The following is a 144,179-nucleotide window of genomic DNA, read 5'->3' on the forward strand; positions in this document are numbered from 1 at the left end:
TTTTGACCCATTGACTCCTGTGTGTCTTGTCCATTGACTCCTGTGTGTCTTGTCGACACTCCTTATCATGAGAGTTGAGACTCCTACAGCAGTATTCGTGTGGCTTTGAAAGCCTCCTCACCATTGTATGATGTAAAAGCCTCCTCAACTTTATATGACGTATTAAAAAGACACATATGAAAAAACTGCAAGACACATTGCTGAGATGATTGCAAAGCCGGACACAGTTGTAATCAATAAATGAGTTGAGGAATTTATGAATTACAAGCTCAATGTATTTTTCTGTTTATATTTGTCTCCAAGCGTACTGAGTGGATGCACAACAAGGGCTGTGTCCTAAATGGCACCCTATCCCCTGCATAGTGCATTACTACTGCACTACTTTTGACCAGAACCCTATGAGTCCTGGTCAAAATGTGTGCACTACAAAGGGAATGGGGTGCCATTTGGGACACAGAGAGGACTGGCTCCAATGACCTTACTGTTGGAGCATCTTCTCCACTGCAAGGTAACTCATTACTTCAGTATGGTAAAGAGGTTAGATTCCCTCATCAAAAAAGAGGAAATACTTTACTATTTTTTTAATTTAAATGATTTTCAGGAATAACGTATTTGGTTCTTGGATTCAATCCCAGAACACAGAAACAGTTGGGTTTTTTTGATAGGATTTTCAAATATATAACAAATGTAACACTGCCATCCGGTGGCTCGGCTGACCCAATACAACTCTGCCACTGCCAAGCAATAATTTCCCTGTATCTGTATCTGAGTTGAATTCCTTTTCTGGCCGGGGTAAAAACAAGGTGACCTGGAGTCTGTCAAGTCGTCCACCAAGCGAGCATCTCGATTTGTCCGTCTCCCGCTTTGAGATAACAGCTCTTAGTTCCGCACCGCTTTTCAAATCTTTCAGCAAATGGGAGTCTTCAACTTCAAGCCCTCCAGAGAAACACAATCTGCGTCCCAAATGGCACCCTATTCCCTATATAGACCACAGCCCCATTTGCCCTGGTCAAAACTAGTGTACTATATAGGGAATAGGGTGCCGTTTGGGACGCAAAATAAAAAATAAAAAAACATGATGGAATATCGCTTAGTATTTTTGATGGAAACTATTGCTCAGATGTGGGTGTTTTACCAGGTCACTTAATGAGAGATGAGAACAGAGAGATGGGTCAAAACACCTGATATAATTATTTTGGGAAGTGTCCGGGATAGCTGTCTGAGAGACGGATAGAGGAAGGGAGGAGAGTGAGAGAGAGAGAGACAGCGAGGGAGGGGGAGAGGGAGAGGGAAGGGAGAGGGGGGAGAGAGAGAGAGGTAAGATCCAGAGAGAGAAAGAGAGAGGCAGAGGTTAGCTCCAGTTGGCTTGGGGTCCGGGATCATGTACATCCAGTGGATCCCCAGTGGTCCCTCGCTGAGCCGCTGGCCCTTCATAGAGCCCTCGTCTGATTAGTCCTGACTGACAGATGGAACCGTGGGGTGGAGGGCTTTCCAGGGTCGGGCACCATGCAGCTTGTGGTGTTTAGTGTTCACTGCCATTGGCTTGGGAAAGACTCCTTTAGACTCTCTGTTTCTGTCTTTTTTCTCTCTCACTCTGCCTTTCTCTCGTTCTCTCTCTGCCTTTGTATGTTTCTCTCTCTCTGTCTCTTCCTTTCTGTCTCTCCCTCTCTCCCTTTCCCTATACCTCCCTCTCTCTCTTTCTCTATCTCTCTCTCTGTCTCTCTCGCTAACTCTCCCCCCTCTGTCCCTGGTCTGAGAGGGCCTTGGCCCCAACCCAGCGGTAGGGCTCAGGTTCGGGTGGCGAACAGAGCAGAGTGGTGGCATGGTAGAGCCATTAAAATAAGCTAAAGAGGAGAGGAAAGGCGAGGAGAACACCACACCCTGAGGACAAGGAAACACCTAGCGCCTCGCCTCTGTGCCATTAATTCACTCTTCCTCTCCACAGTGTCTCAATAGCATTGTATACCACGCATATTTATAGGTATGAAAAAAAACATGTTTCTAGGCTGTAATAAGTCGATGTGCACAACGCACAAAGAAGGCACAACTTTCTGAAAGCAATGTTTGAGAATCCCAATGAAGGAAGTGAAACAATACCAGTGATACCAAACACCATGGCCCAGTGTAAATGTGTATATGCGGCGACAGCGACATTCCACTGATGTATACAGTGAGCTGTAAAAGAGGGGTTGTCTGATTTGTTTGTTTAGCTCTGAAAATGCTCTTTAGAAAATCACATCCCTCCTGTATTGTAAATAAACATGTCCCACATTGGGAGCTGTGTGTTTATCTGCTGTTGAATCATGGTCTGCATCCCAAATGGCACCTCATTCACTCACTACTTTGACCAGGGCTCTGGTCAAAAGTAGTACACTATATAGGGAATGGGGTGTCATTTGGGACATAGTCATGGGAAGAATTAAGACCGTCAGAACAGCGGGTGGGTGACGTTTTTTCACTGAGGAAATTACATTACATTATTCATGGTCTCCTCCATTGTATTTGTCTTTAGTGTTTCAGTATTTACTGAACAGAAACCAGACAATTGCATGTAGCTTAATTAATGGGTGGCCTATTCAGAATAATTCAGAGAAGAAAGCAAAATACGTCAACAGCTTGTGTTTGAACCGGGGCCAATCAGAGATGAATTGCTACATTATATTTTTGCGAGGCTGTACATTGAGGGAATTATCCATCAATCAAGACCGGACTGGGAGGGAAGGACTACTTTAACCCAGGATGCCAAAAGGGAAAGTTTAAATGTGTTTTTAGCAGATAACACTGTTGAGTTCATGTTGCTTTGTCAGACAAATACACACACTGTAGTTTTTCTAGAATCCCAAATTGAGCAATAAAGCAATATCATAAAATTTCTTCAAGGGTTTATTCATTGATTTGTGGAAGTAACCATAGTATAACAAAATAAAATGTTATATAAAAGCAAAATCAGACAATACAATGAGATATTATGCATTTGGTCATTGGATAACAATCCAGTCTCTATCAAAAAATTTGAACTCATATAACTTAACAATAAAAAAAAACGGACTAATATCACCAGCTTCTTTTTTTTTACAATCCTTAATAATTTATAGATTTTCTGAAATATGACAAAAGTAAATTGCTCTCCGTTTGCAATATTTGTTCGAAAGCACGAGTTTGTGCACAGGAAAATAAGTATCATACCGAACCAAAGCTTTGGGGTACAGTTATACAATGAGTATACCGAACATTAGGAACACTTTCCTAATATTGTGTTGCATCCCCCCCCCCCACACCTTTTACCCTCAGACGAGGTGTTCTTAATGTTTTGTACACTCAGCGTAGTTGCTGATTGACTACAGGTATAACAATGGCTGTTCTGTTCTGTGCTTTTGAAGCCTTAGTCTCTCTGGCAACTGTGTTCCGTATGAATGGGGTTGTATTCCGTATGGAATGGGCTGCATTCCGTGTGAGGTGTGAGGGTTGTGCCCAGGCTAAACATATTGATGGATTATTAACACACTGAGCGAGGGAAAGGGTTACCCTAGAGCGCCTCTTACAGGATCAGGTGTATAAAAAACACATGTGGACCACAGTCTCCCGCATGAGAATATAGTGCCTGGGGATTGGCTAGTGTGATTCCTTACATTATTACGCTGCTACCATAGGCACGCTAACAAAAATTAGTGTGTGTGTGTGTGTGTGTGTGTGTGTGTGTGTGTGTGTGTGTGTGTGTGTGTGTGTGTGTGTGTGTGTGTGTGTGTGTGTGTTTGTGTGTGTGTGTGTGTGTGTGTGTGCGTGCATGGTTTAACAAGATATGTATAATCAACACATTGTTTTCCCCCTCAACTCAATCCCATAAATTCTCAGTGACGGCTTTTCTTCTGTTTCTTTCTAGTGGAGAACAGAGAGCTAACTGCAGCTTATAACGGTTTGCACATTCAAGATTAAGAGTAGTTTCTAAAAGTAACTTTGTGCAGCTTTTCTCAATCAACCCTTGATCACAAGCACAGTCTAGGTTGTCAAACAAAGGGCCCAAACAGCAGAGAGAATAAAGAAGTGTACATTTTGACACATAAACAGTACCTTGAAGATATACATACAATTAGTGAGTCGGCAGAAAATGACCGACTACAGTTACTCAAACAGTCCAACTTGATTTCTCTCAGTACTTGGCATTGGGTTGCTACAATGTAAATAACATATGCACTGTACATACTTTATAACTATTTAAGGAGGATTCTTTCCATTCGGTCAACAAAAAAAAAAACGTAATGCGGTATGGCTAAGTAAAACCAAGTAAAACTTTGATAAAAACAGAACAACCGCTGCAATAAACAAACTCAAAATAACAAATACTTGCTTTGCCTTCTGACAAAAAGATAATACTGAAAAGGCAATTTTTGAAAAGGGAATTCTCTCTCTCTGTCTCTCTCTCTCTCTCTCTCTTCTTGTAAACAGCAATTTGAATGTGATTCTAAACAGCTGAGGAGGAGTGTAGGATCAAACGGCCTGGTGAGCCTGTCTTTTTTTCACTGTTGAAGTACCTTGTTATGAACGGAAACATGTGAGAGAGAGAAGGCAGCGACACTGTAGTTCATATAATACAACACTGACAACAGAAACAAAAACATCCCTTTAGTTCATGACCCTCTTTGTTTAAACAGATACAGCCCTTTGCCAACCAAACCTTCGACCAGGTGTGTGTGTGTGTGCGCCTGCCTGCGTGTGTGTGTGCACGTGAGCGTGCCTGTATGATGGTGCTGGTTCAACATTTGCTTGGGCTTTCCAGGCTAAAGCCTTGATAAGAATCCTTCCACTTTGGAAAATAAAACCCCAAGGCCGAGCTGTGGAAAACATGATGGTGGTGGTGACTATCAACAGCACAGTGGATCTGCTGGTATCCTATCGATTCTAACTCTCGAGGGCTTCATGTCAGTGTTTGGCTGAACTGGAGTGAACTTTATATATATTCACAGTTATTGTTGGCAGATCTGTTGTATTCTGTCTGAGACATAACAGTGTTCAATTTACAGTCATAATGAGGACTCAGACAAAACATACACAATGCCATCAGGGAGATGTGGCTTAACATGGTGTGTGTGTCTTGATAAATTAGATCAGTTCAGATGTTATTTAACAGCAGTGCCTCGATGATGAGCTAAATTCATCCACATTGTAAGGCACATATCAGGGAGAAAGGGACTGCTTCAGAAGAAGCTTATATGACCATATATTTCTACTTCAGATAGTCCTTTATGTTCCCAGAGACACTCTGTCTGTACATTATTTACCACACAGGGTGTGTTGCTCTGCTTCCAAAAGGCACTTTGGCAAAACTACAATACAAATTTCGGAGTATAAAAAAACGAATAAATTAACATTACAAAAGTGTCTCGTTCAGAACAAAATAATGCAGTTAAAGACGATCATATCAACACTTGTCTAATGCATGTACTGCAGTTTTTTTTTAAAACACAGACCGACACACAAGATAGGTTGTCTTCAGTTCTGTTGCATTTATACCAACATACAGTAAAACAAACAGAACAAAAGAAGAGAGTACTTGTTTCTTTGTTTCGCTTTTTGACTGACTCTTCAGAGTGAGTTTTCAGAGGGAATGTTGGTGTTGCATAGAGAGTGGAAGGGAAGATTAGTTTGAGACAGAAGACTCTGTGATAGGCGCTAGTACTTCTGCACCAGAGGCACTTTGACAGTCTTTACTTCTGATATATGAGAGGACTTTTGGATGATGCAGCTGGTCGTCCCTGATGCATTGCTGTCCTTTCCCTGTGCCAGGTTAGTCAAGGCCATGGCTGCGTTGATCTCTTTCCAGTACGTCTCGTCTTTGCCCCGTACCTTCTCCTTCAGAACGCCACCCCTGAACATAACACACAGAGAGAACGAACGCAGAGTTAGAGGAGAGGACACTAAATAACACAGAGAGAGAACACAGATTTAGAGGAGGGAAAACATTACACAGAATGCAGGAGAGAGACAAAGAACGCAGTCAGGGGAAGGAGAAGGTGAACATTACACAAAGAGAGAGAGAGAGCGAGAGAAAGAACACAGAGTGCCTGTGTCTGCCTGTATGCTGTCCTCTAACTCTGCATTCTCTCTCACAACACACACACACAGAGAATGGCACAGAGTTAGATGAAGGGAAACTATACAAAACGCAGAGGAGAGAACACAGAGTTGGAGGAGAAAGAGGTGAACATTACACACACAGAGAAGAGAGGGAGAACAAACGCAGAGTTGGAGGAAGGGGGTGGGGGAGTTCTACAAATAATTCATAATCATAGAGAGAGAGAAAATGATGTCAGAGGGAGCACGAAAACATACAGAAGGTATCTGTAAAATACACTCACTTGTCACATTTACTTGATCCATGATCCATGGTTTCTGAAATCACAACAGTAAAATAAGTTAATTTAACAACGCACACCCGGAGGTCAATGAGGCTTAATTAAGGCAATTCTTGAGGGCTGGTGAGGTGTGTGTGTGTGTGTGTGTGTGTGTGTGTGTGTGTGTGTGTGTGTGTGTGTGTGTGTGTGTGTGTGTGTGTGTGTGTGTGCTGCAGTAACGTGTTTCTCTGTTTCCACTCTTGATTCATATGTAAAACAAATAGTAGCCATGTAATAATGGACATATAAAAAACGAAAAAGGCACTGTAACAATCATATTTTGACATGAATAACACAACTGCACTTTCTGATATTTATGCATCCCAAACTGCATACCCTAATACTTTCCTTTGAAAATAAATGACTGAGAATATATGATTGTGTTGTCAGAGAAAATGAGAGAGAGAGAGAAAGAGAGACGGAAATAGACCGAAAAATAAACTAAGAAAGATACTTATCTTCATATGCTGTACCGACACACACACACACTCAAATAGGAGCCATTTATAGCTCATATGAAAAACATTAGTCAGGAATCCGGTCTGTTCACAACCAGGCCCATCTAATGTTCTGTGTTCTCACTGTGAGATTACTAGACAGACCTTAAGGTAGAAGGGCTGTTACGATGGTGTGTGTGATTCTGTATGTGTATGCGTGCGTCCGTGCATGTCTGTGTGTGTGTTGGGTAATGGTGGCACAGCCGCAGCAGGCCTCATGTACTCTCACTAGCTGCCAAGCTATAGAGAGCTTCGAGAGGGGGAAGGATGTTTATTTTATTTTATTTAACTAGGCAAGTCAGTTAAGAACAAATTCTTATTTACAATGACGGCCTATACCGGCCAAACCCGGACCAATTGTCCCTATGGGACTCCCAATCACGGCCGGTTGTGATACAGCCTGGAATCGAACCAGGGGGTCTGTAGTGACGCCTCAAGCACTGAGATGCAGTGCCTTAGACCGCTGCACCACTCGGGTAGGGTGTAGGGTGGGGTGGTGGTGTGAGGGGGCAGTGTTTGGGTCCAGGGCTAGCCTCTGCCTAGCGGCAAGTTCTAGCCAGTGATGATGATGACACTGGCTTGGCACCCTCCAAGCCCATTAAAAGATACCAGAGCATCTGGATTTCCTGCTCATGAAGCCTCCAGGCACACACTTTGAGTTAACAAAACACATGGCTAAGGCCAATGAGCTGCTTTTAAGGGGGGACGGTGTGAGGGGAAAGAGACGAAACTAAGAGGGAACCCGTGAGTGTCTGTACTAAAGTTAACACTACCACAAAGCTTCAGGTCTGTCAGTTTAGCTGTGGAGAATTGTACCTTTCTCTGAAGAATTTGTACAGTAATACCCAGCATTCTTTGCTTAGGTAATCAGTAATTGGCTGTCCTGTGTTTGAGTTGAGCATTAGGCAAGACCAGGCGACTGATTGGGGTGAGGCTCTCTCTCTCTCTCTCTCTCTCTCTCTCTCTCTCTCTCTCTCTCTCTCTCTCTCTCTCTCTTTCTTCCATCTCTCTCTCTCTCTCTCTCTTTCTTCCATCTCTCTCTCTCTCTCTCTCAATTCAATTCAATTCAATTTGCTTTATTGGCATGATGTAACAATGTACATATTGCCAAAGCTTACGTACAATATTTACACTATTAAAATAATTAAAATAATAATAATCAATATTGTCAACGGGACAACAGTAACAATAATAACCAAGGGCCATTGAACCATTGGTCTGTCAGACACTGTCCCTTATTGCAGGCAGCAATGTAGTGCGCTGCCAACCCACAGCTCTCTGCGTCCTCCCCCAACAGGACGGGTAGCCTATTCTCATCAGAGAGGTCTTTGAAACCTTAAAAAACGGTTTCAAATTTGGGGAAATTACACTTTCTAATTGTTTTATATTTTTTACATTTTGTCATGAAATGCAGCTCTGTCTCAGGTTCTGCTGTGGTGCAGTGGTTGCACAGCCTTTCCTCTACAGGGAGCCAGGTTTTCCTGTGTCTACCCTTCTCAATGGAAATCTCTCTCTCTCTCTTTCTTCCATCTCTCTCTCTCTCTCGCTCTCTCTCGCTCTCTCTCCCATCTCTCTCTCTCTCCCATCTCTCTCTCTCTCTCTCTCTCTCCCATCTCTCTCTCTCCCACCTTTCTCTCTCTCACTCTCTCTCTCTCGTGGATGCCAGCTGCTTTCATTTATGATGATTGCCCTCCCAGATCGCCCCATAGACACAGAGACACGGAGGAGAGACAGACGCTCGCCTAGCACCGCATTTTCCCGTAAAGAAAATGTTTGTAACATGTATGAGTCCCTTTGACGAGCAGCCACTTGTACCGCCAACACCACAAGTCATTGCCGACAGGGTGTTTCGATAGTTTTTTATTAATGCAAATTCCGTCGCACATTTGAGCTGGAATTTGTTCCCACTCTTCTAACTAGCGGGGAAGGAGAGTCGGGTGGGGACAGAGTTGTTAGGTTAGTTACAGTCACTCCTACACAACTGTGGAGCTGGAAAACCATGTCCTCGCTTCCTCCTGCAAGGGTCCCAGAACCCCTCCGACACCGGAGAATGGACAGACGGATTTCACCGCTGCGCGCCGCTGCCTTTCACCTCACCCCTTCAGTTTTCCAAAGACCTAAATCCAAAGTCCAGGAATATAGACTCCTGCAGGGCCAAACAGCAAATCACCTAATCATTCCAAACGCCTTTCTCTCCTCGCTGGCTGCTGGTTTTCCGAAAACGTTCACATGTGCCGTGACCCGCACTGACCTGCACAACCTCAGGCTGATATGAGGCTGATTATGAAATGTCCTGTTGTTTCCCGTTTCTCTCAGTAATAGTTTAACTCCACAGAGAGAGATGGTCTTTAGGGGGATAAACTCACCTCACCTTGTTTGTGATTCTTAGAGAGAGGGGGGGGGACAAAGAGAGAGAGGGAGAGAGAGAGAGAGAGAGACAGAGAGAGAGAGAGAGAGAGAGAGAGAGAGAGAGAGAGAGAGAGATGAAGAGATAGAGAGAGATGGAGAGAGAAAGTTGTGAGGCAATTACAAAGAGAACAAACCACAGCTTGGGTTTCAACTCTTTAGCACATTCCAGAATACTCGTCTGGCCACATCTCTCTCTCTCTCTCCCTCTTTTTCTTTTTCTTTTAGTTCTTATCTCTCGCTTCATCTCTTGAGTCTCCCCCCTCTCTTTTGCTCTCTCTCGCACTCTTTCCTTCTCTCTTTATCAGTCTCACCAGTTATTTCTCTCTCTCTCTCTCTCTTCCTCTGACTGGAGTGGCGTACAGTAACACATTGTGTTAGATTGACCATTCTCAGGCAGTCCAGCCAAAACAAATGCAATTATGTTTCTCCCTTTGCTTTCACGAGGAAAAACTATATCTGTTATATGTCAAGAACAAGCATTTCTTCCACAGCTTCACATGCCATTTAAAAGCTTTGAAATGATTACAGTGTTTTTTCTTCTTCTCCCTCCTCTCCCTTTCCAGCTTTGCTCTCTGACTTCTGATTGAATTTACCTTTTTTTACTTTATCTCACAATATTTGGTGAAAAATCGAATATTAGGACTCCTTCTTCTACTTTGTTAGACTGCTGTAATACTTCACAGGAATTTGCAGTGGTCTACTCTACATTACTAATCAGTGGAAATGACAAATTACCCAATGGAATACAATCATTTCATGGTCAGAAAAATGGAGGTGCCAAAACATGTTTGCTTCCCCTATTTTGATAGTGGGTGACTAGGTATTCTGTTTGCTCTATGGCTCAGTTTCCAATGGTTCAGTCTATTCCAGCATTTTTCATGTACATGTATCTCCATCTAGTCTCCCTGACTAATACCAGTGCTAGAGACAGGATTGGGACTGATTTCATTCATTCATTCTGTATAATAACAGCTATGTAATTACATCCCAATAACATTGTTTTCATGTGCTGTAGGTTGTTATGTTGTCATGTTCCTACATGGATATATTAGCTCAATGTTTACTATGGTGTCAGGAAGTGTATGGATTGGTTGCTAATGATGACAAGCCATACAGCAGACAACAAAAGACAACAAAGATATTAAAACAATACCCTACAAGGGATTATAGTAGTGCCACAACACACCCTTTTGCATCTTTTGTCTTGTAGTTACTGTAATCTGTGTTGTGGTGTTTCTGATAAGGCGAGCACAGAGCCTGACTGTATAGCAGGCTAAAAGGGAATATCTGCAGCTGACCTGGGTCCAAATACTGCTTGACTTTGAAATATTGGATCAATTGCAACAGGCAAGCTCAATCAAGCACAGATTAAAAATATATATATTTGGACCCAGATCTGGTCTGCAGAACTCTCTGTGCAGCGAGGCTGAAAAGCCACTGTGGGTTCCAGTCCAGTGTGTTTCAGAGCAGGGCATCCAGTGTCCAGATGCCATTCAATCCCCTCAAAGTCTCATAAAAGCCATGTTTGTGTGACGCCTCCTGCAGGTTAGGAGCAGAGCGGAGCAGAGGGTGAGGCCACACGCGTCATTTACCCAGAATCCCCCCATGAGACCCCGTCCAACCCAGACGCAGGCCAGAGCCCAACAGGCCCACCATCCCCGGGAAGGGAACGACGGACTGGAGAGCTGAGCTGGAAATGGACCATCGCATGCTAAAACTCTATTTCCAACCTTCTTTGCCTAAAACATCTAAAACTCCGATTTTTTTAAACAATGACCATGCCAAACAAACTATGAATTGTCAATAAACCATAGCGGGACCTTTCATTATTTTTCTGTTCTTTAGGGGGGTTTTCTCCTTCTTTGCTACTGAACTGAAAGTCATGCAGTTAACTTTGCTGTTGCCTTTCTGTTATACTGACAGCAGGATTTCATATACTTTTTTAAAGATCGGCGAGGGGAAAGCAAAGAAGTGTAATGTTTTTGGCGTGGCGGTGAAAGTCAAAAAATATTTGTTCACTTAACATCACCGCGGGTAATAGAGGAGGGTGAATACAGCAAAAATTGATGAAACAAAACATTGGAGCAAAAACAATTAACAACGAACTGACAAATGAGAGAGGGAATAAAGTACACCTGCTTAGAGAGGATGGGTATGTATTATCACAACCAGCTGGTGCTGTTGTTAGCGACACACAACAATAAACACACCACACCAGCCCCTAGTCCTAGTGCATAAATCAGACAAAAGGCTGCGCTAGATTAGTGATCAGTGAGCTCAGCCTATTACCAGCTCGGCTCCTGAAAGCCAGACAAAAGAGAAGAAACATACATCACAGATGGGACCGATGCAATCACAGACACCCCACTGATAGGCCAGAGGTCAACCGACCAATGGAGAGCTGGACAGCAGTGTGATCATCCAATCATGTGTCTCCGCTGACTGGAGAAGGTCAATCAGTGAGTTATGACTCAGGGGTTACAGTATTACCTTCTGTCCCAAATGGCACCCTTTTCCCTACATAGTGCACTACTTTTGACCAAAGCCCTATGGGCCGTGGTCAAAAGTAGTGCACTATATATGGAATAGGGTGCTATTTGGGAAGCATCCTTCGAGATGAGTGATCCTGACTGCTGCCATCTCTAACAGAGAGGAAGCCGTTCAGTCCACAACCAGGCATTCAGCACAATTTACTGGATAGGAGACACTATGGGACAAGTTAACTCTTGTTTACTTTAAAAAAGGTGAATGTGCAGACAATAATGGGCCATACTTGCGAACATTAGAAAAAGTATTTATTTGTCTCAAAATTCAATTAAAATCGTTGATTTACTTGTACGCGTTAAAAGGGTTACGGCTCTATTCAATCTGTATCGCTGAAGCGTTACAGATTGCGCAATAGGAATTTAAAGGTAATTTCCCATTGAGCCGACATATGCAGCGTTTACAGTGAATCACAGGAGGTTGGTGGCACCTTAATTTGGGAGAACGGGCTCGTGGTAATGACTGGAGTGGAATAGGTGAATGGTATCAAATACATCAAACACATGGTTTCCAGGAGCGGCAGGTAGCTTAGTGGTTAAGAGCGTTGTGCCAGTAACCGAAAGATTGCTGGTTCTAATCCCTGAGCCGACTAGGTGAAAAATCTGTTGATGTGCCCTTGAGCAAGGCACTTAACCCTAATTGCTCTGGATAAGAGCGTCTGCTAAAATGTCATTCCATTTCCGGGAATTTTTTTGTGCAGTTAATGTATGTTTTACGTCGATTGAGGTATAAATGGGGGGCGGTATCTAAAGTGCCTTCGGAAAGTATTCAGACCCCTTGACTTTTTCCACATTTTGTTACATTACAGCTTTATTCTAAAATTGATGAATTTTGTTTTTTTCCTCATCAATCTACACACAATACCCCATAATGACAAAGCAAAAACAGGTTTTTAGAAATGTTTGCAAATGTATTAAAAATAAAAAACTTAAATATATATTTACATAAGTATTCAGACCCTTTACTCTGTACTTTGTTGAAGTACCTTTGGCAGCGATTACAGCCTCTAGTCTTCTTGAGCATGATGCTGCATGCTTGGCACACCTGTATTTGGGGAGTTTCTCCCATTCTTCTCTGCAGATCCACTCAAGCTCTGTAAGGTTGGATGGGGAGCGTCGCTGCACAGCTACTTTCAGGTCTGTACGATTGGGTTCAAGTCCGGGCTTTGGCTGGGCCACTCAAGGACATTCAGAGACTTGTCCCGAAGCCAAACCTGCATTGTCTTGGCTGTATGCTTAGGGTGGTTGTCCTGTTGGAAGGTGAACCTTCACCACAGTCTGAGGTCCTGAGCGCTCTGGAGCAGGTTTTCATCAAGGATCTCGCTGTACTTTGCTCCGTTCATCTTTCCCTCGATCCTGACTAGTCTCCCTGCCGCTGAAAAACTTCCCCACAGCATGATGCTGCCGCCTCCATGCTTCACCGTAGGGATGGTGCCTCCAGACGTGAAAATTGGCATTCAGGCCAAAGAGTTCAATCTTTGTTTCATCAGACCAGAGAATCTTGTTTCAAGCGGGCTATCATGTGCCTTTTACTGAGGAGTGGCTTCCGTCTGGCCACTTTACCATAAAGGTGGCCGATTGCTCAGTTTGGCCAGTTGGCCAGCTCTAGAAAGAGTGTTGGTGGTTACAACCTTCTTCAATTTAAGAATTGATGGAGGCCACTGTGTTCTTGGGGACCTTCAATGCTGCAGAAATGTTTTGGTACCCTTCCCCAGATCTGTGCCTCGACACAATCCTGTCTCGGAGCTCTACGGACAATTCCTTTGACCTCATGGCTTAGTTTTTGCTCTGACATGCACTGTCAACTGTGGGACCTTATATAGACAGGTGTGTGCCTTTCCAAATCATGTCCAATCAATTGAATATACCACAAGTGGACTCCAATCAAGTTGTAGAAACATCTCAAGGATGATCAATGGAAACAGGATGCACCTGAGCTCAATTTTGAGTCTCATACCAAAGGGTCTGAATACTTATGTAAATAAGGTATTTCGGGGGGTTAATTTCTAAAAACCTGTTTTCACTTTGTCATTATGAGGTATTGTGTGTAGATTGATGAGGAATTTGATTTATTTAATCCATTTTAGAATAAGGCTGTAAGATAACAAAATGTGGAAAAAGTCAAGGGGTCTGAATACGTTCCGAATGCACTGTATGAAGATATTTGATTGGGGAATGGGGAAACATTTTCATGGTGGGAAATTCATCAATAAATGTGGGGAAACAGAAGACCTGCAAAAAAATCTGATGTGATCATGCACTTGAAGCCAAAGATTCGCCTCTTCCTCCCTGTCAAAGCATACTTAACAGGCCAACAGCACATTATGATAATCAAATCAACTAGATCACATGCATTTGACTGACTTGCAGATTGTGGCAAGGGTTCGAATCCCACGTGTTTTTTCTCCTTTGAAATCTAGAATTACGTTTATTGTGTTAGTGTGTGCAACAAACAGCTTGAAAATTATGAACTTAATAAGTGGCTACGTCTTTCATCAGCCTTGCAGACAAACAGACTGCTATGGCCTAACAGTCATATTGCATAGGCTATATTACATGGTCGTGTACACCTAAATGACTAGACCACAAGCGCTATTTGACAAGACCACAAACATGTTCCACTTTTGTATAAACGATGTACGAGTATTGTATAATGTTGTATAATCCTCCTACATCTTTATTGCTGTGAAAGCACATGAATGTGTGTGAAACGGATAGGCAACAACGTGGGATTCGGGCATATATAAAGTGGATATAAAGTCTAAGATCTTTGATAGACTGATGCGGAATTTGTTACAGGAAATAATCACTGTCAGCTGGTGAGGTTAACATAGGGTTAACGTGTGCCAGGTTATCTGATGGGAACAGCTACAATGTAGCGTTCTATCACGTGCAAGTAAATTGACGACTTTCATTGGCTGATGCACATTTTGAGACAGTTTAAACTTTTTCTAATGTTCACAAGTATGGTGCCTAAGAGTACTTGCACATCAGATAATAATTGACCAAGTCCTTTATCCTGATTGTTGGAAAATACAAAACCCTATATCGACCCTATATTTCTTCTCAAACAAATAAACAAACAAAGGAGAGAAAAGAGTGAGGCAAAGAGACATATTGTACTGGACTGTCACTAGTGACACGATGAAGGGCTTGGTTTTTTCCTCTTATTTTCCTGGTGGTTTTAAATGGTCTGCACTTTTTTATAATGTCAAGGGGAGTCTGTGAATGAAGTTAGGGATGCCTTGGCACTCCTCTGGCCCCGGGACTGCCAACCCATCCCTGGGCCCTCCCGCCTCTCCCTCCGCCCTCACTGCCCAGACGCCCTGCCTCTCTGTTGGGCAGCCACTCCGAGGCTGGGGCTCCATGGGCCCTCACTGGCACATACTGGCCTACCAGGGCCCAGGGCCACAATATAGGCCAGTCATACTCAGACATAGAGACACAAAGACAGAGACAGAGAACTTATGGAAAATGTGCCTTCGTTGCTTCCCTGCGTTGCTTACAATGACATGGCTTTGAGTTCATAACTTTTACATTGAAAAAGGAAGTTCACAAAACTAGTGAGTGAGTAAACGCAAAATAGGTATAAAAGAATATGGCATTCTATTACATTGCCAATTTGCATGGACTTTTATATTCCAGTCAAGTACAGTATGTTAATCCAAACTAGCAGGCGATATTACAGAATATCAGCATTCAAACCAGTCCAGAACATTTTACCTTTCTAGGGATGCGTCCCAAATGGCACCTTATTCCCTACTTAGCGCACTATAGGGAATAGGTTGCCATTTGGGATGCACACTAGGCTTCAGGTTTTCAGTCTGTAAATATATCATGGCTTTGACTTGGTTGAGTGCTGCAGCACGTTGCTGAGTTGGATAATCCTCTAGTAAGTCGTAACTTTGCGGCCACAGAGGAGCCATTGTACTGGGAGTAATAGCTTGCATCCCAAATGGCACCCTATTTCCTATGTAGTGCACTACTTTTGACCAGGGCTCTAGTCAAAAGTAGGTAACTATATATGGAATATGGTGCCATTTGGGACAAAACCATGGATTCAGGTCAGCAGTCACTGTAAACTATTCCTGCTAGAAATATTACATTATTGTCCTCTTTCTGGTAAGAACCCCAGATATTACTGTAGCTAGTAATGACATAGTAATAGTAATAACATCCAGGCTATGTTATAATAGACATTAAGAATCCCAGATGCATGAAATATTAACTATGCACACTATATATAACTGTTTTAAAATGGTTTAGTCTGTCCTTTTTCCTATTCCTACAATTTTTTCTACGACGTGGAGGCAGATGACACAGACCATGACATTCCCAGACCACAGTGCATCAGTCAGTGATAGGGGGAAAAGATAACAATCACAAAATGGGAATCACACTTTGTTTTTGGAGATGAAGCCATAATAGTGTTTAGTGCGTTTAAACATGGTCTCAGAGAGTCTGTGTGTTTACGAGTGGCAACAAACACTAGCTAATCAGAGTCACATCGTTGGCCAAATGAGTGGGCTGGAGGAGAGGAATACCTTGTTAACTAAGGCTCATCTTTTGTGTGTGTGTGTGTGTGTGTGTGTGTGTGTGTGTGTGTGTGTGTGTGCGTGCGTGCGTGCGTGCGTGCGTGCGTGCGTGTGTGTGACCTCGACCACCACCGCACATCAACATCTCAGAGGAAGATCAGAACCTCGGCAGAGATGAGCGTGACAGAGATTCATACGTGTCTGTTTTCCGCAGATGGTTGGCACGGAAACGGTCATCACGACAGCAAGCTCTGCTCCTCCTGCGGTTAGAGATTAAGGAGAGTTGGACACAAGCTCCAATCGGAGCCTTGTCTGATATCTGTAGATCAGTACGCGCATACTTCAAACACTGACCTAACGACCACAGAGGTGTTTGGGTCACCGGGGACATATTAATATGGTAACAATATCACCCGATGACGTAGACCGAGTGGTCGAAGTGAGCTTCAGAACAGGCCCCATGGTTAAACTATTCAACAGATGCTTTATCATTATCCTCTGTTTGAATTAACAGGTACAGACAAAACAACATGCTGCTCTGAATCTGAACCAGAGCTAAAGCTGTTTCTGCTCCCAGCCTTTCTCAATAACCCTGGTCCTCTGAGACAAATGGAAGTTGTTTGCAGTACACAAAAAGCACTGAAAAAAGTATGTACACTAAATTCTTGTGTAAACACAATTTGCTTGGGATTTTTAAGTGTTTTCTTGGACTAAAAATACCCCATTCTGGAGTTGGAAGTTCCAATTTGGAACCCAAATGATATGTTTGTGCTGCAGTCTTAACATAATATGTTGCAATTCCCTGTGTGTGTGTGTGTGTGTATGTGTGTGTGTGTGTGTGTGTGTGTGTGTGTGTGTGTGTGTGTGTGTGTGTGTGTGTGTGTGTGTGTGTGTGTGTGTGTGTGTGTGTGTGTGTGTGTGTGTGTGTGTGTGTGTGTGTGTGTGTGTGTGTGTGTGTGTGTGAGGGCCTTGACTCCTGGTCACACCTTCTACACTTTCATTGTGGACAATTGTTTTAGACATGAGGCTGTTTGTTTTATTTTTATGAAGCCAATTTGTGTTTTCTACAGACTTGGGGTGAGTGAATCAGTATTTTAACCCAGCTAACACAGCTGTGTTTTGTGATCTGCTGATTGTTGGGTTCTGCTGCCTGCCTGCCTACCTGCGTGTATTTGGGCACTACTCAAACCTCGACGCTGATGATTTGCTTTTGAGAAATGCCTCTGTCATTAATCTCCACTTCTGACGTCTATGTTAGGAGTTTCACTATAAACAGAGCCTAGGCCATGTTTGTCAGTTCACACTTTATTTCTCTATGGAACTGATTGTTCTAGTCTGAATGAACTAGGCTTGTTCTGTACTACTCCATTATGTTCTGTTAGCATCACACCCAATTTCTGTCTGGTAGGTGGTGGTCAACATTTATCTTATAAATATAAAACCAGCCCAACCGAACTCAGCCGTCCTTTTCTTTCCATGTACCTATCCACTCAATAGCACACTTCGTACTCTGCACCACAACATCAAGCCAAGATCAAGATCAGAATCAAGCCAGGATTCCACATCTGTCTGCCACCATCAGAAGTACCCACCACACCCAAAGAGACACAATGGGGTTGCAATAGAGTAGATATTCTACTCTACTCTACTCTCTGTTTTGTGTAAAATACCTGATTTACTTCACATCCTAACCATTATGAATGTTTTACAATAGATGGCTTTGTCTTTGTGTTGAAAAGTCTTAATTCTACCGGACACATACACACACACACTCACTCATTCCAGCCTTTCAACTAAATATACTGATGAAGAGGAAGAGAGTAAGGTCAGTGTACGCCACGCTCTCTCTGTCTTTTACTCATCACAGCCGCAACGCTCACTTTCTTCTCCCGACAGCCCCCTCCACTCTCTGAGAAATAGAGCCCAAATCTGGCTAGGGATGGAAGTCAAGATCTTTCACACAGACACACACAAACATGCAGGCGTGTGCACACACACACACACACACACACACACACACACACACACACACACACACACACACACACACAGACACTGGACCTTAGTGAATCTTGGCTGCTGGGTTGTTCTCTTGGAACAGCCTCTGTCCACCCTCCCTCCATCGCTCCCTCCTCTCCCCCCTTCTCCCTATCCTCCTTTATTATTATGAAAGGGTGGAAAGAGGGATATGTGGCCAGTCCTCCCATCCCTGCCTGGCTAGTTGGATTCCTAAAATGAGCCTAATCCACTGCAAGAGGAATCCGCATCCATCAATAGTAGTCCTGTGTAGCTCAGTTGGTAGAGCATGGTGTTTGCAACGCCAGGGTTGTGGGTTCAATTCCCACAGGGGGCCAGTATGAAAATGTATGCACTCCCTAACTGTAAGACGCTCTGGATAAGAGCGTCTGCTAAATGACTAATATGTAATCAAAGGCTGTGTTTACACAGGCAAACCAATTCTGCTCTTTTGGCAAAAGTGCTGATATGATTGGTCAAAGGACCAATTTGTGGTAATAAAATATCAGAATTGGGCTGTCTGTGTAAACACAGCCATGGAGGATCCATTGATCATGGGGATACATATCCAGCTGCATACAGTATAGTATAGCTTATTAGACTAGATGAAAAGCAGACCATCTCCACTGATAATGATGACTGTGTTCAAGACGTTTCCTTTTTCTTTCCACCTGTATAGGACGGCAGCCTGATAGAAGCTACATGAAACACTGAAACGGTACAGACGGTGAACACTCTCGCTCTGTCATCGTTCCAAGTCAGCCTGGTAGCTACTAAACTACTAAACATTTCCATTCAGGTAGATAGGATTTGTAAGTGATTTTTAAACAGCTTTTTAGACTACAATTCTCTAGGATTCAATAACTGTCTGGCACTTGCTGTGACAAAATTCAATAGACCCTTATGAGTCTCAGAGGCCGTGTCAAACACTACTGTTTTCATTTAACATATTTCGGACTCAACTTTGTGTTAAATGTTGCCTCCCTGCATTCGTAAAAAGTAACTTTAATGCCAATGTATTTTACAATTTATTTTACAGGTGCTCTTCAATCATAATGTGTTGGTTGTCCCTGAACATCTTGAGCAACCAACGAATGGCCCTGTCTGTCTGAGAAAATGGCTGAATCGAAAAAGAGTGTGTTCTTCTCGAAATTACTGAGACGTTTTGGGCCTCCGAAATATCACAAACACATTAACCATATTTATCACTATTTAGTAGAACTAGAAACCATGCTGTCATGGTACTAAACTAAATTACAAACAATAATAGATTTAAAATGAAATTACACAAGTAGGGAAATAGATTGATCTACTTATCCAATCTAAACAGAACCTATAAAATATTTTTGGGGAAACTTGGCTGAACAAACCAACTGTTTAGTAAATAAGAAAAAAGAGCACCATTAACTTAATATGAAAAACTAGCAAAAAATCACTATTCAATCTGTAACGCTGAAGTGTTACAGATTCCGTGATAGAAACGAATGCAGCTGGAACATTGCCTTAAAATTTCAAAAACGCTATAAAGTTGAACTTCCGCGATGTGGATTGAATAGAGCCATGTATTGATGATATATCAGTTGTGCTTAGCTATACAGTACATTACACTTCGCAGAACAGAACCTGAGAAAATTTACCACTGTCAAATCTCTGAGAAACCTCTGCCAAAGATCTCTCACTCTCTCTCCATCTCTCTCCTTTCGCAGGAATGTAGAGAATTATTTGGCGTGTAATGATCTATATCATATCGGACGGGGCAAAATCTGGTAGTGAGCAAGAAGAAAAACATTCAGTGAGATTCCTGCCATTTAATATTCCATTAAAGGGTAATTTGGCATGAAACCACTGGCATGTGCATTGGAATTCTACTGCTCCTTGTTTTCAATGAAATTCCCAACAGGATTTTTCTGACTTCTGTTTTCTTTTCGTCAAGCAAAAAAAAAAGGCTCTTGGTTTTCCCATTGAGTGCGGGGACAGAGTAAGCTTGCATCCCAAATGGCACCCTGTTTCCTATGTAGTGCACTACTTTGACCAGAGCCCATAGAGAAAAGGGTATAGGAAATAGGGAGCCATTTGGGACGCAGACAGAGTAAGTCTACACTCAACATCTCCTGCCACGTCTGACTGCTCTCTGAAGTCAGAGATAACACCCATGGCAGACATCCACCAATTGTCCCATTAATGGACATTTAACCAATGGGCTCTGATCAGCGGGCACGCCACTTTGGCTTAAGCGAATCAGAAGTGAGGCAGAGGTAGGGGCTTATAACGAATGTGCCAGTGCCAAGAACTCTGAGAGTTCTGAGAGCTCAGTCTCTCGATCTCCTACAGCCCATGCATGCAGGCACGCACGAACACACTCACCCACAGACACATGCACACGCTCAGACACACACACACACACCTCCAGTCTGGGAAGCTCAGCTCAGGCCTGAAATTTCAGACACTCTGTAATTGTCAAAAGGCTCAGGAATTATTTCACTACTAAAATATCTGGAATGTTCAGACAGGAGAAAAAAGCTCCAGAGGAAATGATGCAAATTGGAGCTTTACCATTCTCTCTCTATCTCTCTAATTCTTTATTTCTTTCTTACTCTCTCTTTCTTTTGCTCTAACTCTCTTTCTCTCTCCCTCTAACTCTCTCTCTCTTCCTCTATTTCACTCTCTCTTCCTCTTTCTGAGCCTCTCTCTCTTTCTCGCTCTCTCTCTGACAACAAGCTCAGATGTAGAATTATAGAATTAAACTTTCATTTAATTTGTTTTCTTTTTTTTGCTGAGATTTGATGATGAGAGGCTAGCAGGTGTTCGCGTGAACTTTCTTGTGAGCCAAAGCCTTGGATAACTTTCCGTGCATCGGGATTCAAGCTCCCTTCTTCTCTCGCATGTAACAGAGGAGAAACCGTTCCCAATAATGCCTGGCTGGCCAGCCCAGAAACCCAAGAGGGAGAAGTCATAGCCAAGACATTATAATTACCATGGAGATAAAATAGTTACTTTCTATTAAAACATTATGTGGGCCAGGTAAATAATTCCTTAAATATTTTTCTTATTAAATCGGGTCCTGTGCTGAAGCCTAAGCTAATCCTCTCTATCTCTCTCTCTCTCTCTCTCTCTCTCTCTCTCTCTCTCTCTCTCTCTCTCTCTCTCTCTCTCTCTCTCTCTCTCTCTCTCTCTCTCTCTCTCTCTCTCTCTCTATTTCTCTCTGTCTGTGTCTGGCTGGTGACTGACGTGCTCAGCAGGTGTCTCAGTGAGAGAAATAAGGTTTTTTCATGTCAGGGAGTTTTAAGGATTTGATGTGGATGGAGGATTGTAACAGTCGCGATCGCTGGAGCGTTTCATTGGACTGCCTCCCCTATCCGGCTTAAACATCACTTCAAATTCAAATAAAATAAAATCTTATTTTATTTTTCACATGCGCCGAATACAACAGGTTTAGACCTTACCGTGAAATGCTTACTTACAAGCCCTTAACCAACAATGCAGTAAGAAAATAGAGTTAAGAAAATATTTACTAAATAAACTAAAGTAAAGAAAATGTCCGGGTGGCCATTTGATTAATTGTTCAGCAGTCTTATGGCTTGGGGGTAGAAGCTGTTTAGGAGCCTTTTGGACCTAGACTTGGCGCTCCGGTACCGCTTGTCGTGCGATAGCAGAGAGAACAGTCTATGACTTGGGTGACTGGAGTCTTTGACAATTATTTGGGCCTTCCTCTGACACCACCTAGTATATAGGTCCTGGATGGCAGGAAGCTTGGCCCCAGTGATGTACGGGGCCGTACGCACTATCCTCTGTAGCGCCTCTCCCTTCCTTCGCATAGACAATGTAAAACACGTTTAGCCATAAGATCAAGTTTGAATATTATAGGATAATATCCCTCACCCTACCCCCTCTCAATCCCACTCCTCCACCTCAATCTGAATTCCCTATAGGCACTTTTGAATGAAAATATTATTATCAGTTATGAAGTCTTCTTTGGAACAAAGGCCCAGTTGTTCTAGAACTGAAGAAGAACTGTAAGAACTTCATGCAGCACTCTGTGAGATTAGGTCTAATTGGTAACAGCACCTGCAACCTGTGGGTGAAACATCATGAAACCATGAAGCCTTTATAAGACACAGCACATACAGCCGTTCTGATATCCAAGGCCAGCCCACAGGCACTAAAACCTGGGGTTAAGGGACACTGCACTGTGAGAAATTAATATGCCAAGTGGAAAACTCACATGCACACTCTTTGTTTCATGTGCCTCGCTCAAATATATCCATTGTTTTGTATTACTTTAGCTTCGGTTTTTGTTTTATTTTCACTGAGCCCCTGCTCCGCCTTGGGGAAAGCTGCACGCTCATGATCACAGATGCTGGCTCACACACGCTGGCACACACACGTTTCCCTCCCATGTCTGCCCTGTTCTCTCTCTTTCAGTAAGGCCTCAAGGCAGGACCAAAGACATGCCAAACAGTAGTCAGAGTGTGAGTAAGTTACACATGGTCTTATTGTGTCTCTAGTGTTAAACCCTAAACCCGTTAGAGGAACGAGAGAGGGCGAGGGAGTAAGGAGGAATTCCACAGTGTACTTGGCATTAGGGGGCAAACCTAAGACAGTGCGAGACCAGGGTCTCTCTGTTGTTGTGAACAGGACACACAGAGAGATTTATATTAGACTTAGCCAGGTCCCAAATGTCACCCTATTCCCTACATAGTGCACTACTTTTGACCAAGGCCCTTAGGGCTTTGGTCAAAAGTAGTGCATTAAGTTGGGAATAGGGTGTCATTTGGGACACACCCTGAAAGGCTCCGGCCAGGCTATCCTTTCCTATAGGTACCTAGGAGGTCCATTTCAGTAGCCACAAGTAACATATTAACTTTCACTCATCTGAAATGAAAGGAGAGTGTGAGAACAGGGAGTACAGAGAACCAGAACCAGGCTGCTGAAACAGGACAACAGGAGTGGAACAGCAGTGGAACATCGTCACAGCGCCCAAGAACGCCCTCCTCACAACGAACGGGCCAGATGGGGCTGAGGGCCGGGAATTAAAACAAAATGTGCAGATGGGGACAGAAAGAGAAAAAAGAGAAGAGAAGAGAGAAGCAGCAGGCAGCTAAATCTTGAGGAAAGAATGTGAGAAAGAATGTAGGACTCTTACCAGCTCGATAAACAAAGTTTGCCTCGGTTTCTGAGGACGACGGGGAGAGGAGATCGTCGTCGTACTCGTTGGAGCTGAAGGATCCCGAGTGGTTCCTCTTCCTGGCATCCATGACGGCGTTGGCTACCATCACGTGTCGCAGCGAATCGTTGAGGTACCGGTGGAGCAAGCTACTCTTGTACTTGGGAGGCGGAGTCACATAGTCCTCGGCCAATGAGGCAGCGGCCCGGAGCCCCACCCCCATCATGGCGGCGCCCTCTTTCTTGATGACGCTCTGGTACATGGGCTTGCTAAACTCACCGCCACTCGTCTGCGTCCGCTGAGTGTTGTCCCCGTCTACAACACCATGGGGTGCCACCAGGGAGAAAACAGACAAAGTAGAGAGAGAAAGAAAGAAAAATCTGACATTTAGTTCCTCTGTCTGTATGCCCTCCAGTTGGCAAGGCTTCACCCAACTACAGTGAAGGAAGACCTCAGCTATCAGCTTAAGACCAAGGCATTACCAAACCATAATGGATGGTAGCCCATTTCCTCTCTATAAAAAGCACATTGCTGTTATTCTTTGCAGAAATAAATCCTTTCCAGGGAGCTCTTTGCGGCTGAGATTGAATTAAAATATTGTCCCCACCTGATGAAAGAAAATACAAAAGATAGAACACGGTGCTGAAAAACAGATACCCTGTCTGGACGAGGGAAATCAAGAGAGCTCCACTCTAGATGATGTCAGTGCTAAGACTGTAATTGGGTAATTTCGGCAGGTCTGAGTTTTGATTCAGTCTGGGCCAAATTATAATTATAGCTTCTACATATCAGAACCACATGGACATATTTGCTTTCCTTCTCCCTGCTTTCTGAGGTAGATATTTGAGACGTATATTCGAGGCGTACGTTGCACATCCGAGAGTGAGTTTGAAATCCTCAGCCGACATGTAAAACAAGCTAGCCAAAGGTTCCTTTTTTAAGCCTTTGACATTTCTCTTTCATGCCCTTCCTCAAGTCGGACATAAACCTGAGCTACATGTGACCTTTAACCTCCCTCTGTCTGACCCCTGACCTCTTCCTGTTGAGGCATTGCCACGGCAACCCCGCTGACACTGAGGTGAAATATCTAACAGCGAGACCTTGAAAGTTAGACTGAATAGTTACAGGGTCATTGGGATTATGGTCTCATCAGTCACATAACTAACTCTCTATCAGATCACAGTGTGTGATCTGATAGAGAGGCTTGGCCTGCAGTATTAGGGTCATGGGAGGGAGCAGAGCTGAGAAAAAGTTCATAACTGTATTATGACAAGAGAAGCAACTGTCTGGGCACTGGAGAACACCCTGCAAACTGAAGACTGTACAAACTAAAGACATTCCACCCTGCCCACATTGTGTATCTCTCCTCCTCAACAAACCTATTAGGGCTTAAGAGACTGAGTGACACCACAGTACAGTGCATGGGTGTTTCTCTGTATCAAAAAGAGCTGAGAGAGAGAGAGAGAGAGAGAGAGAGAGAGAGAGAGAGAGAGAGAGAGAGAGAGAGAGAGAGAGAGAGAGAGAGAGAGAGAGAGAGAGAGAGAGAGAGAGAGAGAGAGAGAGAGAGAGAGAGAGAGAGAGAGAGAGAGAGAGAGAGAGAGAGAGAGAGAGAGAGAGAGAGAGAGAGAGAGAGAGAGAGAAAGAAAGAAATACACAGCTGACAGAGCCTCTTATTCCAATTGCAGGCTGGGATCTGAAGGGGAAGCTAGTCCTCAGCCCTAGGGTGTCTTAATGACAGCGTGTCACAGCCTCTGAGCCTCAGCTTCTGTCTACCAGGACACACAGTGTGCATCCCACATAGAACCCTATTCCCTATATAGTGCACTACTTTTGACCAGAGCCCATAGGGTTCTTGTCAAAAGTAGTGCACTATATAGGGAGTAGGGTGCCATTTAGGACACAACCACAGACAGGCCATTTATAACACCAGCACATGGCCCTGCATAACTGGATCCTTACTTTGGAGCTGGAGCGGTCGGATACGAGGCATATGGGAGGAGGAAGATGGTTGTATTTGGCTGACCTCATTTTCTGAGATAGAGATATGATATGAAGAATTCGATGAAGGATGTTATGAGGTGTTATGAGCTGATACTTTGGCAGTGAGGGGTGGTTACCTTCTGAAATATGTGATGTATGAGGTGTAATGTGATAGGTTGGCCCTGGCAGTGAGGGTTATCTTTATGAGATAGACATATGGTGTTATAATATGATAGGTTGGCAGTGAGGGGAGGGTTAGGACTTACCTTCTGAGCAGGTGTCATCGCTGCTGACACTCAGTCTCTCTGCATTGCCTTGGACGTATTTGTTGTAGAGTTTGATGCGCAGGGCCCAGCTCAGGTCTGGCTGTCTCACTGTGTTCTTCAGCCTCCGTCTGGCGTTGGCAAACCAATTAGAGACCTGAGAGATGGAGGGAGAGGGAGGGAGAGAGAGAGAAAGTAAGAAAGACAGAGTGATAGGGAGAGAGAAACATAAAGTGAGAAAAAGACAGAGTGAGATAGGGAGAGAGGAGAAAGAGAGACAGAAGATAAAAAATCGAGACCGAGACGGCAGAGAAACAAAGACAGAGAGCAAAGTACGAGGATAGTCAGAGAGAAAAGAAAAGGGAGAGAAATAGGAAGAAAAATAGAAATCACTATTATTGTTTGGATTCAAAACACCCCCACATCCATGACATAACACAGACTATCCTTTAGGGAAATGTCTGCTGTGCCTCCCTCCCTCCGGCCTGCCTTACCCTGGGTATGAGAGAGACGGAGAGAGAGTCAGGTTGCAGTACGGCGGACCCTAATACCCATAATACCGCTGAACCAGTCTCTGAGACATCCCAGACACACTGGGGAAACGGGTCGGAGCAGTGCATTCATCTAGTCTAGTCATCTTTAGTCCTCTAGTCTATATCAAAGGCTTTCAAAATGCCATTCACAAACATTTAACACCTCCAAATGCTTGACAGGACCAGCGAATGTAACGTTTCATTAATTTATTTCCAACCCAATGTACCCAGTCCTATGTGCTTATTCTGGATTCCGCCGCTCTCCTTCTAATAATGTATTTTTTTCAAGCACTGTCTTCTTTAATGCAATAAAATGATACCCAACCCTGCCTTCTCCATTTCACAAGAACCAGATACCATAAGATGTTACTCTAGAATAACTGTTCATGCTCAATAGACTTCAAGCAACTTATGAAAGGGTTGGACTGGCCATATGTTAGAGTACTTATTTTCGGATCTTTCCTGTGTTTCAGTATCATGTTTCTCATTAACGAAGAGAGTCCCACGTCCCTTTGTTTCTGGCTGAGGGCATGTCACACCAGGGGCCTTAGCTGAGGCGTCTACATGTGGCTTGGAGAAGGCTGACAGAGACTGAGAGAGCGCTGAGAGAGCACAGAGAGGTCTGAGGCAATTTGCTAATGAGCCTGTAGGACAATATGTTATTAAGACTGAGACTGCGAGAGGATGGATGGGTGGCACGGCTGGCCTACACCCAAAATAGCACCCTATTCCCTATATAGTGCACTACTCTTAACCAGGGCTCATAGAGCTCTGGTCAAAAGTAGTGCACTATGTAGGGAATAGGATGCCATTTGGGACGCAGCCCTGGTCACAACGACGGGTTACCACCACAGACATCGAACCCAGTGCTATGACATTACACAGTATTATGACACCACATGGTTCATCACCTTGTTCCTTGTTTCTACCCTGTTGCATAGAGATAGACAGACAGACAGACAGACAGACAGACAGACAGACAGACAGACAGACAGACAGACAGGTCACAGACAGAGTGAACATAACATGACCTTGCACCCCGTATGGGGTGTGTGGGAGTGTGGGGGTGTGGGCCTGTGTGTGTGTGTTCCATATAAAGCATTATTCTGTGATGTGCCCACACTCCCCAAAACAAACAGCTTCATTAGGAACCAAATTAAAAACAGATTAGACGACAGATGCAGGGAAGGGGAAATAGCCATGACAGCCTTCGATCTCTCCCTCCCCTATCTCTCGCTCTCTTTTCTCTCTCTCTCTCTCTCTCTCTCTCTCTCTCTCTCTCTCTCTATCGCTCTCCCATATTTATGAACTTGTGTTGTGTGGAGATGATACAGCAACATACAGATGTAGGATCTTAATTTTATCACTCTTTCGTTGCTGAGGAAATGCACATTTGTAGTGTATTCAAGGTTTAAAAAGGCTTCTAAAGTTTGTAATTTTACTTTAAATTGTCAGACTTGATTTGCCCTAACGAAAACTGCATCAACCCCTACAAATAATGTCCATTAATTATAATCCACATAATAATTCGCATTTCCTGTGGCTGTAGGATTATTTTCCCGCTGTAGCAAACTGGCTCAAATTAAGATCCTAGGTTTGTACAAGCCCCACCTGTCAGACAGAACATAACATAGGGAGGAGCTCAGTTGTAGCCTTCTGTTGCTGCTCTCTCTATCTCACACTCTGGCTCTGTCTCTTTCTCTCTTTCTCTCTTTCTCTCTTTCTCTCTTTCTCTCTCTCTCTTTCTCTCTCTCTGTCTCTCTCTTTCTCACACACTCTCTTTCTGTCTCTATCTCACGCTCACTCTCTATCTCACACTCTCTCTCTCTCTCTCTCTCTCTCTCTCTCTCTCTCTCTCTCTCTCTCTTTCTCCCTCCCCCTTCTCTCTCCCTCTCTCTCTCTGGGATTTGTCACTTTATAATAATAATAATAATAATATGCCATTTATGATGGAAACACAGTAATCTAGAGGAACACTATGCTCTATGACTCACAACACCAAACGTCACCTAAGTATAAGCTGCCTATTTACAAAGACAAGTAGCCTATAAAAAGGCTATATTTTCAAACAAGTATAAACAAGCTATAACAAGAGATAAGAACAAGGTCAATATTGTCCATAATGAAAACCATAATGTTAAATAGAGATGGAGTAATCATAGAGACAATCGGAATGCCATGATTTTAATATTGACCGTTTCTGTGAAAAATTTAAATGTAGGCTACACTAGAATGAATTGTAAGTAGGCCTTTTCACTATGATAATTCTTGCTAATTATTTATCTATATACTGTTTGTATTTTCATTTCATTTCAATACAATATCAGATTAACAACAATCAAATTACATTGTGGTTAAAATGTTTGAACTGTCCTGAAATCCTGAAATATTTAAAAGAAGAGAAAATCCCACCTGGACCAAGGTCATTTGAGAGCCAAGGGCTAGCAGAATTTTTTCCGTCTTAGTGGGGTATGGGTTGTCCCTGTGTTTGTAGAGCCACTGCTTCAGGGGCCGTGCCATGTCCTGAAGGGCCTGACGCTTGTGTCGCACCTTCCCGCTGCTCTGACGGCCCCTGCATGACGGAGAGAGAGCAACAAGTGCGTCAGTCACTGCTCTAGAGAAAATAGGCCTAAGAATTGAATTGAGGCCCTTGTCAATAAACATTTTCGTTATGAAACAAATATATTTAGAAAATATATATATATATATATATATATATATATATATATATATATATATATATTATTGATGTTTAATTTATGGGGAATAGTGGCACGTACTTTTCTGATTTTGTTTTCATGACGTAGTTGTCAAGATCGCAGACTGTAGACCTATAAGAAATTGAATTTAGAGAAAATATTAAAACATTGCTGTGAATAAAAAAACGTGTAACATGAGGAAATTCTTTCTGCTCTTTCACTTATTTTCCCTTTGTACAAGTTGTTGGCCAAGACTTGATCAGTGACGCACAACTTTTACACTCAAGAGAAGACTAATTCGATAATATTGTAACGACCCTGGGTTTATAATTGCGGATATTGATTACATTTAGCCTAGGGTTTAATTCATTGTGCATACATTAATTATACTTGAGGTAGGCTATATTAGTTCTAATATAGGCCAAAATACTATTTGGTTAATCAATTAAAGATAGCCTATCATTAAAATGTATTTGAAAAACAACGATAAAGGAATAGGCTATCATTACCAACATATCAATTTCGTATAATTAGACCTACATCTTAATGCATTTTGGGTGGGGAAAAAACTTTGGGGAAAACAAACACACACAAAAACAAGTGACATGATCTTAGATTGAATTCGTGCCTGAGTGGTACTTTATCCCTAATATAGAGAGAGAATATTGTTGTTTATTTGCACATGACGTAAAGTGGATGTTCCGTTCATGTTGTAGCCTACCTTGAAGAAGAATGGCTATCCAGAGTCATAACACGTAAAATGACCGTTGGAGAGTGTGTCATTTTCTCACCAAAGTGTGCTATAATTAAACTGGAGCAGAGAAGCGTTTTATTGGTTGCTTGTTTTCTTTGCTGTGCTTCTCTTCCCGCAAAGCACGAAAACGTCGCAATGAAACAAATAATAACATTCCATTTCACACCCATGGTAGCAGCTAGACGTGTCTCAAGTAGGGCTAAGTTTTATGGTCGTTGCGTGGTGCTGTCTGTGTAAGTGCTATCTTTCAACCAAGTGTAAAATAGGCTATTTCCAAATCGAGCAATAGCCTAGGTATTTTGGTAACGAAACATTCTCAGACTGATAATCAAAGGGACCCCAAATGGGAGCAATTTGTTCTTGATACTTCTAATGTGCTGCCTATGATTTTTAAACCTGTAGATGTCACTATGACCCTGCGATATTCCCTGCTTTATCTTCTGTCTCCGAAGCTCCACTGCAGATGTAACATATTTTCTACTAACTTCAAGTCTGCCTGAAATTCATGTTCTACAAATATTTAAATAACAGTTTACTCCCCTGTGCTGAATTTTGGCGACACACACCTCCTATTAATATTAATATTCTTAAATAGTAATGATATTCGCCCGGAAGCGGCACCTCACGGCCATTGTGTTATCTATCCCTCCGTCTCTCAGAGGTAGTTCAATAACTCCGGCGCTGACGGAGAACGTCGGTGTGTAGGATGTTTGCTTAAATTGACTCCTGTTTCACGCAGCATCACGTTTGATTCGATGCTGGTGCCCATCCAAACATATAAGGGACTACTGTACATGTCTGTAAATAAATTACGTCTTGAGTGTAAACAGCCCACGGGTCAATCAGAGGAATTTTGACTCTCTGAGTTCCGATTAGACGAAAATAACGCATGACATGAATCCTTTTTTACTCTCGCTCTCTCTCTAAAGAAATTGCCATGCTTGACTACACCACACATAGAGTTGAAAGGCACATGTATATATTGGAAACAGACGAAGATGTGTTTTATACACGCTACTGAAAACAGATTGCCTAGATATTAATATATGTAGATTATCTGTGAATATCAACACTAAAATGCAAACCAGGTTGTAATAGTAAATATTAACTATCTGCAATTTCCTTAAAACAATAAGATTATATTGCACTGATGGAATGTTGCACTTCTAATGTTGTTAATATTTTGGCTACATGATGTGAAATGATATTGTAAGATTTTGCTAAGATTTGCTATGATTTCACTTTAGATAACCTTTTGTCTGAATTTATAATTGAGATGACTGTTTAGAACATATCCAAAACCATTATTAGATGGCGTTGTTTTCGAAAAGCTTACCTCTTGCATTATAAATGCGTAATTACACATCAATCACACTTGGTTACCTGGGGTCACCATCATTTAAAAAAACTAATCTGCACAATTTCAATTTGCAGCATCGACTTCTTACACCTTTCACACAGTGTGTATCACTCCTTATTCAGTTGCGCCACCAGAAAGGTTCCCTTACCCAAACATGACTTTACAATGCAAACCGAAGTGCAATAATTAAAAATCTAAACACTGTTGCAAGTTTGGTTGTCTGCTTTGTTTATGAGAAGTTTGAATGAGTGACATACCTCCTGTGTCTGATGCCGTTGTTGTCTTTAATAACTTGATGATTGCTTGATAGAAGGTCTGGATGAAGGTCCGGATGCTGTCCATCTATTACCTCTAAATAATTTATGCTGCTCCTCTCGACCTCCTTCGTCTTCTCATCGAAGAGGACCTGGTTACTCAATTTGTTAAACACAATAGTATTCATCTTTGGTTCGGTATTCCTCCGTTATCTCTGCTTCGTAAAATTATATTTCTCAAATATTGTTGCACTTCACTTCTTATTGAAGCTGCTGTCCCAGTGTCCCGGTGAGTCCCCTGTGAAGCAAGTGGAATATGGGGATTCAAAAGTCATGCAGCTGGGGTTATCAGATTCAGATTGGCATAATTTACTAAAGTTGGGTTTCTGATTTTGAATCTATGGATAATATGATGATGCGCAAAAATCAAGGTGCATTGTATTTTATCCTAATTCATGGTAGATCAATTTAAACCACAAAGACAGAAGTGTTCTTGACTATACTCAAAGACCATCCATCTCAATAAAACACATCCCAGTCTGCAGTGCGGTGCGGTGCCATGCATCCATTACGCATTCCTGTGTGCGATATTTTCATTTTACTCATTAAACTATATTCACTAGGCTGCTAAAATGACTAAAATGTCAACACAACCTCACCATACATACAGAGAATCTCAATACATTGAGAAAAAAATACTGTCCATCAGATTAGCTAAATGGGTCCACAGCCGCACGGGCTCATTAGTGCAGAATTTAATTCCATCGCCTTTATTTCCCTGATTTTAGAGACACAATGCATTCCACACCACCGCATGTTGCCTTGAAATCTCTCTCTATCGTCGACAGAAATTTCAGAGGTGCAAATAGTTCAGCTATAAATTTGAGATTTTTTTCTGTTTGATTTAAAACCTTCGAGGTTTATGATTTACAGTTATAGTAGCCTACTATCATACCGCTAAATATTTCTGGTTTAACATGAGCATGACTCCAATCACCGGAGGGATATACCGTGCCATCACCATGGAGCAATGTTGCCAGATGTATCCCATTTAAAGTTGAGGCAGACGTTTTTCCATTGTAGTCACACATAAGAAACCCCATCAAACGGTGTCTCGTTCTTAGTTACCTGTACGGTAGCCTGCCTGCGTCTCTGTGTAGTGTGTAGTAATCCTGCTTCCAGTTGTCCATTCCCTGCTCACATGTTCCCGTTCTAAGTTCCTGAGCTGAAACCACACGAACCGCGGTCGCCTCTCTGCTTTATTCAGTGGCCTCCGATTCTCAGCCCGGGAATCTGAATATGTCACCCTTCTCATGTTTCCTAGCACAGAGCCCCAGCATGCGAACATAAAGTTAATGCTCTATGCCTGTTCCGCGGCTCGCATAGCCTTAAGGCATCGGGGATACAGCGCTGCTAGTTCGCGTGTATACTTTTTCCATCGATCTATTATTGCACTCGATATCAAATTTCTATGCAATAATGTATATATCAGTGATACTTTTGTTTCATTCTATTGTACGCACATTTTCTTGAGAAGGTAGCAGGGGTAGTCTGACGTGATGCAACACATTCTCACCGAATAACGGTCCTCTGCTCGGTCAACTGCATCTGTGCAGGTGCTCATGAGTGTCAGTGATAGAATGCAGTCAATTGGAGCGTGTAAAATGTGAGGTTATTTACAATCATGGCCTTGAAATGTAATTGTTATTCCAGACATCGGTTCATATTGAGCATTTTCCATTTTATGCACAATCCGCCAGAGTGCTTATGTTTTGAGTATAGCCTATCAAAGGCTAACGTTTAAAGGTAGTTTAAACGTTTTTGTCCTTTTAAGAAATACAACTAACATACTCCTTGGTTTTCACAAGGTCATCAATGCAGCCCTGCTGAAGGAAAACAGATACATTAATTGAAATAGCATATCTAGAGTTCTCTGTTTGGCCTAATTTGCGGTGGCTTTCAGGAAAAATGTTGTGCTTTTATAGATAGCCTAGCCTACCACTGATTACCACTGATGAACCCTTTCATTTACTGTAATTGCAGAAGTTTTTTAAAGGGGCAATCTGGGATTGGTACATCAATTTTTTGACTTTTAAACCAGGTGACCGTTTTGTTGATGTTTGAATCCCAGATTGCTCCTTTAGGGCCTTTCTGCCTGAATCAGAAATGCTGTGCTCTTGAGCTGTTGCCTTTTCGGGTTTATCCAAGGTAGTGATTCTCTGTATGTGACTAAGCAGCAGACCTATATAGATGTTTAGAGATCCATGTAATTATTGTTTATTTATGATTATTTTCATTTAATGGGGGGAAGAACTTTTGCAAACAGGCTATGAATGAGTCTGTCATGTAATAACTGTAATTAAGGTTTTAGTCTGTTTATTTTCTCAATAAGATTGCTATGTGTGATATCTAACTTGGCCGCCTATATGCACCTTCTGAAAGTAACTCACTTTACCTGCTCCTGATATGATCTATGACCTTTAGGGTCACCATATCCCCCCTGAGATTAACGTGTGTAGTGGCTCCTCCTTTCAACAGCGTATCTAAATCTAACATGCGGTGCCTTTTATAATAATATGCCATTTAGCAGACGCTTTTATCCAAAGCAACTTACAGTCATGTGCGCATACATTTTTATGTATGGGTGGTCCCGGGGATCGAACCCACTACCCTGGCGTTATAAGCGCCATGCTCTACCAATTGAGCTACAGAGGACCACGAGGAAATAAATATCACTTCTTAAATGTAGAATCTCGATTCCAAAAGGCTTTAAATATAATATCAGATGTCCAATACCTTAAAAACACAAAAATATGCATTTTGAAAACTTTTTTTTTAGTGGATGTAATTATTTTTGCCATGTCCCTGTGTGTTATTCATCAACTTCTACAATAAATATTAGCCATAAAATAATAACACATTAAAATTATTTCTTCATAATTTTATAGTCCTAGTTAAAATCTCAATTTTTTCATGATTATTGTATTTATTATTATTCTATTTAAAGTTGTCTGTGAAAACAGCCCCTTCCCACAATGACATCTCTTTCAGGAAGTGTCATCATTTCTTTGGTGCAAAGCTAAATAAATATAAACACTAGGTTTGATCTATTTTCCATGTTTTCTGATGTTAGTCTGTTTGTCTCACTCATACATTTCCACCCTGTTAGGCTACATTCTAGAGAACATTTATCAAATTTCAAAATGTAAAAAAAAAATCATATAGAGGTCAAAATCCTCATCAAGTATTTACCATTATGCTATCTTAATCTCAATCACACAGAGAGCTATAGCTAATTTAGGCTCCAATTTCCACCCTGTTAGGTTCAACTCTGTTAGTTAGGATTCTGCAATAGCTGTATGGGATTATGCACCTAAAATGGATTTACAGCGCATTCGGAAGGTAGTTCATACTGGCCCTGTGTAGCTCAGTTGGTAGAGCATGGCGCTTGCAACGCCAGGGTTGTGGGTTCGTTTCCCACGGGGGGCCAGTATGAAAAAATTTGTGCACTCACTAACTGTAAGTTGCTCTGGATAAGAGCGTCTGCTAAAATGTATTCAGGCCACTTGACTTTTTCCACATTTTTGTTACGCTACAGCCTTATTCTAAAACGGATAAAGTAAAAATCCTCATCAATCTACACACAATACCCCCTAATGACAAAGCAAAAACAGGTTTTTAGAAATGTGCGCAAATTTATTAAAAATAAAAAACAGAAATACGTTATTTACATAAGTATTCAGACCCTTTCCTATGAGACTCGAAATTGAGCTCAGGTGCATCCTGTTTCCATTGATCATCCTTGAGATGTATCTACAACTTGATTGGAGTCCACCTGTGGTAAATTAAATTGATTGGACATGATTTGGAAAGGCACACACCTGTCTATATAAGGTCTCACAGTTGACAGTGGATGTCAGAGCAAAAACCAAGCCATGAGGTCAAAGGAATTGTCCATAGTGCTCAGAGACAGGATTTTGTCGAGGCACAGATCTGGGGAAGGGTAACAAAAAATGTCTGCAGCATTGAAGGTCCCCAAGAACACAGTGGCCTCCATCATTCTTAAATGGAAGGAGTTTGGAACCACCAAGACTCTTCCTAGAGCTGGCCGCCCAGTCAAACTGAGCAATCGGGATACATTTACATTTTAGTCATTTAGCAGACGCTCTTATCCAGAGCGACTTACAGTTAGTGAGTGCATACATTATATTTTTTTTAATTTTGCATACTGGCCCCCCGTGGGAATCGAACCCACAACACTGGCGTTGCAAACGCCATGCTCTACCAACTGAGCTACATCCCTGCCGGCCATTCCCTCCCCTACCCTGGACGACGCTGGGCCAATTGTGCGCCGCCCTATGGGTCTCCCGGTCACGGCCAGCTACGACAGAGCCTGGATTTGAACCAGGATCTAATGGCACAGCTAGCACTGCAATGCAGTGCCTTAGACCACTGCACCACTCGGGAGAACATAGAAGGGCCTTGGTCAGGGAGGTGACCAAGAGCCCGATGGTCACTCTGACAGAGCTCCAGAGTTCCTCTGTGGAGATGGGAGAACCTTCCAGAAGAACAACCATCTCTGCAGCATTCCACTAATCAGGCCCTTATGGTAGAGTGGCCAGATGGAAGCCACTCCTCAGTAAAAGGCACATGACAGCCCGCTTGGAGTTTGCCAAAAAGGCAGCTAAAGCTTGGCACACCTGTATTTGGGGAGTTTCTCCCATTCTTCTCTGCACTTCCTCTCAAGCTCTGTCAGGTTGGATGGGGAGCGTTGCTGCACAGCTATTTTCAGGTCTCTCCAGAGATGTTAGATCGGGTTCAAGTCTGGGCTCTGGCTGGGCCACTCAAGGACATTCAGAGTTTCCTCCAGACGTGACGCTTGGCATTCAGGTCAAAGAGTTCAATCTTTGTTTAATCAGACCAGAGAATATTGTTTCTCATGGTCTGAGAGTCTTTAGGTGCCTTTTGGCAAACTCCAAGCGGGATGTCATGTGCCTTTTACTGAGGAGTGGCTTCCATCTGGCCACTCTACCATAAAGGCCTGATTGGTGGAGTGCTGCAGAGATGGTTGTCCTTCTGGAAGGTTCTCCCATCTCAACAGAGGAACTATAGAGCTCTGTCAGAGTGAACATCATGTTCTTGGTCACCTCCCTGACCAAGGCCCTTCTACCCCGATTGCTCAGTTTGGCCGGGCGGCCAGCTCTAGGAAGTCTTGGTGGTTCCAAACTCCTTCCATTTAAGAATGATGGAGGCCACTGTGTTCTTGGGGACCTTCAATGCTGCAGACATTTTTTGGTACCCTTCCCCAGATCTCTGCCTTGACACAATCCTGTCTCTGAGCTCTACAGACAATTCCTTTGACCTCATGGCTTGGTTTTTGCTCTGACATGCACTGTCAACTGTGTGACCTTTGATAGACTGGTGTGTGCCCTTCCAAATCATGTCCAATCATTTGAATCTATTACAGGTGGACTCCAATCAAGTTGTAGAAACATCTCAAGGATGATCAATAGAAACAGGATGCACCTGAGCTCAATTTCGAGTCTCATAGCAGGTAGTTTTGGGGGCGGCAGGTAGCTTAGTGGTTAAGAGCATTGTGCCAGTAACCGAAAGGTTGCTGGTTCTAATCCCCAAGCCGACTAGGTGAAAAATCTGTCGATGTGCCCTTGAGCAAGGCACTTAACCCTAATTGCTCATGTAAGTCGCTCTGGATAAGAGCGTCTGCTAAATGACTAAAATGTAATTGCAAAGGGTCTGAACACTTACATAAATAAGGTATTTCAGTTTTTTATGTTCAAACATTTCAAGAAACCTGTTTTCATTTAGTCATTAGCGGGTATTGTGTCTAGGTTGCTGAGGATTTTATTTTATTTTATCCATTTTAAAATAAGGCTGTAACGTAACAAAATGTGGAGAAAGTCAAGGGGTCAGAATACTTTCCGAAGGCACTGTATATATATTATTTCTCACATTTCTCCAAATGAATTCCAATGGTCCATCTATACGGTTGGAGCCTAACCTTTGCCATTACACTGTCTCACCTTCCTTAAAGCCAATGTCATGGAGACATTTGCATTATCTTGCGCAAAAAATGGACTCAGAAAATAAAAGTAAGTTGAGTTTAACTAAACCAAGGCCAAGGCAAGCAGATAAGGGAAGACAAAGGGGTTAGGTTGTTACACTTTAGTTGAAGGCCCTTTCTCTAGGGTGGGGGAGCTGTGTCTCGATTCTCCACCCTCCTCCTGAAGTCCCTGTGACAATCAGGATGTTCAAAAGGACACTCTGGGACTTGGTTCGTTGGAACAAAGGCCAGTGTTCCGTGGTCCTCTGATTGGCTTGTTGATCCATCAATCATCCCCTCAAATGAATGTGACTGGCTGTGGTTATGGCACGGCTGGGAACTGAGGAGTGTTTGCCATTAGGTTTTTATGTCTCTTGTGTTCAATACCTTTATGTTTTCCTCCCTGGTACAGAAGAGCTGAGCTTTAATGCCAACTGTTGCTCTTACAGCATGTCTACTTTAAGACACAATTAAGTGTTTATGCATTATAAATAAAACACCACTTAACTTACAGGACAGATAGAGTGTGAATCCCAAATGGCACCCTATTCACGATATAGTGCACTACCCTATGGGTTCTGATCAAAATTTATGAACTATATAGGGAATATGGTGCCATTTGGGTCGCACACCGACAGATGCACAAGGCCTGGGAAGAGCTTGACAAATACACAATATTCACACTATTCCACTGAGAAACAGTGAAACAGGATGATATCTGTACCTTATTTGAGGGCGCTTATTGCAAATGTTAAAAACAAACATTTATTTCACGTCAGAAAATCACAAAATCAGCCTGACACCCTTATTGCTGGGGGATATAATCATGAAATTCATAATTCAGTGTGTATCAGGGCATTTGGTTAGAAAGGTAGCCATTAGTTGAAGTTACTATTACGTCAACACCTTATACCATTCAACTCTAAATTCCTTTTTAAACCCCAGTCTACAACCCTCTGGAAAACCCTAATCTGTCTGTCACGACTTCCGCCGAGGCTGCCTCCCCTCCTTGTTCACTAACCTCCACAATAAACAATCACCCACACAGACAAGGAAGCAGAGGGAACACTTATACAATGACTAATGAGGGAATAAGGACCAGGTGTGTGTGATTGAAGACAAGACAAATGGAGTGATGATAAATGGATCGGCAGTAGCTAGTAAGCCGGTGACGCCGAATGCCGAAACCTGCCCGAACAAGGAGAGGAGGCAGCCTCGGCGGAAGTCGTGACACTGTCCCTCATTTAAACAGACTTTTTCACACCCAAGACCCAATAACATGAGGAAGGGTAACACAGCTAGGCCTCCACTCTAAAACCCGCAGACAGATTTGTTAAAATCATTGCCCCTTTTATGTGGAAAATATTAACGTCTGATGGTTTGTGAAACAAGTACTTATTTTTGGATTGTTTAAAACGATTCAATCAGTGTTTTTTAAACGACTTTAAACATTTGGGACACTAATCAGAACATATACAGTGCATTCGGAAAGTATTCAGACCCCTTCCCTTTTTCCACATTTTGTTATGTTACAGCCTTATTAACAATTTTACTCATCAATCTACACACAATACCCCATCATGACAAAGTGACAAAAAAACAGAAATACCTTATTTACGTAAGTATTCAGACCCTTTGCCATGAGACTTGAAAATTGAGCTCAGGTGCACCCTGTTTCCATTGATCATCCTTGTGCTGTTTCTACAACTTGATTGGAGTCCACCTGTGATAAATTCAATTAATTGGACATGGATATGGAAAGGCACACACCTGTCTATATAAGGTCCCACAGTTGACATTGCATGTCAGAGCAAAACCCAAGCCATGAGGTCAAAGGAATTGTCCGTAGAGCTCAGAAACAGGATTGTGCCGAGGCACAGATCTGGGGACGGGTACCAAAACATTTCTGCAGCATTGAAGGTCCCCAAGAACACAATGGCCTCCATCATTCTTAAATGGAAGGAGTTTGGAACCACCAAGACTCTTCCTAGAGCTGGCCGCCTGCCAAACTGAGCAATCAGGGGAGAAGGGCCTTGGGCAGGGAGGTGACCAAGGACCCGATGGTCACTCTGACAGCGCTCCAGAGTTCCTCTGTGGAGAAGGGAGAACCTTCCAGAAGGACAACCATCTCTGCAGCACTCCACCAATCAGGCCTTTATGGTAGAGTGGCCAGACGGAAGCCACTCCTCAGTGAACGGCACATGACAGCCCGCTTGGAGTTTGCCAAAAGGTACCTAAAGGATTCTCAGACCATGAGAAACAAGATTCTCTGGTCTAATGAAACCAAGATTGAACTCTTTGGCCTGAATGGCAAGCGTCACGTCTAGAGGAAACCTGGCACCATCCCTACGGTGAAGCACGGTGGTGGCAGCATCATGCTGTGGGGATGTTTTTCAGCAGCAGGGACTGGGAGACTAGTCAGGATCGAGGGAAAGATGAACGGAGCAAAGTACAGAGAGATCATTGATGAAAACCTGCTCCAGAGCGCTCAGGACCTCAGACTTGGGCGAATGTTCACCTTCCAACAGGACAACAACCCTAAGCACACAGCCAAGACAACACATGAGTAGCTTCGGGACAAGTCTCTGAATGTCTTTGAATGGCCCAGCCAGAGCCTGGACTTGAACCCGATCGAACATCTCTGGAGAGACCTGAAAATAGCTGTGCAGCAACACTCCCCATCCAACCTGACAGAGCTTGAGAGCATCTGCAGAGAAGAATGGGAGAAACTCCCCAAATACAGGTGTGCCAAGCTTGTAGCGTCATACCCAAGAAGACTCAAGGCTGTAATCGCTGCCAAAGGTGCTTCAAGAAAGTACTTAGTAATGGTCTGAATACCTGTTTTTGCTTTGTCATTATGGGGTATTGTGGGCAGATTGATGAGGGAATTTAATCCATTAATCCAAGGCTGTAATGTAACAAAATGTGGAAAAAATCAAGGGGTCTGAATACATTCCGAATGCACTGTAGTTCTCCACACTTACACTTCATGACCAAAAGTATGTGGACACCTGCTCGTCAAACATCGAATTCCAAAATCATGGTCATTAATATGGAGTTTGTCCCCCCTTTGCTGCTATAACAGCCTCCACTCTTATGGGAAGGCTTTCCACTAGATATTGGAACATTGCTGCGGGGACTTGCTTCCATTCTAGCCACAAGAGCATTAGTGAGGTCGGGCACTGGTGTTGGGCGATTAGGCCTGGCTCGCAGTCGGCGTTCCAATTCATCCCAAAGGTGTTCGATGGGGTTGAGGTCAGGGCTCTGTGCAGGCCAGTCAAGTTCTGCCACATGATCTCGACAAACCATTTCTGTATGGACCTTACTTTGTGCACAGGGGCATTGTCATGCTGAAACAGGAAAGGGCCTTCCCCAAACTGTTGCCACAAAGTTGGAAGCACAGAATTGTCTAGAATGTCATTGTATGCTGTTGCGTTAAGATTTCCCTTCACTGGAATTAAGGGGCCTGAACCATGAAAAACAGCCCCAGACCATTATTTATCCTCCACCAAACTTTACAGCTGGCACTATGCATTCGGGCAGGTAGCGTTCTCCTGGCATCCGCCAAACCCACATTTGACTTGTTGGAAAGGTGGCATCCTATGACGGTGCCACGTTGAAAGTCACTGAGCTTTTCAGTACTGCCAATGTTTGTCTATGGAGATTGCATGGCTGTGTGCTCGATTTTATACACCAACGTGTGTGGCTGAAATAGCCAAATTTACTAATTTGAATGGGTGTCCACATACTTTTGTGTATATAGTGTACTTAAACCAATTACAGACCCAGAACTGTTAGGGCTATATCCCAAATGGGTCCCTATTCCCTACATAGTGCACTACTTTTGAAAGTAGTGCACTATATAGGGAATAGGGTGCCATTTGGGACACATCCTAGATGCAATTAGTGGCCCTGATGCTTGCAATTCTGGCAATTACAGTGTCTTAATGAATATTGTAAATGTTTGGGCACACTATTCACTTCTACTACTTGTGTTTCCCTTTATATATACTGTATGGCTTCCTAAAAATACATCAATGCCTCCTGAATCTCATGAATATGTAGGTTTTATGCATTGCACGTGTGCCTTTTATCATGTCTTTGTCGTTGACTCTAAACTTTTAGTGCCGCTCACTCTCTTTGTACGTGTGTTTTTCTTTTTGAGTAGACAGTTGAGAAACATCTGAAGTATTTGGGAATGCTTTGGCTTAGGCTTGGGCCGGGGCAGACTGACAGCAGAAGGCTGGGCTGTGCTTTAGCGTGATGCATGGCGCTGAGGGGAAGGACATTCATTAATGTCATAAACATAGCTGGAGAAAAACAGCAACCAATTCAGGGTCAGAGAGAGCAGAACATGAATGATGGAAAAAAAAGTATGAACAAAGAAAAAAAAGGTTTGTACTCACTAACTGTAAGTCGCTCTGGATAAGAGCGTCTGCTAAATGACTAAAATGTAAATGTAAATGTAAACATGAGAGACAGGTGATGTATCAGAAAGCCAGGGAGATGATTGGTGGAATAGAGACAGGTAGGTTGATTGACAGGGCAATCGAACGAATGGCCCTAATATAGCTTTTCAGTAGAAACCTTGACACTAATTTTGCTTTTGAGTAGATATCTCTGAAGCATAAACTTCTGAGAGTCTCTAATTTCAGGTGTAAATGTGTCTTAAAAAGTGCAGAAATAATGTGTTACAGATACTCAGTAGGAAGTTCTGTTATACCTCACAGTTGATGTGTTGATTGGGTATCATTCCTCTGTGTTGCATGTTTCTACCTCTGTAGTCCAGAGCTGAGCTGTGATAGCTTGATGAAAACACCCTGATGAAAGCTCAGGGATAATATAATTTTTGGTGGGGAGCCACAAGGAGCTCAGCTCTCAGGTTGGTTCTGAACAATGAGGAAAATCTGGATGGCTTATGGCTCACAGCTGTGTGGGTGTGTGTCTACGCCAATTCATCTCTGTCTCAGTACGTGCGTGTGTGACTATGCATGTGTCTGAGCAGTAGCAGTAGCAGCCTACAGTATATCAGTGTTTCCCAAAAGGTATATGTCACAGCTAGATCATTCCAGCTTGTGGTGTAAAGACTGGGTTTGTCATAGTATATACTGGCTTTATGTTAGTAAATTATTACTGTTAGGTCAAAAGTTCAATTTTGTGAACACAATGGTAATGGCAGTTTTATTGATAAAGCACCACAGATAACGGCTGAGTATTATTTGTATATAAATCTCTTGCCCTTTATGAAAATATTTCCTAATGCCCTAACCATCACTGCTCTGCTCTCCTTGGTCTGTCAGAACCACAGGTAAGTTTCCTCTCTGAGCAAACCTCGAAGCCCTATAAAGTACATGGGCTGTGATTACCAATGTAGGTATTATTTATTCATATTGTTGAGACCTTTATGGAGACATTACTCTACTAGCCCTGAAACATGACCCAGACTCTGTGGTATTTGCCCACTAATTTATATTTGTATTTATTGTCAGGCTAGCTAGTTATTTACACTTTAAGGATGGTAACGTCAGGATTCATTATGGCAATGAAACCCTTTAAAAATGTCTCAAAACCACCCAGTAATGCAAGCGGATTACAAGACGCATTTAACCTTTTTAAGGAATATTGAATTCTGAGGGCACATGACCCGTAGGGAGGGAAACTGACACACTGCCTGCAGCCCGCTGTGCAAACAGTAGGAGACACGCTACAACACTACAGACCAACCAACAAACAGGCCTGGCTGTTTGTGTGAGAGATCTGTAATGATATAAAACCCCATTTACAGATTGAGAACAGAGGCCGTGTTGAGTCCCATAGCCACAGGAAGTAGTTTGAGGGTGCTGCAATATTTTTGCAGATTATTTTTTGCCTGTGCTGAAGAGGTCTATATTGTCTGCTAATACAGGACTAGTGAAGGCCCAGTGCACTACTTTTGTGATTTTAAAAACTGAATGTATTTGAATGTTTACCAGCATTTGTAACTTGAGTCTGATAATTAACTGTACAAAACAGTTAATCTGATAATACTTGTGGAATATAAAAATACTTGCTTGATATATGTTTTCCAGTTTCTTGAAATACTTTGCAATGCAACTTATTTCTATGTGAAAACTGAAATAGTCTATTCATTTCTTTTAGTAGACGCTCTCATCCAGAGCAACTCACAGTAGTGAGTGCATACATGTGTATGCATATTTGTACTGGTCCCCCGTGGGAATCAAACACACAACCCTAGTATTGCAAGCACCTTGTCATTTTTCCTATTTTGTTGCCTTACAACCTGGAATTAAAATGGATATTTTGGGGGTTTGTATCATTTGATTTACACAACATGCCTACCACTTTGAAGATGCAAAATATTTTTTCTTGTGAAACAAACAAGAAATAAGACAAAAAGCACAAAACTTGAGCGTGCATAACAATTCACCTCATCCACCTTTTGCAGCAATTACAGCTGCAAGTCTCTTGGGGTATGTCTCTATAAGCTTGGCACATCTAGCCACTGGGATTTTTGCCCATTCTTCAAGGCAAAACTGCTCCAGCTCCTTCAAGTTGGATGGGTTCCGCTGGTGTACAGCAATCTTTAAGTCATACCACAGATTCTCAATTGGATTGAGGTCTGGGCTTTGACTAGGCCATTCCAAGACATTTAAATGTTTCACCTTAAACATTTTAAATATTTGTCATTTAGCAGACACTCTTATCCAGAGCGACTTACAGTTAGTGAGTGCATACATTTTCATAAACCACTCGAGTGTTGCTTTAGCAGTATGCTTAGGGTCATTGTCCTGCTGGAAGGTGAACCTCCGTCCCAGTCTCAAATCTCTGGAAGACTGAAACAGGTTTCCCTCAAGAATTTCCATCATTCCTTCAATTCTGACCAGTTTCCCAGTCCCTGCCGATGAAAAACATGTTCTCGGGGTGATGAGAGGTGTTGGGTTTGCGCCAGACATTTTCCTTGATGGCCAAAAAGCTACATTTTAGTCTCATCTGACCAGAGTACCTTCTTCCATATGTTTGGGGAGTCTCCCACTTGCCTTTTGGCGAACACCAAACATGTTTGCTTATTTTTATCTTTAAGCAATGGCTTTTTTCTGGCCACTCTTCCATAAAGCCCAGCATTGTGGAGTGTACAGCTTAAAGTGGTCCAATGGACAGATACTCCAACCTCCGCTGTGGAGCTTTGCAGCTCCTTCAGGGTTATCTTTGGTCTCTTTGTTGCTTCTCTGATTAATGCCCTCCTTGCCTGGTACGTGAGTTTTGGTGGGCGGCCCTCTCTTGGCAGGTTTGTTGTGGTGCCATATTCTTTCCATTTTTTAATAATGGATTTAATGGTGCTCCGTGGGATGTTCAAAGTTTTGGATATTTTTTTATAACCCAACCCTGATCTGTACTTCTCCACAACTTTGTCCCTGGCCTGTTTGGAGAGCTCCTTGGTCTTCATGGTGCCGCTTGCTTGGTGGGGCCCCTTGCTTAGTGGTGTTGCAGACTCTGGGGCCTTTCAGAACAGGTGTATATATACTGAGATCATGTGACAGATCATGTGACACTTAGATTAACTAATTATGTGACTTCTGAAGGTAACTGGTTGCACCAGATCTTATTTAGGGGCTTCATAGCAAAGTGGGTGAATACATTTGCACGCACCACTTTTCCGTTATTTATTCTTTAGAATTTTCTGAAACAAGTTATTTTTTTCATTTCACTTCACCAATTTGGACTATTTTGTGTATGTCCATTACATGAAATCCAAATAAAAATCAATCTAATGCAACAAAATAGGAAAAACGCCAAGGGGCATGAATACTTTTGCAAGGCACTGTATCTACCAACTGAGCCACATCATATCATCACAAACCACTTGATTTCTCAATGTTCTCAATTACTGTACTATGCATTGTTTTTCTTCATGGTGATGGAAAGTCTACAGGTACAAACCTAGATGACCAGCCTATGTACAATACAGTAATGTACATTGACATTCAGTGGTTTGTAAGGATGGTAAATTAATACTGCACAAAAAGTGGTTGTTTTCCATGTTATTTGATCAAGAAAAATATTTAATTTGATGTGGATGTTTTGTGTCTTTGCCCATAACATTGCACCTTTTGATGTAAATGTTTAGGATAGGATTTTGTTCTTTCTGGATTCCATTAGAATTACAATCATAGAGAAAGGGACAGCGCAACAACTCTTACAATTCCAACTATTGAATCCTGCAAGATACTGTTCTTAATTATACATCTACCTTTTTGGCAAAGCTGAGATGCTGAAAAAAATGTTTTGCCCGCGCTACAGATATCTATATCGGTCCGCTAATACTAGTAAAGGCCCAATGCACTACTTTTGTGAAACATATATTTGTATTAATATATATATTATTTTTTTCAGGGCAGCACCCTCAGCACCCCTATTTCCCGCAGCTATGTTGAGTCCTACTCCTAACCCGTGCTCCTGCTGCTACTGTGGGCTTTAGGTTTTTCTCACTGTTTGGACGTGGCACTGAGAGGCACTTGTGTATGCTGCTGCACGTTTTTAATGGCTGAATTGCAACCGTAAGCATGCTGTGCTTCGGTTGGGAGTTTCATATTAAAATGGCACAATGTTCTCTAAAGGGAGGAGAAAAAGCCACTTCAGATATTTGGAAAGGACTTTTACTGTTCATTTGTTTCTTCATGAAATACCGATTGCCTGGGGAGATGTGGGAAGTTTTCAGAAACTTAAAAAGGAGAGTTCCATTCTGAAACAGTTGAGCAGCTCATATCCCAATATTTCAGTACCAGTTCCTACTAAATGTACTGTCTTGTATTGTATATTAAACAGTCAATATGACCTTTGAACCTTGGTTAAGCCCATCACCTGACCTATAGAGAATTACAGTAGTATGAAGTCTGGACTGTGCGTGAACTGTACAGTAGGGTCATGCCATCGGTCAGAGGTACTAGTCAGTCTAGCGGGTGTGGCAGCCAGGCCTTCACATTTCCCTAAACCTGGGGACAACAGACCGGTCAACAACAGTCAGGGATATCCCTCCACTATGTCTGTCCCCTTTTAATGAAGCCATGAGAAGGACAGAATCTCCAGTGATGGCGACTAAAGGAAAGGGACCGACCGGACGTAATTGCTGCCTCTGCCAAGGCGTTGAGACACAACCTCTAATTTCCCATGAATAATGTACCTGTGCCGGCCAACAGGCTACAGAAAGTGGCAGTTTCCTTTCTCAGAGGGATTGTAGCTCCGCTAATACACTCAACTGAACTGTGGGATCGATGGGCCAGAGGACCAGAGCTCAGAGAAACCATCTTACTAGTTCTACTTCCCTTTCCTTTATCTGATGTTCTTCAAAGTGCAACACAGGGCTCAGAAACACAGTCAAGACAAGAAACACATTTATTTACGATAACAAGGAGGATGCTTTAAAATTGTAAATCAGTCATCCTGACTGAGCAGCACTAATTGGGAAGACATTGTGAACAAGAGGAATATATATTTTTCATTTCAAGCACTGTGGATAATGCTAAGCCCCTTAAACTCCCAGGCAGCAGTGCATCTGCCTCTGCTGCCTCTGCCCCTCCTTACCGATGGCTAAAACATGTAGTGGAGTAGTACATCTCATAAATTCCTGTCCTTCAGTCAAACATGCAACATTTGTTTAATGATGTTAGTTATGCATATCCTTCCAGTCAGCGACCTCCAAATCGAAACATTTAACAGAGAGAGAGAGAAACAGAGAGAGAAACAGAGGGAGAGAGAAAGAGGCAGAGAGAGAGAGAAAATACAGAAACAGAGAGACAGCACACAACATGAGGGGCTTGCTCAAGCATCTGCTTGTTTAGGTTAAAAATCTGTTTTCCGATACGGCATGTTTTTTGAAAGGTCGTAAAGTGCATCTGCATGAGCAATGAAAGTGCCATTAATCACTGGGGTATTTATTTGTTTTGAATTGTTTCGATACAATGGCCTTCATCAGCCAGCTCCAGCTCCTCGTTCAGATTTTTGGAAGGAGTTCCCTCTTCAGAGTAATCAAGTTAAAGTTCACTCTCTCCTATCCTCTCTGTCTCCGTGCTCCCACAGTAACCCTCAGTGACAGCTGGTACTGCTTAAAACATCACAAGAGTGATGAAGAACTCGCGACCACATATTTTTGATGTTTTGCTAATTTTCAATATTAGCTCAGCCAGGCTGATATTATTAATGATGAAAGTCCCTTGAAATGTTTTATGGGAGTCAGGAGGAGTCAGTAGTCTCAGTGGCTGTGTCCCAAATGGCACCCTATTCCCTATGTAGTGCACTACTTTTGACCAGAGCCCTTTGCACTATATAGGAAATAGGGTGTCATTTGGGATGCCTCCAGTGGCTCGGTGGCTGAGTGCTACAGTATGCCTGGGAGGCTAATTAGGACCAAGACACTGGAGGAGACCAGATGAGAGGTAGAGCAGCTATGGCCTGCCTGAATGCAGCCCATTGTAAAACAATGGAAACTAACATGGCTTGTTTTGACTAAGGACACTGGACACAAGACAGAGGAGTAGGAGAACACACTCACTCATCAAGTTTCCTACCACACTAGTAGGGATGTCCGAGCTTAAGCAGCAATCCATTCTCATTGAATCCCTTCTCGTTTCTTATACTTTGTATTCTCTTCAATAAAAAAGCAATCCATTCTCTCTTTTTTTTCATGCCATTTTTTGTATAAATAGGCAGCAATAGTTATTGTCTTTAATGGATCCTAGAAAAATTCTGGTCTCTTATGAGTCGTTTAAAGGGTATTGTTGAGCAGATGCCACGCTAGTGTTTTGGTTCTGAGGTGGTCCCAGTGCCCAAAAATACTTATTTGCTAGTGTTTTTACAGGCAAAAATAATGAGGACATTTCAAAATATACATTTTCCCAATTACTTATAATGACTATGTCTACCCATAATGCAACAGATAATAAATTAGGTAATTGTGATTAATAGGGAAACTGCTCGTACCAATTACATGTTTAGATTCATATTTACTCATATTTGTAGTGCAGGAGGGTCCTTCTATTGTATTCTGAGATGTTATCGCCATATTCTGCCCGTTTAATTCATGAGTATCATTCAACATTTAAGAGAATATCTTCTTGATTTGTATACAGACAGACAGAGTGTTGAGCAAATAAGCAAATCTCACACAGTACCAGTCAAAAGTTTGGACACAGCTACTCATTCAACGGTTTTTCTTTATTTTGACTATTTTGTACATTGTAGAATAATAGTGAAGACATCAAAACTATGAAATAACACATATGGAGTCATGTAGTAACCAAAAAGTGTTAAACAAATCAAAATATATGTTATATTTGAGATTCTTCAAAGTAGCCACCCTTTGCCTTGATGACAGCTTTGCACACTCTTGGCATCCTCTCAACCAGCTTCATGAGGTAGTCACCTGGAATGCATTTCAATTAACAGGTGTGCCTTGTTAAAAGTTAATTTGTGGAATTTATTTCCTTCTTAACACGTTTGAGCCAATCAGTTGTGTTGTGACTAGGTAGGGGTGGTATACAGAAGATAGCCCTATTTGGTAAAAGACCAAGTCCATATCATGGCAAGAACAGCTCAAATAAGCAAAGAGAAACGACAGTCCATCATTACTTTAAGACATGAAGGTCAGTCAATACGGAACATTTCAAGAACATTGAAAGTTTCTTCAAGTGCAGTTGCAAAAACCATAAAGTGTTATGATGAAACTGGCTCTCATGAGGACCGCCACAGGAAAGGAATACCCAGAGTTACCTCTGCTGCAGAGGATAGTTCATTAGAGTTAACTGCACCTCAGATTGCAGCCCAAATAATTTATTCACAGAGTTCAAGTAACAGACACATCTTAACATCAACTGTTCAGAGGAGACTGCGTGAATCAGGCCTTCATAGTCAAATTGCTGCAAAGAAACCACTACTAAAGGACACCAATAATAAGAAGAGACTTGCTTGGGCCAAGAAACACGAGCAATGGACATTAGACAGGTGGAAATCTGTCCTTTGGTCTGATGAGTCCAAATTTGAGATATTTGGTTCCAACCGCTGTGTCTTTGTGAGACGCAGAGTAGGTGAACGGATGATCTCCGCATGTGTGGTTCCCACCGTGAAGCACGGAGGAGGAGATGTGATGGTGTAGGGGTGCTTTGCTGGTGACACTGTCAGTGATTTATTTAAAATTCAAGGCACACTTAACCAGCATGGCTACCACAGAATTCTGCAGCGATATGCCATCCCATCTGGTTTGCGTTTAGTGGGACTATCATTTGTTTTTCAACAGGACAATGACCCAACACACCTCCAGGCTTTGTAAGGGCTATTTGACCAAGAAGGAGAGTGATGGAGTGCTGCATCAGATGACCTGGCCTCCACAATCACCTGACCTCAACCCAATTGAGATGGTTTGGGATGAGTTGGACCGCAGAGTGAAAGAAAAGCAGCCAACAAGTGCTCAGCACATGTGGGAACTCCTTCAAGACTGTTGGGAAAGCATTCCAGGTGAAGCTGGTTGAGAGAATGCCAAGAATGTGCAAAGCTGTCATCAAGGCAAAGGGTGGCAACTTTGAAGAATATACAATATAAAATATATTTTGATTTGTTTAACACTTTTATAATTCCAGGTGTGTTATTTCATAGTTTTGATGTCTTCATTATTATTCTACAATGTAGAAAACAGTAAAAATAAAGAAAAACCCTTTAATGAGTAGGTGTGTCCAAACTTTTGACTGGTATTGTATATACTGGCCCAACAATGCATTATTATGTTCCCAATATCTCTCAATGACTCATTGGAGGTTGTGTCTGTGTTTGTGTTCCCTGTGATTCGCAGACATATTTACAGTTTTAAGGTGCTTGTGTTGAAGTGAGTAACACAACCAGATGTGGTCTTGTTTAGATATCAGTGTCTCGTGTGGATTATGTAAGGAATGTGACTGAACAATACATGCTCTAAACCGCTTCACTCTCAGGTACAGTGGTGGGGTATCTGGCATGGGCACAAAACAGGAGAAAGAAAGCATTTATTGTTATTATCAAATGAAGACAGTGAAAAGTGAGAGGAAGAGTGAGAATGTTCCTATATGTTTGTATGACCTCCAAATGAAATAATTATCTAAATGAATGGGTAGCATGGACTAAACGCTTCCTGCTATTACAGATGGAGGCAGAAGGAAGAAGGGACATAAATACACACGCATCACTCAGTATATTTGCTTTGAATCACTCCTATATTATGTGGCATGGGTGGAAAGGATAGAGGGATAGTGGGAAGAGTCTCTGTGGATGGAAGGCTACTGGAGTAGATCTGGACCCATGACATCCAATCAGACCCAAGAGGTGATGATGAGGTCACAGTAGCTGCTGGTTGTGGTTGTGGTCGGTTAACCGTATCGTGCCTTCTCATTGGCCAGGGCAAGACGGCGGATGTTAGCCACACAGCCAGCGGCTGCCTCCTGAAGGACCTTGTCAGTGGAGCCCATCATACCTAGCAGGAGCTGTATGAGCAGGGAGGAGAGAGGAGAGGACAGGGTTAACCATCATCATCTGAACAATACATGCTCTAAACCGCTTCACTCTCAGGTACAGTGGTGGGGTATCTGGCATGGGCACAAAACAGGAGAAAGAAAGCATTTATTGTTATTATCAAATGAAGACAGTGAAAAGTGAGAGGAAGAGTGAGAATGTTCCTATATGTTGGTTAACCGTATCGTGCCTTCTCATTGGCCAGGGCAAGACGGCGGATGTTAGCCACACAGCCAGCGGCTGCCTCCTGAAGGACCTTGTCAGTGGAGCCCATCATACCTAGCAGGAGCTGTATGAGCAGGGAGGAGAGAGGAGATGACAGGGTTAAAGTCGCTACAATCTGTTCAATCTCATTCATTCTCGTAAGGAAGCAGTTGGTGAATCAGAGGTGATATGACACTTACATACAACACTTTCCATTATCAAGAGATTTACTGTAAGTATCAAGTAGTTTGCGCAAAGTCAGATGCTACTTGCAAGTGTACACACTGCCACTCATGCTGCTAAATGACTAAAATGTAAATGTAATGCTGCAATGCACAGTATACAGTAGCTGCGACTTGTCTGTGACAGGCTGCAGTGGCGTGTCTCTCTCTCACTGTTTGTCCCTCTTTAACCTCCTAACCAGGCCATGAGCATGGGACATGGGTTACAGCTGCAAGCAGCACATGGCTGCCTGCCTGCCTCTGCCTCTCTCTACAAAGTTTGTTCAGATGAAAGCGTTTGTCTAGCAGGCAGCCGCATAGCTAGGCATTAAAAACCTACTCCAAAGGTCAGATTATATCCGACTATTACTGCTGCTTGTATAATGGATCTGCTGTTTGATCTGTTTAGTGAACATGTTCTTTTTGGGGGCCCCACATTTTGGGTTTTACATAAAATAATACATTAAACGTTTTGATTGTGTTCAAAAGAGTTACAGTGCCTTGCAAAAGTATTCATCCCCCTTCGCGATTTTCCTATTTTGTTGCATTACAACCTGTAATTGAAATGGATTTTTATTTGGATTTCATGTAATGGACATACACAAAATAGGTCAAATTGGTGAAGGGAAATTTAAAAAATAACTTGTTTAAAAATAAAAAAAATAAAAAATAACGGAAAAGTGGTGCGTGCATATGTATTCACCCCCTTTGCTATGAAGCCCCTAAATAAGATCTGGTGCAACCAATTACCTTCAGAAGTCACATAATTAGTTAAATAAAGTCCACCTGTGTGCAATCTAAGTGTCACATGATCTCAGTATATATACACCTGTTCTGAAAGGCCCCAGAGTCTGCAACACCACTAAGCAAGGGGCACCACCAAGCAAGCGGCACCATGAAGACCAAGGAGCTCTCCAAACAGGTCAGGGACAAAGTTGTGGAGAAGTACAGATCAGGGTTGGGTTATAAAAAAATATCAGAAACTTTGAACATCCCATGGAGCACCATTAAATCCATTATTAAAAAATTGAAAGAATATGGCACCACAACAAACCTGCCAAGAGAGGGCCGCCCACCAAAACTCATGGACCAGGCAAGGGGGGCATTAATCAGAGAGGCAACAAAGAGACCAAAGATAACCCTGAAGGAACTGCAAAGCTCCACAGTGGAGATTGGAGTATCTGTCCATAGGACCACTTTAGGCCGTACACTCCACGGAGCTGGGCTTTACAGAAGAGTGGCCAGAAAAAAGCCATTGCTTAAAGAAAAAATTAAGCAAACACGTTTTCGCCAAAAGGCATGTGGGAGACTCCCCAAACATATGGAAGAAGGTACTCTGGTCAGATGAGACTAAAATTGAGCTTTTTAGCCATCAAGGAAAACGCTATGTCTGGCGCAAACCCAACACCTCTCATCACCCCGAGAACACCATCCCCACAGTGAAGCATGGTGGTGGCAGCATCATGCTGTGGGGATGTTTTTCATCGGCAGGGACTGGGAAACTGATCAGAATTGAAGGAATGATGGATGGCGCTAAACACAGGGAAATTCTTGAGGGAAACCTGTTTCAGTCTTCCAGAGATTTGAGACTGGGATGCATGACAATGACCCTAAGCATACTGCTAAAGCAACACTTGAGTGGTTTAAGGGGAAATGTCTTGGAATAGTCTAGTCAAAGCCCAGACCTCAATCCAATTGAGAATCTGTGGTATGACTTAAAGATTGCTGTACACCAGCGGAACCCATCCAACTTGAAGGAGCTGGAGAAGTTTTGCCTTGAAGAATGGGCAAAAATCCCAGTGGCTAGATGTGCCAAGCTTATAGAGACATACCCCAAGAGACTTGCAGCTGTAATTGCTGCAAAAGGTGGCTCTACAAAGTATTGACTTTGGGGGGGGGGTGAATAGTTATGCACGCTCAAGTTTTCAGTTTTTTTGTCTTATTTCTTGTTTGTGTCACAATTTTTTTGCATCTTCAAAGTGGTAGGCATGTTGTGTAAATCAAATGATACAAATCCCCCCAAAAATCTATTTTAATTCCAGTTTGTAAGGCAACAAAATAGGAAAAATGCAAAGGTGGGTGAATACTTTCGCAAGCCACTGTACTTATTATACTGTCACAACATGTAAACCTATGGAGATGGAGCAGCCTGCCAAATAAAAACAGAGTATGGGTTTTAGTATGGTATCTTTGCTTTTTTCGTGGGCAGAAAGAGACTACATCAAGTAAATGCAGGCACAAATACTCTGGCACAATGGACGTTTTAAATGTGTTCAATGTGTGCTCCTTCATTAAATCACAATGGTGTGCCATTGAGCTCTCTTAAGCCACACAACTTAGTTTTGGAGGCTTTCTGGTTTGCATCAGTAATAAACGAAACAGGTTACTTCAAATCTCTAAACTAAACACTCTAAAGCTCACGAGTCCCAAACAAAATGTATACTTGACAATGCATTAATCATAAAGTATATTCTAGGTACTTTTCAGGCTCTAAAGTTTGAGGCCTAACTCAAAAAGTAAGCTTTAAAGCTCTGTAAAATAGCAACTAAAATAGCAACTCGTATAGCAAGAATATGTTGAACCAGACTTTGCAGGCGTGTTTGAGCAGTCAACCAATTGTGTCCCTACTTTTTGGTGTTGGAACGACACATCCTAATTGATCCTTTAAGTAACACAGCAAACAATATTCTAGACATTGTCCTGCATACAAATAAAAGGATCCTAAGACCTTCGTAAACACCTAAATCCCCTCACTGAATAGATTCAGACTCATTTCATGAAACAGTGTGCCTGCCTCTCCAATGGTTTAGCTCCCTGGTCTCTGTGCCTTATGAAGGAGGAGAGCTTTAGTTATTTAGCCTGACTTAACTGGTCAGGAAGTATCTCTCCATCTTTCTCCCTCTCTCTCCCCCCCCTCTCTCTCTCTCTCACTCTCCCATCCTCCCTCCCTCCCTCCCTCCCTCTCTACCAGATGTTCAACCAGCTAGGAAGTGATGGGATTCTTCTGTTTTTCACCTACAGGGCATTCATCATGGAGATCCTTTAAAGGTCCAATGCAACCGTTTTTATCGCAATATCAAATCATTTCTGGGTAACAATTAAGTACCTTCCTACTGTGATTGTTTTCAATTAAAATGGCAAAAAGACACAAAAATAGCTTCTTAGAAAGAACAATTTCTCAAGCAAGAATTTTGCTAGGACTGTCTGGGAGGGGTCTGAGTAGTGAGGGGAAAACTGAAAACTAGCTGTTAATGTCAGAGAGGTTTGGAACTGTCTTTCTTATTGGTCTATTCACTAATTTACCACCTGGTGACAAAACTAAATTCCACCAGAACAGGCTGAAATGTCAGGCGGTATTTTCAAACAGCTCTTACACTAAAATGGCATTTTCACAATTTCACAATTCCAACCTCATAGTGTGGAAATATACAGTGAGGGAAAAAAGTATTTGATCCCCTGCTGATTTTGTACATTTGCCAACTGACAAATAAATGATCAGTCTATAATTTTAATGGTAGGTTTATTTGAACAGTGAGAGACAGAATAACAAACTAAAAATCCAGAAAAACGCATGTCAAAAATTTTATAAATTGATTTGCATTTTAATAACAGAAATAAGTATTTGACCCCTCTGCAAAACATGACTTAGTACTTGGTGGCAAAACCCTTGTTGGCAATCACAGAGGTCAGACGTTTCTTGTAGTTGGCCACCAGGTTTGCACACATCTCAGGAGGGATTTTGTCCCACTCCTCTTTGCATATCTTCTCCAAGTCATTAAGGTTTCGAGGCTGACGTTTGGCAACTCGAACCTTCAGCTCCCTCCACAAATTTTCTATGGGATTAAGGTCTGGAGGACCTTAATGTGCTTCTTCTTGAGCCACTCCTTTGTTGCCTTGGCCATGTGTTTTGGGTCATTGTCATGCTGAAATACCCATCCACGACCCATTTTCAATGCCCTGGCTGAGGGAAGGAGGTTCTCACCCAAGATTTGACGGTACATGGCCCCGTCCATCGTCCCTTTGATGCGGTGAAGTTGTCCTGTCCCCTTAGCAGAAAAACACCCCCAAAGCATAATGTTTCCACCTCCATGTTTGACGGTGGGGATGGTGTTCTTGGGGTCATAGGCAGCATTCCTCCTCCTCCAAACACGGCGAGTTGAGTTGATGCCAAAGAGCTCCATTTTGGTCTCATCTGACCACAACACTTTCACCCAGTTCTCCTCTGAATCATTCAGATGTTCATTGGCAAACTTCAGACGGGCATGTATATGTGCTTTCCTGAGCAGGGGGACATTTCGGGCGCTGCAGGATTTCAGTCCTTCACGGCATAGTGTGTTACCAATTGTTTTCTTGGTGACTATGGTCCCAGCTGCCTTGAGATCATTGACAAGATCCTCCCGTGTAGTTCTGGGCTGATTCCTCACCGTTCTCATGATCATTGCAACTCCACGAGGTGAGATCTTGCATGGAGCCCCAGGCCGAGGGAGATTGACAGTTCTTTTGTGTTTCTTCCATTTGCAAATAATCGCACCAACTGTTGTCACCTTCTCACCAAGCTGCTTGGCGATGCTCTTGTAGCCCATTCCAGCCTTGTGTAGGTCTACAATCTTGTCCCTGACATCCTTGGTGAGCTCTTTGGTCTTGGCCATGGTGGAGACTTCTGTGGACAGGTGTCTTTTATACAGGTAACAAGCTGAGATTAGGAGCACTCCCTTTAAGAGTGTGCTCCTAATCTCAGCTCGTTACCTGTATAAAATACACCTGGGAGCCAGAAATCTTTCTGATTGAGAGGGGGTCAAATACTTATTTCCCTCATTAAAATGCAAATCAATTTATAACATTTTTGATATGCGTTTTTCTGGATTTTTTGGTTGTTATTCTGTCTCTCACTGTTCAACTAAACCTACCATTAAAATGATAGACTGATAATTTCTTTGTCAGTGGGCAAATTTACAAAATCAGTAGGGGATCAAATACTTTTTGTTGTTGTATATAAAACCAGAAAAATCATGTTTTTGACTGCACTGGGCCTGACTATAATAGAGTGTGTGTGTCCGTGTGTGTGTGTGTGTGCGCGTGGGTTAATGTGAATCTCTGCCATCTAGTAGACCCTCAGATCATGCCTCATTAACTCTTATCTCCATCTATTTGAACCAGCCTGCCCTTGGCCCTGATAGGGAGTTCAGTACTGGTCTGATCATTACAGAGCAGTACTTGTCTCTGTTCTGTTCCCATGTTATCAGTGTGTTCATAATGTAAGTCAATGTGAGGTTGAGGTTGAACTCTGACTCTTAAAAGGTTGCTCCGCACATTTGTGTGGTTAGCTAGCAGCCTAGCGCAGTGCCAGTGAGCAGAGAAAAAGACATTCCCAGAATGTTCTGCTCAAAGATAAATAGTGAAAGGAAAACAGATGAAAGATGAGGCTTCCATCTTCTCTCCGCGTATGAGCAGTGAGCACACAAACAGACACACTCTGGGCGAACATTTAAAACCCCCAGAAAGCTGAGAAAATAATACTACCATTCCCTTCTATTCCCATTAATTCCCTGCTTTGGATTTCTTTTTTTAAAGGATGTTGGCCTATGAATACTAGTCTCTTTCATTGCATCAGTGTATCAGTTAGCATTTCTGTGGCAGTAACATTAGTTTATATGTTGTTGTGTTTTAATAGCATCCAAAACACCTCTGAAATGCTGCAAAGAAACGTTATACACACAAGGCTCAGACACAAGTCTCTTTTGGGAAAAGAGAGGATGCCTGCAAAGTGCCAGAATCAGCATTTTGCCAACTTCATAGCATGTTATTCAGACGTGGCCAAATAAGGTCTCCCCAAGCGCACAGCTATGCTAAGATAAGCGTGTCTCTCTTTGCATTTTTCTCTCTTCCACCTCCTCCCCAGCTGGGATCTCAAAGACTATAATACGCCACTTGTTAGAATATTAGCAAACCGCAGTAACATGAACACTCGCACTACCCTCATTTGAGAAATGAATCAAGCTGAGGTTTTTAACCTTTTACTGCAGTGGGCTAAATCAGGGTCACACAGAGTGTTTCTTGGTAGTCTTAAACAAATCTACTTTGAAACAAAAGTATACCCCTCACACACATGGTTATGGGCTCAAAAAAAAGAAAACACCTGTACCATGTCAGATATAGAGTTGAAATGTATTCCATTTTAAGTTTGCATCCCAATATTACACTTTATATACATCATAGAAGACTGAAATATGACAAAACTCTTTGACATACAAACACTGGATTTTCAGCTGGTTTTTTGAAATAATGTTCATTAATTATGAAATTATGAAAAATATGAATAACATTCCACCCATGAGGCCACTAGGTCACTTGACTGCAAGAAAGGGCTTCAACTTCAGAGAGTCCTGACCTAGAAGAGAAGTGAGCTGCAGGAGCACACTGCTTCCCCTGGCTGCTCTCTGGCTCATAGGCTGGGCTGGGGCGTGGGAGGCCTAGGCCTGCCCTGCTACACATTGTTGCGTTAGCAATGCATTGTGCAATGCATGAACACACACATCCCTCCCATCCCACATGAAGGTGTCACAGTGTTAATTGCTCCGGTGTTGGGCTGGTGCTTCCTTAAGAGTTGGGGTCTCTAAATCCTCCATAAAAGCACCTGGGTCTGACAACCAGGCATTACAGGCCTGATCCTGGAACTTCTGTCCTCCTGGCGCAGTATTCCCATGAATGTGTCCCAAATGGCAACCCTATTCCCTATATAGTGCACTACTTTTGATCAGGGCCCTGGTCAAAAGTAGTACACTAATAGGGTGCCATTTGAGATGCAACATCATGTTTCAGGCCCCTGCTCCTTCCACGCTGTGAGCAAACAGCCCAAACAGGCAGCATTTAGCTGAGCTGAGCTCTGGACTGAGGGGAAGGGATGTTACTGAGGGAAGTCAAGGTAAACAACATTCCCTACGGCCCCCCCCATCTCTCTCTCAGTAGAGAAAAACCCAGCATTCAAATGATTGACTTGGGGGGATTTGACTTGAGGAAAGTTTACTGTACTGTAAGACTTAGTCTAAATCTAAGCTGGTTCCACACATACCTCTACAAGTCCAACCTGAGAGAGCTGCTGGACTGGACATCCCTCCTCATCCCAGACCAAACATTAGAGAGTCGCTTGAGTCATAGCGCTAGGCAGCATAACACATTACACACTACATATTTCAAACATACAGTACAGTAGCTAGTTGCGAAGAGCAGCTCCAGTGGCGTGTGCTAGGGGTATCATCTGCTCACAGCATCCAGTCCACAACCTGAAATCCTGTTACAGATAGAGCATGACTAAGAGGAAACTTCAGAAATATTTGCTGCAGTGTTTTTTTCTGACTGCTGCTCTCACTCTCTCTTTCACTCTACCTCCTTCCCTCCCTCTCTTTATTCTCTCCCCTCTCTCCCTTTTCTTGTTCACTCGTTTAGGTTGAGCGTGTAGTACACAGAAAATGAAAACAAACACAGACAGCGCAAAGTAAAGCGCAGGAGGAGTGTAGAGTAGGCATGGCAACAACAGTACAAAATGTTTCTCATTTAGAGATGTAAAGCCATAAAATACATACCAGCTAGGAGCTGGCAACGGCCATTCTTTGGAATACCTTCAGTTGAAAATTAGGAATAATTACCATCCGCATTTTGTAATTTACATCAATTTACTGAAATAGCCTCTTTAATACAGAAAGCTGGCTGAAGCTGTCCACAAGGATTTATGGTTTCAGCAAACAATCTCCAGCCCTCTGGAAGCAATGTAAAGTTAGAGGAGGGTGTGTTGATTTTGTACAAGGGACAAAATAAAGCACCAGCCTTATAAAACTGTGAGATACCAAGTGTAGATGTCAAATCAAACGGGAAGGGCAATTCATCTTGGCACTTTTTCTGCTTAGCCCTGGTACACACTTCCTCTGGGAAAGCTAGCAGCCCCTGAAAGCTCCTCATTCCTGAACTTGTTCACAGAGCTCCCCAACAGAACCAGGGAACGGAATGCAGGACAAAACACACAATAACACAGTGGCAAAACATACAATAGCACAGTGGCAAAACACGAAACCTCTAAGCGAAGCATTTTGTACCCCTAATGAAATCACCAAGGCAAACACTGTAAAAAATAGTTTGGGGTATTAATTATGCTCATATAAAGATGTTTTCATATTTTTTATTGTCACGATCGTCATATGGAACAGACCAAGGCGCAGCGTGATGAACAAACATACTTTAATTAGTTAAAGTTTAAACACAAAACAAGAAACGACTCGTGACGTCCACGGTATCAATGACCGAACACGGAACAAAAACCCACCAACACAAAGGGAAAACAGACAGTTTAAATATGGCTCCCAATCAGAGACAACCAGCCAACAGCTGACACTCGTTGCCTCTGATTGGGAGTCACTCAGGCAAACATAGAATACAACAAACTAGAATGAACACCACAGAATGAACACACCCTGGCTCAACATATAGAGTCCCAGAGCCAGGGTGTGACAGTACCCCCCCCTAAAGGCGCGGACTGCGACCGCGCCTCAACTAAAACAAAACAGGGAAGGGCTGGGCGGGCATACCTCCTCGGCGGCGGTTCTGGTTCCGGCCTTGACCACCACCCTCCAATTAACCCCCCATAGCGCCCCTGGTCCAGTCTGGCCCCGCTGGCTGGAGCTGAACTTGACACTGGTGGAGCGGATTGCTCTAGCTCGGCGCTGAAGCATCTGACCGGTGCCGGACCAGCCACCGGTGGAACAGGCACGGCCCGTGCCGGACTGACGACGCACACCACTGGCTTGGTGTGGGGAGCAGGAGCGGGCCGCGCCGGGCTGACGAAACGCACCACTGACTTGGTGCGGGGAGCAGGAGCGGGCCGGACCGGGCTGACGAAGCGCACCACTGACTTGGTGCGGGGAGCAGGAACGGGCCGAGCTGGGCTGACGAAACGCACCACTGACTTGGTGCGGGGAGCAGGAATGGGCCGGACCAGGCTGACGACGCGCACCACTGACTTGGTGCGGGGAGCAGGAACGGGCCGTGCCGGGCTGACGAAGCGCACCACTGACTTGGTGCGGGGAGCAGGAACGGGCCGTGCCGGGCTGACGAAGCGCACCACTGACTTGGTGCGAGTGGCAGGAACAGGCCGGACCGTACTGGGAACACACACCACTGGCCCTACGTGGGGATCAGGAACAGGCCGGACCGGACTGGCAACACACGCCAGTACCTCTCGCCGTGCCTCTACATCCTCCTTCCCCCTGGTGACCAGTGACTCCCGTAACCTGGCGGCCTCCTGCTGCCCCGTCAGTCCCACGGCGTTAGCCCCCCCTAAAAAAATGTATGGGCTTCACTCCTACCCGTGGCCAAGGCCTCCATCCCTCTTGCCAGACTCGCACTCATCTCCTCCCAAGTCCATCCTCTCTCCTCGTCACGCTGCTTGATCCAGTCGAGGTGGGTTTTTCTGTCACGATCGTCATATGGAACAGACCAAGGCGCAGCGTGATGAACAAACATACTTTAATTAGTTAAAGTTTAAACACAAATACAAAACAAGAAACGACTCGTGACGTCCACGGTATCAATGACCGAACACGGAACAAAAACCCACCAACACAAAGGGAAAACAGACAGTTTAAATATGGCTCCCAATCAGAGACAACCAGCCAACAGCTGACACTCGTTGCCTCTGATTGGGAGTCACTCAGGCAAACATAGAATACAACAAACTAGAATGAACACCACAGAATGAACACACCCTGGCTCAACATATAGAGTCCCAGAGCCAGGGTGTGACATTCATGCAATATTAAAAGTTGCTTTAAGGTTTTACAGTTTTTCTCAGTCGCTTTGGTGCATTTTTCACATCATCCCTAACATGTGCAAAATAATAAGTGCATTTCTCAGAACAATTTGTACAAACTGCAATATACAATAGATATGTTTCTAAAGCTAGTCAGTCACTAAAAATCCTTAGTACATCTCTCAAAAGTAAATATTCATGCCAATGATCATGTCAGTGTCATCAGAATGATAAGTCATTGAGTCATTGTTCACGAACAAGGTTGTCAAAATGTTTAGGCATGTTGTCAATGGAACTGTGTACTTTGACAGTATTACCTGATGTAAACTTAGGCTACAGTTTGGATGACAGTTACTGTATTGAAAATGCACAAGGCTGCACTTCTATGGCATATATCAATTTCAACAGTACTATTTACATATTACTGTATGTGGGTTATTGATTGAAAGAGACTGGACAACCCAAGGGGCACAAAGGAAAAAAAAACTAAATTAGAAAGAAACACAGGAAACCACCCCTAAGGCACAACTTTGCCCACAGCACTGTTCTAGTGCTGTCTCTACACATCCAGACGTTCCTGTCTGTCAGCCCACATATTCTCATCCACATCACACTGGATATTTTCCCTTCCAATGCAACGCGGAAAGAATCTTTTGGAATGCCTTATCCATCCTCTGCAGGCGTCTACTGTGGTGTCCTCACATGCTGCATCCATTGCAGCCAGCAGGGTCATCTGTGTGTGTGGCTGACGATCGTACACCTTCCACCTCCATGCTGAAAAGAACTCCTCAATTGGGTTAAGGAATGGTGAATAAGGTGGGAGGAATTCTATGAGCATCCTCGGGTGGGTCACAAACCATTGCCTTATGATGTTTGATCGATGGAAACTCACATTATCACAAATGACCACATACTTTGGCAAATCCTCTCTAAACAGACCCCTCTCATCATCAGGGATGAGAGCCCTGTAGAGAGTCTCTAAAAAGTTGAGTAGATGCTGGGTGTTGTATGGCCCTAAAAGGGGGATATGGGTTAGGACACCATGCTCCGAAATAGCAGCACACATGGTGATATTTCCTCCCCGTTGGCCTGGCAAATCCACAGTAGCTCTGTGACCGATGATATTCCGACCCCGCCTTCTGCATTTGGTCAGGTTGAAGCCAGCCTCATCCACGTATACAAAGTTGTGAGAGGGTTCACTTGATTCCAACTCCATTATACGCTATATCCCAGAACACACAGTTGAATTTGTTTTGGTAAGGAAGAGTGACATAAAATGTACATATATTGCATGTTCCTTCCACAGCAATGGAAATGTGTGCAGTTTATCTTACTGTACTATGCAACACTATAAAATGTTGCTGTAAAGTAGTTACATAGATATATGTTTTACCTGTACATACTGGTACCGTAGCTCCTTAACTCTGTCCTCATTCCTTTGGAATGGTACACGGTACAGCTGTTTCATACTCATCTGGTTTCTATGCAGCACCCTGTCGATGGTTGAGATGCTAACCGTATGGATGTTTTCAAAGACATCGTTGTCTTCTATAATGGTCCTTTGTATTTCCCTGAGTCTCATGGCATTGTTTGCTCGGACCATGGTGCAAATAGCCTCCCCCTGTTGAGGTGTGAAAAGGCGTCCTCTGCCACCGGTTTGAGGTAATCTTGCAGTCCTATGTGTGGAAAAATGCAGTGATGCATCGCACACTTTCACATAGACAAAAACTATGCGAACACACATTTTACTGTAAAACATACAGGTGGGTGCATGTAAGGTGCAGTATGTATCTGTATAGAGTATATTTCTGTATGCTGTGAAATACAAGTGGACTACTGTAATATGAAGCATTGTAGGAAGTATACAGTATACTGCTTATATACAGTAACAGTGCACTGTACATTGGTGGACATACCTGTTCTCTCTTCGAAACGTTTGTACTATTGAGGACACGGTTGATCTCCCAATATTCGGCTGCACCCTTCGACCCGCCTCAGCCATTGTAAGGCCATGATTGACAACATGGTCTACAATAGTGGCCCTTATGTCATCAGATATGCGCCTATGTCCTCTTCTGCCTCTTCCTCTGTTTTGCCTTCCACCACGCATCCTTGCTCCTCTTCTTCCTCCTCTTGGCTGTTGACCCTGTTCGTTTCCTGGTCCATCCATTATTGGAAAATTGCAACTCTGTGTTGTGGTCTGTCTATATATGCTTGCCAATTGATTCTTCATGAGATGCACCTTTGAGCAATTTAGACAACTGGTTGATTGTTGGTTGAACTAACACTTTACATTCCTTCATGAGTGAGGGTTAATTTCACCTGCACGATTCAGCAATTTACGTTTTTGTACAAAAGGTCTAATAGAAATGTGTAAAACTATGCTTGACAGTTTATGACAAATAGTTCAACAATTTTGCATGTAATGGCTTATGCAAGGAACTAATGCCTAGATGTTTTGAGGGGTAAGACTATTCAACAGAGACCCATCTACTATATTTTGATCAACATGACATGAGCAATTGAAAATGTGGAAAAAAGCTGACACTTGTACATTATCAATTGCAATATGTACAAAAGCAATTGCAATTTGTTCAAAGGAATAAGAAATTGCTTTAATGATGTGCACAAGTGACTAGATGATTTGGAATTTGTACAAGTAGTATCAAGAATTGCACTTTTGATCTAAGAAATGCACCAAAGCGACTGAGAAAAACTGTAATACAGTTTATGAAATTTGAAGAGATGCAATGAAATGGCATTTGGATATTTTTAAGACAGAGGGACAGAAAAAAAAGCAAAAAAACTCAGACGGATCACTAATGTGTTTTCCAGTGTAAAATACTTTATTTTCAATGCTAAATTTCCTCTGCTAAGCTTAGGGGACTGTGTTATACATCATTAAGCATGCTGGGGAGGAAAGTTACTTACAGTACTGAGCAGAGAGAGAGAGAAAGAGCTAGAGAGAGCGATAGATAGATAGATAGATAGATAGATAGAGAGAGAGAGAGAGAGAGAGAGAGAGAGAGAGAGAGAGAGAGAGAGAGAGAGAGAGAGAGAGAGAGAGAGAGAGAGAGAGAGAGAGAGAGAGAGAGAGAGAGAGAGAGAGAGAGAGAGAGAGAGAGAGAGAGAGAGAGAGAGAGAGAGAGAGAGAGAGAGAGAGAGAGAGAGAGAGAGAGAGAGAGAGAGAGAGAGAGAGAGAGAGAGAGAGAGAGAGAGAGAGAGAGAGAGAGAGAGAGAGAGAGAGAGAGAGAGAGAGAGAGAGATAGACAGACAGACAGACAGACAGACAGACAGACAGACAGACAGACAGACAGACAGACAGACAGACAGACAGACAGACAGACAGACAGACAGACAGACAGACAGACAGACAGACAGACAGACAGACAGATAGATAGATAGATAGATAGATAGATAGATAGATAGAGAGATAGAGAGAGAGAGAGAGAGAGAGAGAGAGAGAGAGAGAGAGAGAGAGAGAGAGAGAGAGAGAGAGAGAGAGAGAGAGAGAGAGAGAGAGACAAGCATGCTCTGACAGAGAGAGAAAATCCTACAAAACCATTATACTACTTGTGGGTGTACATGTTTTTAGAGCTTTTCAATGGCAGAGAAAATACCCTTTGAAATATGGTTGCAATAATACAAGAGGCAGTCTTGAATTTTACACTGCCGTGAATTAGACCGAATGTAACATTACAGAAAGAGATAGGAAATATTGTTCTAACACATTCTATGTCACACCAATCCATAGATCATAAGCAGGTTGTACATAATACAGCCAGGCCTCAATGTCTTGCTTAGTGTTGCCCCACAGCACAGACGTCAATTCAACATCTATTCCACGTTGGGTCAACGTAATTTAATTGAAATGACGTGGAAACAACGTTGATTCAACCAGTGTGTGCCCAGTGGGGCACTACTGAGGACTGGCCACCCGTCAGGGCTTGGTTCATCTCTAAGTTTCTTTCTGCCTTTCTAGGGAGTTTTTCCTAGCCACTGTGCTTCTACATCTGCATTGCTTGCTCTTTGGGGGTTTAGGCTGCATTTCTGTATAAGCACTTTGTGAAATCTGCTGATGTAAAAAGGGCTTTATAAATACATTTGATTGATTAATTGACTACTGACAGGCTCTGGTGTCGTAATGTTTCCAGGGGTCAGGCAGGTATACATCAGCAGACTGTTAGTATGAACCCAGTCAGACTGAAACAATGCAGCCGCCTGTGTGTGTTTCCTTTAACCGCTCAGAATAACAATAATTTAAACACGCAATAGTGGTATAATGTAACGTGGCCTGCCTTTCTTTTGTAATTAAGCTCTTTAAAATCCCAAAATACATTTTGGATTTGTGTTGAAACAACTCACTCTGCACTGGTACATTAATAAGGGCAAACAGAAAGAGACTGATTAAAAGGGTGGTATGCAAGGCGTTTAGACACGCACACGCACACATGCACAAACAGGCATACGTACACACACACAAACACACTCACACAGCTATCCAGGTTTTGTCGTGGCTTGAACTACAAAAAAGATTCTGCTTAACAACTTTTGCAAATTGGTCATTACTCTTTCGGAACACCCAATGTTCAGTCCAGCTACCAATTATGGCTAGTGTTGAACCACATACACTGCAACAGCAGATCAAGCTAAAGTACACCATTAAATGAACATGGGAAAAAATATTTGGCTGCAATGGCAGAACCACTTCATAATTTATATCGCAGTTGTTGTTGAAAAAAGTTTCTCGTGAAAATCTTGTTCTGAAAATAATGTGATTGAATTAGAAAAAAAAAGCCAAGAACATTTTCCCAAACATTGCATTACAGTGTTCTCTACAACATGACATTAAACGCAGTTTTAATCTAAGCTTAAAATCTTTACATTAATGTCACATAAATATAAACATGACTAGTTAGGAAAAAGCTTTTGAAAATGAAAATAATAAAAAGTATTATTCTGAATGAAACACTCACTGTCCCTATTCTCAGTCAATTATGGATTATGACAAAATAACCGTAATAATGTAGACTGGACTATTTCTAAGTTAATAAATGTTCTTCTCAATGAAGCAATAGTGCTTTCCATTGAAATATCCCCCATAAAACAGTGTTGCTCTAGACAACTGTGGCCCTGTTCCTTGGGCCTAAAACATGTCACTGCCGCATTCTGCTCTCATGTCCAGGGACAACTCTTAGCAACAGTTACCCAAGATACAGCCTTTTGACTTGCTCTGTAATGGCATCTAGGGTCTACAAGGGAAGTGGCACTTCGCACACACTGAGTTGTTTGCTTTGCTGAATTCCCATGACGGTTAGAAAGTGGAGTCATGTTTCGGACGAGAATAAAACTAGCTTTGTTTCTGCTCCGTTGGTCAAAGGCTTTGAAAATAGTTACAGCTTTTCAACGTTTATTACCAATGTTTTCACACATCACTAAAACAAAGTAGAGTGATGGGGCTCCAAGCCTTTTTCATCAAGGCTGATGAAGTATTTTGTCTCAAAACACCAACTAAAAATGTAAAAAATTACTTTATGTGCAACTACAGTATACTGAAAATCTAAAGGAATTATATAAATAAAAATGTAAAGTAAGTCTATGAAGGTGTGAGGAGAATGCTTGGAGGAAATGATCATGAGCAAAGATATTAATGAAAATACTTGCATGGGCCAATGAACATACAGTACCTTGACCACTAGGTATGGAAAGGACAAGTGCTTGTGAGCAAAGAAGTGAACGAAAACATCAGGGGCCAACAAACATACCTTGACCACTCCGTTCTCGTGCATGGTGATGCAGTTGATGGGGTTCTTGGAGAGCTGGAACAGGGCTTGAGCTGTGGCCTGGTGGACCGAGGAGTCCTTGGACTTCAGGTAACGAACGAGGGGGGCCACGGCCCCGCCCTCCCCAAACGACACCCTGTTACTGCCCCACATGCAGCAGCGGGCGATGGCCTCAGCCAGGTAACGACGCAGCTTATCATCAGTCTGTAATAAAGAGAGAACAAGACATCAGACATCTATGGGTGCGTCTCAAATGGTACCCTATTCCCTATATAGTGCACTACTTTTGACCAGGGCCTAAACTATGAATACTACTCAATAGAGCTTCCTTCAAACATTACAGGGATCTGAGAACTATTAAGTTAATTTATGATGATATAATGGATAGTCAATTTATAACAGGACTGAATATTCCCAGTAAACACACAGGCTAATTGAGAAGGATTATAGGTATTTTATGTCCTCCTACATTGAGATGTACTTACTGTGTTTGTCAGCTTGGCCAGCATTGGGACAACCCCATGGTCGGTGATGACTGCCAGATTCTCTTCGTCTTCGGCTATTTTGGCTATGGCGGCGCACACGCTCGCCAGTACCTCTTTGTTTGTTGATTTCAGCAAATTAACAATCAGTTCCAATCCACCGACAAAGGAGCGCACCATTTCCCCTGCATCCTAAAAGTCAAAAGCCTGTTATTAGCTTGGTGCTATCAATCTGTGAAATAAAGGGAGCAGAATACTGTGTAATGGGCAGGGAGGCAAGCCGGGGCATTTGAGCAGAGCAGAGAAAATGAAAGATACACACATGCTAAGGAAAAATAAAAAGCCTTTTCATCAGCCTTAGCAACAATCAAAACCCCATCAGTGCCAGTCAGCCCAATCGGAGGTAATGTGAGTAGCCATGGTTCTGTCCTGCTTCCGCTCTATGGAAAGGGCCATTGTCAATACGGATAGGCTGTGTGGTGTGCCAGTAGCTATTCCACATCAAGCACGCCAAATAGGTGAGATAGGTTCTGTTTGTTATAAAAAGCCATTTACAGAAATCAACAGGGTAAGTTTTTGGGGATTTCTTGCCAAGTAATACGAGGGCCAAGGGAAACTAATACTTCTACAGCAGACCTATCTAATGTCAGCCTATCCATTTGGATGAGGAGTTATTTGGACTCCCTTTTCTACCCCTCAATGTAGGTTAGGCCAACACTGTTCACAACACTAATACTCAACAGAATGCCTACAGAAGTTCTATCTTCATTTGATTACTCTGTTGTTGCAGAGAATTTTCAGCAGGAAATGCTAATTGCAGTGTATTCAAGGTTTAAACAGGCTTCTAAAGTTTGTAATTTCCACTTTAAAATGTCAGATTTGATTTATCCTACCAAAAAATTTATCAACCCCTACAAAAATGTCCATTAATTATAATCCACATAATAGTTCACATTTCCTGTTGCTGCAGGATTATTTTCCTGCTGTGAGAAACTGGTCAAATTAAGATAGTACATCTGTATCTAATGACCTTTCCATGTAGCCTACACTGTTCAGAGGAACAAGGGACCGGAGTCAGTCACGGAGGAACTGAAGGAGTCAGTGTGTTTCCCTGATCGTTCAGGCCAAGCTGGCACCATAGACCCTGGTTTGAGTTCATGGGCACCAGTGGGCTAGCTGATACCACAGAACTCTCAGACACTTATGGGGCTACGCTGCTGGTGAGCCTCTCTCAGAACCACCTCGGAAGAGAGCGGGCACATACGCGGCCTTCATTGAGGCTTGGCAGATCAGGACGCTTTTGAAATCATACCTCAACATAATCGCCACCAAAGGGGGAAATATACAGTATCAACAGTGGTGTAAAGTACTTAAGTAAAAATACTTTAAAGTACTACTTAAGTCATATTTTTGGGTATCTGTACTTTACTATTTATATTTTTGACTACTTTTACTTTTACTTCATTACATTCCTTAAGAGAATATTGTACTTTTTACTCCATACATTTTCTTTGACACCCAAACGTACTCGTTACATTTTGAATGCTTAGCAGGACAGGAAACTAGTCCAATTCACGCACTTATCAACCGAACATCCCTGGTCATCCCTACTGCCTCTGATCTGTCGGACTCACTAAACTCACATGCTTCGTTTGTAAATTATGTCTGAGTGTTGGAGGGTGCCCCTGGCATTCCGTAAATAAAAAAACAAGAAAATGGTGCCATCTGGTTTGCTTAATATAAGGAATTTGAAATGATTTATACTTTCACTTTTGATACTTAAGTATATTTTAGCAATTACATTTACTTTTGATACTTAAGTATATTTTAAACCAAATACTTTTAGACTTTTATTCAAGTAGAATTTTACTGGGTGAATTTTACTTTTACTTGAGTCATTTTCTATTAAGGTATCTTTACTTTTTCCACCACTGAGTATGAAGGTAGCATACATAGCTACTGCCAGCCTGTAATGTCTCCAGTAATATGAAAATAGTAAACCAAGATTATGGAAAGTGTATAATTAGAGATGGCAGAATGCAAATCGTCACAAAGCATGCTCCATCTACATCTCCATCAACATTATCTCTCCATCTACGACATTGAGGATTTAATATAGCATGTCTCTTAGATTTCTGTCCGTAGACATTATTGTCTGGGTGATTAATCATAACCCCCTCCCTTTGAAGGTTGTGTGGGGTTGTACCAAGCCAAGGGCTCACTTTTAAAAGAGATTTGCATCTCAATGGGACTCAACTCGTTAAATAAAGGATAAATAAAGCAATGAGCACACTGGTTAACCACAATCACACGAGCCTCAATGTGAGTGGCCTATTTAACAAGGGACAGGAGTGCAGGCAGGGAGGAGTATTGAATGGAGCCTTCTAGCTCTGACAGACCAGGACTCAAGAGAGCTGGACAGGACATGGTGGTGTTTCTCTCTCTGCTCCCCTCAGATGTGGTGCCAGAGGATGAACAGTGTGTGCCGGGCCAGAGCCAGAGCCAGGAGCTGACCCCCTGCTCCGCTCTGCCCCAACACACAGCACAGGAAGCATTTCCTAAGGAATACTGATGATGCCACGACTCACCAGCGACAGAGGAAGTGCTTCTCAAGCCACCAGCTGTGACAGACTAGTGAGGATCCCTTTCATGGCCTGGACAGAACCCCAGATCCCTGAAAACCGCAGCATTATGAAGCTACACACGTAAGGCCCCTGCTATCCTGCTGTCCCTTTTCCCCAAAGATTAAATTAAATAGAAAACACATTATCTGGTCGGTGTGCGTGATGTACAGTGCCTTGCAAAAGTATTCATCCCCCTTGGCGTTTTTCCTATTTTGTTGCATTACAACCTGTAATTGAAATGGATTTTTATTTGGATTTCATGTAATGGACATACAAAATAGTCCAAATTGGTGAAGTAAAATGAAAAAAAGAACTTTTTCAAAATAAAAAATAAAAAGAATAACAAAAAAGTGGTGCGTGCATATGTATTCACCCCCTTTGCTATGAAGCCCCTAAATAAGATCTGGTCCAACCAATTACCTTCAGAAGTCACATAATTAGTTAAATAAAGTCCACCTGTGTGCAATCTAAGTGTCACATGATCTCAGTATATATACACCTGTTCTGAAAGGCCCCAGAGTCTGCAACACCACTAAGCAAGGGGCACCACCAAGCAAGCGGCACCATGAAGACCAAGGAGCTCTCCAAACAGGTCAGGGACAAAGTTGTGGAGAAGTACAGATCAGGGTTGGGTTATAAAAAAATATCTGAAATGTTTAACATCCCATGGAGCACCATTAAATCCATTATTAAAAAATTGAAAGAATATGGCACCACAACACACCTGCCATGAGAGGGCCGCCCACGAAAACTCATGGACCAGGCAAGGAGGCATTAATCAGAGAGGCAACAAAGAGACCAAAGATAACCCTGAAGGAACTGCAAAGCTCCACAGCGGGGATTGGAGTATTACATTTACATTTACATTTTAGTCATTTAGCAGACGCTCTTATCCAGAGCGACTTACAGTTAGTGAGTGCATACATTTTTCATACTATATCTGTCCATAGGACCACTTTAGGCCGTACACTCCACAGAGCTGGGCTTTACAGAAGAGTGGCCAGAAAAAAGCCATTGCTTAAAGAAAAAAATAAGCAAACATGTTTGGTGTTCGCCAAAAGGCATGTGGGAGACTCCCCAAACATATGGAAGAAGGTACTCTGGTCAGATGAGACTAAAATTGAGCTTTTTAGCCATCAAGGAAAACGCTATGTCTGGCGCAAACCCAACACCTCTCATCTCCCCGAGAACACCATCCCCACAGTGAAGCATGTTGGTGGCAGCATCTTGCTGTGGGGATGTTTTTCATCGGCAGGGACTGGGAAACTGATCAGAATTGAAGAAATGATGGATGGCGCTAAACACAGGGAAATTCTTGAGGGAAACCTGTTTCAGTCTTCCAGAGATTTGAGACTGGGACGGAGGCTCACCTTCCAGCAGGACAATGACCCTAAGCATACTGCTAAAGCAACACTCAAGTGGTTTAAAGGGAAACATTTAAATGTCTTGGAATGGTCTAGTCAAAGCCCAGACCTCAATCCAATTGAGAATCTGTGGTATGACTTAAAGATTGCTGTACACCAGCGGAACCCATCCAACTTGAAGGAGCTGGAGAAGTTTTGCCTTGAAGAATGGGCAAAAATCCCAGTGGCTAGATGTGCCAAGCTTATAGAGACATACCCCAAGAGACTTGCAGCTGTAATTGCTGCAAAAGATAGCTCTACAAAGTATTGACTTTGGGGGGGTGAATAATTATGCACGCTCAAGTTTTCAGTTTTATTTGTCTTATTTCTTGTTTGTGTCACAAGACAAAATATTTTGCATCTTCAAAGTGGTAGGCATGTTGTGTAAATCAAATGATACAAATCCCCCCCCCAAAATCAATTTTAATTCCAGGTTGTAAGGCAACAAAATAGGAAAAATGCTAAGGGGGGTGAATACTTTCGCAAGCCACTGTAGCCTAGACCGAGGGAGAGGGAAGGAAGCCGGCCCAAGTGGCGCAGCAGGCTAGTTTGCCCTGACCCTCTCCAGCAAGCAATCAGGCTCCTACTTTCATATGCTGCTATACGGTAGGCTACGATGTAAAATAAAAAATACATCACTCATCGCAAGTTGTCCATGTCCTGGCAAATTAATGATGCACTTCATTATATGAACAGCAGGGCAGGTTACATCCTTGATTGAGGGAACAAAGCTAATTTACTGATTCACTGCAAAGCCCCTGCTGACTGCCTGCATGCAATAATGACTGGGGCTTTACTCACAGCACAGAGCTGGCCAGGCAAGCCAGGCAGGCCGGTAGTGGGGCGTACTGTTTCTGAATTCTCTATGTGTCTAAGTGTGTCTGAGGACGAGTAGAGGTATGGACTGGACTGGAGCATCCAGCAGCTGCATTTACACCATGATTCTCTCAAAAATCCACTGTGGAGCTGCTAACTAAAACCACATGGGGGTTTTATCTAAATAACTACTACTACACCAAGCAGTATCGAATTCCCCTCGCTCTCCTCGACGGGCAAAACCCTGCACTGTTTAGCTCTTGTCATTGACCCTGTCTCAGAAATCAACCAAATAGCATGTTCATGTATTCCTACAAAAATTGGCACTGTAGAGTCCAGACAAACATTGTCAAACTTTGTTAGCGTTCAAATAGTGAGTTGAGCTGCGGCCGGACCATATGGTTGCCATATATCATTTTTGCAACACTTCTGGACCAGAAAAGTTCCTTCTAGCAAGTGAAAAGCTCCCTCACCCTAACTGAGACTGAGACACCTGCCTGAGCTGGACCCAATGTATCTGTTTAAACTTAAACCGATTGACAAGCTGTTTATGTTAATCATGTCGATAATCTAATAGAACAATGTTCCATTTGTATTTTGGAAAAAATATACAACGGCCCGGGGAATCAAACCCACTGACAGATATACTTCAGCAGTTCTATATGAATGCAATAGACTGTTGTGCATCCCATATGGCACCCTATTCCCTATATAGTGCACTACTTTTGACCAGAGCCCTATGGGCCCTCCGGTCAAAAGTAGTGCACTGTTTAGGGAACATGGTGCAATTTGGAATGCACAAACAGTCTATTGCATTCATATAGAACTGCTGAAATATATCTGTCAGTGGGTTTGATTCCCCGGGCCGTTGTATATTTTTTCCAAAATACAAATGGAACATTGTTCTATTAGATTATCGACATGATTAACATAAACAGCTTGTCAATCGGTTGCCACTAGAGATCCTGGTTCGAATCCAGGCTCTGTCGTAGCCGGCCGCGACCGGGAGACCCATGGGGCGGCGCACAATTGGCCCAGCGTCGTCCAGGGTAGGGGAGGGAATGGCCGGCAGGGATGTAGCTCAGTTGGTAGAGCATGGCGTTTGCAACGCCAGGGTTGTGGGTTCGTTTCCCACGGGGGGCCAGTATGAAAAATATGAAATAATGTATGCACTAACTGTAAGTCGCTCTGGATAAGAGCGTCTACTAAAATGTAAATGTAAACAGTATATGCATGCTATACAGTCGGCCCTAATGTCGTGAGGACTGTACAGTAGAAGTATGTTCAGCAGCCTAGGCTGAATATGCAGCATGGGGTCACAGGAGACACGGCCTGTCTGTCTGGCACCCTGCTTGTTGTGTAAGAAGAAACTGCTGCTGGTTGTGTGACACTGTAACTCAGAGCATGTTGATGGAGGATTTTCAACAGAGGAATCAGAACTTATGCCACAGGATATTACTCTTCCAAGTCTCTCCCTGCCTGCCTGCCTGCTGCCTGTTTCCCAGTTCACCAACAAAGAGCAGCGTGTTCTGCTTTATATTAGTGGAGGGTTCATGTAAGCGCTGCCCCTGCTGCAACCTCCCAACACCAGATTGTCTTTAAAGCTGCAATATGTAACTTCATTCTCATTGAAAGTAAGTCTAAGAAGCGGTAGATCTGTTCTATCTGTGATATTTCTATGCTTCCCGTTTTTAAGTTTCGTTTTTGCGTCTTTTACTTTCGGTTTTGTACACCAGCTTCATGCAGCTGAAAATACAATATTTTTGGTTATGGAAAATATATTTCACAGCGGTTTAGATGGTACAATTATACTCTACACTATACTTGCTTGTTTTATCACATAAACTGAAATTAGGCAAACTAGAATTTTTGCAACCGGGAAATGGCAAAGAGATTTCTGCATAGTGCATCTTTTAGGAGAGAGAGTCTTGTGGAGGCTGACATGATGATATAACAGTGGCAGAGAGAGGGATTCAAACACGATAAACATATTACAGCAATGATCAACATACAAATATAAACCTGCAATAGAACAACAATGACAACTTTTATGGCAAACTTGAGACTTATGTAGTGTTATAACAGTGTAATATTTGTTAAATTTGTTGTTATGCAGAATTGTCATTATAATTAAATAATTAAAACAAATGTATTGCAACTGTGAGTGGAGAAAAAAAGTTACGTACTGTACCTTTGCATTTTCAATGCATGGACAAATGCCCCATGCAGCACTGGCCTGGACATCTGGATTTGGGTTTTTCAACAAGGACCAAAGCAGGCGCACTCCATCCAGACGGTCAATGATCCTGTTGAGGAAGAGAAAAGAGAAGAGAGAGAGAAAATAGAGAGAGAGAGGGAAGAGAGACACAGAGAGAGGAAGAGAAAGAGAAAGTGAGAGAGGGAGAGAGAGAAGAGAAAGAGGGCGAGAGAGACAAAGTCAGAGAAAGAGAGAGAGAAGAGAAAGGGAGAGAGGGAGAGAAGAGAGAGGAGGAAGAGAAAAGAGAGAAAGTGATATTACAGTGGGCCCAGTCAGTGTGATCTACACCATACTTTCACAGTTAAGAGGAGCATTTGAGAGCTTCTCTTTCTCAGAGCTGGCTCGGCTGGGCTGGGCCATACAGTATCAGTTTGCCCATGTCCAGACCCTGAATACCCATCACAGGGCAGGATCAAAGGGATCAGACATTTAGCTGAATGAGTTTTCAATCACAAACCAACCTTCAACAGTCCAATTCTGTTTCCACCACAGCTCTAAAAACCCACTCGCTGTCTCGTCTGGTAAAGTGAATCTTCATGAGAAATCACTGACCGCCTACGTGATGGTAGGCCAAAGGTTAACTTGTGTAAATTCATGTATAGTGAGTGAAGTCCATAGATATATATTTATATATAGAACCAAAACAACATTATACTGTATGGTGGGTAGTCCAGGGGTACTTCTTTCCAAATCAAACAGAGCCAGTAGACAGATCTCTCTATATTTCATTGCGTCTGAGTTGAAGTTTACTTAAGCATAAGCCGTATTTCATGCTGCGTACATGACTGTAGTCAAGGCTGTAGTCAGGGTCTGGGAACCCAAAGAATTACGCCACAGTGCGCCCGTTGTCTGGTATAAATAACATGTAACGTGTTTCCCATGTGTGCTTCCACCAACAAGGCCGACATTGAATGCTGTCATAATGACTTAAACACTCCCTAATCACGGTATCTCCGTGACTGGCAACGAGCGAGCACTCATCAGGAGAAGTCCCCTGCGCCATCTGTCTTCCGTTTGCACATAAATCAGTCTGGGGGATCATAACATAAGATTCCAGTCTACGGGGCCTCCTAAATCAAGCCCAACAACAAACTAAACTTCATATCAAGTGCCAGAAAAGTGCTGTCCTCACAAGAGCAGGTATGAAACACGTTAGCATGAAGGAGACAACTGACAGTTTGGATGAGGGATGGAAACGGGGAGACCACAAAGACTCAAGGCATTTGCAGTACGTATGTTCTTTCTTGTAAGTTACATAAAAGTACTAGGAGGGATTGTAATGTGATACTTTCTATGATGTCATTAACCATACAGTGCAATAGCTTAGAATAAAAATAAGCTAATTAAAAAAAAAAGTTTTTTAAAAGTTAGTTTTGAATAGCAACCGTTCCAATAAAGAAAACATTAAAAAATCATGTGAAAAGAACATGAAAAAACAAAAATTTGGGAAAACAAATTGATTTTTTATATGTGAAATGTACACGAGCCAGACACATGTGAGGTTTCACAGGTGAACAAATCACAGACGTGTAAGTCAGACACGTGGTTTTCGGACACGTATGAAGTTTCACATATATTACATTTTCACATGACTCATGTGCACATGTGGTTTCCCAACATTTCACAGGTGATATTATACATTTCACATGTGTGCTTTTGTAACTGCCGGGATTAGAACCTGGCCAACATCTTGACCATTCAACCAAGAGGACCAAAAAACATGTGACCAACCATCACCGACTCATGTCCGCTACACTTTCACATGTGCATTTTCACACTTTAATGTCAACTAGGGCTGTCAAACAGTTTTTCACATGTGAAACTGCATATCCGATTTTCGAAACTGCAATTCACGTGAGGTGAAAACACGCTTTATTTCTCACGTGAAAAGGTGGTGTTAACATGTGAACTCTAAATCTAATAATCTAAAACATGTGAAAACAGCTATTTCACAATGTGAAAACTCGATTTTAAAGTTAAACTGCAAATTTGACGTATTTATTTTTTTGTAAGGGAACAACTACGGCCAGGAGTTTTTCCTGGCCATGTGACCCTGCACCAGGAATACAAAGCCAAGATAACTGACATGGATTTTGCACCTGAATTTGAATGCAACAGACAAACAGACATCACCCTGTAGTCCAGTAAGTCAGTGAGACAATGGTCCTTCATCTGAGAACCAGCTCTGACCATATGTGGTCTGGAGCAGGAAACAATCAAATGTGAGCTATGTTAATTGCTCAGCGAACTACTGTACAAACAGGTCCACAAAATAAGTCACTGCCACAAGACATACAAAAAGCACTTGTGGAAATAACGACTTTCTGTCCACAACTAAATGTAAATGCAAAATGACAAGGCCTAAATATACATTCCATGAGAAAACATGGCCTTGAATGAATGTGTTCTGATATAATATTCTGCCTGGGCTGTGTGTGTTGAATGTCTTCCAGAAGCTAGGCTAGCTAGCCTAATTGCTGAAATGGCCTTATTTCTTCACAACAACGTTCTGCACTTTTTATTGCACCACTGTAGTTCTGCTTATCTTAACCATATAACTTTTTCCTGACAATGGTGTTAATGGCTTGCCTAACAAAACGTACTCGGACGTAAGTTATTTATTTGTGTCCAGTGTTAATTGAGTAAGGGTCTTGTAGTCTGTAACAGCCTTGTAAAAGCAATGAAATTCAGATGGGACTGTATACTGTACTGTATGCAGCGTTTGGTAGCATTGAAACCAAATGAGCACATACTGTAGTCTAGAAGCAGGACTGGACTGTATGTGTTCAGTGTTTATATTTTTACAGCCCTGAGGGCTTGGATGGCTGAAGGTATGCTACCCTGACCAGCCCAGCAACATGAATGACCACAGAAGTACAGTAAAACTGTGGGACGCGCCACCACAACCATATTTATTACAGCAGGGTCAATAAACAAGGCTTTTAAAACTGTCACTCAGCTGAAGAAGAACATGAAACCTACCTCGTAAAGATGAATGATTAAGATCATAGCCTGACATTATCATTAGGACACATGCCAAGTTGTGTCATAACACTGTCTGTCAACAACATTATTAGGACCAATTATGATGCTGAATGGCCGCTAATAACAGAGGTTATGACACATTTTGAAGAGCTTGCAAAGACATGTCTGGTCGTAAGTGAGACTTCAAACAAAGCGCTTACCACCACAGTTGATCATCTGAACTGGGTGGGTGATTTATGCCACATAATTAAATATATGATACATCTCTATGACATATGCCATGTTCTCTTGCTCTGTGGCGCAGGCCCCCACAGCCTTGGTGACGTTGACCAGCAGAGCCTGGTTGGTTCCGGTCAGCAGGTTGACCAGGGGCTGGATGCCTCCACACTTCCTGATGGTGGCCCTGTTGGCAGGTTTCTGGGCCCTCACCACGTTCACTAGTACCTCCTCAGGCTGGTCCGTTAGCAGACCCACCACTAAGGCCTTGTACTCCTGGAACCTGAGGGAAGGCATAGCACCAGTGTCAATCAATCACTTTATTCAACCAATCACTTTAATCTTTATATAGTTGCCGTATAGCCTTATACAGTATGTTATATGCTGCTTTGGACATAAGTGTATGGGCTTGAAGAATAGGACAGTGATAGACATTTTAAATATTTTACTCACATAATTCTGAATCATAATCAATATCCTGTAGATGTTATCAATTTTGTTGAGCAAGGTGAAATGCCCTAGATTGGCCAGGTGACAGTCTGATAACATAGAGAATATTGAAATGGGTGTATTTTCTTCAGTACAATTCACTTGTTCCAGTGGAAACAGGGCAGTTTCCTCACGACTGCTCAAAGGCCTCCCCACGCATGTACTTTGAATGACCGAGGTTCGCTGTGCCTTGGACTAGTTCACTCCCTGTTTTACTTTGATTTCACTTTGTTTGCCAGAATTATAGAGTGGGTGGACTACAGTAAACATTTAAGAGGGATATAATGTGGTTGCAGAAAGCCTCAACAAACCTCTGATGTACGGTTAAGTTCTACAACTGTTTTTATTCACAGTTACGGTTGCTGGCAACACAGTCCGTAGGCTATTGTAGAAAGTGTCCAAGGTCATTTGGTTTTGGTCACGATCCATCAAAATATATTCTGTGCAAGTAAAACAGTAATGAACGGAGCGGCTGCCAAAGCTAACTTTTACTGATTTAACGTAGAAAAACAATGTTATTCAAATGGCCACCACTGAAGTGTTATCTGCAGGGCACTCCTACAGTAGAATTACCTTGTAATTGCACACATAACTTTTGATAAATGGACTGCGAGTCATGTCTATTTTTGTTAAACCAATCCCAGCTCGCGTAATTACGATGGCAGAAGAAACATAACACAAAGCTTCCCGAATCAGCTCCTCGTACAAACAGTGGGCTCCACACAAGTGGAAGCATTATTAAAGCCTGTCAAAAGACACAGGAACCACAGAGAGGCTTCTGTGTAGCAGCTTTATGATTGATTGTGTTGCTCCATCTCTTTTTGTAAAGAGTTCTGTTACAGTAACACATTCATTCAAATTCGTGGTGCAAAGAACTTGAATGCTGCCTGCCTGCCCTTTTATACCACAGCCAGTTAGTTTTTAAGAAGGGTCTCTGTATGAAAGAGTCATTTCAAGGACCACGGGAAAGGAAGAGACCCTCCAAGACACTCAATGGGATCATAAAGGGACTGGGAGACTTTCAGATGGATACATTCTACTGCCTAATGTAGAACAGAAACATTTACTCACTTCAAAATGAAGGAGAGTGAACTGCTGCCTGAATAGGCCTTGGGCTCCGGTGAGCAAAGTTCTGTAGATAGAAATGTGAGGCAAGAAAGAAGTATCATTACGATACATAATTATGGTCTGTTCATCATAGACTCTGGAACAGAGGTAAGAGAAGTAGGACTGGATGGATAGTCAGTAATTGTAACTGAACCACACAAACATTATTGTGTTGGCAAATACAGTCTGAGTTTTGGCAAGGACCACTTTCCATTGCAAAGTTATTCCCTCACTCTTTTGTTACAGGGCTTAGTTTTTACACAGCGTTTGTGTGTGTCCATAACACCTAAGTATATATGGTTCAAGGGGCCACATATCAATGCACCTATAAATCAGCTTTTAAATCTGCACGAAACAACGGTCCAAAACTTTCCTAGTGCGAGACGGGAAGATTGAAAGGCCTTTTTTATGAAGGCCTTTCATACATATAGGCTATAGGTCTAGTCTCCCTCCATATTCCAGGCCTTATGAAAATGTTACATCTCTGGACATTTAGACGATGTAAAGCTTTAAAACAAACACACTTAAGTTATGAAGGTAATTATATTTTTAACCATCAATCATCTCTCATTTTGATGCACCATTAATCAGGCAAATAGCTTACAGATGCTGATTCTTCTGGACTTTAGCGGAGGTCTCCCTACTCACATCTCAGGCCTGCATCCAAAATGGCACCCTATTCCCTATATCCATTACTTTTGACTAGAGCACTATGGGCCCTGGTCAAAAGTAGTGCACTACATAGGGAATATGGTGCCATTTGGGATGTAACCTTAGGGCCTGCCTGTACCACACAGTCAGGCCATGTTAAAGATAACTCACAAAAAAGTATGCTGCCTGCTATTGGCCACAAGGGCTTGTTTAAGTTGTTCATGTACTACTTGTGAATACAAAAAAACTATATTCCGAAAAGATTTTTGTCTCGAAACACCACTCGACCCATGATTGATTCTGAAATGAACACATGCCCTGAACAACTCTCCCTGAAACACTCTATTACCGTTCGCAGCCTTTCCTGGTGCAGTAATGGCTTGGTCATTTCATTCCAAACCTGCGTCTGACCTTGACATTTTTGTATGTTATTCAAATAACCCTGAGAGAATAAAAAAAAACTCTGATCCACTTGCAAATGTAAGTGTGTATTAAAACACTCAGTGCTCTACTCTGCATCACGCTGGTTTCCTCTCCTGCCTGCCTGCCTGCCTGGAAAACCCACAGCCACATTTCTACCTTCGTTCACACCCAACCCCCCGAGCCGTCCAAAAAACTAAACAAAACACAAACGCTACACAGGAAAGTAACCATTAAATGGGAACATTGTAGCGGGTGTTACAATCCTTTGGGTCTCTCTCTCTCTCTCTCACTGACTGGATTCCTTACTTATTTATCACATCCCCACTTAATGAGTGTGAGGGCACCCTTCTGAGGGGTTTGATGTTTGCTAATGAAGTGTCACCCAATTGCAGTTTTGTATGCGATTATCAGTATCATTGCTAATCATTGCTATTATTATTATGGCCTTTTTGCATAGCAACAGTGTTATGAGTAATTACGCTGCGGCAAGCGGCCTGTAATGGGAGCAAGTGAACGGAGGTGCCACATTACTCATTGCCAGTGCAGTTAACTTGTTTTATCGCCTTGCCAGGCTGCACTCTGAAGGGCTCCCAATCTCTGCCATTTTTTATGCAGCAGAACTGGACTGAATATGAAGGCTTGTTTAGTAGCCAGAGGACTGACAGGCAGTCTGAAAGGTTCACTTTGTTCCCTGAAAACCCGTACTGTATAAATTCTTTAGTCTTTACAGCTAAATATGTTGTCAGCCAACACTTCTCTTTCTATGCAAACAGAACATGCACTTTTGTTTATGACAACAACCACTGGTCTGGTTGTCCATTATGAACTTGGCACCAGAGACAGTAATCTACACATGCTCTTTCCATGACATAGACTGACTAGGTGAATCCAGGTGAAAGCTATGATCCCTTATTGATGTCACCTGTTAAATACACTTCAATCAGTGTAGATGAAGGGGAGGAGACAGTTTAATGAAGGATTTTTAAGCCTTGAGACATGGATTGTGTATGTGTGCCATTCAGAGGGTGAACGGGCAAGACAACATTTTTAAGTGCCTTTGAACAGGGTATGGTAGTATGTGCCAGGCGCACCAGTTTGAGTGTGTCAAGAACTGCAATGCTATTAGGTTTTTCATGATCAACAGTTTCCCGTGTGTATCAAGAATGGTCCACCACCCAAAATACATCCAGCCAATTTGACACAACTGTGTGACGCATGGGCCAGCATCCCTGTGAGCGCTTTCGACAGCTTGTAGAGTCCATGCCCGACGAATTGAGGCTGTTCTGATGGCAAAAGGGGGTGCAACTCAATATTAGGAAGCTGTTCCTAATGTTTTGTACACTCAGTGTATATCCACCTATTTTAAAGAGAGGGTTATTGGCATACTTCTGTAATGGGATCTTTGTTTAATTTCATGTGGCAACAGGCACTTGCTTCCAGTTGGGAAGACTTAACTTAGACTCTAAATGTAGGATATCATTCTATCAGTTATGAAATATGAGTTGGAGAGAGACCGGTGTGACTACTGGGCCCTCTGCAATTTTAAATCCTACAGGGTTTTTGAGTCAAAGGCTAGACATTTCCACATATCTTAATTCATAATATAAAACCATATTTAATTGTTTTTTAAACACTCATTGTAAAAATATATAAAAAGACACAGCCTTATCAGTTTGTTGGCATCGTTTCTGAAAATAAGCCTTGAATTTATTAAGAGGTTACCGTGGTATAAATGAATGCATATGGCTTGTATTGTATGTCCCCAGAGCAGCCCAGAGTAAGAAAATAAATACAGCTAAATCATTTTTTCATGGGAGTACCTTTTAGCAACCGTCAACAGCTGTCAGGGCACGATTTCTAGGCATTATTTATTTTTAGGGGAAATTACTGACATAAAAATCATCCGACGCAAAATAAAGCCAGCCAGGAAAGATTCCAGAAAGTGTCACTGTTGAAGGGAACTAAATGACAATTAAGTAAACGTGGGCATGCCGTAACATGACAAATGATTTAAGAGTCTGTCAGGGCCGTGTAGAAATGGTGTGGTGTGGAATCAAGTGCAGAAGCAGAAGGAGAGTCCAAAATACTTTACTGGAAAATGCAATGCAATAATCCAAAATAGCCAGAGGCAAAACGCACACAGGCGTGAAACACAAGCGCCCAAAACAGGCGCGCAAAACTCCTCTAAATCGAGAAGTAGGCAATACAGAGGTGGCGAACCAAACCACAGGTACGAAACGACACCAACACGAAACACTCATAACAGGGAAACTAAATAGGGAGCTTAATTAGACATAACACAAGACAGGTGTGGCTAATCAGACAAAACTAGTCAAACAGAAAACATGGAGCGGTGGCAGCTAGTACTCCGGAGACGACGAACGGCGAAACCTGCCCGAACAAGGAGGAGGAGCTGCCTCGGCCGAAACCGTGACAGTACCCCCCCCTTGACGCGCGGCTCCAGCCGTGCGCCGACTCCGGCCTCGGGGACGCCCGGAGGGCGCGGCGCCGAGCGCGTAGGATGACCACGATGGAATTCGGTCATCAGGGACGGATCCAGAATATCCCTCCTCGGCACCCAGCACCGTTCCTCCGGACCGTACCCCTCCCACTCCACGAGATATTGGAGACCCCCATCCGGCGTCTGGAATCCAGGATGGTCCGAACAGTGTGCGCCGGAGCCCCTCGATCTCCAACGGGGGCGGAGGAGTCTCCTCAATCTCGAAGTCCTGGAGTGGACCAGCTACCACCGGCCTGAGGAGAGACACATGGAATGAGGGGTTAATATTCTTGTAATCAATAGGTAGTTCTAACCTGTAACACACCTCATTCAATCTCCTCAGGACTTTAAAAGGCCCCACAAACCGCCGACCCAGCTTCCGGCAGGGCAGGCGGAGGGGCAGGTTCCTGGTTGAGAGCCAGACTCGATCTCCAGGTGCGTACACTGGCCCCTCACTGCGGCGTAGGTCGGCGCTCGTCTTTTGTCGACGTATGGCACGCTGCAGATGGACATGAGCAGCGTTCCACGTCTCCTCCGAGCGCCTTACCCACTCATCCACAGCGGGGGCCTCGATCTGGCTCTCATGCCACGGTGCCAGAACCGGCTGATACCCTAAGACACACTGAAAAGGGGTTAGTCTAGTGGAGGAGTGGCGGAGAGAGTTCTGTGCCGTCTCGGCCCAGGGCACATATCTCGCCCACTCCTCCGGCCGGTCCTGACAGTATGACCTCAGAAACCTACCCACATCCTGGTTGACTCTTTCGACCTGCCCATTGCTCTCCGGGTGGTAACCCGAGGTAAGACTCACCGAGACCCCCAAACGTTCCATAAATGCTCTCCAGACTCTGGAGGTAAACTGGGGGCCTCGATCAGACACTATATCCTCGGGTACCCCGTAATGCCGGAAGACGTGAGTAAATAGAGCCTCAGCGGTCTGTAGGGCAGTAGGAAGACCCGGCATGGGAAGGAGACGACAGGCCTTAGAGAACCGATCCACAACGACCAGGATGGTGGTATTCCCCTGGGAGGAGGGAAGATCGGTAACAAAATCCACCGATAGATGTGACCAGGGTCGCTGTGGAACGGGCAGGGGCTGTAATTTACCCCTGGGCAAATGACTGGGTGCCTTACACTGGGCACATATTGAGCAGGAGGAGACATAAACCCTCACATCCCTGGCTAATGTTGGCCACCAGTACTTCATGCTAAGGCAGTGCACCGTCCGGCCAATACCCGGATGTCCAGAGGAGGGAGACGTGTGAGCCCAATAAATCAACCGATCCCGGACCTCGAGCGGGACGTACGTCCGACCCACCGGACACTGTGGAGGACTAGGGTCGGTACGCAACGCCCGCTCGATCTCCGCATCGACCTCCCACACCACCGGTGCCACCAGACACGACTCCGGTAGTATGGGAATGGGCTCCACGCACCTCTCCTCCGCGTCATACCGGCGGGACAGAGCATCTGCCTTCCCGTTCTGGGACCCAGGGATGTAAGTGATCTTAAACACAAACCGGGCGAGAAACATAGTCCATCGAGCCTGGCGAGGATTTAGTCTCCTAGCTGCCCGAATATATTCCAGGTTACGGTGATCGGTCAGAATAAGGAAAGGGTGCTGAGCCCCCTCAAGCCAATGCCTCCACACCTTTAGGGCCTGGACTACGGCTAACAGCTCCCTGTCCCCTACGTCATAATTCCGCTCCGCCGGACTGAGCTTTTAGAATAAAAAGCACAGGGGCGGAGCTTAGGTGGTGTACCCGAGCGCTGAGATAGAACGGCCCCTATACCAGCCTCGGACGCGTCTACCTCAACTTGAAACGGTAAAGTGGGATCCGGGTGCGCCAACACCGAGCCGAGGTAAACAGGTCCTTCAGCTTACCAAAAGCCCTGTCCGCCTCAGCCGACCACTGCAAGCGCACCGGACCCCCCTTCAGAAGAGACGTGATGGGAGCTGCCACCTGACCAAAACCCCCGGATAAACCTCCGGTAGTAATTCGCAAACCCCAAAAACCGCTGCACCTCTTTAACTGTCGTTGGGGTTTGCCAATTACGCACGGCGGACACTCGGTCCACCTCTATTCTCACCCCTGACGCAGACAACTGGTAACCCAAAAAGGAAACTGACTCCTGAAAGAACAGACATTTCTCAGCCTTGACATACAGGTCATGCTCCAACAGTCTCCTCAATACTCTGCGCACCAGGGCTACATGCTCGGCCCGGGTAGGGCTGTACACCAGAATATCATCAATGTACACCACCACCCCCTGCGCCTGCATGTCCCGGAAAATTTCATCTACAAATGATTGGAAGACTGATGGAGCATTCATTAACCCATATGGCATGACCAGATACTCGTAATGGCCGGATGTAGTACTAAATGCTGTCTTCCACTCATCGCCCTCCCTAATGCGCACCAAATTATATGCGCTCCTGAGGTCCAATTTTGTGAAGAACCGTGCCCCGTGTAATGACTCCGTCATAGTCCCAATCAGCGGGAGTGGATAACTGTATTTAACAGTCACCTGATTGAGACCGCGGTAATCAATACACGGACGCAGACCTCCATCCTTCTTCTTCACAAAAAAGAAGCTCGAGGACGCGGGAGAAGTAGAGGTCCGTATGTATCCCTGTCTCAGAGACTCGGCAATGTACGTCTCCATTGCTTTTTTCTCCTCCTGTGACAAAGGATACACATGGCTCAGCGAGGAGCGCTGCTCCTATCTGGAGGTCTATCGCACAATCCCCCTGTCTATGAGGTGGCAACCTTGCCGCTCGGGTCTTACTAAACACAAGTGCCAAATCCTCATACTCAGGAGGAATGTGCAGTGCTGACATCTGGTTCGGACTCTCCACCGAGGTCGCCCCTACGGAAACACCCAGACAAAACCCCTCACACTGAGCAGACCACCCTTGAAGAGCCTTCTCTCGCCACGAAATAGTAGGATCATGTGTGGTTAACCAGGAAGCCCCAGTACCACCGGATACGCAGGAGAGTCAATCAGATAGAGTTGAATCGTCTCCTCATGACCCCCCTGCGTCATCATCCTAAGTGGCGCTGTGAGCTCCCCAATCCACCCAGATCCTAACGGACTGACTATCTAAAGCATGTACGGGGAAAGGTTTATCGACTGGAAGGAGGGGAATCCCTAACTTAACACAAAATTTGCGATCTATAAAATTCCCAGCTGCGCCTGAATCGACTAGCGCCTTATGCTGGGAACGAGGTGCAACCTGTGGAAAACAAACAGGCAATGTAAAGTGGACGACAGAAAGCTCTGGGTAAGTAGGGCGCCTACTCACCTGGGTGGACTCCCCACTGTATGGCCTGCCATCTCCCTCCTCAGGGAACCCTCCCCAGCACCTAGCCGCGGTGTGTCCTCCGCGGCCACACTTGGTGCAGGAGACTGCTCCCCTCGGGTTCCTTCCTCTTTTAGTTCTAGCGCCAGCCCCTCCCAGCTCCATCGGACTAGGCTCGGAGGTGCTGGAGGGTGGAATGGGAGGCCCCCATCTGGGACGTCCGCGGGTCGTGAGTAGGTTGTCCAGACGAATAGCCATGTCCACAAGCTGGTCAAAAGTTAACGTAGCGTCCCTACACGCTAACTCCCTGCGGACGTCCTCCCTAAGGCTACACCTAAAATGGTCTATGAGGGCCCTCTCATTCCACCCCGCGTCAGCCGCTAGAGTCCGGAACTCCAGTGCGAATTCTTGAGCGCTCCTCATCCCCTGTCGAAGGTGGAATAGACGTTCCCCCGCCGCTCTTCCCTCTGGTGGATGGTCAAAGACCGTACGAAAGCGGCGGGAGAACTCCGCATAGGTGACTGTGGCGGAGTCTATTCCCCTCCATTCGGCGTTGGCCCACTCCAACGCCTTGCCGGTGAGACAGGAGATGAGGGCGGAAACGCTCTCGTATCCCGAGGGCGCCGGGTGTATAGTGGCTAGGTAGAGCTCCACTTGCAGAAGGAAGCCCTGACACCCGGCAGCGGAGCCGTCGTACGCCCTCGGGAGCGAGAGCCGAATCCCACTGGGTTCCGGTGGATGAGTAGGCAGGTTCTCTGGTGGTGATGGAGCGATCGGTGGGGCTGTGGGAACACCGCTGATCTCCCAGCGCCGAAGAGTGTCCATGACGCCCTCCAACGCGTGCCCGATCCGATTAATGCGATGTTCCTGTCCCTGGAGACGTCCCTCCACGCTGTCGACTTGTGCTCCTGCTGATTCCATCGAAGTGGTGTGTAATTCTGTCAGGGCCGTGTAGAAATGGTGTGGTGTGGAATCAAGTGCAGAAGCAGAAGGAGAGTCCAAAATACTTTACTGGAAAATGCAATGCAATAATCCAAAATAGCCAGAGGCAAAACGCACACAGGCGTGAAACACAAGCGCCCAAAACAGGCGCGCAAAACTCCTCTAAATCGAGAAGTAGGCAATACAGAGGTGGCGAACCAAACCACAGGTACGAAACGACACCAACACGAAACAATTACACACAACACAACACTCATAACAGGGAAACTAAATAGGGAGCGTAATTAGACATAACACAAGACAGGTGTGGCTAATCAGACAAAACTAGTCAAACAGAAAACATGGAGCGGTGGCAGCTAGTACTCCGGAGACGACGAACGGCGAAACCTGCCCGAACAAGGAGGAGGAGCTGCCTCGGCCGAAACCGTGACAGAGTCTGTCAGCTTACATTTCTGACATTATGAAGTAGTAATTATTTTAGGCAGCTTTCTCTCTGTCTGCTTGCCCATGTTCAATAATAATGGGAGGAGAGCTGCTTTAGACTAACACATTATTGGGTGTCTATAAAATCAACACTTTTCTTCATCTTTTGTTAACAGTGGAAAATAGCACATTCCTCCTGCAAACAGTCACGTAAAAGATCAGAGATAATAGAATCCGTGGCAGAACTCTACATTTTGTCCAAATAATCACTTCGACCAGACACAACGTAAAGGACGAGATGTGACTACACTTGGGAGTTAAACATTTGAGACTCCCATATGAACAAATGAGAGGTCTTGTAAAAACACCACATGTGATTGCAGTCCTTCGACCCTCATCCCAACTGCTATCACTATGCTTTCCATTGGAACGTAATGTAGACCCATCTGCCCATACTATCAACTTAGCTCTCTAAAACACGAAAGACTCTTGCTCACTAAACTAGCAATTATATTTTCTAAGTATAACAAGCACCTATGGCTACCCATTCAATAAATGCTAAATGGACATCAGTCAAATATCTATGTACTTCTGCATGGGTGATTTGTCAAAGTCAGGGCTAGTCCCCACTACAGTAAATAATATATAATATATGGGATCACACACAACCTGCAAACACACAGTTTAACTCTGGTTCTGGTTAGGCTCCAGTCTGAGTGGGGCTGTAGTGATAATGAGGGGTAATAATAATGGGAGGGAGGAAAAGGGCGCGTAACGTTACTTAGCCACGTTCTCCATGCTGATGGAGCACTTCCAGATGGCCCCGGTGGTGGCGGCCAGGAGCTGCTTGTTGTCTGCCTGGCTCAGCAGAGTCACCAGGGGCTGCAGGCCCTCGTACTGACGTACCAGGTCACGGGTACGCTTGTCTTCCGCACACTGACATAGACAGGGAAAGACAGGCAAGAGATATAGCTTTGGGGCTATTAGTACACATCTAAAAACTATGATAGACATATTTTTGGAAGTTCTTTGCCCTAATGCTTATGCATTGTTCACATTCCCAGCATCAATGTACATTTTTGCTTGTTAATGGGTTCCTTTTAAATGAGAATAGGTATGGACCTAAGACAGGAATTTAACTGGGGGGGGATGAGGCACAGGATCACCTTGAAGATGGCAATGGCACAGTGCATCTGTAGCTCGTGGTTGTCACAGTTGAGGTTTTTCACCAAGTCCTCGATCATGCCCTCAGTCTGGATGGCAATTCTGTAACTTCTCTGTAAATTAAAGTGTAGGGAAAACACATAGGCAATCAGAGACAGTGTTTTGAGTTCCAATGATGAATCACACAGTGGTCCTCTTCAGGGTGGCACTCCATACCTTAATCTGCTGAACATGCTTCCCACACCATGCATGCGCCCGAAATGGCACCCTATTCCCTATGTATTGTACTTCCTTTGACCAGAGCCTCACAGTGAGCCCCTCACCTCTGAGGCACACTCTTGCAGGGTTCCCACCACAGGTATTAGCATGTTCTCATGGGGAGACTTGATCAGGCGGGCCAGAAGAGGGATTCCCCCGGCCTTGCGGATTGATTGCCTCCTTGTTCCTGGTTCTCTTACTGCAGCTCCAGAGGGCCAGGGCCCCGCAGCGAGCCACCTCCACGTCTTTCTCCTGCTCCTCTGTCAGGGCCGCCGAGTCAGGCACGCAGTCTAGTAAATCCACCTGGGAACACATACACAGAGACAGACATGCACACATACACACACACACATACACACACACACACACACATACCCACACAGACACACACACACATACATAGACACACACACATACACACACACACACAGAACATGCACACACGCAGAGCACAACACACAAATCAAATCACACTCGATGATCCAGTGTGTATCAAATACAATTTATATCAGACATTACAAAAGTAATGTCGGATTTGTTCAGTGAATGTGAAATCCACAGGAGATGCTGTAATGATAGCTGTGGTTTCCATTTGCGCAATGTATTAAACGAGAATAGCAAAGTTGTTGGCCATGATTAGGTGCATAATTAAATTATATTACCGTGGGGTCTGATATAATTTAAAAAAGAGATTCAGAATGTGGAAAAACAGCAGGTCTGCGTGTTGATGTTACGATGTTGAAATCCCAGAGGTACCCTTTATGACCGTCAGTCTGTGTGTCAGGGCTGTGTTAATCCATAGTTCCTGTACGGCCACTGACACAGAGCAGGCAAAGCTATTACACATGTTATGCAGTTCAAAGGTGGTCTCAGTCTGTAGTTTAGCGTGAAATTAATCACTCCTCTGCAATGACTGCAATGAGCACATCCGATTTGGTACTTCACAATAAATATACAAGGCCCACAGGCTTTAATCACATGCCGCTCTGTCAATAAACATAAACTCAGGTCCGAGGATGTCAAAGGACATTCTATCTGTTTCCCCCTGACTGACTTTGATGTTTGTCACATGAGACCAAGGAAAGGGGGAATGGGGGGTGAGGACTATCAGAGAACTTAGTGTATGGAAACTCAAGGTAGCTAGAAGAGCCAGTACTGTGAGGAGGTGTGTGTTGCTGTGCTGTGTTTTGAAACAGAGCCGAGTTGGGTTGGGCTGTGCTGTGTGTTGGTGTGTAGTGGGGGAGTTATTCTGTGTAGTGCTGTGCCGGGTCGGCCTATGTTGTGCAAGTTTGTGCTTTGCTGTGCTACAGTACAGTATGTGATTCCAAATTGGCTCTGTAATGGGTTAGTTAGAGCATGCTACTGGCAACAGCAGCAGAGCTGTGGGTTCAATTCCCGCACCGGTCACACATACACATATATTTATGTGTCACTGTCAATGCCGACAGTTGTGTAAGTGTCTTTGGATAAAAGCGTCTGTCTAAATGACATTATTATTATGTTCCCTTTTGCAAGGCTATGCTTTACTGTGCTACAGTATAGTACAGTATGTATCTTCCAACCATACTCACCAGTCTCTTGATTCCTCCGTGCTGTCTGACTGTCCTCCTGGCCCATCGGAACTTGGCCACGTTGGCGATGGTCTCTGTGGCCAGATATTTCAGATCCTTGTCTGGGGAGTCCAAGATCTTCACCATGATCTGCAGACCCCCTAAGTCAGCAATAGCCCGGCGGATCTGACTGTTACAACGGATCTCCTTCAGAATCTTCAGAGAGCCAATCTAAATCAAACACACAGATGATAAGTCAACAAAGTATATCTCCTTAAATCAAGAAAACATTTTTGGGGCCTATATTAAGAAAAACTGTGAAGCCAATGCCAACAACATGAGGTACACATCTGTCAACTGGAGCACAAATAAAGAGCATTATGTAAACCCCCAAAACGTGCCCCTGTAAAAATAGACAGCAGTTACTAAAGAGTTTCAATATAAAGGCATGCGGTATAAAAAGCACCCACACATCTCATTAGGTCTATTGGAGTCTAATTGATACACTGTGTCCTTAAAGGCAGCGGGCCTGCCTTCCCAGGCCTACAGTCAGTATACTCTTTGTATCTGAAACACTAGGCTGGCACACACAGCACAGCTCTGTTCCCCCCGCGGGCAACCAGGTCCGATTGGCAGGGAGCAGGGACTGAGACTGGGAGGGCTACTCACTTTGAATTTGATTTCTTATGTATCCAGCAAGTTAATGAGTACTTCAAGGCCACCTACATCCCGGATGGCCAGTTGGCACGTCTCCTGGGCTAAATTAAAGTCCCTAATGGAGCACAGAGCAATCACAGTGGCCGTCTGGTTGCCTCCCTGAAATAATAATGAAAACAAGGCACCAATGAATGAATGAATGAAACCGCAGACAGAGAAAAGAGAATTAAAGAGACATTTAGAAAAGGGAAAACACAGCGTCTCCCCTCCTGCTGTACTTTTCTCCCCGTCTTTTTTTTCTCTCTCTCTCCTTGGCTTTAATAAAATAAAATAAAATAAAATTGTATCATGCCTGTTGTGGTTATTTTGTTTACCACAGTTTGGTAAGTGTTTAGCTTTGTGACGGTAAACACTGGTAGAGATAAACTATTGGATACAGAATGGCACTCTGACTACTAAGCTGCCTGCAGCCAGAAAACCATAGACAATGACTTAAGTTAGAGATTAAAGAGAAAAATGAGCATTGAAATGATGAACATAATAATGAGTAAGCACTTCAAAAGACTCTGTTTTGACAGTTGCTATACACACACACAATAACTCAAGGCTTGTTTCTACCCAATTAGCTACTTAGTAACTACTACTAAGCAAACAAGTGGTTTGGGAGTAGAAAATCTGTTCTTTGATTTCACTACAAGTGCCTCAATATATGGGAACAGGATATTGAGCAGATTTAGGTTTATTGCTTCTTAAGTGCAACATACAAAACAATGTCAAATGTAAAACAGGTGACTTGGGGCCATTCTCTGACCTATCTGATGAGCAACAATTGCCATTCTCAGATACTTTTTAGTCTGTATTGTGTTTTTTTTGTTGCAGTGTATTGAGTTTTAATGTCACGTGCACAAGTACAGTGATTTTTTTTCTTGCAAGCCCTAAACCCAACAATGCAATAATCAATCAATAAACACACGAGAAATAAAAATAAGAAATAAGAAGAACACAAGAAAAGAAGAAGTTATATACAGGGTAATTTCCAATATTTCCAATATTTGTAGGGGGGGACAAGGTGTCTAGGCAACAGGGTGTATGATAAACAGAGTAGCAGCAGCGTAAATGATGGTTGAATGTGAGTGTGTGTAGAATGACTAGAGTCAGTATAAATGTGTGCATGTTATGCGTGTGTGTTGCAGTGTCCGTGTGCGTCAATTTGTAGAGTCCTTAGAGTGTACATAGAGACAGTGCAAAAATAAAAATGAAGAGTCAACTCAGTCTGTGTATCCATTTTGTTAGCTATTTAGTAGTCTTATAGCTTGGGGATAGAAGCTGTTAAGGAGCTGTTGGTGTCAGACTTGATGCACCGGTACTGCTTCCCATGCGGCAGCAGAGAGAACAGCCCATGGCTTGGGTGGCTGGAGTCTTTGACGATTTTCCAGGCCTTCCTTTCACACCACCTGGTATAGAGGTCCTGGATGGCAGGGAACATAGCCCCAGTGATGTACTGGGCTGTCCGCTCCACCCTCTGTAGCGCCATGCGATCGAGGGCAGTGCTGTTGCCATACCACGCAGTGATGCAGCCAGTTAAGATGCTCTCAATGGTGCAGCTGTATAACTTTTTGAGGGCCCATGCCAAACCTTTTCAACCTCCTGAGGGGGAAGAGGCGCTGTCACGCCTTCTTCGCGACTGTGGGCACGTGTGTGGACCATTTTAAGTTCTTAGTGATTTGGAAACCGAGGAACTTGAAGTTGCAGTGTATCTTTTGTTAATGTCAAATGGTTCAGACCATGATGGAATAAAACCATCTGATGGCAGATGGAAACAGAAGTTCCACACATTAGGTAGAAAATACAGAAGTAAGCTGGTGTAATACTAGATGTGTTACATGACTTTGAAATGTGACATGGCATCCTGAAGTCAAAATCTCCTGGCAAGTGAACAATCAAAATGTTATTGTTTAATTATTTCTCATTTTTTTCTGCTTTTTTTCTTTCAGTTCTGGTTTTAAATGAACCACAGATAGACCTGGAAAAAAATCTAGTTGCTTTTATTAGTTGCACACTTCATAAACATCTCAGCCTCAGGACCATCCCAAACAGATTACTCTACCCACGCAGAGGAGACTCGAACCTCTTATGTAATGAACGTATCAATGTGAGAGAGAGTTCTTTAAAGTGAAAATATAGAACATGTTTAACTATAAATAACACAGTATGGTCTACGCAGTTCATGTTTTGGGGGTACAGTTATATCAGAATGTACTGTATCAGGGTGTACCGTGATATGAAGCAGTTGTTTGATCAAATCGTTCACCCCCCAAAAAGAGGTAGCCTGACACACTTTTGGGAGTGGGATAACGGGCACATGTGTTCCCCATATTATGACGTTGGCCTAAATGTGAACCATTCATCTAGTAACAGCAGTGGATCTACTGCTTCTTTTTTCTCTCCACCACCACTTCTTCCTCTTCAAAGGATTCAGTGGGGCTAGGATCATACCTTTTAAAAACAAAACGCTATGTTTATAACTGATACCAGAGAGAAAAGATCATATGCTTCCATTTTTGTTAGCTTTGGTCTAGAAGTATTGTAGACATTCTTTAAAACATTGACAACATCTGACAATCTTTTATGATGGACTCTCCTCCAGATAGCATGATAGGGGCAGAAGACTCAAACACTATCTGTCTGAGTGCATCCCAAATCGCACCCTATTCCCTATATAGGACACTACTTTTGGCCAGAGCCCTATTTGGGGATTTGGGAAGCAACCTCTGTCTACATCTAAAGACTACAGCTTATGAAAGACACATGAAAAAAACTGTAAACACAACTAATGACTGGGGTTTACATAACATGATGAGACAACATTTTTCTACAGTATTTATGTGACTTTGGGGCATTTGTGATTCGCCACAGACAACAATACTGCATAGATTTACACTTAGGGGGATACAGAGAAGACTGCAGGGGTTAGGCTGCTATGTGTTTTGTTTTGAGTAGTTAAACCGAGGTGAACACCTCTTTCTTATGACCCGGGGGGAGGGACCCACTGCTCAAGACATTTTGCAATAACAATAGCAATTTCTAAATGTCCTCATAAATTACATCCAGAGGAAAAATATCTTTAAATATCGCACATTACAAAGTAGGGAAAGAATGAAGGAGATTCATAAACTCTCATGATCTGATAAATGTATTACCAATATATAAAACAAGCATTTATTATGGTCCTTTAATCCAGACACCTACATTACAAAAAGAGCAAGTGCAACAGGCACTAAGCACAAATATATATATATGTATATGTTTTATTGTCACATACACCGGATAGGTGCTGTGAAATGTGTTGTTTTACAGGGTCAGCCATAGCAGTACCCCGCCCCTGGAGTAAATTAGGCTTCCTCAAGGGCACACTAAGCACTAAGAAGTGCCCTGGGAAGCAGACATCACATAAAGGGAATTTACGTGTTAATGTCGCTCTGGAATTCACACCAGACACGCAGGGCGGATGATCATCATTAATCAGCAACTCAGCTAAATTAAAAAGACCATTGTATAAAAGATGTATCTACCTATCCAATAAGATTATGGAATCAACAACTGATTTACGCAATAAAACACTATAAGGGATCACATTTCATTAAAGGGGTTAACCTGATATCACCCATTAAAAAAAATATTTAAAAAACGTTTGTCTCCCTGTGTAATTGTTCACCACCAAAAAAACTGAAATCTGGCTGAAACTTTCACTGCTTGATACAACTCTTCCAAACAGCAAGGTAATAACCTGGGCATGTGTGTGTGTGTGTGTGTGTGTGTGTGTGTGTGTGTGTGTGTGTGTGTGTGTGTGTGTGTGTGTGTGTGTGTGTGTGTGTGTGTGTGTGTGTGTGTGTGCGTGCATGCCCCCACAGAGCTGGATCTATGACAGGTGGAATGAAGCCACTGTCTGTGTTTCTCCTGTCTGTGTTCCTCGACCTCAGTCGGTGTAAGAAAGAAGCAACCAGCTTGGCAGGGGCCGCATCCTGGAGGGTGCATGTGGTTTTTACTCTTCTGCCGTTTCTGGAGCAGACTAGCCATGTAGGGTACAGATGAAGAAAAAAAAAAAGACTGAGCCTACTGCCAAGTACATTATGGGTAACGAATAGGGAAAGAATGATTGGTGGTTCTCTCTTACTTCATATTGGACATAGGATCTTCTATAAAATAAAATGTTGAGCATATGACTGGCCCTGCTGTCTTGTAGCGGCTAGTGAAATAATACAGTTTGTGTCAGGCGTCCAAATGTTTTGTGGTATTTTGTGTCACTAAAAAGTTGCTTAATTTAAAAAGTATGGAAATATGTACAGACGTTCTGTAAAACATTCTCTAGACATAAGTTACAGTATTCATAGTGAACATTACTTTGTCTGGTGGATGAGTAGGCTATTTAATTTCTCTGAGTTTCCAAAATAATTGTTCAAACTGATGTGTGTTGTATTTATATTTAGCCTTTTAGTCTAAGGCTTCCAATCAACAGTTAGATTTTTTCTGGTACTTAAGAATCTATTTCTGAAAAAGGTCTTTATAACATGTTAACAGAGCTGAATAGTCAGTTCAAAGCTGTGAAACACCTAATTCATTGGAAATAATGTTTCACTTTATTAAGTTAATGTGAGGGTAGTGACTGACCCTGGCTCTTTCGCACGGCAGGAGAACATGAGGTAATTAGGAAAAGTGTTCTCCTGAGAGAACATGGGGCCTGTATTTCCACTACTGACCAGCTGAGGGTGGACAACGTCAACAAGGGTTAAACAAAGTGTCATCATGGATGGACGTGGGACCCCTCTCATTACCCGGGTGTGGCAATCATGACACCTACTTATATTACCTTGCTCTATGCAACATCTTACATTTTACTTGGAAATTAATTAACACATAACAATTATATTGTTTTATTATAAAAAATGATTGACTGTATGTATACCACATCTATCAGTCACTTTATATTGAAAGGGACTATCAGTTACTTTACCTCAGGACATAAAACAAAATATAATCTCATTAATATATGCTTCTATAAACTAAGGACATATCCTCATGCTTAAATATACAAATCTATTAGGCAGAAATAAGGGATAATCTAATGTGTTATTATGTGATAGTTAAATTATGAAGCCACCTATGCAATAAAAATGACCACATTCTAGGTAAACACTTACACAGTACACAACCTTTGAGTGTGGTTTGGTAAGTAATAAAGTTGTTAACAATGTTGGCACCTAAATATACATAGTTTTTTCACATAAGCCACTTACAATCACCAGCAACACTTTATCAAAAACAGCAGAGCACAAAGTAGGGTAATTGGTAGCAGCTACGCTGAAAGCATACTGAATGTATCACTGTTAAGTTGCCATATATATCTAATTCTAGATAATGAAGCAGTGGCTTCAGCTTGTAAAACAAATACCCTGTGGTTACCTACAGTGCATATTGATGGCAATTACGTGGTATGTAGCATACAGTGAGGGAAAAAAGTATTTGATCCCCTGCTGATTTTGTACGTTTACCCACTGACAAAGACATGATCAGTCTATAATTTTAATGGTAGGTTTATTTGAACAGTGAGAGACAGAATAACAACAAAAAAATCCAGATAAACGCATGTCAAAAATTGTATGAATTGATTTGCATTTTAATGAGGGAAATACATATTTGACCCCTCTGCAAAACATGACTTAGTACTTGGTGGCAAAACCCTTGTTGGTAATCACAGAGGTCAGACGTTTCTTGTAGTTGGTCACCAGGTTTGCACACATCTCAGGAGGGATTTTGTTCCACTCCTCTTTGCAGATATTCTCCAAGTCATTAAGGTTTCGAGTCTGACGTTTGGCAACTCGAACCTTCAGCTCCCTCCACAGATTTTCTATGGGATTAAGGTCTGGAGACTGGCTAGGCCACTCCAGGACCTTAATGTGCTTCTTCTTGAGCCACTCCTTTGTTGCCTTGGCCGTGTGTTTTGGGTCATTGTCATGCTGGAAAACCTATCCACGACCCATTTTCAATGCCCTGGCTGACGGAAGGAGGTTCTCACCCAAGATTTGATGGTACATGGCCCCGTCCATCGTCCCTTTGATGCAGTGAAGTTGTCCTGTCCCCTTAGTAGAAAAACACCCCCAAAGCATAATGTTTCCACCTCCATGTCTGACGGTGGGGATGGTGTTCTTGGGGTCATAGGCAGCATTCCTCCTCCTCCAAACACGGCGAGTTGAGTTGATGCCAAATAGCTCGATTTTGGTCACATCTGACCACAACACTTTCACCCAGTTCTCCTCTGAATCATTCAGATGTTCATTGGCAAACATCAGACGGGCCTGTATATGTGCTTTATTGAGCAGGGGGACCTTGCGGGCGCTGCAGGATTTCAGTCCTTCACGGCGTAGTGTGTTACCAATTGTTTTCTTGGTGACTATGGTCCCAGCTGCCTTGAGAGCATTGACAAGATCCTCCCGTGTAGTTCTGGGCTGATTCCTCACCGTTCTCATAATCATTGCAACTCCACGAGGTGAGATCTTGCATGGAGCCCCAGGCCGACGGAGATTGACAGTTATTTTGTGTTTCTTCCATTTGCGAATAATCGCACCAACTGTTGTCACCTTCTCACCAAGCTGCTTGGCGATGGTCTTGTAGCCCATTCCAGCCTTGTGTAGGTCTACAATCTTGTCCCTGACATCCTTGGAGAGCTCTTTGGTCTTGGCCATGGTGGAGAGTTTGGAATCTGATTGATTGATTGCTTCTGTGGACAGGTGTATTTTATACAGGTAACAAGCTGAGATTAGGAGCACTCCCTTTAAGAGTGTGCTACTAATCTCAGCTCGTTACCTGTATAAAAGACACCTGGGAGCCAGAAATCTTTCTGATTGAGAGGGGGTCAAATACTTATTTCCCTCATTAAAATGCAAATCAATTTAAAACATTTTTGACCTGCGTTTTTCTGGATTTTTTTGTTGTTATTCTGTCTCTCACTGTTCAAATAAACCTACCATTAAAATTATAGACTGATCATTTCTTTGTCAGTGGGCAAACGTACAAAATCAGCAGGGGATCAAATACTTTTTTCCCTCACTGTATATGTAAACTATACAGTGTGTTCTTCAATCTGCACAAAGAGAGAATACCGACCGTATAGGCTTGTTTCTAAATATACTGTATTGCCGGCATGCCTTGTTTCTTGCCACAAAAACAACTGTTTACATACACACAAGCCTCATCTAAAGTGTTTAAGTCATTGCGGCAAGCAACATGTTAACATCATTATAACATCATTTCAGCAAGCAAAATCATAACTCATTAGATGGCATATTGTATGTGTATTCACAGGCACACATATTAGTATGTTAAAGGGGCAATCTGCGATTGCTAAATACATTTTAGGACTTTTACATTCATGATATATAGCCATTGATTCTTAACACGTATACTTTATAAATGCCCCATGAGCTTAGTTCAACTGTCTAACCCCATCAGAACCCAAAATATAAGCTTGTTTTACTTCTTTGTTTGTAAACAATGTAATTGTAAACTATCACTGTATAGCCTCAAAACATGGTTAAAACTATCATAGATGGTCAGTCCTGCATCTATAGCTCTGTCAATTAATTTGAGAGTGCTTACATTTTTTCAGCCCCATCTCTCAATAGTGGTGGGATGTATACTTTGTTATTGCAGATTGCCCCTTTAAGACATACTTATTTAAACACATGCAGTGTAGGCACACATATTAGCACCCTGGGTAAATATCCTTAGATAAATAACCCATTAAACACAACACAGATCATTCATGTGTAGCTTTATGAAAGTCTCAATCTTCCTCAAGTACAAATGTTTGTCTATACGGCTGAGAAGAAGTAGAAAAAAACTTTTCTTACTTCTAAAATAAAACAGATATTTAACTTGGCTCAGGGTTAGTTTTAGCTTCTGATGGTAATGATATTATAAAATGACTACTGGACAAACCCCATCAATAACTCCACTGTGTGGTTTCCAGACAGATAGAATGCTGCCTAGGAAGTACAGGTTTACAAATGCATCTTGTTGAAAGCACAAACTCTCACTACGAATTCACTCCAATCCCCACTGAAAAGTATAACATATACAAACATAACGAAATTTGAAAGTTCCCTTATCAGACATTGGCCCAGCTTCTTTTTATATATAATTTACATTTTAAATCTGTTTTGGAAAGGAGAGTAACTGCTCTTTCCTAAGAAGGAATTTTCATTCATTATCTCATGTTTTGTTAAGCTAAAAATATCTACCTGGAACTGAACTTTGCATGAATGTTTTCTTTAAAAGATTTACCACCAGTTGCCCTATGAATGATCGTATTAGGGGGGCCCAATTGCAGTACAGTATGTAAAAACATGGACAGAGCCAAATACTGTATCTCAGCTTACAAAGCTTCTGCTAATATTTAATAGTCATAGATCATAGAGATACGAAATAATGTAATTCATATTTCATTACTATACCGTAAATCGATTTAATTAGTACCAAAACAATACACACATTTGAATGTCAGTTAATTTTGTAAATTACTATACTGTATATCGAGACTCAAAGTGGAGAGATTAGGTTATGATTATCATTAAGGTATATGGGCCAGATTTGCAATATATGACTAACCATAATATCATATGATTGCAGTTACACCATGTCATGGCCCTAAACGGTATCTATGCACAAGTCCAAATAAACTGACCGGTAACCACAGAGCAAGAGAGAGAGGGGAGAATTCCTCTCAAATCAGGCTGTGGAAGGAGGTATTCCCAGTCAGTCTGGGTCACTGGCGCTTTGGTCCTCTCTCTCTTTTCCTTTTGTGTTTTGACACATTAATATTCACTATATGCACTGTCAGACCTTTCAGAGCAGCGTTTAATTTATGCTCTGTGGTGTGTGTAAACAGTGTGCCCAGCTGCTGTTTTTAGACAGCTCTGCTCTCTTCTCTCATATGGGTTGGCTCACACGTGCACCCAAACAGGCCTAGTGTGTGTCAGAAACCAGGAATCCACAAACCCAGGCCAACCACTTCTATAAACATCCTACTACAAAGCAGACGCTTTAAAACAGGAGCACATTATATATACTTTTTTATCTAACGTCAGTTTGTTATATTGATCGACAACTTGATGTCATAAAATGTACGCAAACAGGCAGGTGGAATTATGTTAAGGAGATTACATATTGTTCCCTCTCAGGAGACATTAGGACTATTGTGACTATCACAATTCTACAGATACAGAGCCATACCTTAAAGGCATTACTTTTTTTTGACAATTTCAAGAAGTTTGAATATTGACTCAAGTCTGCATCAAAATTACTATATGGATCACAGGAAAATGACCTGGATTTTACTGTTTCCTGTCCATTGTGAACTGCCTGGCCTGCTAGAATAGTATGTTTTCAACAGAACAGAACAACTTATTTTCAGTGAAATTCCCAAAGCAGAGGGCTGGGCTTCTACAGGCTTTACTGTACTGTACCTTGAGGTACTTGACCAGTTTCTGAATCTGCCAGTACTCAGAGGGCAGGTCTGTGTTGCTCTCCGGACGGCGCTCTGGCTGCTCCTCATCCTCCTCACTCTCAGATGAACTCTCGCTGAAGTCATGGGCGCCTCCTCCTGGGGTCTTACTGAAGAACACAGACACTGCAGGAGATAAGAATCAACAGCAAGTTTTGTGTAACAACTACACAAGTACATATCCATACACAGGATGGGTTTAAACTTTAAATATTATATCAGTATATGATACACATAACAAAATATGAGGTTTTCCTTTTGTCATTTAAAATAACTGCGAGATTATTCTATACAACAAGCACCATTAACAATCTAAAGTTAACCGGAATTGTCAGGTTTGAACTTTCTCAAAATCTAAGCAGCAGCAGCCAGGCATAGAGAGGGACTAAAGTAATGGGGAAACTGGCATCGTCATCATACTACACAGAGCAGGTCTCTCTTTCTCTACCGTAGTCTTCATTCCATACACGCAAACAGAAATGCAGATGGATTTTAAAGTCAGTTGCGCCACTCAAATAACTCAAAAATAAAAACTGCGCAGCGCGGAGCAATGCAATTTGGTATATGTTCAAATGGGGCCGCGGGGAGACGGTTCCTATGTACACAGATAGCATTTCCAGCGGAGGCCATTATCAGAGGAAATCAGCCGATATGATCGTTTCCCAGGCAATGCAGACGGGCCATGATAAACACTGAACCAAGCCTTAATTAAGCAGTGACGCGCTGTTCCGATGTGTCTCCTATGACTACTGGCCTGGAGTAACATTAGTAGGCTCCCAATGGTCCCCTTCTGTACATGTACCAAATTTCACTGGTGCAAGGCGGGGAGAAGCTATCAGCAGAACAGTGGCTAGAGTCGACCCAGTAACTTTACTAGCGGACCTGTATACACTGGCAGTCACAATTATGGGGACAGCTAGAAACCTTGCTGCCAGGCGCCATAGGAAAGGCATGGAAAGTGTACATTAGACCCATACATTGGCTTATATAAAAACACATCAGTTTCCACAGAAACTATAACCACGGGTCAAAGAGTTGTGCCAATCTTTTTCTGTGACTTCAGCAATCTCCTTCCTGTAAGCTGCTTGCTCTTCTGTAGAACTCGAATGGTTCCTCATTCATGAAGTGTGAGGAGAAAACCCCACCAGGTGACTTACGTTTTATGAGAGTACTGCCGACCAGGTGAGGAGGACACAGAGAAATCTGCCTTCTTCTGCATCTTCTCCTCCGTCTCGGCAAACTTCTCATTTGCTGCACTTCTTTTGGATTTCTTCTCATTTGCTTCCCTAGAAAAATGAAATAAAATAAGAGGGCGACATCATTATCCGTTTTTCTATTTTGGAAATAGTTATTTATCGTAACATATCATCATCATTTATGCATTGAGGGAGAGAAGAGGGATGCAGGGATTTGAGGCTTTTTTTGTTGCCGTTTTACAGCTTTTATCTGGAGCCAGTTGCCTCTCAAAATGGGGACACTTATCACAAGTTACAGCTTAAACCCCTGCTAGATCTATTTATCAATCAAATAACATATGTGATAGATACTTTTTGTGAATGTTACTCCCACGGCCAAGTTTTCTGTCTGTAATTGTGCAGAGGGGTTCCAAGCAGTGAACACATCGATTAACTGGGATCGTCCATATAATCAGGAATTTTTGTGCTTGCCCTAAAATGTATAAGCCATATGAACCATCTCTTTATAATGTGTGACTGCTGGCATGTGGAGAAGACACACTAAGACACATGCAGCCAGTGGAGTGCGCGACTCCAGCATCACTCCCTTCTTAAAATCTCATATATTGGAGCAGAAAGTTCCCGCCACACACTGAACCTGGTAGCGTTGCAAATATTTCAAAGACTTCTAATATATGGAGTGAAATTATCACATACTCATATGGAGATTCAAGACCGAGGTTCTTCCATTTCAAAGATGGGTCTAATAGTTTTTTTTACGCCTGGCTTGTTCTGCACAAGCTGTTGTCTCGCCTTCTCATGCACATTATTTTCCTGATGCTCGTAAGACCTCTGGGGTTGGCCTTGTTCCTCTGTATCAACCGATTCCACATGTTGGATCTTTTGTGTTGATGGAGGTTCTTCTTTAACGGCAAAATCCTGTTGAGGAAAAAAAGAAGTGAGGAAAAAGGACCTCTCAATTTGCACCGAAATGCTAGCACTGAAATATACAATAAATTCGGGTCGTAAAATTATATGGACTTGGGTCGTTAAAAAAGTTATTCCTCTGAATGATTGTTCTTTTAACAAAGTATTCGGTCCTTTTGTGATTTTTTCAAGTTATAACGCATATTTTCCATTCTACATCTGACATGTTGCCTCCTTATTCCGTTATTTGATAGACACATCACACACTGGTGTCTGAAAGGGTGCAGTTCAATTATTCTCAGCCCAAGAAGAACCATATATAAACTAATCAGGGTTTGTATCAGTGACTGTTCATAATAAAACACAACTTTCTCAACATTCCCTACTGCAGCAGAATAACAATTCAGCCTTTATTATTGAGCGACAGGAATAAAATAACACATTCCCAGTGCTTTACTACACAGAAGAGGTTCCCCTCTATTAATTGGCTGAACAATATCAAACGTTTATTGTTTCTTTACATTCCTCGCGCTAAAACCTTGCAGCTTGGCTCAGAGAAAGGAGAGCCTTTGTGTCACTGTTATTCAGAGATGATTTTGACGTTTTTGAAGGTCTTTTTACACAACTTTACAACCTAACATAAGAATGCCAACAAGACACATATGAATGGTTTGCAGGCAGGGAACTTTTTTTTTAAATCACAGGCACCTGCTAGGCAGAAAATAGCTCGCCTCGGACTGCCATTGCTCTCAATAATCAAAATTGTTGGGGAAATTTTTTTTAAGTAAAAGGGGGGGGGGATAATTAACATGGAATACTATGGCTGTGTTCATCCGCTTCGGCCAAGCACGCTCCGTCACTTTCCAAACCGGCTTGTTTGTCATAAAACCCAAAGTGACCTGCTGTTGGAACAATGCAGGCCAATTCAGTCCACCATGGCTGCATTTCAGGTGTCCAACCTTTCCTCTTTTTTATGATACCTGAAATGGACAGAAGGAAACATGCCAAACTCTATAGCACGCTACAGCAGCACACATAAATAGCACAGCACAGGGACGGCTCTGTCAGAGCAGTTAGAGGGCCAGCAAACAAGTGCACAGACACTTTAAGCAGGTCTGACGCCTGCCTGCAACACATTTTTTTTTTTTTTACCACAGGCGACTTCCAAATCATTACATTGGCACTATTCATCTTTCTCCACTTGTGCCTTGTTCCAAGCCCTCACTGAGAGACCCGAGACTCCAAATATTTGCACATGTTTATTGGACTTGTATCCATTGTATCTAATTACTTTCTCCATACAGTGATGGAAAATAAGCTAAATAGTAGCTGTCAGTGGAATAGCTGTGCGAGGCTCCGTGTGGAGTGAACATGACAGCAGAGCTAGATTGATTTCAGGATTTGAATAACAACATTCTGAGGGTGCGTTTGCATTTTTGCGTGTGATCATGCATGCATAACACACAGATGACACCATGTCCAATTTATAATCATGTTGTAGTTTCAAAAACGAGTCAGTCCAACACTACACTGAGAAGTTGAGTATCGGACTGCGGTGTGTGTCCCTGGTGCTGCACTCTTCTCCTCTGGCTGCCTCTTGCTTATTTGATTGAGAATGTCTGATCTAATAAAACTGTGAAAAATAATCTGCTTCCTCGACGCTGGAAACGAGTAGATCTTGTTCAGAGATTGGTGTTGTTATCTTTGGCTATCAACCTGCCATGCTTCATGTTGACTTGGAACACCACCACTTTGGCCTCTTAGCGCTGCAATCAGAGAGCGGGTCCCCCAGCCGGAGCTATTTCAGATAGTGTTTCTGACCTGACACGGACTAGAGCCTATTCCTTTCATTGGCCACTGGGAAGGGATCTTCTCCTCAAGAGTGAGTGCAATTACTTTATTACTCTATGTCTGAAAAGGTTTATACAGTACTGTACTGGAGTGCCTGTTGCACCATAACAATTATATTGTCAATCAATAGAAAATGCCTTTATCTGCAATCAAATCAGCAGTCACTGCTGAGTCAAGCTGACCCTTTCACACATAAGAGGTGTACTTTAAGTAATGCAGAGGGAACATAGTTTGGTGGGGCGTAAAAAGGCCAGAAAAACATGGCCTGATTTGAGTGCAGAACACTCCCTTACATCACCATGCCATGTTTTGGACATTACTGTAGTAACTTCATAGGAGAAAGAAGTATGCAGAGAAAACCTGTGACTTGATTTGTATCTCAGCCAACTCATTCACAGTAGTGTTTTACGGCCTACTGTCCATCATCCTCAGAACGACCGACACTCAGCACAGACACAGGACTCATAAAACATTAAAGCCTGGATGGCCTTTTTACACAGTGAGCGCAGCAGCCTGGCACTGCTCATTGGGGTTTATACATCCCTCACTTAGCCGCCACTCAACTCAACCCGTCTCTGTGGCACTAAAAGTTATATCACCAGCTATAAATAAGTCACACTGACTGGTCAAGCACAATTCAATTGAAAGTAATGATGAGGTGGCTCTTTTTCATTAATAATGTCATTATTTAAAATTGGGTAGAACAATGGTTGTTATAGGCCACTGCAGTAATATAATGTAAATGTGTCTGTAACATCCATGGATTATACATTAAGATCGTACTTCAGACAACTCTTGTACGTCAAAGAAGACATTTCCTTTTTCTTGAGCTATTTTCCATAAAGCAAGCACTCACTTACCAGTTCCTGAAATTGTGGTGGAATAGACTAAATATATTATTGTTCGCCCCACTTTATACCTGCAAACTATATTATTGTGATAACATCTCTTAATTTATTTAAAAGAGAAAGACTTGCAGAAAGGGGTAAAAGGAAATCAGTCTTAATAATCACATTTCACATTTCTGTTTCAGTAACTCAAGTACAGAATTATCGTGATCATAAAGCAGCCCAGGATAAATCATCAGGAGCAACATTGATAATAGTCTTTGCTAACAGAAATGAACGATGTAAAGTGGAAAAATACTATTAATAGTTTCGGTACACTATTTGTTGTAACTAGCTTATCCATAAGCCTTTCCAAATAGACAAAAGGAAACTAATAAATAGAACAAATATAGATATCAATATAATTATATCAATTATATGAAACATTTGGAGTCATTTCCTAGAGTATAAATACTGTGTACAAAGTGTATCTGTATAGCTAGCTTGCCTGTAAATTATACAACATTTTCCAACAATACATTATTGAGTCACTCAAGACAAAAAATATGTCCACATATTCAGATGATAAACACATTTTTTCCCACCAAAGCTTGAAGCCATTATTTGTTAATTCATCAAATCACTTAAGCAGGAAACAGCACTACTGAATGAATCACTGGCATTTCAGAGCAACACATGATTCTGTCTGTGTGAGTAACTGGACTGTTTCTTTTGTTTTTTTAAATTATTTTCAACTGGGGTGATTTGGAAAGTAAGGTTAGGTAGCGAGGCTACAGCTTCAGAGAGTTTTCGTTTCAATGTGACAACCAGACACTAGCTCACAAGTGAGGACGAGTGCAGACACTGATTCACAATCTTAAACTCACTATACTACGTATAACAGAATATCATCTATAATCAGTCAAATGCATACTGCTTCATAGGGTTACCGACAGAGCAAATATTACTCAGAGAAAACAGCAACCTGTTGTTTGAGATGCTGCTCCTCCATGTCAAAACCTACCTGTTTATTTATGTTCTCAGCAAAATGGGGAGACTTGCTTTTCAGCAGTGTTACCAGGTCTTTGTAAACATCGCTTGTTCTGTCACAGGCATTTTCCTCACTCTTCTGGCTTATGCCCTGTCAAGACAAAGATGACATTTGATGTATCAAATCAATATTACAGTATTACCATCTGTCAGAACAACTGAGGTTAGAGTGCCAAGGTATCAAAACGCAGCTTCACAGGCTGGAATTCAAAACCAGTGTGCACCGCATCTAACCACTACACACATTATGTTAAACTCTGTAATCTTTGAGGTTTCATTTGTGTTAATATACCATCAATGTCAAACATGTTGGAACACGGGTTTCAGTGTCCTGAACTGAACCATTTCTAGGTGAGGAAAGGGAGACGGGAAACGTACTAACTCGGGCAGGCAGGCAGTGATGGAGGGAGTGAAAGACACTGAGCCATGTAAAATGTTCTCTTTATTAATTGCACACACGTTAAGGTCAATGGGGTTGTTTTAAACGTTTAACACCACAGGGCAAACTTGGAATCTGACCATACAATGAACGTTACATCAGTACATAAATCACTAAACTTTTCAGTGACACTTACCTAATGTTTTGGAAACTTTATGGGACATCATTAAGGAGACATTGTATAGCTTTCCGTGCTTGTTCATAACAATTGCCAAATAAACATATGTGCTGAAATATGTAGATTATTACATCCATTGATGCCTAAAGCATTTATGACAAAACACATCCTGTAGACCAGAAAGAAAATCTAATGCTGAGTATAGAACACGGCTGACTAAAATTAATTTAATGAAAACTGACATTCAGTGATACTAATCTATCTCTAGCTATCTTACCCCATTGAGAAAGACTCAAGCTGTGCTACAGGTGATGTGCAGGCGTTGAGTGTCACACGGCTTTATCACCAGGTAGCAGATCTCACCATGTACCTGCCTCCAAGGAGGAGTGCGACAGCCATTGGTGAATTCATAATCTACATAAAAATAAGAAGAAGAAGAAGAAGAAGATACCAGAGCACGTCAGTTCAGTGTACAATGTACTTTAATCAAAATAGTATACAATAGTGCTCGATAGGGAATTAGGTCACATTGTGATTTTTCCCTTAAAGGAAAATTCCACCTAAAAACTATATTTTGGTATACAGCCGGTATGATGCATATTGCATCATATAATGCAAAATGCAGCATCATATAATGCAAAATGGATCATACCAGCTGTATTTCTGTATTTTGAAAGTTCTATATCTTGGAAACTTGATTGGTGGCATGCAAAACATTTTGGGACTATATCAACAATGGACTAACGAAACAAATGAAACATGGACTAATTGGGTGGAGTTTTCCTTTAAGGTACACTACCGTTCAAAAGATTGGGGTCACTTAGAAATGTCCTTGTTTTCGAAAGAAAAGCAATTTTTTTGTCCATTAAAATAACATCAAATTGATCAGAAATACAGTGTAGACATTGTTAATGTTATAAATGGCTATTGTAGCTGGAAATGGCTAATTTATAATGGAATATCTACATAGGCGTACAGAGGCCCATTATCAGCAACCATCAGTCCTGTGTTCCAATGGCACGTTGTGTTTGCTAATCCAAGTTTATCATTTTAAAAGGCTAATTGATCATTAGAAAACCCTTTTGCAATTATGTTAGCACAGCTGAAAACTGTTGTGCTGATTCAAAGAAGCAATAAAACTGGCCTTCTTGAGACTAGTTGAGTATCTGGAGCATCAGCAATTGTGGGTTCGATTACAGGCTGAAAATGGCAAAAACAAATAACTTTCTTCGGAAACTCATCAGTCTATTCTTGTTCTAAGAAATGAAGGCTATTCCATGCGAGAAATTGCCAAGAAACTGAAGATGTCATACATCAGAGTGGAAAGAGGAGTGGGAGGCCCCGGTGCACAACTGAGCAAGAGGAGATATACATTAGAGTGTCTAGTTTGAGAAACAGGCGCCTCATAGGTCCTCAACTGGCAGCTTCATTAAATAGTACCCGCAAAACACCAGTCTCAACGTCAACAGTGAAGAGGCGACTCCGGGATGCTGACCTTCTAGGCAGAGTTGCAAAGAAAAAGCCATATCTCAGACTGCCCATCTTAATCTTTAATTTGTATTGGCCAGTCTGAGATATGGCTTTTTCTTTGCAACTCTGCCTAGAAGGTCAGCATCCCGGAGTCGCCTCTTCACTGTTGACCCCAAACTTCTGCACGGTAGTGTAAGTAGGAGGAGAGGATTAGGGGGAAAATAAAGTTCCAATACAGGTTCAAAGAGTGCAGCATCACAGGAAGATAAATCATGTCCCCTGTAGCTCAGTTGGTAGAGCATGGCGCTTGCAACGCCAGGGTTGTGGGTTTGTTTCCCACGGGGGGCCAGTATGAAAAATGTATGCACTCACTAACTGTAAATCGCTCTGGATAAGAGCGTCTGCTAAAATGACAAAAAATTAATAAAAAAATAGAGGGTGCCTGAGCTGCCAGCGTGGATGACGGATCACTCCACCATAGAGAGAGCACAAGTCTGCATCCCAAATGGCACCGTATTCCCTATTGAGTGCACTACTTTTGACCAGGACCCATAGGGCTCTGGCCAAAGTATTGTATAATATAGGGAATAGGTTGCCATTTGGGACATAGCCCAGGTCTGAAGACAGCAGCCCAGGTTACTTAGAGCTCGCTGTGATTTCACTCCCTGATAAATAATCCTTTGAAAACAGCTAGGCCGCAGAGCATCGTGACACACAAACCACCATATTTTAATGTGCCCAGTATCACAGGTTGGAGGCTACTTGCATAGAAGGTTTACATTTTCCTCTGCGTAAGTGGACACATTTTCAAAAGACTGAATTTATCACTGTGGTACTGTGGTATGTATGGGGAGGTGTGTTTTCCGCCGAAAGTTGAATTGTTATGGCATTGCAAATCTGCCACACCGACTAAGGCAAGTAAAAAAAATTGATTCATGTCTCAGTAAACTGAAATCTGACATATATAATGACTTCCATGTTTTTGAGGGTTGAACACAGACATTTAATATTTTTTGAATATCCCAGTATTACCCCCTAATAGCAATCGTTTTCATTCACACCCCAAAAAAATTGTGAAATGTGAAGATAACTCAAACCTGATGTGTATTGAACAGACTTCAACACCCTTTTCTCCCCTTCACTGCAGAAGTGTTTCAACAGCTCGACATCATTCTTCACTGCGGCAGGAATGAGCCTAACCTCCCTGTACAAAAAACTACAAAAACAAATACAGATAATTAATCTTGGGCCCATGTGTGGTTCTTCTATCTAGTAAGAAACTGTTTCTAATCAGAGTCAACCCCATGTCTTTGGACTTGTCTGAAGTCAAGTGGGAGTCAGTGTGTATTAAGATGGATTGATTATTGATAGATAGAGAAGCAGACAGAGTGAGGAGGAGGAAAGGAAGCCACTGGGAGATCTGCTTGAGGGAGTTGCTGAGGAGTTGAGTCCCCAGCTGCTGTAATAGGATGAGCAGTTCCTCCTTGGCCTGGTCCCCCTCCTTTACCTTCCCCAGGAGACGCATCACAGAGCTGTCCTCCCCCTCCACTGTTGCAAAACTAGGCCCCAGCATCTTCGCAACAGGGTCTCTGTTGGCTACAAATTGCTGTAAAAATTGTTTAGTCCTTTTTTCATATATATTTTTTATTTATTTTAGCTTTATTTTACCAGATTGTCCCATTGAGGTCAAAAGACGTGGGCCTTATTTAAAAGATAATCCTGGCCTGGGGTAATATAGACACACAGTAGATGCATGTTTCCTTTCTCAAACTAACATCGCTATTAGCTAGTACCACATTATGGCTTTGGGGTACAGTAAATATAACTGTGAAGAATTGCAAACATAATCTGATGCCAGTTCCTATTTGGATAAAAGTAGAAGATAACATTTGCCCATAGGATCCCATTAAAATTTAGAAATATATATAAAATACCTTAGAACCACACATATCCACATCCTAATACACTGAAATTACCTGTAAAAATATATATTTTTATGCTTACAGTGCCTTCACAATTCACACCCCTTTACTTTTTCCACATTTTGTTGTGTTACAAAGTGGGATTAAAATTGATTTAATTGTCATTTTGTGTCAACAATCTACACAAAATACTCTGTAATGTCAAAGTGGAAGAAAAATGTGAACATTTGTAAAACATTTATGAAAAATGTAAACACTAATATAATGTATCTTGATTTTTAAAAGAATAAACCCCTGAGTCAATACAGAATCACCTTTGGCAGCGATTACAGCTGCAAGTCTTTCTGGGTAAGTCTCTAAGAGCATTCCACACCTGGATTCTGCAACATTTGCCCATTATTCTCTTCAGAATTCTTCAAGCTCTGCCAAATTGGTTGTTGAACCATTTTCAGGTCTTGCCATAGATTTTCAAGCAGATTTAAGTCGGCCACTCAGGAACATTCACAGTCTTCTTGGTAAGCAACTCCAGCGTAGATTTGGCCTTGTGTATTAGGCTATTGTCCTGCTGAAAGGTGAATTCATCTCCCAGTGTCTGGTGGAAAGCAGACTGAACCAGGTTTTCCTCTAGGATTTTTGCAGTGCTAAGCTCCATTCCGTTTCTTTTTTATTCTGAAAAACTCCCCAGTCCTTAACAATAATTACAAGTATACCCATACCATAATGCAGCCACCACTATGCTTGAACATATGGAGAGTGGTACTTATGTAGTTATGTCCTTGAGCTGTTGTCTATTAATGTTCTGTATTATGTCATGTTTCATGTTTTGTGCAGACCCCAGGAAGAGTAGCTGCTGCTTTTGCAACAGCTAATCGGGATCCTAATAAAATACCTACCTACCAAATACCAGTAATGTGTTGTATTAGATTTGCCCTAAACATAACACTTTGTATTCAGTGCCTTTCTGCAAACAGGATGCATGTTTTGGGATATTTCTATTCTGTACAGGCTTCCTTCATTTCACTCTGTCAATTAGATTAGCATTGTGGAGTAACTACAATGTTGTTGATCCATCCTCAGCTTTCTCCTATCACAGCCATTAAACCATGTAACTGTTTTAAAGTTACCATCGGCCCCATGGTGAAATCCCTCAGTGGTTTCCTTCCTCTCCAGCAACTAAGTTAGGAAGGACGCCTGTATCTTTGTAGTGACTGGTTGTATTGATACACCATCCAAAGTGCAACTTATTATGCAACTTGTTAAGCACATTTTTACTCCTGAACTTATTTAGGCTTGCCATAACAAGGGGGTTGAATACTTATTGACTGAAGACATTTCAGACAGACAGTATGAAAATGTCTGCACTCACTAACTGTAAGTCGCTCTGGATAAGAGCGTCCGCTAAATGACTAAAATTTAAAACATTTCAGCTTTTCATTTGTAAACATTTTGAAAAACATAATTCCACTTTGACATTATGAAGTATTGTGTGTAGGCCAGTGACCAAAAAAATCTAAATTTAGTCCACTTTAAATTCAAGCTGTAACACAACAAAACCTGGAAAAAGTCAAGGGGTGTGAATACTTTCTGAAGGCACTGTAAGTCCACTTTTGAATTTATGAAAATACATGTACGTAATTACAGTACTTACTGTATACTTATGCTAAAATAATGGGTATTTTAGTCAATTGCATTAAGATCAGTGATTTTAGTATTATGCAAGTCATTTGGGATTAACAAATGACACAGTTTGATGATGTACTGGGTTACTGAATCTCTAATAGAGCTCAGTACAGTTTTTCAATGGCAAACTATGCAACACTCATTAGCAAAACATGCATTCTAATATCCAAAACCTGCTTATCATTATCGTAATACACCAATATTAGGAAAAGTAAAATGGATACTTTAGTAATTTTGGCTTAATCTGATAGTGTGCCTTCAGTTCTTTATCCAAATATATAAAATTAACATGTATACACAAGTAATTATGCCGAAAAACAATATTCAGAAAAGGTTGTGTTGCGGTAATAAGATAAATTACAAAAAACATTTTAATAATTACATTTTAAATACATATTTTTTCAGTAAAATTTTTAACTCAGGCCTTTTCATTAGGTGAGCAATGTTACAAAATATTAGAAATAGACTTGTTTTTTACTTTTTTGGACTTTGAAAACTGATGAGGTAATGAGCATTTTTGCATTGGTAGTTATGGAAATTGTGTTAAAATGTATAATATATGATCAATAAAAACATAACTATAATTATGAAATAGATAAATACAGATCCTAATCATAGTGATCCAAGAGGAATTATGGAAAATGTGTTTATTTTTGTCAAGTGCCAGTTTCGTGATAATCACCCATCTAATCACATGCAGACAGCCAAGGAAAAATGACAAAATACTGTAGTTTATGTTTTCTGTCCTAGCTACTGAAGTTGAACAGAAAACACCTTAATTCAAGAACATATTGTACATATGAGTCCTGCTGCAAGGCTCAAAATATGTTTTAACTCCATAAAAACATCCCCAGTCAGTAACATTAACGTTACACAAACAGCCTGCCTCATGATTACCTGATGTCATACTCTGTTTTGAAATCAGAAGCCTCCAAAGAGGTAGTCCACTGCAGCGGCTCATTGAACACATGTTTAGCCTCCTGAGGGTGTCTGGAGCTGAACTGTTCCACAAACTGTAGGATCTCTTTCAGCAGAGACTCGTTGACTGGGGTGATCTCCAGTTTGCCCGTCCCAGAACTTGCTGTGGTCCATTGCGCTGCTCTGGTCAGTGCTACCCCCATAGTAGCAGCTGAGGCACTGGCAACGTCCTGAAACTGTTTTGGTGGAATTGGTGACAATAACAATTCTAGCAAGACATGTTAACAAACTGTTAATTTGCTAGCTAGAGTTAAAGTAGACTGGCAGTCAGATAAGACGGTAGATGGCTAGCTAAGTTTACAGCATGTTGTTGACTGTGAAAAGGAACAACTGGCTACAGTAGCCGGCTGACCCCGCTGCTAACTTAACATCATCATTCCATCAAAAACCTGAAACTTCAAGACATTGTTGAAGCGTTTGTCCAAACGAACAAACTAATCTGCAAATGTTCTAAGAGTACAGTGAACATTTATATTTAAACATTTATATTTTCCATATAGTTTTTATATCTTGCAAACTTACCAACTATTTGAAGTATTTTGTTCAAGGACCACTAGCTAGCTACCAGCTACTAGCTACCAGCTAGCTAGCAATCAAGGTTAGCGGTTAGTCGTTTCCTTGGAAACAGCCACTGCAAAGCCTCCTCCGGTAGCTAGGATACCACTCAACAACGTAGTGGGAGACAGGTCAAAAGGAATGAGATTCGAAAAGCAAAACTCTATTCCTCTCTCACTGCCTGCAGCATGCTGGTGTGCTATTTACGTTAGTACAGTGTGATGCCTTCATGACGACTTAAAGTTCATTTTCTAAAGTAGAGTGTCCACAGAACCAAAAAGGTAGTGTCTCTTTAGAAACTTCCTCTAGGATGGATGTCTGATTTGGCTTTGGCTGTGTTTTACAGACAAACATTCTGGGCAAACTGAAAACAGTCTATTTGAAGGAGATTTTACATTTAGGCTCTGCAAATAAAGTAATTCAGACTTGATTCATTCAATAATTGAGAGCACTTCACCATTCACCTACTGTATCAAAAGTGTTAATTTTCAAGACACAACCCATCTCATCTGGCTATAATTTCAAAAGTTGATGATGGAAGTGATTTCATTATTTCAGGTTGGCATATATATTTTTTGAATATTTCCAGGAGAGTGAAATATAGGTATTGGTATGTTTTGAGATTGGTAAACTATACACAAATCAGGCCTAGTTGATTAACCAGATCCAATTGCATATTTTCCTTTTCAGGTAGATGCAAAAGGAAAATATCCAGATAACTTCCAAAGCTTTGATTGTGCGTGGAACCTTCCCTTCCTTTAGCCACTCAGCCCCATCAGAAGTGAGCTCAGAGTCAGACAGTTAATGGGGCGATCCACCCTCCACAGAAAGGTAGCTAGTCTGTCTCTGCCTTTGTCTCAAATGGCAGCCTATTCCGAACAGAGTGCACTACTTTTGACCAGAGCCCTATGGGCCCTAGTCAAAAGTAGTGCACTATATAGGGAAAGGGTGCCATTTAGGATGCAGTCTCTGTATATCATGGACTCCTCTCCTTGTATTGGCTAAGCATGTGCCCCAGACCATGATTTATAACTGTGGAGCAGACATGTTTACATTCGATTTGAATAACCCCCTCCTCCTTCATCCTCACTACGCTGAATGAACAGCCACAATTTGTGCAAATCAGCGCTGTGTGTCTTATTGTCTGGCAGCTGCCTGCCCTGCCCACCCGGCCCAGGCTGTGGTGTCACATGACTCATTGGGAATGACCACACACACAGAGTATCCCATGGCCCCATGGCCCCATGGCCCCATGGCCAATAAAACCACTTACAGTGCCTTGCAAAAGTATTCATACCATGGATTTCTTCACATTTGATTGTGTTACACACTGGGATTCAAATTGATTTAATAGTATTTTTTTGTAACAATCTACACAAAATACTCTGTAATGTCAAAGTGGAAGATTATAATTTTTTGTTTAGATTAATAGAAATTAGATAACTAAAATATAATTGTTGCATAAGTATTCAGCTCCCTGAGTCAATACATGTTTAAAAAAAACACTGTTAGCAGCGATTACAGCTGTGAGTCTTCTTGGGTAAGTCTCTGTGAGCTTTACACACCTGGTTGTGCAATATAGCTCTTTATTCTTTTCATAATTATTCAATCTCTGTCAAGATGTTGTTGCACATGGCTACACAGCAATTTTCAAATCTTGCCATAGATTTTCAAGCAGATTTAAGTAACTGTAACTTGGCCACTCAGGAACATTCACTGTCTTCTTGGTAAGCAACTCCAGCGTAGTTTTGGCCTTGTCTTGTAGGTTATTGTCCTGCTGAAAAGTGAATTCCTCTCCAGTGTCTGGTGTAAAGCAGACTGAAGCAGGTTTTCCTCTAGGATTTTGCCTGTGCTTATCCTGTTTCTTTTTATCCTGAAAAACTCCCCAGTATTTGCCGATGTCAAGCATACCCATTACATGATGCAGCCACCACCATACTTGAAAATATACTCAGTGATGTGTTGTGTTAGATTTGCCCCAAACATAAGGCTTTGCATTTAGGCCAAAAAAGTGTATTCCTTTGCAGTGTTTTTTTTGCAGTATTACTTTAGTGCCTTACTGCATACAAAATGAATGTTTTGGAATATTCTGTTTATTTGTATTCTTCTTTTCACTCTGTCATTTAAGTAATTATTGTGGAGTCACTGCAATGTTGTTGATCCAGCCTCAGTTTTATCCAATCATAGCCATTGAACTCTGTGACTGTTTTAAAATCACCAATGGCCTCATGGTAACATCCCTGAGCAGTTTATTCCTGTCCTGCAGCTCAGTTCAGACGGACGACTGTATCTTTGATGTGTCTGGGTGGTTTAATACATAATCCAAAGCATAGGTATTCACTTGATCATGCTTAAAGAGATATTCAATGTCTGATTTGTTATTGTTACCCATTAACCAGTCACTGCCCTTCTTTTTGAGGCTTTCGAAAAAGCTCCCTGGTCTTTGTAGTTAAATCTGTGCTTGAAATTCAATACTTGACTGAGGGACATTTTACCTTACATATGTTATATTTATGGGGGACAGAGGAAGGGTTAGTCATTAAAAAAGAATGCAAAACCTATTATTTCACACAGAGTAAGTAAGTCCATGCAATGTATTATGTGATTTCTTAAGACAAATGTTAATCCTCAACTTATTGAGGCTTGCCTGAACAAAGGGGCTGAATACTAATGCAACGACTACATTTTTGTTATCTAATTTGCATTAATCGAAGAAAAAAAAAACTTCCGGCCTCCCGAGTGGGGCAGCGGTCTAAGGCACTGCATCGCAGTGCTTGAGGCGTCACTACAGACCGGGGTTCGATCCCAGGCTGTGACCGGGAGATCCATGAGACGGCGCACAATTGGCCCAGCGTCGTCCGGGTTAGGGGAGGGTTTGGCCGGCCGGGGTTTCCTTGTCCCATCGCGCTCTAGCGACTCCTTGTGACGGGCTGGCCGCCTGCAAGCTGACTCGGTCGCCAGCTGGACGGTGTTTCCTCCGACACATTGGTGCGGCTGGCTTCTGGGTTAAGCAGTGTGTCAAGAAGCAGTGCGGCTTGGCAGGGTTGTGTTTTCGGAGGACGAATGACTCACACAAGTCCATAGGGGAGTTGCAGCGATTGGACAAGACTGTAACTACCAATTGGATATCACGAAAAAGGGGTAAATAATAATAATCTTCCACATTGACAGTATTTTGAGTAGATTGTTGACAAAATGTGAAGAAATCTAAGGGGTCTGTATACTTTTGCAAGGCACTGTATTTCCTCCATCGCTTGCGGTCTGCCCTTGCATCTCTCTCTCTCTCTCTCTCTCTCTCTCTCTCTCTCTCTCTCTCTCTCTCTCTCTCTCTCTCTCTCTCTCTCTCTCTCTCTCTCTCTCTCTCTCTCTCTCTCTCTCTCTCTCTCTCTCTCTCTCTCTCTCTCTCTCTCTCTCTCTCTCTCTCTCTCTCTCTCTCTCTCTCTCTCTCTCTCTCTCTCTCTCTCTCTCTCTCTCTCAAATGTTGGTTCAGGAAAGTTATTTCAGATACTCTTTGAAGAGGTAGGGTTTCAGGTGCTTTCGCAAGATAGGCAGGGACTCTGCTGTCCTAGCTTCAGGGGGAAGCTGGTTCCACCATTGGGATGCCAGGACAGAGAAGAGCTTGGACTGGGATGAGCGGAAGCTGCCCTCCCGTAGGGGTGGGAGGGCCAAGAGACCAGAGGTGGCAAAACGGAGTGCTCGGGTTGGGGTGTAGGGTTTGAGCATAGCCTGAAGGTAGTGAGGGGCAGTTCCTCTTGCTGCTCAGTAGGCAAGCACCATGGTCCTGTAGTGGATGCGAGCTTTGACTGGAAGCCAGTGGAGTGTGCGGAGGAGCGGGGTGACATGGGAGAACTTGGGATGGTTGAAAACATGGCGGGCTGCAGCGTTCTGGATAAATTGTAGGGGTTTGATGGCACAAGCGGGGAGCCCAGCCAACAGCAAGTTGCAATAGTCCAGATGACAAGTTCCTGGATTAGGACCTGCGCCGCTTCCTGTGTGAGGTAGGGTTGTACTCTACGGATGTTTTAGAGCATGAAATTGCAGGAGCGAGTCACTGCTTTGATGTTTGCAGGTCATGCCAAGGTTCTTTGCACTCTGGGAAGGCGACACTGTGGAGTTGTCAACCGTGATGGAGAGATCTTTGAGCGGGCAGGCCTTCCCCGGGAGGAAGAGCAGCTCCATCTTGTTGAGGTTGAGCTTGTGGTGGTGGGCCAACATCCAAGCTGAGATATCTGCCAGGCACGCTGAGAGGAGTGTCGCCACCTGGGTGTCAGAAGGGGGGAAGGAGAAAAGTAGTTGAGTGTCATCTGCATAGCAATGATAGGAGAGACAATGTGAGGATATGACGGAGCTGAGTGACTTGGTGTGAAGAGAGAAGAGGAGAGGGCCTAGAACCGAGCCTTGGGGGACACCAGTAGTGAGAGTACGTGGTGCAGACACAGATCCTCTCCACATCACCTGGTAGGAGTGGCCTGCTGGGTAGGATGCAATCCAAGAGTGTGCAGAGCCTGAGACAACCAGCCCTGAGAGGGTGGATAGGAGGATCTGATGGTTCATGATGTCGACGGCAGCGGATAGATCTAGGAGGATGAGAACAGAGGAGTAGAGTCAACTTTGGCAGTGCGGAGAGCCTTCATGACACAGAGAAGAGCAGTCTTGGTTGAGTGACCCGTCTTGAAGCCTGACTGGCTAGGGTCAAGAATATTGTTCTGAGAGAGATAACGAGAGAGTTGATCAGAGACAGCACGCTCAAGTGTTTTGGAAAGAAAAGAAAGAAGGGATACAGGTCTATAGTTTTTGACGTCAGATGAGTCTTGTGTTGGTTTCTTGAGGAGGGGAGCGACTCAGGCCAGTTTGAAGTCAGAGGGGACGCAGCCAGTGGTCAGGGATGAGTTGATGAGGGAAGTAAGGAGTCGGAGAAGGTCTCCAGAAATGGTCTGGAGAAGGGAGGAGGGGATATGGTCGAGCGGGCAGGTTGTCGGGTGGCCAGACCTCACTAGTCACAGGATTTCATCTGGAGAGAGAGGGAAGAAAGAGGTTAAGGTGTAGGGTAGTTCTGTGTGAGTGAGACCAGTGGACTCAATCGGCTAAGTGAATGAGGAGCGGATGTTGTCAACCTTCTTTTCAAAGTGGTTGACAAACTCGTCCGCAGAGAGGGAGGAGGGAGGGGGAGGGGGTGGAGAATTAAGGAGGGAGGAGAAGGTGGAAAAGGGTTTCCTATGGTTAGAGGCAGAAGCTTGAAATTTAGAGTGATAGAAAGTGGCTTTAGCAGCAGATACAGAGGAAGAGACGGTGGAGAGGAGGGAGTGAAAGGATGATAGGTCCTCCAGAGGTTTAGTTTTCCTCAATTTTCGCTCAGCTGCCCGCAGCCCTGTTCTGTAAGCTCGCAATGAGTCACTCAGCCACGGAGCGGAGGGGAGGGCCGAGCCGGCCGGGAGGAGAGGAGACAATGCAAGTCATAGGATGCAGAAATGGAGGAGAGTAGGGTCGAAGAGGTAGAACCAGGAGACAAGAGGGAGAAGGATTTAGCAGACGGGAAAGATGACAGGATAGAATAGGAGAGAGCAGTGGGAGAGAGAGAGCGAAGATTGCGACGGCGCATGACCATCTGGGTAGGGGCTGAGTGGCTAGGGTTGGAGGAAAGGGAGACAGAAAAAGAAACAAAGTAGTGATCAGAGACCTGGAGGGGGGTTGCAGTGAGATTAGTAGGCGAACAGCCTCTAGTAAAAATGAGGTCAAGCGTAATGCCTGCCTTGTGAGTTCGAGGGGATTGGGAAAGGGTGAGGTCAAAAGAGGCAAGGAGGGGAAAGAGAGAGTTGGAAAGAAATGAATCGAAGGCAGACGTCGGGAGATTGAAGTCGCCAAGTATGAAGAGCGGTGAGCCATCATCAGGAAATGAGCTTATCAAGGTGTCAAGCTCATTGAGGAACTCTCCAAGAGCACCTGGTGGGTGATAGATGACAACATTGTTAAGCTTGAGTGGACAAGTGACAGTGACAGCATGGAATTCAAATGAGCAGATGGACAGGTAAATCTCCTGTTAAAGTAGGCAGCAGGCCTACAGAGCTGTGTGTAATCCAGTCATCTGGGTTTGAGATATCCCCGGGGAGAAGCAGTAGCTCATACCTGAAAGAAAAGAAAATCAAGAAAAATGTGTTGTTGTTGTTACAAGGAAGGATTTATGAGTTCCCCGTTTCAGGTATTTCATTTGGAACAAGAGAGTCTGTGTAAATTAAGAAGCATGGAAAATAATCCACGTAGCCAGAACGGGGTGCCGGCGCAGGCCAGTGGTTTCGGGTACAGGAGTCCAGACAGGCTTGTGTAGGAGTTTAGATAGAAGAAGGGTGGAGAGAAAAGTGGAGAGAATATGATAAACAAAAAGAAAAGGAGAAATCCACGTATGTACAACAGGGTGCCTGGTCAGGCCAAAAGGAGAAAGGGTGTATGTGTTCAGACTCAGGGTATTGAGGTCCAGACAGTCAGGTTTGTGTCTAAGGCACTGCATCGCAGTGCTAGCTGTGCCATTAGAGATCCTGGTTCGAGTCCAGGCTCTGTCGCAGCCGGCCGCGACCGGGAGACCCATGGGGCGTCGCACAATTCGTCCAGGTTAGGGGAGGGTTTGGCCGGCAGGGATGTTCTTGTCCCATCGCGCGCAGTGCATGCTGACATGGCCACCAGGTGTACAGTGTTTCCTCTGACACATTGGTGCGGCTGGCTTCTGGGTTAAGCAGGCATTGTGTCAAGAAGCAGTGTGGCTCGGTTGGGTTGTGTTTTAGAGGACGCACGGCTCTCGACCTTTGCCTCTCCCATGTCCGTACGGGAGTTGCAGCGATGGGACAAGACTGTAACTACCAATTGAATACCACGAAAAAGGGGTAAAAATAATGAGAGGAGGATGAATGACTGCCTTAATATATATAGTCGAAGGTCTCATTAGCAACTCTAATTGCTGTTCGTTAAAACTGCAAAATGGAACAGTCTGGAGCTTCCAGAACCTTTTCAAAACTGAAACAAATATGGCTCTGCGGTCTAGGGCACCTGCTGAGTCTTAGATGCACTTAGCGTTTAACTTAATACACCCAAATAAATAAAACCAGTCTCCATGCTTCTGATCCAATGCTTGACTGGAGCTGTTGATTGAATTGCATGGAAACATGCTGAGGACTTGTAGAGAGAAAAGTACTGTGCCCTGTGCAACCCTTTGCGACTCTGTGCTTTTAAAACATTGCCATCGTGATTGCATCCGTCCACAGTGTACTCAATACTCAAACCATTTCCATTAACACTGAAATTAAACTTACACAAATAATGTGTGTGAGTACAGGAGTGATGAAGTGTATGGACTACTGTTCCTCCTGTTATGAAGGTAGCATAATACTGTATCTCCTGATGTATTTTTCCTCCCAGGCACACTCACACAGGCCACAGAGACCTATTAGTATTACAGACTTTACGTCAAGTGCAGTTCAGGGCCGTGGTTAAGTTAACTAGGGATATGTCCCAAATGGCACCATATTCCCTATATAATGCACTACTTTTGACCAGGGCCCATAGGACTCTGGTCAAAAGTAATGCACTAGGGAATAGGGTGCCATTTGGGATGCAGGACATAGAACAATCCAGGCAAGGACTGGGGTGACACTGGTCACAGTAATGAGCACCTGCAAGATCTGTCACACACATTTCAGATATATGAATTTTCCAAAATAGAAAATAGTAAAAACGTTTATAACAAGAAGAGAATATTATATTACCATACTCCTGTTTTAAAGCTGTAGTCATTTTCCTATAATCTGCTGTGTCTTGTAGGGACAGGGAGTTAGAGGGGGGGCAAACGTTGCTCTGAGAGAGATTCAGACTGAGTGACTTATGATGAAGAAGACTTGATGACCTGTCATATAACTTTTTCCAGGGAACAATTTACTGCACACGTGCTATTTTGTAGAGTGGCCCCACAGTACAGTATCTCAGGGCACAGCTATTAGGGTTATCTTGTTTTTTTTACCTCACATAGCAGCTCTATTTTATCATTAGATATAAACGGGGTATAAACAGGATTTGGGTCATTATAAATAATCGGCCAGTTTATTGACTGTTTGGACAGGCAGTATCACAGGTGAGTAACGGAAATGGAAAACACAGAAGTGCTTTTGGATCTTGGTTCTGTGAGGATGAACTGATAGGTGAGACAGACAGGGGTGCCAAAGAAAAATGCACTTCACAATCATTCACTGACAAACCCAGGCTGACGAGCATCTCATAGTGTGTGTGTGTGTGTGTGTATTGTATTGCGATTCATGGCTGCTGCTTATTCAGATGGTTTCAAATGGTTTGTTATGAGGGTAATATAGATGGATATACAAACGTTGTGTCAATGTCAGTGAATTGGTAATACCTCAATATCTATAACCTTTCTTTTTTCATCAATCTCTAGAATAAGACCCACTCAGACACTGTCCATAAATGAAAACATCGTTAACAAATTGTGATGAAGGGTACTCAAGGGCCACTATAAAATATATGCAATAAAGTCCATTATATCTACACTAAACTAGTCTTACTGTAAGAAAAACAAAACCTGATTATGTTGAAACTGTTTACTCTGTAACAATGAATATCATTGCTAGGGCTTCTTATGGATGTAAACCTGTAATTTTGGTTTTCAAGAGTTGTGTATATATTTCAAGTTGTTGGTGCCAATGCTTTCTTTGGAGCAGGCGGTTGCTTGTCAAACATAGAAGTAAAAGAACAGTTATGAATACATAGATTTATGGAATGAAAGATTTTGAATCTGTATGTATTAAAACACATTTTTGTTTATTTTGCTATTTGGTGGCACTGGCAAAACCCCACCAATACCTCTTGCTAAATCATGTATAACTTTTAAAAGTGGGTTTGGATTTGGAAAAGAAGCTGAACTAGCATTGTTAAACCTCAAAACATATCTTTTAGAAAATCATTTCATCATGAAGTTGAATATTTCCAGCCGTTGCTAATGATTGATGTCCACACTGTCATCTACAGAACTATATTTGAAGTCCACAAGCTGTCATTTAATGTGAAAAGAGAAAGACAAATCTAACCCTGATTTTATCATACCAGGTTTTACATGAAATCAGCAGATTTGTCAACCTGGATATATACATGTCCATGCAGTGTAGGGCAAAAAAAGACAGTATGATTATATCAGATTGATTTGTTCATCATACAACATACTACAAGCAACATTGTGTTTTCATGTTTGGGCTATCAGGGGTAAATATTTATGCCACAAATTATAAAGTATAATGTTAGAAATATGTTAGAAATATGCTACTGTGAACGGATCCAATAATTTAGTCATTGTGTTTGCCATTTAGTTTTTTTGAAGCTAGGATGACACTTGTAGCTACAAAGTGATATTGGACAGATGCCCCCAGCTGTTGGACTGTTGTTGTGACCATTGGCAGGGTCTGTCCCCTATCGGGTCTGCCCCCTATCCTGTGTCCTGATTGGTTCATCTGAGGTCAAGTTGGCTCTAACCCCACCTATTTACCAGATCAGTCCTTCTAGTATCCCTGAACTTACTGAGCTAACCAAGCACCACTCTGCCAGACCAGTCCTTTTGCCTCTCACCATACCTCCTTACCCCCCTTAACCACCCCTCTCTCTCTCCCCCCCTCCCTCGCTCTCTCTTTCTCTCTCTCTCTCCTCGCCTGGAGATACCAGCCGGTTCTATTATTTTCAAAGTCATTCAGCATGCTTAAATAAAAACACAGATCTTCACTCACTTTTCACCTTTCTCTCCCTCCCTCCATCTCTCCCTCCCTATTCCCAATGTAGTGCACTATCAGGCCCTGGTCAAAAGTAGTGCACTACATAGGGAATAGTTTGCCATTTGGGACTCATCCTGTGTAAAGTCCAAAGGGGAGGTTCACTAGACAAGTCATGTTAAGGGAGAATCCATCGGTGCACTCACTGACTTTGAAGTGAGGAACTTGGAAATATGATTTGTTACAGAGTACAGTGCGTAGCTAAATGCTGAAGGCCTATGAACACGGAGAGCATTCCAATGCTAACAATGTAGCTGGTCTAATCACAGAACACAGAGGACCAATCAGTCTGTCTGCAGGCTGCGTGTGAGCCGCTCCGCTCCAGAGAGAGAGGGGGCTGGACCTGGACTCGGCATCACACCTGCCGGCCAGCTCTGGGGACCCTTGATGAGGGTACACTCTAAAAATTAGGGGTTCAACAAGGGTTCTTCTAAGATCTCTAAGAAAATTGCACCCAAAAGGTTCTTCCAAGAACCACATAGGAGGTGAGGTTCATCGAGGAACCTCCTTAGTTGGTGGGGGTTCTTGCAGGAACCTAACTGCCCAACTGAAACATTTGGATTTGAATTTGAAAGGACAGCATGTGCAGGCACTTAACTGAAAAATGTAAAGATCTCCTCAATTTAAGGTAAGTTTTGTCCCTTGTATGATCTAAATTGATATTGTTTTCTGATGACACTATCCATCTTTTCATATTTGTGCAAATCTTTCTAAAACAGAAAATTGACACAATTCAATGGATATCAATCAACAAAGAGGTAAGAATATGTACTGTAGGCTATAAGAATATGTTGAAGGCTAGCTGTATTGGGTGCAGATGACTGAACTGCTCACTTTGGTGTCTGTGTCTGCAGGTATACAGATGAGGCATACAAAGGTACAGTATGTCAATTGGTATTGGTATGTTATGCAGATCAGATTTACCATCCTCCTCTCTTACCGCTACAATTAATATCCCATAGGCCTCTACATTATGGACAAGGTACAGTGGGGGAAAAAAGTATTTAGTCAGCCACCAATTGTGCAAGTTCTCCCACTTAAAAAGATGAGAGAGGCCTGTAATTTTCATCATAGGTACACGTCAACTATGACAGACAAAATGAGGAAAAAAAATCCAGAAAATCACATTGTAGGATTTTTCATGAATTTATTTGCAAATTATGGTGGAAAATAAGTATTTGGTCACCTACAAACAAGCAAGATTTCTGGCTCTCACAGACCTGTAACTTCTTCTTTAAGAGGCTCCTCTGTCCTCCACTCGTTACCTGTATTAATGGCACCTGTTTGAACTTGTTATCAGTATAAAAGACACCTGTCCACAACCTCAAACAGTCACACTCCAAACTCCACTATGGCCAAGACCAAAGAGCTGTCAAAGGACACCAGAAACAAAATTGTAGACCTGCACCAGGCTGGGAAGACTGAATCTGCAATAGGTAAGCAGCTTGGTTTGAAGAAATCAACTGTGGGAGCAATTATTAGGAAATGGAAGACATACAAGACCACTGATAATCTCCCTCGATCTGGGGCTCCACGCAAGATCTCACCCCGTGGGGTCAAAATGATCACAAAAAAAAAAAAAAAAAATCCCAGAACCACACGGGGGGACCTAATGAATGACCTGCAGAGAGCTGGGACCGAAGTAACAAAGCCTACCATCAGTAACACACTACGCAGCCAGGGACTCAAATCCAGTACATGTCCAGGCCCGTCTGAAGTTTGCTAGAGTGCATTTGGATGATCCAGAAGAGGATTGGGAGAATGTCATATGGTCAGATGAAACCAAAATATAACTTTTTGGTAAAAACTCAACTCGTCGTGTTTGGAGGACAAAGAATGCTGAGTTGCATCCAAAGAACACCATACCTTCTGTGAAGCATGGGGGTGGAAACATCATGCTTTGGGGCTGTTTTTCTGCAAAGGGACCAGGACGACTGATCCGTGTAAAGGAAAGAATGAATGGGGCCATGTATTGTGAGATTTTGAGTGAAAACCTCCTTCCATTAGCAAGGGCATTGTAGATGAAACGTGGCTGGGTCTTTCAGCATGACAATGATCCCAAACACACCGCCCGGGCAACGAAGGAGTGGCTCCGTAAGAAGCATTTCAAGGTCCTGGAGTGACCTAGCCAGTCTCCAGATCTCAACCCCATAGAAAATCTTTGGAGGGAGTTGAAAGTCCGTGTTGCCCAGCGACAGCCCCAAAACATCACTGCTCTAGAGGAGATCTGCATGGAGGAATGGGCCAAAATACCAGCAACAGTGTGTGAAAACCTTGTGAAGACTTACAGAAAACGTTTGACCTGTGTCATTGCCAACAAAGGGTATATAACAAAGTATTGCGAAACTTTTGTTATTGACCAAATACTTATTTTCCACCATAATTTGCAAATAAATTCATAAAAAATCCTACAATGTGATTTTCTGGATTTTTCTCATTTTGTCTGTCATAGTTGACGTGTACCTATGATGAAAATTACAGGCCTCTCTCATCTTTTTAAGTGGGAGAACTTGCACAATTGGTGGCTGACTAAATACATTTTTTCCCCACTGTATGTGTATGAATACCATTATTAAAACAGATTTTTTCATTCACATTTACCACAAAAACCAAGGTATGAATACTGTCGTGTGAATGTTTTGTTAATCATCTGTATAACTACTATTTTTTGGATTCACAGACTTCACCCTCCCTACACCTCTGATGAATATAACAGGAAACCTGCTCGATCACCATGCACTGCAAAATCATTCTGGCTATAGATATGGAGAACATCAACACATTAACATCAACATGCCAGAGGATATACCCATTGGACTTGGGGCTCTGCTGGGATATTTAGATTTTTTTATTCTGCTTTGCCACTAAAATCATAATAAACACTGACAACTACAATATTGTGTTATTGTTGTTATTGTTAAGTGTATTCTTAAGGGGGGGTAGTTAAAAAATTAACCTCTATAGGTTATATAGGTTATTTGAGGATCCATTAAAAGGGGTTATTTGAAGAACCCTTTTAAAGAGTTCTTCGAAGAACTTATAGAGGTTCCCCCACAGTTTCAATTTGAAGAACCCCTAAAGGATTCTCCAGGAACCTTTACTTTTTAGAGAGCCAGGCCATTGGGCCTCTGCTGGAGTTGTGGGCATTTCCCATTTCCTGTTCCAAGCGGCGGGGTTCAAAGGGTGGCGGTGGGGTGTGGGTGCTCCCAGTCTTCTGGGGCCTGTCAGCCCTGGCCAACCCGGCCACGGTAGGATCACTCATTAGGGGATGTTAGAAGCCCCCTGTTCTCCTCAGACCTCAGACAAACCCCACCACCACTCCCTTTAAGGACCCTCCACTCACGCACACCTTCCCAACACAACCCTGGTTGTGTCCCAACTAGCATCCTATTACCTATATAGTGCACTACATTTGACCAGAGCCCTATGACATATAGGCCAAACCTGGTCAAAAGTAGTGTACTATATAGGGAATAAGGTGCCATTTGGGAGACATCCCTTGTCCCCTCCAACTAGGTCTGGCTGTTTACCTGCCCGGCGGCCTCACGGTTTCAGGACCCAGTTATTTGTCTGCTCAATGCATACGGCCACAGCCCCGCACTGCACCGATGACTCTTTATTGGTGATTACATCATCTTGTAAAGGGACACGACACATTACAATATCATACTGCTCCTTTGTATTATTAACCAGCAAACCAGACAGACAAGGCCTATGGGCCTTGGTAAAAGTAGTGCAATAAATAGGGAATAGGGTGCCGTTTGGGATGCATACCTCTGTGTTACAGCAACAGCCCCAACGTAACCCGACGTGCCAACATTTCTCTGAGAACACAACCGGCACCGCCATTATGACGCTACACGTCTCTTACAAGGCCAGATTGGCCAATTGCATACAGGCAGAAATCTGTGTCCCAGGAAATGTATGGGTTTTATCAACATGCCATGTTTCATGGGAATGTTTTGTTGGTTCCTGGTTCAGAACACACCAGGCAAAGCGTTTTCTTGAATTCGAGGCAACGTCAGAATCAGATGCTGAGCATAGACAGTAGGAGCAACTTGAGATCCTGTATGTCTATCGTCTAAAATGTAATTGAGTTAGTGCATAGCCATGGAGTTAAATCCGATTTCATTGAGTGTGGTTTTAATCTGATTTCAATGAGTGTGTGGCGTGTGCAGTGTACCATCATTGAAACCATCTACAATCACTTTCTCTACTGCAAAACACTCTGAGATCTCTCATATATTCATTATATTCATATGGCCTTAGACATTATCTTTATTATTGGTAAGTACAGTGGTGAACTTTGATATGACAACAGGATGTTTTTGTACACTGACTTATAACACATGAACATGGAAATAAAATATTCCATAAACACACCATACCATGGTAAAAACATAGGAACATCAAACAATAGGTACTTTTCAGGAGCCACCATTGCAGAGTGCTGACAGCTCATCGGAGGTAGCTAGACCTATAGAGAAACGTAAACTAGAGGTTCACAGGTATCGCAGAGCAGAGCAGAAATCCACGTCCGGTCCCAGTGGTGTGTGTGTGTGTGTGTGTGTGTGTGTGCGTACGTGTGTGTGTGTCTGTGTGTCAGCATGCTGATGAGACATGGTGGTAACTCTAGAACCCTCTATATTAGAACAGCTATTAGCTATTAATGACTGATGATCAGGCCTCACTGTAATCCGCTTAACATCAAGACGGACTATACAGGGTCAGTGTGACTGCCAGCCTACTGGCCTACTGCTACTGCTCTCTGCTCTGTTCTCACGTCCCAGCTGGGCTGAGCCCACCAACACACTGCTCTGTGCATGCATATATATGGGCTGCCCTAACAAAATATGTTAATTATTTTCTTTATTTTTACATTTGGTCAGACTAACCAAGTAGTTCAAACCAGAACACTGTTGTAAGGCTATTATAAAGTGTACCCATTAGGGCTCTGAAACACCAAAACAAAGAAAAGTGACAGTAAAAATATAAAATGTTAATATGCACCTATACAAATATACCTATACACATATAGTCTTTTCCCCCCTCACATTTCCGTCACAACACCACAGAGAGCTAATTTCACTAAGGCAGTCTCGACCTCCATACCTCTAACTTTAAACATGACAGTTTCTGGCTGAATAATTAAGAACTGGGTACAGAGAGGTCGACAAGTGTCTGGGGAACGGCACAGCGAAAGTTTAGGAAAATACAGGTGGACAGCTTCGCGGCGCCATAACATAGTCAATGCATTCACACAGCCTCGGTCCCTCTACCCTGTTTTACCTCCACACATGTCAGAGGAATTTTCACTACAACTAACGATGGACCCCTACGCCTGAACTTTCCCCCCCTGCTCTCATTTTCACATCACACTGAGTCCCTCTCTCCAACCTTAACCTGCACAGCCCTAACAGGCAATGTATACAGCGGCCGTGTCCAAAATGGAACCCTATTCCCAAATAGTGCACTACTTTTGACCAGGGCCCATAGGACTCTGGTAAAAAGTAGTGCACTATGTAGGGAATAGGGTGCCATTTGAGATGCAGACCTAATGTATACATACACCACCCAGCATTAATGACCTGGTGACTGGTCCATGCTATGGATATTAGAGCGAACCTCAGTTCAGTATGTTGTTATGATTCTCATCAGGGATTAGTACACTGACTCTGATACATGGGCTTGCTTCCCAAATGGCAGCTGTGCACTACTTTTGATCAGGGCCCATAGGGCTGCGGTCAAAAGTAGAGCACTATGTAGGGAATAGGGTGCCATTTGGGAAGTTGCCATGAAGAGGTATGAAGGGCATCCCCTGTTCACTCCTCTCCTCTCCCCTTCGTTCCCCAGGCTCTGTGTGTAATTGAGTAATACAGCTCAAGGTAACAGGGCCTGAAGACCTTTGCCTACAGACATGAGGTAATGTGTAGTTAATTAGCAGAAGACATACAGGGTGGGCGGAAGCCCTAGCCAGCACTGGAGAAGACTGGGGATGTGTCCCAAATGAAACCCTATTCGCTATATAGTGCTCTACTTTTTCACTATATTACACTATATAGGGAATAGGGCTCCATTAAGGACAAAGCCTGGTTGGAACTCTCCCTCCGGTCAAGAGCATTTAGCAGGGATGAGGAAAACAGAGAAGCAAAGCCTGCGACGGCCAAGCGATGGTGATGGGCCGGATCACAACATGAAAGCAGGGACAGAGCAGGATTGAACGGGCTACTATTAAGAAACAGCAGAAAAGAGAGAGAGAGAGAGAGCGAGAGAGAGGAAGAGAGAGAGAAACAGAGGGGGAGACAGAGGGAGAGACATAGAGAGAGAGGGAGAGACAGAGGGAGAAAGAGGGAGAAAGAGAGAGAGAATGGTTCTTTTAAGAAGATAACCTTTATGAAAGACATCTGATCTCAGCAGGAGTCCAGGGCGCCCCCGCTACCTCCCCTCCTCCCCCCTTCCTCTTTCAGCCCTCTGATGCGCATGATGTACAATTTGTCATGAAGCGAACGTAAGGACTTATCACGTTGAGCAGGGTTCAGGATATTGGCCCTGACGTTGTAATTTAGAGCAGTAAATCAGACCAATTGGAGTGTATATCAAGACCGGGGAGGGTGAGTCACTTTGCTTTAATGGTTTCCGAAAAGAATCAGAGGGAACGCTGTAAGAACCTCTGTGACATGTCACTGTGCCTCGCTATTATGGCTGTCTGGCTTTTCCACAACATAATCTCCTGTTCGTCTGTTTGGCTCCTCCATTCCCTCTCTCTCTCTCTCTCTGCCCCGCTATAGCCTGGCTCTGGCCCTCTCCCTCCAAACAAAGGGCTCATTTAATATGGGAATTTATGGACATGAAAATAAATACATCAAAAGGCAGAAGGAGAGCGATTCATGAAAACGTACTAGAGAACCTGCGGATCCCAACATTAATCTTGTGGATCAGAGATAAAAGGTGAACATTTTATGCTATAAATCCAGTGGATTCCTTAAGCTGCTCTCTCTGCTCTGCTCGGCTAAACCATTAGAGAGAGAGGGAGGAGGAAACAAGGAAAAAAGTACAGCAGCTCTTTCATTCTGTGAGCTCTCAAAGTCACATTCATGTCATAACTGGAGAAACCATTGCTGCATGGCCTTGGGCTGGGCTGTACTTGGTTTCTCAAATGACTGCCTCGCCTGGTTCACCAACTACTTCTCAGATAGAGTTCAGTGTGTCAAATCGGAGGGCCTGTTGTCTGGACCTATGGCAGTCTCTATGGGGGTGCCACAGGGTTCAATTCTTGGGCCGACACTTTTCTCCGTGTATATCAATGATGTCGCTCTTGCTGCTGGTGACTCTCAGATCCACCTCTACGCAGACGACACCATTTTGTATACATCTGGCCCTTCATTGGACACTGTGTTAACAAACCTCCAAACGAGCTTCAATGCCATACAACACTCCTTCAGTAGCCTCCAACTGCTCTTAAACACTAGTAAAACTAAATGCATGCTTTTCAATCGAACGCTGCTGGCACCCGCCCACCCGACTAGAATCACCACTCTTGACGGGTCTGACCTAGAGTATGTGGACAACTACAAATACCTAGGTGTCTGGTTAGACTGGAAACTCTCCTTCCAGACTCACATAAAGAATATCCAATCCAAAGTTAAATCAAGAATCGGCTTCCTATTTCGCAACAAAGCCTCCTTCACTCATGCTGCCAAACATGCCCTCGTAAAACTGACTATCCTACCGATCCTTGACTTCGGCGATGTCATTTACAAAATAGCCTCCAACACTCTACTCAGCAAATTGGATGTAGTCTATCACAGTGCCATCCGTTTTGTCTCCAAAGCCCCATACGCTACCCACCACTGTGACCTGTACGCTCTTGTTGGCTGGTCCTCACTACATGTTCGTCGTCAACCCACTGGCTCCAGGCCATCTATAAATCACTGCTAGGCAAATCCCCGCCTTATCTTAGCTCATTGGTCACCATAGCAGCACCCACCCGTAGTCTGCGCTCCAGCAGGTATATCTCACTGGTCATTCCCAAAGCCAACACCTCCTTTGGCCGCCATTCCTTCCAGTTCTCTGCTGCCAATGACTGGAACGAATTGCAAAAATCTCTGAAGCTGGAGACTCTTATCTCCCTCACTAACTTTAAGCATCAGTTGTCAGAGCACCTTACCGATCACTGCACCTGTACACAGCCCATCTGAAATTAGCCCACCCAACTACCTTATCCCTATATTGTTATTTATTTTGCTCTTTTGCACCCCAGTATCTCTATTTGCACATAATCTCTTGCACATCTAGCATTCCAGTGTTAATACTATTGTAATTATTTTGCACTATAGCCTATTTATTGCCTTACCTCCATAACTTGCTACATTTGCACACACTGTATATATATTTTCTGTTGTATTTTTGACTTTGTTTTTTTACCCCATATGTAACTCTGTGTTGTTTTTATCGCACTGCTTTGCTTTATCTTGGCCAGGTCGCAGTTGTAAATGAGAACTTGTTCTCAACTGGCTTACCTGGTTAAATAAAGGTGAAATAAATAAAAAAATAAAAAATAATCACACAACTATAGCTGCTCTCCAAGGACCAGGTAGAGAGAGGAGGAAGAGGAAGGTTTGTTTTCTTTAATCAGTCAGGGACTAATACAGGCACACATTACTTTTATTGACCTTTAAAACACACAATTCACAATTAATTGATCACTGTGACATTGCCATCTGTCAAATCATCCCTGATTCATGTGATTGAGGGCAAGAGAGAGTGAGAGAAAGAGGGAGATCAGCTCCCTGATTGTCTGTGGCACTGTGAGAGAAACCTGTCTTTGTTTTCTGAGTGTGTGAAACACGATGGCTTCAAGCTGATGCAACGTTTTGGGCCTCGCACCGACAGACTAACGTCTGACAGAGAGTGGCACTCCTTCTTCCCCATAGGGAACAAGGCGTGAGAAGAGGGCTGACTACATCTACATGTCAGTGTGATGGGAGAGAAAATGGTGTGTCAGTCACAACCACCCATGAAAGAATGTACGGTAATGAATGTCAAATACTAGGTCGTTTTGTTGAGTAGAACTCTTGGAATTCACATGGAACCCATCATCCTCATGTATAATGTTTTGGGTGTTATCAAAACATACTCGAACGGGCAAGAGGTCAAAAACACTCAAACTTGGACATGGTCAAATAAACACATGGATGAAACACTATCTAATGGGTGAGGTAGTGGAGGTAAAAAAATACTGTACTGTAGATTGAAAGCGAGCTGAGGCTTTTGAAAGTGTCTGAAATGGCACCGTATTCCCAACGTAGTGCGTTGCTTTTGACCAGAGCCTTATGAGCCCTGGTCAAAAGTTGTGCAATATGGGCCCGATTCCGACTTATGAAATTACGCCTTTCTTAAGCACGCCTTTCCTACGCACTTCTCAGTAGTTGGTATTCAGACTTATGTTATGAAGGTGCGTAACGAGCTTTTCAGGCGTGGTTCCCTTGCGCTCGCTGAATAAATGTAATTCAACTGCTGAAAACCCTCCCACTTGCTGGCCAACAGATTTTCTCGTGGAGTTTTCATTCAATAGGGTTTTCAGCACATTTATCTTAAGCCATCCCTTTAAATACGGTGTACCTTCTAGTTAGAATTTTGTAGACAGACAATAGAATATGTCGAGAGAACGGGTTCAGAATATTAGAGACCAATTAAAGAAAACCATCACAATATATGCATATTCGTCTCTGTTTCATCTTGTAGATTATTTAGGGTTAGGAAAGTATTTATGAATAATAAAAAAAACTGGTTTGGAGAGCCTTTACACACGAAAGAAAGAAAACGGTGGTTTGATTCATTAAGACAATGTCACGACTTCCGCTGATGGCTGCCTCCCCTCCTTGTTCGGGCAGGCTTCGCGTTCGTCGTCACCAGCTTACTAGCCACTGCCGCTCCATTATTCATCATTCCATTTGCCTTGTCTTGTCAATCGCACACACCTGGTTCTTATCCCCTCATTAGTCCGTGTATAAGTGTTCCCTCTGCCCCCCTTGTCCTTGTGGGTGATTGTTTAATTGTGAGAGTAGTGTAGCTCGGTGGAGCTACTCGTACCTTGTTATTGCCGGGGTAGATATTTCCCCTGTGCCTGTTATTGTTGGAGCTATCGTTACCTTGTATTGCCAGGGTAGATTTTCCCCTCTGCCTGTTTCGTTTGTCGCTATCCAGCGCTATTTGTGTACGACGGAATAAACTCTGCATTCGGTGATTACAATCCTGCGCCTGACTCCTTCTAGCACACTCATCACAGACAATTGCCACATTCAGTTCTTTAACCCATGGTAATGTTGGAAGAATAGTGTACATAGACTTATACAGTAATAATGACAATACATTTACATTTACGTCATTTAGCAGACGCTCTTATCCAGAGTGACTTACAAATTGGTGCATTCACCTTATAGCCAGTGGGATAACCACTTTACAATATGTTTTTTTTTCTTTTTTTTTCTTTGGGTGGGGTAAGGGGGGGGTAGAAGGATTACTTTATCCTATCCCAGGTATTCCTTAAAGAGGTGGGGTTTCAAGTGTCTCCGGAAGGTGGTGAGTGACTCCGCTGTCCTGGCGTCGTGAGGGAGCTTGTTCCACCATTGGGGTGCCAGAGCAGCGAACAGTTTTGACTGGGCTGAGCGGGAACTGTGCTTCCGCAGAGGTAAGGGGGCCAGCAGGCCAGAGGTGGATGAATGCAATGCCCTCGTTTGGGTGTAGGGACTGATCAGAGCCTGAAGGGACGGAGGTGCCGTTCCCCTCACAGCTCCGTAGGCAAGCACCATGGTCTTGTAGCAGATGCGAGCTTCAACTGGAAGCCAGTGGAGTATGCGGAGGAGCGGGGTGACGTGAGAGAACTTGGGAAGGTTGAACACCAGATGGGCTGCGGCATTCTGGATGAGTTGTAGGGGTTTAATGGCACAGGCAGGGAGCCCAGCCAACAGCGAGTTGCAGTAATCCAGACGGGAGATGACAAGTGCCTGGATTAGGACCTGTGCCGCTTCCTGTGTAAGGCAGGGTCGTACTCTCCGAATGTTGTAGAGCATGAACCTACAGGATCGGGTCACCGCCTTGATGTTAGCGGAGAACGACAGGGTGTTGTCCAGGGTCACGCCAAGGCTCTTCGCACTCTGGGAGGAGGACACAACGGAGTTGTCAACCGTGATGGCGAGATCATGGAACGGGCAGTCCTTCCCCGGGAGGAAGAGCAGCTCCGTCTTGCCGAGGTTCAGCTTGAGGTGGTGATCCGTCATCCACACTGATATGTCTGCCAGACATGCAGAGATGCGATTCGCCACCTGGTTATCAGAAGGGGGAAAGGAGAAGATTAGTTGTGTGTCGTCTGCGTACCAATGATAGGAGAGGCCATGTGAGGTTATGACAGAGCCAAGTGACTTGGTGTATAGCGAGAATAGGAGAGGGCCTAGTACTGAGCCCTGGGGGACACCAGTGGTGAGAGCACGTGGTGTGGAGACAGATTCTCTCCATGCCACTTGGTAGGAGCGACCGGTCAGGTAGGACGCAATCCAAGAGTGAGCCGCGCCGGATATGCCCAACTCGGAGAGGGTGGAGAGGAGGATCTGATGGTTCACAGTATCAAAGGCAGCAGACAGGTCTAGAAGGACAAGAGCAGAGGAGAGAGAGTTAGCTTTAGCAGTGCGGAGAGCCTCCGTGACACAGAGAAGAGCAGTCTCAGTTGAATGACCAGTCTTGAAACCTGACTGGTTAGGATCAAGAAGGTCATTCTGAGAGAGATAGCAAGAGAGTTGGCTAAAGACGGCACGCTCAAGAGTTTTGGAGTGTACAATAGTAGGCTTTGACACAGCCAAGTATTGCCACATGCGTCGGGTTCAAACTGTTACGGCTTGGTCTGTTACGCTTTTTTTCTGTTTCTAATGATCAACAGCAACAACCACATGGCCGTGAAGGCGTTTACAGGGGAAGCAAATGAAGGTAAACGAAACAATGCAGAACTAATTCAATGGAATAGTAATGTAGGCTACATCAACTCAAGGGAACTAACAGTAAATTGGTGGCTTAACTGCAGGTGGATTGTATGTAATAAAATAAAATAAAATAATAAATAAAAATACATGTTCATTGGCAGTTGAATATGTGTTGTTATTAGGCCTACTGACGGCGACACTGATAATGGCTAATATTTAACATGATAAAAATAGGAAACAGAGAAAGTCGGGGTACCCTATAATTAAGACATTACAGAGTGCCAATCCCTGCAAGTTAAAAGGCCGTACAATTTAAATTCTGCATAATGGCACAGAATTTCATCAACTTTACTGTGGGAAAGTTGATATGTTGATATGCTTCAGTTTGCTGCCATATGACTGGTTTCACATTTGTCTCCAGCGATTATAAGGTAAAATAGATCTAAAACAAGTGTCATTTATACACTATATATACAAAAGTATGTGGACACCCCTTCAAATTAGTGGATTCGGCTAGTTCAGTCACACCCGTTGCTGACAGGTGTGTAAAATCGAGCACACAGCCATCCAATCTCCATAGACAAACATTGGCAGTAGAATGGCCTTACTGAAGAGCTCAGTGACTTTCAACGTGGCACCATCATAGGATGTCACCTTTCCAACAAGTCAGTTCGTCAAATTTCTGCCCTGCTAGAGCTGCCCCAGTCATCTGTAAGTGCTGTTATTGTGAAGTGGAAACGTCTAGGAGCAACAACGGCTCAGCTGCTAAGTGATAGGCCACACAAGCTCACAGAACAAAAAAAATCGTCTGTCCTCGGTTGCAACACTCACTACCGAGTTCCAAACTGCCTCTGGAAGCAACGTCAGCACAATAACTGTTCATCGGAAGCTTCATGAAATGGGTTTCCATGGCCGAGCAGCCACACACAAGCCTAAGATCACCATGCGCAATGCCAAGCGTCGGCTGGAGTGGTCTAAAGTTCGCCGCCATTGGACTCTGGAACAGTGGAAACGCGTTCTCTGGAGTGATGAATCATGCTTCACCATCTGGCAGTCTGACGGACGAATCTGGGTTTGGCGGATGCCAGGAGAACGCTACCTGCCCCAATGCATAGTGCCAACTGTAAAGTTTGGTGGAGGAGGAATCATAGTCTAGGGCTGTTTTCATTGTTCGGGCTAGGCCCCTTAGTTCCAGTGAAGGGAAATCTTAATGCTACAGCATACAATGACATTCTAGACGATTCTGTGCTTCCAACTTTGTGGCAACAGTTTGGGGAACGCCCTTTCCTGTTTCAGCGAGTTCCATACAGAAATGGTTTGTCGAGATCGGTGTGAAAGAACTTGACTAGACTGCACAGAGCTCTGACCTCAACCCCATCGAACACCTTTGGGATGAATTGGAACGGCGACTGCGAGCCAGGCCTTAGCGCCCAACATCAGTGCCCGACCTCACTAATGCTCTTGTGGCTGAATGGAAGCAAGTCCCCGCAGCAATGTTCCAACATGTAGTGGAAAGCCTTCCCAGAAGAGTGGAGGCTGTTATAGCAGCAAAGGGGGGACCAACTCCATGTTAGCGCCCATGATTTTGGAATGAGATGTTCGAGCAGGTGTCCACATACTTTTGGCAATGTAGTGTATTTAAAGTTCCCTTATCCAAACGGATTACTCATTTACCTAGCTCTTATCAATATCTCTTATGAAGTTGTAAATTAAAGTGCATGGACAATGGTGTTATTTCTATCTGAAAAAAGTTGATGCTTTTTCTACTTGGATCCGGTAGGTTCGCTAGAACTTATTCATGGTTTCCTCATGCGTAAAGGTGGTGGAATTATTAGGGAATTAAGTCAAAGTCAGAATAAAGCATATCTGTACACACCTTCGCCACACCTTCATTTATTCGATCTCCACCCAAAACGAATAGTGGGTGAATAGCACACTATTCTCAAGCTTAAGTTCAAGGTCATGATACGTATGGAGAGAAAAGTGCATAAAAAGGGAAATACATTCCATTTACATGCGCTTAACTCGGGTCAGAATCAGGCTCTATATTGGGACAAATCATTTGTGAGCTGTTCAGAGAAGAGCTAAACCAGAGAGGACAGGAGAGTGGAGATGGAAGTGGCTCCAGTCACTTTGGTTCATTGGAGGCTGGGAAGAGAGGGACACCTTTACCCAGACACTGTTTGCATCCCAAATGAGCCTTGGTCAAAAGTAGTGCACTATAAAGGGAATAGGGGGCTCTGGTCAAGGGCTCTGGTCAAAAGGGGGCTCTGGTCAAAAGTAGTGCACTATAAAGGGAATATATAGGATGCCATTTGGGATGCACCCCAGACAGCAGGCACCGTTAACATGGCTGTTTTGACGTGGAGGGAAATGGAGGTAAATTCAGAGCTCACTTAGAAGCTCTACAACCTTTTCTTACCTGTCACTCGGCCCGCGTTCCCACGGCTCTGGTTTCCCATGCCCGGGGGACGATGTGAGGCAGTATTTTTCTTGTGTTAAATATGGATCATTGAGCTTGATGGCTTTTGGAAGGTAAAACCCAAGTGGAGCTCTCGGTCTTCCTCCCTCTCTCTCTCTCTCTCTCTCTCTCTCTCTCTCTTACCTCTAAAAGCCTGGCATGACGGTCCAGCTCCAGTTCCTTCTCCTGTCCCCACTTACAGTGTCCAAAATTGCACCCTATTCCCTTTATAGTGCACCACTATACTACCCTATGGGCCATGGTCAAAAGTAGTGCACTATAAAGGGAATAGGGTGCCATTTGGGACACATCCAACTACTGTGGAGCACGGTGAGAAAGTGAGTGAGTCCCACATCACTCCTTAATCCCAATTAAGGGGAAGAGGAGAGTGAAGCCCTTCTCCTTGGCCTCCTCACAGAGTGCCATTACCTCTCCCTGACCTTTCCCCACTCTCCTCCCCGCTCCCTCCTCTCCTCTCCCCACCCCTCCCTCCCGGCCTGTTCCCAGCCACCTCTTTCCTGCTCCTCACCCTTCCCTCCATCTCCCTCTCCTCAACAGTCTTTTCCTGCCTCGACCTGTAAACTCCTGTCCTGCTCCACTCCTCACCCCCCACTCCTTTCCTCCTCATCCCTCCCTCCCTGGGCCTGTGAACTCCTGCCCCGCTTCACACGGCAGCCATCAAAGTGAGCTCTGTGGAACAGAGGGAATGTGAATGTTACTGAGGTAACCTGTTTTGGATGGAAGGGTGTGTTTTGGATTGTCATCAAGTATCGGCTTGGAGAGAAAATCCCCCGGAGTGCCACTCAGACAATCTGAGTCCTCGTCCCAAATGGCACCCTATACCCTATATAGTGCAATACTTTTGACCAGGGCTCTGGCCAAAAGTAGTCCACTATGTAGGGTATAGGGTGCCATTTTGGGATGCAACCTCAGGACTTCTCCAGATTCCTCTCTACTATACTAAAGCCATTGTGTTTGAAGGTCCAGGACCAGTCAGTGACACCTGAGTTCATCATTTGGCCCTTTAGACAACATACCATTGTTTAATTAGGCAACGCTGCAGGCCTCAAGTTTCAACAAATAGACAGCTATACAGACATGGGATTCAGTCCCCACCCCCTGGCCCTACTCAACTCAGAAATCTCATTCAGGGGATGATTGATTGATTGATATCAATGGTCTCTCTCAGGCTAGGATGTCAACACACCAGAGCTGTCTACGACAGCAATTGCTTAGAGGATAAATTAATGAGCAATGATCACTGCTCTCTGGTGAAGCCAGTCAAATGGCCCCTTATTCCCTACATAGTGCATTACTTATGGGCCCTGGTGAAAAGTAGCACACTATAAAGGGAAAAGGGTGCCATTTCAGACATAGCATCTGAGTTCTATTTACACAAGTGTGCACTCGAAGTGTCTCTGTGAAGGTGTTTTCTAAATGGCACTCAAGGGCTCAGAAACAAATTCTAGACACAGAAGATTCTAACAACCCCAAGCGTCCCATATCACTGTTATGAGAGGAAAATTCAATCATCGTTCACTTGCCATACTTATTATTAACATCTTAAAAAATACACATTTCGTTGAATATTTCAATATAAAATGTACAAATAAAACTCATACAACTTGCCTAATAGAGTATTTAATGTTCAGTCAGAAGAACAATATCCTCACAGACTGTGAACTTCTGATTCCAATCAATGATATGGATGGCTAGAGGGTAATTATGAACCTAACATAACATGAACATGTAATAAAATGATGGGGAAACTTTAGGGTTAAACCGGTAGTGTAGATAAACATGGTATTCTAGTGGCTTAACCTGAAACAAAAATATCCATTTAAATATACTTGATAATCAGAAAAAACAAAACAGGCGCATCTGTGATTTTTTATCAATAAAAATAAAGGGATAAAAGAAAAGAGGGATAGAGGGAACTGCTTTAAAAGAGAAAACAGACACCAGACAGAGAGAGAGATAGCTGTGGTGCCTCGTCATGACTCATGACCTTAGCTGGACACAGAGCTAACTAACTAACACCCATGGTTGGTGGTGTAAGTGTGAAAACTTGGAGGGAGAGAGAACATGAGGTCATTGCTCGTGAGGTCACTGCACCCAGCAGGGCCTAAACCCAGACTACAGGAGTAGGGTTGGAGAATTCCGGTAAGGATTCCAGGACTTCCTGGTAATTCCCTCCTGATTCCAGGAATATTTCAACCAGGAATCCTGCAAAACCAGGGAATAAAAAAGTATAAAAAATTGCGACCCTATACAGGAGGAACTGTATGAAATGTCGAAAGGAAGCCAAATTAACTTTCCATCTGTGTAGGGTCTTTGAACATCAGACATGATTAGAGTTGCAAAATTCTGTAACCCTAAACATCATAGAAACAGAAATAATCTCAACAAACAATCCAACATATACTTTATAGTCTAGCCACCTAACCCTGGGATACAGAAACTGAATAGCAGGAAAAGGGTAGAGCGATAGACAGACAGACAGACAGAAGGAGGGAATTAGAAAGAGAGGGGTGGGAGACTAGCAACTCTAACCTTTCTCTATATAACCAGAACCATGTTAAGTTAGAAGCAGCTACTTTGTGTTTCAGTCTGTTGTAAATCTACTAGCGCTATGGAGCCCTCTATAAGGTTCCTTGTTTTAGGCCTGTTTTATGATAATAAAATAATGCTAACTCCACTCCATCCTAATTATACTAGATTGAGAACATTTTACTTACAACTGATGAGCCAATGTCTGGTAGTTTAAATGGCATATTGTTATGCTGCCTGGTCACCGTCATGAGTAAGGTAGGGTGTTTAAATATCTATTTTTAAATAGTTCCTAAATCAAAAGTATAAAACACCTAGGCTTTGTCCTAAATGGCATCCTCTTCCCTATATAGGGAATAGGGTGCCATTTAGAATGCACTCTGTGTAAGTAGGGCACGGGGAACTTGAGGTACGACGACAAAATACTGTCTGACTGATGCCTTGAAAGAAGGCTTCCAACATCAAAGTAACGTCAGAAATCACCTCAGGTTGTACAGTGACAGTATCATGGTGCTTCTTTATAAACGATGCTATAGATATGTCATATATAAAAGGTATGTAAAACAGCAGAAAAATATTAAAATATATTCATTTCTCTTAAATAAAATTACACCTGTTGTTGCATTTGTTGAGTGTACTGTACCTGCCGACATTTTTGCTTTGCCATTTTGGGGTAACCGTCTATGGAAGCGTTAAAAAGGGCAAGGGCATAGTTTATCTGAGTTTGAGGGTCCGTCCGAAATGGCACCCTATCCCCGATATAGTGGACTACTTTTGACCAGATCGCTATGGGCCTTGGTCAAATGTAGTGCACTACATAGAGAATAGGGTGCAATTTCGGACCGAAGCTGAGTTTAAGACTTGAAGGCAAAATGTTTATTTTGATCTCTTTCCCCATTATTCTCTTCTTGAGGCTTTGCAGTAATATACAGAAATGTACATGTAAACCGTCCACTGTCAATCCAGAAACATAAAAATACAAATCCCTTCGGCTTCTATAAACTAATATTAAAAACACACTAAGGAAGGAGCCCGTAGTTACAGTACGTACTGGCACAGCACTGATTGGCAGTCACAGTCAAACCGATCTGATCTGAAGACAGAGCAGCCCCACCAGATCAGACCAGCCCCACCCTCAGATGTCCAGTGTGTTGACTGTTGACTGCGCTGGACAGGGCCCAGTGGAAGACCCAGAGAGAGATACAGTCTTCGTCCCAAATAGCACCATATTCCCTACATAGTGCACTTATTTTGACCAGAGCCCTGTGGGTAGTGCACTATATAAAGTCAGTCCACTGTTATCCAACAACGCCCACCACACACACGGCAGAAATAAGGGTTAAATAAAATAAAATAAAATATACAACCAACTTTGTTAAAAAGTCCTTCCCTTTTTTATCTTATTCTTTCTCAAAAATACTTTCTCTCTCCCTTTCTCTCTTTGTGGTTCTCAGGAGTGAGTCCAGCTGATGGGTATCCAGTGAGTGTCTGTCTCCACCTTCTTCAGAGCCACCTTCAGTTCGAGGAATGCCGCTGCCAGGTCGTCGTTGACGATCACCTTCTCAAACAGGTGGCCGTACTGGCTCTCCATCTGCTGGCCGGTGCTCACCATCTCCAGGAAGTCTTCCTCCTATTGGACAAGAATATAATGGAATAGAATAGATATTTTACTGTCTATTTTGAGAGAAACATAATTTTTTTCTGCTTATCTCAGGGACAAGCTGTTGTCGATGGCCTATGAAGAAAGAGTTACGGGCATGAGTTAGTGAGTATCTCAGGGACGACAGAGACAGAGACCTAAACACACACATAAACATAACTGCCATAAAACACAAATAAACAGTCAGAATGACCCAAACAGAGAGCTGCTTGACCCTGAAGGACACATGCCCACACATGTAGCCTAGACACACAGAGTCCAAAACCTCAAGGAATTTTCATAATTTCCTCAATTGGATACAAAATAAAATAAAAAAGCCTAAAAACAGAAAAAGACTAAACATATCCGTGATTGACAAAGAGACAGACAAACCAAGTAAAATATCCATAATTGATATATGCCACTTTGGTCTTATAGTGACAGGCCAATGACAGCTTGTGGACAAGGCATTCAAAATGGGAGGGCTTCAGAAATGGAAATGGCTTGGGCACATAAAGCTACTACTGTAGCTACACTATACTGTATATATATAAGTATGTGGACACCCCTTCAAATTAGTGGATTCGGCTATTTCAGCCACACCCATTGCTGACAGGTGTATGAAATTGAGGTGTAGTCGGAGTGAATGGTGTATAAAATGCAATCTCCGTAGACAAACACTAGCAGTAGAATGGCCTTACTGAAGCGCTCAGTGACTTTCAACGTGGCACCGTCATAGGATGCCACCTTTCCAACAAGTCAGTTCATGAAATTTCTGCCCTGCTAGAGCTGCCCTGGTCAACTGTAAGTGCTGTTATTGTGAAGTGGAAACATCTAGGAGCAACAATGGCTCAGCCGTGAAGTGGTAGGCCACACAAGCTCACAGAATGGGACCGCCGAGTGCTGAAGCGCGCAGCGCGTCAAAAAATAATCTGTCCTCGGTTGCAATACACACCACCGAGTTTCAAACTGCCTCTGGAAGCAACGTCAGCACAATAAATGTTTGTCGGGAGCTTCATAAAATGGGTTTCCATGGCCGAGTAGCCTCACACAAGCCTAAGATCACCATGGGCAATGCCAGGCGTCGGCTGGAGTGTTGTAAAGCTTGCCGCCATTGGACTCTGGAGCAGTGGAAACGTGTTCTCTGGAGTGATGAATCACGCTTCACCATCTGGCAGTCCGACGGACAAATCTGCGTTTGGCGGATGCCAGGAGAACGCTACCTGCCTGAATGCATAGTGCCAGCTTTTAAGTTTGGTGGAGGAGGAATAATAGTCTGGGGCTGTTTTTCATGGTTCGGGCTAGGCCCCTTAGTTCCATTGAAGGGAAATCTTAACGCTACTGCATACAATGACATTCTAGACGATTCTGTGCTTCCAACTTTGTGGCAACAGTTTGGGGAAGGCCCTTTCCTGTTTCAGCGAGGTCCATACAGAAATGGTTTGTCGAGATCGGTGTGGAAGAACTTGACTGGCCTGCACAGAGTCCTGACCTCAACCCCATCGACACCTTTGGGATGAATTGGAACGCAGACTGCGAGCCAGGCCTAATCACCCAACATCAGTGCCCGACCTCAGTAATGCTCTTGTGGTTGAATGGAAGCAAGTCCCCGCAGCAATGTTCCAACATGTAGTGGAAAGCCTTCCCAGAAGAGTGGAGGCTGTTATAGAAGCAAAGGGGGGACCAACTCCATATTAATGCCCATGATTTTGGAATGAGAGCAGGTGTCCACATACTTTTGGTCATGTAGTGTATATAATTCCTGACCCCACCGCTAGCCTGGTCCCTGATCTGTTTGTGCTATTTTGCAACTACTGTGGAGATTGGCAAGACAGCACAACTACAGTGGGGAGAACAAGTATTTGATACACTGCCTATTTTGCAGGGTTTCCTACTTACAAAGCATGTAGAGGTCTGTAATTTTTATCATAGGTACACTTCAACTGTGAGAGACGGAATCT

General features: G+C 43.1%; 2 protein-coding genes and 1 pseudogene across 2 annotated transcripts in view; all 3 read right to left on the reverse strand.

The window, feature by feature from the left end:
- Nucleotides 1-2,882: 2,882 nt before the first annotated feature.
- LOC121570012 (homeobox protein Mohawk-like) lies at nt 2,883-32,613 on the reverse strand. The gene is made up of 8 exons (XM_041881458.2): nt 32,525-32,613; nt 31,400-31,694; nt 29,110-29,160; nt 28,742-28,901; nt 25,800-25,953; nt 23,533-23,868; nt 6,354-6,387; nt 2,883-5,863 (listed from the first exon to the last, which is right to left on the reverse strand). The coding sequence occupies exons 2-8, from the start codon at nt 31,582-31,584 to the stop codon at nt 5,668-5,670; spliced, it is 1,116 nt and encodes a 371-aa protein (XP_041737392.1). The 5' UTR covers nt 31,585-31,694; nt 32,525-32,613; the 3' UTR covers nt 2,883-5,667.
- Nucleotides 32,614-51,159: 18,546 nt separating this feature from the next.
- On the reverse strand, nt 51,160-113,375 carry LOC121570293 (annotated as a pseudogene).
- A 26,282-nt stretch (nt 113,376-139,657) lies between these two features.
- LOC121570013 (MAGUK p55 subfamily member 7-like) overlaps nt 139,658-144,179 on the reverse strand; it is a 255,999-nt gene continuing 251,477 nt past the window's right edge. The window contains exon 18 of the mRNA XM_041881459.1: nt 139,658-142,209. Within this exon, the coding sequence (XP_041737393.1) occupies nt 142,030-142,209 (180 nt within the window). The 3' untranslated portion in view covers nt 139,658-142,029. The remainder of the gene's footprint in view (nt 142,210-144,179) is intronic.

The sequence above is a fragment of the Coregonus clupeaformis genome, chromosome 7, assembly GCF_020615455.1.
Source record: "Coregonus clupeaformis isolate EN_2021a chromosome 7, ASM2061545v1, whole genome shotgun sequence".
Lineage (NCBI taxonomy): Eukaryota > Metazoa > Chordata > Actinopteri > Salmoniformes > Salmonidae > Coregonus > Coregonus clupeaformis.

Excerpts from the sequence above, each read along its gene's own strand:
- LOC121570012 (XM_041881458.2), bottom strand. The coding sequence starts at position 31,584 with ATGAATACTATTGTGTTTAACAAATTGAGTAACCAGGTCCTCTTCGAT. Across the intron at positions 6,388-23,532 it reads AAACTTTGTTTATCGAGCTG|AAACCATGGATCATGGATCA; the intron begins GTAAGAGTCCTA and ends TTGTGATTTCAG. Across the intron at positions 5,864-6,353 it reads GGATCAAGTAAATGTGACAA|GGGTGGCGTTCTGAAGGAGA; the intron begins GTGAGTGTATTT and ends TGTTATGTTCAG.